Source organism: Panicum hallii, chromosome 5, assembly GCF_002211085.1.
Source record: "Panicum hallii strain FIL2 chromosome 5, PHallii_v3.1, whole genome shotgun sequence".
NCBI classification, from domain to species: domain Eukaryota; kingdom Viridiplantae; phylum Streptophyta; class Magnoliopsida; order Poales; family Poaceae; genus Panicum; species Panicum hallii.
Genome location: NC_038046.1, coordinates 758,800 through 892,585, shown reverse-complemented (window position 1 = coordinate 892,585; position 133,786 = coordinate 758,800). Strand labels below are relative to the sequence as shown.

The 133,786-nt window shown below is 44.6% G+C and overlaps 20 protein-coding genes, 1 long non-coding RNA gene, 3 other non-coding genes and 3 pseudogenes across 32 annotated transcripts; 15 read left to right on the top strand and 12 right to left on the bottom strand.

Moving 5' to 3' along the window:
• The first annotated feature begins 5,425 nt into the window (after nt 1–5,425).
• On the top strand, nt 5,426–8,640 carry LOC112891817 (cyclin-dependent kinase C-2). 3 transcript variants are annotated; one of them, XM_025958786.1, is made up of 13 exons: nt 5,426–5,637; nt 5,737–5,818; nt 5,911–6,001; nt 6,100–6,129; nt 6,227–6,339; nt 6,443–6,515; nt 6,609–6,729; nt 6,812–6,929; nt 7,219–7,358; nt 7,437–7,494; nt 7,659–7,729; nt 7,816–8,340; nt 8,387–8,640. In XM_025958786.1, the coding sequence occupies exons 1-12, from the start codon at nt 5,528–5,530 to the stop codon at nt 8,336–8,338; spliced, it is 1,530 nt and encodes a 509-aa protein (XP_025814571.1). In that variant the 5' UTR covers nt 5,426–5,527; the 3' UTR covers nt 8,339–8,340; nt 8,387–8,640. The 3 variants fall into 3 exon arrangements, with proteins under 3 accessions (XP_025814571.1, XP_025814570.1, XP_025814569.1); XM_025958785.1 differs by having other exon boundaries at nt 7,816–8,361; nt 8,408–8,640; XM_025958784.1 differs by having other exon boundaries at nt 7,816–8,638.
• A 217-nt stretch (nt 8,641–8,857) lies between these two features.
• LOC112891818 (cell division protein FtsY homolog, chloroplastic) lies at nt 8,858–11,520 on the bottom strand. Its single transcript, XM_025958787.1, has 11 exons — nt 11,175–11,520; nt 10,982–11,086; nt 10,803–10,876; nt 10,665–10,723; nt 10,512–10,549; nt 10,132–10,252; nt 9,967–10,035; nt 9,791–9,873; nt 9,543–9,611; nt 9,384–9,446; nt 8,858–9,301 (listed from the first exon to the last, which is right to left on the bottom strand). Exons 1-11 carry the CDS (start codon nt 11,460–11,462, stop codon nt 9,188–9,190), a joined length of 1,083 nt encoding a protein of 360 aa, XP_025814572.1. The 5' UTR covers nt 11,463–11,520; the 3' UTR covers nt 8,858–9,187.
• Nucleotides 11,521–11,742: 222 nt separating this feature from the next.
• On the bottom strand, nt 11,743–13,338 carry LOC112895636 (annotated as a pseudogene).
• Nucleotides 13,339–14,168: 830 nt separating this feature from the next.
• Nucleotides 14,169–15,780, top strand: LOC112895693 (EP1-like glycoprotein 1). The gene has a single exon (XM_025963679.1). The coding sequence runs from the start codon at nt 14,247–14,249 to the stop codon at nt 15,639–15,641; it is 1,395 nt and encodes a 464-aa protein (XP_025819464.1). The 5' UTR covers nt 14,169–14,246; the 3' UTR covers nt 15,642–15,780.
• Nucleotides 15,781–15,865: 85 nt separating this feature from the next.
• On the bottom strand, nt 15,866–21,468 carry LOC112895694 (annotated as a pseudogene).
• A 677-nt stretch (nt 21,469–22,145) lies between these two features.
• Nucleotides 22,146–23,077, top strand: LOC112895629 (annotated as a pseudogene).
• A 245-nt stretch (nt 23,078–23,322) lies between these two features.
• Nucleotides 23,323–26,507, top strand: LOC112895944 (uncharacterized CRM domain-containing protein At3g25440, chloroplastic). Of its 2 annotated transcripts, none has more exons than XM_025963956.1 (5): nt 23,323–23,548; nt 23,659–23,847; nt 24,281–24,602; nt 24,980–25,381; nt 25,922–26,507. In XM_025963956.1, the coding sequence occupies exons 2-5, from the start codon at nt 23,741–23,743 to the stop codon at nt 26,297–26,299; spliced, it is 1,209 nt and encodes a 402-aa protein (XP_025819741.1). In that variant the 5' UTR covers nt 23,323–23,548; nt 23,659–23,740; the 3' UTR covers nt 26,300–26,507. The 2 variants fall into 2 exon arrangements, with proteins under 2 accessions (XP_025819741.1, XP_025819740.1); XM_025963955.1 differs by having other exon boundaries at nt 23,323–23,579.
• A 2,620-nt stretch (nt 26,508–29,127) lies between these two features.
• LOC112895684 (RNA-binding protein 24-B-like) lies at nt 29,128–34,343 on the top strand. The gene is made up of 6 exons (XM_025963670.1): nt 29,128–29,698; nt 29,957–30,104; nt 31,380–31,515; nt 32,396–32,432; nt 32,526–32,841; nt 32,980–34,343. The coding sequence occupies exons 1-6, from the start codon at nt 29,498–29,500 to the stop codon at nt 33,096–33,098; spliced, it is 957 nt and encodes a 318-aa protein (XP_025819455.1). The 5' UTR covers nt 29,128–29,497; the 3' UTR covers nt 33,099–34,343.
• A 379-nt stretch (nt 34,344–34,722) lies between these two features.
• Nucleotides 34,723–36,356, bottom strand: LOC112895609 (GDSL esterase/lipase At1g71250-like). The gene is made up of 3 exons (XM_025963584.1): nt 36,331–36,356; nt 35,929–36,241; nt 34,723–35,803 (listed from the first exon to the last, which is right to left on the bottom strand). Exons 1-3 carry the CDS (start codon nt 36,354–36,356, stop codon nt 35,516–35,518), a joined length of 627 nt encoding a protein of 208 aa, XP_025819369.1. The 3' UTR covers nt 34,723–35,515.
• Nucleotides 36,357–36,991: 635 nt separating this feature from the next.
• Nucleotides 36,992–41,728, top strand: LOC112893098 (MACPF domain-containing protein At4g24290-like). The gene is made up of 7 exons (XM_025960263.1): nt 36,992–37,548; nt 38,092–38,330; nt 38,636–38,837; nt 39,423–39,491; nt 39,596–39,782; nt 40,413–40,579; nt 40,730–41,728. Exons 1-7 carry the CDS (start codon nt 37,282–37,284, stop codon nt 41,423–41,425), a joined length of 1,827 nt encoding a protein of 608 aa, XP_025816048.1. The 5' UTR covers nt 36,992–37,281; the 3' UTR covers nt 41,426–41,728.
• A 38-nt stretch (nt 41,729–41,766) lies between these two features.
• On the bottom strand, nt 41,767–45,380 carry LOC112893099 (lipid droplet-associated hydrolase). 3 transcript variants are annotated; one of them, XM_025960264.1, is made up of 14 exons: nt 45,212–45,380; nt 45,101–45,138; nt 44,893–45,017; nt 44,663–44,736; nt 44,515–44,586; nt 44,405–44,433; nt 44,178–44,228; nt 43,779–43,829; nt 43,193–43,252; nt 43,024–43,106; nt 42,523–42,670; nt 42,362–42,412; nt 42,126–42,230; nt 41,767–42,038 (listed from the first exon to the last, which is right to left on the bottom strand). In XM_025960264.1, the coding sequence occupies exons 1-14, from the start codon at nt 45,213–45,215 to the stop codon at nt 41,892–41,894; spliced, it is 1,038 nt and encodes a 345-aa protein (XP_025816049.1). In that variant the 5' UTR covers nt 45,216–45,380; the 3' UTR covers nt 41,767–41,891. The 3 variants fall into 3 exon arrangements, with proteins under 3 accessions (XP_025816049.1, XP_025816050.1, XP_025816051.1); XM_025960265.1 differs by having other exon boundaries at nt 42,523–42,622; XM_025960266.1 differs by having other exon boundaries at nt 44,893–45,009.
• Nucleotides 45,381–47,060: 1,680 nt separating this feature from the next.
• Nucleotides 47,061–51,898, top strand: LOC112893442 (chlorophyll synthase, chloroplastic). The gene is made up of 15 exons (XM_025960772.1): nt 47,061–47,267; nt 47,362–47,412; nt 47,541–47,629; nt 48,166–48,253; nt 48,693–48,778; nt 48,886–48,972; nt 49,627–49,692; nt 49,770–49,853; nt 49,959–50,020; nt 50,132–50,207; nt 50,292–50,354; nt 50,430–50,511; nt 50,993–51,069; nt 51,348–51,395; nt 51,515–51,898. Exons 1-15 carry the CDS (start codon nt 47,150–47,152, stop codon nt 51,575–51,577), a joined length of 1,140 nt encoding a protein of 379 aa, XP_025816557.1. The 5' UTR covers nt 47,061–47,149; the 3' UTR covers nt 51,578–51,898.
• Nucleotides 51,899–52,058: 160 nt separating this feature from the next.
• On the top strand, nt 52,059–58,526 carry LOC112893441 (DNA mismatch repair protein MLH1). Its single transcript, XM_025960770.1, has 16 exons — nt 52,059–52,441; nt 52,942–53,114; nt 53,206–53,278; nt 53,363–53,497; nt 53,576–53,786; nt 53,875–54,023; nt 54,141–54,239; nt 55,004–55,076; nt 55,267–55,399; nt 55,683–55,777; nt 55,854–55,962; nt 56,332–56,491; nt 56,639–56,800; nt 57,104–57,269; nt 57,564–57,712; nt 58,281–58,526. Exons 1-16 carry the CDS (start codon nt 52,199–52,201, stop codon nt 58,323–58,325), a joined length of 2,175 nt encoding a protein of 724 aa, XP_025816555.1. The 5' UTR covers nt 52,059–52,198; the 3' UTR covers nt 58,326–58,526.
• A 424-nt stretch (nt 58,527–58,950) lies between these two features.
• LOC112893763 (serine/arginine-rich splicing factor SR45) lies at nt 58,951–63,203 on the top strand. Its single transcript, XM_025961237.1, has 12 exons — nt 58,951–59,226; nt 60,052–60,162; nt 60,639–60,727; nt 61,208–61,254; nt 61,335–61,415; nt 61,504–61,666; nt 61,766–62,006; nt 62,083–62,151; nt 62,276–62,398; nt 62,486–62,558; nt 62,683–62,720; nt 62,810–63,203. Exons 1-12 carry the CDS (start codon nt 59,048–59,050, stop codon nt 62,877–62,879), a joined length of 1,284 nt encoding a protein of 427 aa, XP_025817022.1. The 5' UTR covers nt 58,951–59,047; the 3' UTR covers nt 62,880–63,203.
• A 168-nt stretch (nt 63,204–63,371) lies between these two features.
• Nucleotides 63,372–66,865, top strand: LOC112893762 (pentatricopeptide repeat-containing protein At3g13880-like). Its single transcript, XM_025961235.1, has 2 exons — nt 63,372–65,656; nt 65,762–66,865. The coding sequence occupies exons 1-2, from the start codon at nt 64,035–64,037 to the stop codon at nt 66,510–66,512; spliced, it is 2,373 nt and encodes a 790-aa protein (XP_025817020.1). The 5' UTR covers nt 63,372–64,034; the 3' UTR covers nt 66,513–66,865.
• Nucleotides 66,866–67,041: 176 nt separating this feature from the next.
• TRNAA-UGC lies at nt 67,042–67,114 on the top strand. The gene has a single exon. It is a non-coding gene; the product is annotated as a tRNA-Ala (tRNA).
• An 854-nt stretch (nt 67,115–67,968) lies between these two features.
• Nucleotides 67,969–75,200, bottom strand: LOC112894809 (phosphatidylserine decarboxylase proenzyme 2-like). Its single transcript, XM_025962622.1, has 21 exons — nt 74,904–75,200; nt 74,686–74,765; nt 74,358–74,382; nt 74,198–74,257; nt 73,924–73,992; nt 73,499–73,591; nt 73,354–73,404; nt 72,934–73,017; nt 72,754–72,845; nt 72,493–72,648; nt 72,288–72,372; nt 72,065–72,176; nt 71,451–71,551; nt 70,692–70,739; nt 70,396–70,542; nt 69,450–69,545; nt 69,229–69,303; nt 69,023–69,115; nt 68,547–68,633; nt 68,413–68,463; nt 67,969–68,287 (listed from the first exon to the last, which is right to left on the bottom strand). The coding sequence occupies exons 1-21, from the start codon at nt 75,078–75,080 to the stop codon at nt 68,144–68,146; spliced, it is 1,926 nt and encodes a 641-aa protein (XP_025818407.1). The 5' UTR covers nt 75,081–75,200; the 3' UTR covers nt 67,969–68,143.
• Nucleotides 75,201–76,331: 1,131 nt separating this feature from the next.
• LOC112894141 (NAD(P)H-quinone oxidoreductase subunit O, chloroplastic) lies at nt 76,332–77,725 on the top strand. 2 transcript variants are annotated; one of them, XM_025961760.1, is made up of 6 exons: nt 76,346–76,618; nt 76,716–76,771; nt 76,877–76,942; nt 77,049–77,090; nt 77,241–77,300; nt 77,480–77,725. In XM_025961760.1, the coding sequence occupies exons 1-6, from the start codon at nt 76,405–76,407 to the stop codon at nt 77,507–77,509; spliced, it is 468 nt and encodes a 155-aa protein (XP_025817545.1). In that variant the 5' UTR covers nt 76,346–76,404; the 3' UTR covers nt 77,510–77,725. The 2 variants fall into 2 exon arrangements, with proteins under 2 accessions (XP_025817546.1, XP_025817545.1); XM_025961761.1 differs by lacking the exon at nt 77,480–77,725 and having other exon boundaries at nt 76,332–76,618; nt 77,020–77,090.
• A 1,213-nt stretch (nt 77,726–78,938) lies between these two features.
• LOC112891680 (probable gamma-secretase subunit PEN-2) lies at nt 78,939–81,043 on the top strand. Its single transcript, XM_025958601.1, has 2 exons — nt 78,939–79,314; nt 80,519–81,043. Exons 1-2 carry the CDS (start codon nt 79,011–79,013, stop codon nt 80,680–80,682), a joined length of 468 nt encoding a protein of 155 aa, XP_025814386.1. The 5' UTR covers nt 78,939–79,010; the 3' UTR covers nt 80,683–81,043.
• A 361-nt stretch (nt 81,044–81,404) lies between these two features.
• Nucleotides 81,405–81,477, bottom strand: TRNAF-GAA. Its single transcript has one exon. It is a non-coding gene; the product is annotated as a tRNA-Phe (tRNA).
• Nucleotides 81,478–84,492: 3,015 nt separating this feature from the next.
• Nucleotides 84,493–88,105, top strand: LOC112893475. Its single transcript, XM_025960836.1, has 4 exons — nt 84,493–86,233; nt 86,352–86,563; nt 86,700–86,923; nt 87,010–88,105. The coding sequence occupies exons 1-4, from the start codon at nt 84,751–84,753 to the stop codon at nt 87,749–87,751; spliced, it is 2,661 nt and encodes an 886-aa protein (XP_025816621.1). The 5' UTR covers nt 84,493–84,750; the 3' UTR covers nt 87,752–88,105.
• Nucleotides 88,106–88,258: 153 nt separating this feature from the next.
• LOC112893476 (tRNA uridine 5-carboxymethylaminomethyl modification enzyme MnmG) lies at nt 88,259–96,036 on the bottom strand. Its single transcript, XM_025960837.1, has 13 exons — nt 95,808–96,036; nt 95,530–95,675; nt 94,930–95,021; nt 94,670–94,783; nt 92,770–93,100; nt 91,918–92,097; nt 91,675–91,755; nt 91,253–91,471; nt 91,007–91,149; nt 90,221–90,387; nt 89,648–89,865; nt 89,183–89,275; nt 88,259–88,832 (listed from the first exon to the last, which is right to left on the bottom strand). Exons 1-13 carry the CDS (start codon nt 95,977–95,979, stop codon nt 88,641–88,643), a joined length of 2,148 nt encoding a protein of 715 aa, XP_025816622.1. The 5' UTR covers nt 95,980–96,036; the 3' UTR covers nt 88,259–88,640.
• A 348-nt stretch (nt 96,037–96,384) lies between these two features.
• Nucleotides 96,385–100,917, bottom strand: LOC112893477 (E3 ubiquitin-protein ligase RGLG3-like). 3 transcript variants are annotated; one of them, XM_025960838.1, is made up of 12 exons: nt 100,722–100,917; nt 99,702–99,870; nt 99,067–99,151; nt 98,809–98,949; nt 98,594–98,707; nt 98,202–98,299; nt 98,052–98,128; nt 97,875–97,980; nt 97,495–97,622; nt 97,229–97,373; nt 97,101–97,157; nt 96,385–96,854 (listed from the first exon to the last, which is right to left on the bottom strand). In XM_025960838.1, the coding sequence occupies exons 2-12, from the start codon at nt 99,828–99,830 to the stop codon at nt 96,771–96,773; spliced, it is 1,164 nt and encodes a 387-aa protein (XP_025816623.1). In that variant the 5' UTR covers nt 99,831–99,870; nt 100,722–100,917; the 3' UTR covers nt 96,385–96,770. The 3 variants fall into 3 exon arrangements, with proteins under 3 accessions (XP_025816623.1, XP_025816624.1, XP_025816625.1); XM_025960839.1 differs by having other exon boundaries at nt 99,702–99,854; XM_025960840.1 differs by lacking the exon at nt 100,722–100,917 and having other exon boundaries at nt 99,072–99,151; nt 99,702–99,770.
• Nucleotides 100,918–101,302: 385 nt separating this feature from the next.
• On the bottom strand, nt 101,303–101,375 carry TRNAR-UCU. The gene has a single exon. It is a non-coding gene; the product is annotated as a tRNA-Arg (tRNA).
• A 417-nt stretch (nt 101,376–101,792) lies between these two features.
• On the bottom strand, nt 101,793–104,188 carry LOC112893478 (mitochondrial import inner membrane translocase subunit PAM16 like 2-like). The gene is made up of 4 exons (XM_025960841.1): nt 103,963–104,188; nt 103,762–103,849; nt 102,216–102,346; nt 101,793–102,098 (listed from the first exon to the last, which is right to left on the bottom strand). Exons 1-4 carry the CDS (start codon nt 103,963–103,965, stop codon nt 101,979–101,981), a joined length of 342 nt encoding a protein of 113 aa, XP_025816626.1. The 5' UTR covers nt 103,966–104,188; the 3' UTR covers nt 101,793–101,978.
• A 475-nt stretch (nt 104,189–104,663) lies between these two features.
• On the bottom strand, nt 104,664–106,930 carry LOC112894743 (protein NRT1/ PTR FAMILY 2.7-like). The gene is made up of 4 exons (XM_025962543.1): nt 106,779–106,930; nt 106,432–106,649; nt 105,763–106,319; nt 104,664–105,654 (listed from the first exon to the last, which is right to left on the bottom strand). The coding sequence occupies exons 1-4, from the start codon at nt 106,876–106,878 to the stop codon at nt 104,784–104,786; spliced, it is 1,746 nt and encodes a 581-aa protein (XP_025818328.1). The 5' UTR covers nt 106,879–106,930; the 3' UTR covers nt 104,664–104,783.
• Nucleotides 106,931–124,854: 17,924 nt separating this feature from the next.
• Nucleotides 124,855–125,325, top strand: LOC112892065. Its single transcript, XR_003228657.1, has 3 exons — nt 124,855–124,970; nt 125,064–125,171; nt 125,282–125,325. It is a non-coding gene; the product is annotated as an uncharacterized LOC112892065 (long non-coding RNA).
• Nucleotides 125,326–133,786: the final 8,461 nt, after the last annotated feature.

The window sequence follows — 133,786 nt, the reverse complement described above, 5'->3', positions numbered from 1 at the left end:
TCACAAACTTACTCGTGTACGTTGCGCGGCACAGTCTAGAACGCTCGAGGTAGGAAAGGAAAGTGTTGTCATCGCCCGAACTGCCTCATCACTCGCTCGACGCAGTACGGCTCGACGATAATATCGAACACTAGGTTCGCCTTTGTGAGGCAGTACTCCTTGTCACGCGTGTAGAGAGAAGACAACCCGTGCGGCGCACGTATCTGGATAGCCGCAGCGGTGTACGGGGTCCAGATGACATCCTGTGGCCGCATCCGATCAAATTCGGACACGAACTGCGGGTATGCTTTTCGGACCTGCCGATGTGCCAGCTCATCTGCAAAAATACACAACTGCATCGGTACTTTGCATATACAGAAACGTACAACAGTAAATTAAAGAGCTTACCCGTCGATCGGTCCAAAGCGAACCCATCGTGGGGCTATTCTCATCCCACATCTCATACATCTCGGGCGGATAAGGCTCCTCGCTGATTAGGGGGCGTGCTATAGTGAATCGCTCGTACGACCATAGCTACAGCAGAAGTGGGCAGCCTGTGATGACGGCGGTCCTCTCCATCTTCAAACAGGCTTGGCAAAGGCCTCGGTACGTGGCAGCAAGCACTGCCGATCCCCAGCTCCACGCAGGTACCTGGCTCGGCTCCGCATCCGCAATCGCGCGCGGGTATTGCATGAGCACCTTGTCCACATAATTGCCGGTAGAGTTGCAGAAAAGAGTCCAGCCGAACAACCACAACAGATATGCCTCCACGCATTGCGACACCCCGTACTGCCCAGCCAGAGGGTGCAGATCCTGAGCCTGAAATATATTTGATCAATACTTAGAGGTAGTCTGTAGGATCGAGATGGCGGACTAGAGGGGGGGTGAATAGTCCTTTCTAAAACTAATTGCGCCGGCTAACCGAAACTTATGCGGAATTGAAACTATTCGCTTAGCCAAGACTTCACCCCTCTAACTATGACTCTAAAGCACTTCCAAAAAGATCCTACACAAAGCAAATGGAGTGCCAAGCTAGTAAGAGCTCTCCTAACAATTCTAATGCCAAGCCACACAAGTCTAAGCACTAGTACTTCACAAACAAGGGGAGCTCCTACACAATTCTAATAGGCAATAGCACAAAGCCAAACCTAAGCTCACTAGATGCTCAAGGACAAGAATACACAATACAAACTCAAGAGCTCAACTTGCTTAGCTACACAATCTAAGCAAGAGCAACTAATTAAACTACACAATCTAACTAGTTACACTATGATCTCTACTTCTAGCTACACAAGCAAGAAGATGATTAGCAAGATACACAAACTAACTAAACACTAGAGAGCAACTACACAAGCACAAGATATATATGAATGTAAATACAAGGCTTGTGATTTGGAGAATGCAAACCACCGAGAAGAGTAGACAAGATTGACACGGTGATTTTTATCCCGAGGTTCACTTGGTTGCCACCAAGTTAATCCCCGTTGAGACAAGCTCCAAGGTTGCCGCCGATCCTCTTGCTAGTGGTGACTCTCAAGTCACACTCTCCCACGTTGAGTGCTCACACCGAGCTCTAGCACATGATCTGGACGAACCACTTGTTGCTCTTCACGTCTCGCTCAACTAGAGTTGCTCTTCGCGGCTCCCGCGGGGTGAGCACAATACCCCTCACAATCTCTTCTTCGGAGCACCACACAATCTTCTTGCGGGCTTCAACGGAGCCTCTTCCCACCAAGCCGTCTAGGAGGTGGCAACCTCCAAGAGTAACAAGCACACCGGCTTGCAACACGATCACCTAGTGCCACTCGATGCAATCTCTCAAAGCAATCGTACTAGAATCGCTCTCTCACTCAATCGGATGATCACTATCAAGTTAGAGTGAGTAGAGGGCTCTCAAGCACTCTCACACATGGACACTAAGTCCCCAAGGTGCTCAGCCCCCTCAAATGGCCGGCCACACCCTCTATTTATAGAGGGAGGCCCCAAACTAGCCGTTACACTCAAATCCCGTGAAAACAGGGATTTCACGGACTGTCCGTCTCACAGAAACCGGACCGTCCGCCGTTCAAAACCAACGGCTAGAACTGCAATTATTATGTGTCAGAGTCGACCGTTAGAGCCCCGGGCGGACTGTCCGCGCCCCTGTGGCGGACTGTCCGCGGTTCAAAACTTCGAACCAACCGATTTGCAAACGTCTCTGACTAAAACTGGAAGTGACCGGCGGACCGTCCGCTCCCCATGGGCGGACTGTCCGCAGTTCAAAAAGTGAGCACACACAGAAACGTAGCGTTTCTGTCCTAGAATTTTCAGTAGGAGGCGGACCGTCCGCCACCAAGGACCGGACGGTCCGCAGTTCATTTTGGACCACCAACAGAGCCAAAAACGGCTCTGTTAGAGCTCATCCGGGATAACGGCGGACCGTCCGCCCCCCATGGGCGGACCGTCCGCTGGTATATTTCCAGCAGAAATGTACCTCGGTAAAATGGCCATAACTCTTAGCTCCGAATGTCCAAATTAGGTGATCTTGGACTCTATGGAAAGCTAATTCAGAGGGCTACACAACCCAACTGAATACTTGGTCCAAAACACAATGGATCAAAGCAGTATTCCACTCCAAGAGACAACCTAATTTCCGGAGAAAACCGAAAAACCTTTCTTCCTTCCCAAAGTTGATCAACATCAACTCCAACTCTTTCTCCTTTGCAAATGTGCCAACACCACCACGTGAACAACACCATGTGCATGTGTGTTAGCATTTCACAATCATTTTCAAAGGATTTTCACTTGATCTCACCACGCCACTCGATCCTAGCAACATCGCAATGTTAGATCGCTCAAGTGACACTAGATGACCGATATGCAAACAAGTTTGCCCCTCTTGATAGTACGGCCATCTATCCTAAATCCAGTCATGCACTTCTCTACACAACCTTTGACCGGTGAAATAAAATGCCCTACAAGTCATACCTTTGCCTTGCGCATTTTATTTCATTTTTCCAAATGTTGATGCCACACAAGCACCAAATTCCATCAAGCCTTTTGATCATCTTCATAAGTCAACACTTGGCTTGATCTTCCTTGAATGATATGATCCACTCCATATCATCACATGACCTCTTTGGTCCATCGATCTTGACCTTGCTCGCTCTTCACCGTTGCCTCGGTCCATCGGCGCCAAATCTTGCCCAAGCTTCACCGCCTCGCGGTCCCTCGCTTCAAAGCCTTGACTTGCCCTTCTCCATTGCAACCGGTCCATCAAGCCAAGCCTTGTCTTGATCTTCTCCATTTTGGTCACATAACTCCATGTTATGTCTCATATGCAATGAGCTTCTCGATCACACTATATGAGTATAGCATCAACCCTTAGCCATTTCTCCTCCATGGCACATGTTGCTCATACTAGTGTCTTTATGTGGACTAATCTCCTGTGTATCTCAATATAAACACTTATTAGTCCACCTAAGTTGTCACTCAATTACCAAAACCAAATAAGGGCCTTTCATAGTCACATATGATTCAATTAAATTAATTAAAAAATAATTGGACGTACCCTAAATTGTATTACCCAACTCTTGGCGGGGCCGGGCAAATCAGGTGCGTTCATAAAAAGTGGCGGGTTCGCTGGAGCAAACCGCTTCTGCAGCTCCGCCCTCCAGGTAGGTGGCACAGCAACCGGACCAACAGTTTCACCCGCAATGGGAAATTCGAGCAGGTACGACACGTCCTGCAACGTGGGGGCCATCTCCCCGCACGGCAAGTGGAACGTGTGCGTCTCCGGACGCCACCTGTCCGCCAACGCTGCAAGTAGAGAGCGGTCCAGCTGCATCCGCTTCTTGGCGCCACCGTCTTGGCCGTCGCCGGCCTGAAGCATACGTGCGAGTGGCAGCAAACCAGCCTCACGTAACCTGTATATTTTGCATTGTGGTTACAATTATCGTACAAGCTATACATTAGTTTCGTAAAAAAAATACAAAGTATCACCTGTCAAGCCAGCGGTCGTCCAGGTGCAACAACTCCTTTGCTACACGAGAGCGCAACTCGTGAAGCTCCTGCCCCTCCACCGCTGCTAGGTACGACCTGTGACGTTCGTCGATGTTCGCGTCAAGGAGCTCCGGTGTCTGCGCCATATCTGCATGAAAAATATAAGTACCGTAAGACATATTTCTACAAACAATTGAAATACTAAAAACTATTCAAAATATAACTACTCTAAGAAATATATCTAAAAACTATAAAAAATACTAAAAACTATTTATAATAGAACTACCCTAACAAATATTTCTAAAAGCTATTAAAAATACTGAAAACTATTCAAAATATAACTACCCTAAGAAATATATCTGAAAACTATTAAAATTATAAAAAATATTCAAAATATAACTACCCTAAGAAATATATCTAAAAACTATTGAAAATACTCAAAACTATTTATAATAGAACTACCCTAACAAATATTTCTAAAAACTATTAAAAATACTGAAAATTATTCGAAATATAACTACCCTAAGAAATATATCTGAAAACTATTGAAATTATAAAAACTATTCAAAATATAACTACCCTAAGAAATATATCTAAAAACTATTAAAAATACTCAAAACTATTTAAAATAGAACTACCCTAACAAATATTTCTAAAAACTATTAAAAATACTGAAAATTATTCGAAATATAACTACCCTAAGAAATATATCTGAAAACTATTGAAATTATAAAAACTATTCAAAATATAACTACCCTAAGAAATATATCTAAAAACTATTAAAAATACTCAAAACTATTTAAAATAGAACTATCCTAACAAATATTTCTAAAAGCTATTGAAAATACTGAAAACTATTCTACGTATAACTACCCTATCAAATATTCATAAAAATAATTAATAATTATACGATTATAACAAGAATATACCTCCAAACCGACGTGTGGACAGGGCTTCGCCGCTTCCTCTCCTCTCCTCTCTTCCTCTCCTCCCTTTCTTTTTTGTTGATTTTTGATGAATATTATGAGAATTAGGGGTGGGTGGGGGGCTTAAATAGTGGGGGAGGGGGGTGACATCCCGCCCGTTGGGAGGGCGGGATGCCCCTCGGGGGAACCTCCCGCCCTCCCAACGGGCGGGAGGCCCCTCGGAAGACCCCCCGCCCGTTGGAAGGGCGGGCTGCCGCGTAACTTTCGCGAAGAGGCGCCTGATGGGGGCGTGTGAAATTTTTTTCGACCCCCCGCCCGTTGGATGGGCGGGATGTCTCATCCCGCCCGTTGATCGGGCGGGAGGCACCCATTTTTCGAATTGTTCTAAACCCGCACCCTTTTTCGAATTTTAATTTTTTTAACCTTTTTTTAAAAAACTCCATATTATCCACAAGAGGCCAGGTTATGGCCCGTTTGGCCCATGTTACAGGAAAAAAAATATTGAAATGCAAACAAAGTCTCCACACCAGCCAGGCTCGAGAGCGCAGCCCGACCCGAACTGACCTGAGCAAAGCAAAGCAACGCCGAGTTACCAGCGCGTCGCCTCCCCTGTTGCTGTCGGCCTGTCCCCTCCCGTGGCCATGGCGGTGGCGGCTCCCGGGCAGCTCAACCTCGACGAGGCTCCGTCATGGGGCTCCCGCAGCGTCGACTGCTTTGAGAAGCTCGAGCAGATCGGCGAGGGCACCTATGGGTAACCCCACCTCCCCTACCTTATCCGCGCTAGTCGATTCGGTAATTACCCTAGTCTCCTAATCCCCCGATTCGCTTAATCCGCGGCCGCCGTCGGCAGGCAAGTCTACATGGCGAAGGAGACGGGCACCAACGAGATCGTTGCGCTCAAGAAGATCCGCATGGACAACGAGCGGGAAGGCGTAAGCTTGTTTTGCTTCGACTTCTCTAGCTCCTTCGTTTTCTTCTCGTTTTGTTTCGCCTCCGATGATTAGAATATGGTTGCCTCGCGCAGTTCCCTATCACTGCCATACGCGAGATCAAGATCCTGAAGAAGCTTCACCACCAGAACGTCATCAAGCTCAAGGAGATTGTCACCTCCCCAGGTGGTTTAACACTGAGAACTGCAAATTGAATGAATTAGATGTATGCCTACTGAGTTTAATCCTCTGGGCTGATGATTGGATTGGGGAAATTGTTGCAGGCCCAGAGCGAGATGAGCAAGGGAAGCCAAGTATGGCCCGTTCTATTCTTGGGGTTCAGTTCCACTGGTTTTTGTTAAGCTAGAGTAGCATTGACGACTAACACAAATTGTTGTGTTTTTGAATTAGTCGATGGTAACAAGTATAAGGGGAGCATTTACATGGTTTTCGAGTATATGGATCATGACCTCACCGGTCTTGCCGATAGGCCAGGAATGCGGTTCACTGTGCCACAGATTAAGGTATAACAACCTGTCCAAGTAACTCCTGTGCTTTTCCTTGGATATGTTATGGTTTTATCCTTGATGGAATGATCGTGTGATGTGTGGTCTTGTCTTGTTCTAGTGTTACATGAGGCAGCTGCTTACGGGCCTGCACTATTGCCATGTCAATCAAGTGCTGCATCGAGATATTAAAGGTGTTAACTGTGCACATCTCTGCTGGGGTTCTTGTTTTCCTTATCCCTTCTATTCGCGTCTTGTTGATGTTGTACTTAATACTTCCTTTGTAGGATCTAACCTTTTGATAGACAATGAGGGTAACTTGAAGCTAGCTGATTTTGGCCTTGCAAGATCATTCTCGAGTGATCATAATGGACACCTTACTAACCGTGTGATCACTTTGTGGTATAGGTATTGTTTCTTCTCACAGATTTGTTATCATATTACAGTTGTTGAGCAAGCTTCTCATTGTATTACTGGATTGTGGCTGCAGACCTCCAGAGTTGCTGCTTGGAAGCACGAAGTATGGTCCAGCCGTTGACATGTGGTCAGTGGGCTGTATTTTTGCCGAGCTTCTCAATGGGAAGCCAATATTGCCTGGAAAGAATGAGGTATTTTTTGGGCCTTCATGTGTTAGCTTTTGGCTTCATGCCTTCATCAATATTGCCCATGAGCAAATTTGTGGATACACATGTTTACTTTATCCCCTCCATTTCCTTACATCTTGGGCAAATAAACTGCCAGCTATTATGCTGTTGTATTCATGCATGTGCTAAGTTATTCCCTGTTTTGTAACCCTTTGCTTCAGTTCATTAGTTATCTTCCTGTAGTAGTTTTCCGTCATTGTTTATGCTCCTAGTTACAACTATATCCCCTTGTGATGTTATGCTATTCCTGCAGCCTGAGCAGCTGACGAAGATCTTTGAACTTTGTGGTACTCCTGATGACATAATCTGGCCTGGTGTTACAAAAATGCCATGGTACAACAACTTCAAGCCTCCCCGACCATTAAAGAGACGAGTTAAAGAGTTCTTTAAACAGTGAGTGATATTTGATATGTTTCCAATAATATGACTTCAAGTCTTGCCATTGTTGCTCATTCTTATATATTCTTGCAGTTTTGATCGACACGCACTGGATCTGTTAGAGAAGATGTTGACTTTAGATCCATCACAGGTATGCTACATTCATACAGTTGTCAATTTTACAAAAAGTGCTACCTGCTTATTCATTTTTGTGATTAGTCCCTACCCTTTTTGGGTACTATATTTGTTATCTGCACCTATATTTGGATCTGCTTTTCATGCGTCAACGTATGTTCAATTTTTTTAATTATTCAGAGGATATCAGCAAAAGATGCACTTGATGCGGAATATTTCTGGACTGATCCATTACCATGTGATCCGAAAAGGTACAATCAGATGATTATTTTGTTACATTGGCACATAGCTCCTTTCTACTTTCCCCGGATAGACTTTTAAGCATTTGCTAATACAGCTTGCCCAAGTACGAGGCATCACATGAGTTCCAGACTAAGAAAAAGCGACAGCAACAGAGGCAAGCAGAAGAAGCTGCGAAGCGTCAAAAACTTAATCATCCTCCACCACATTCTCGTTTGCCTCCAATCCAACAGCCTGGCCAAGCACACCCTCAAATCAGACCTGGCCAGGGTATGCACAATGTACCTCCTGTGGCAGCTGGCCCAAGCCATCACTATGCAAAGCCCCGAGGACCAGGAGGCCCTAACCGGTACCCTCAGGGTGGGAATCAAGGGGGAGGCTATAATCCGAACCGCGGAGGGCAGGGCGGAGGCTATGGGAGTGGCCCTTATCCTCAGCAAGGACGAGGACCTCCTCCGTACCCTGGAGCAGCTGGCCCGCGGGGCGCTGGTGGCAGTGGCTATGGAGCTGGCGGACCAGGCTACCCACAAGGTGGCCCATATGGTGCATCCGGTCCAGGCCGAGGAAACTATTCTCAAGGTGGCTCCCGCAATCAGCAGCAGTATGGGAACTGGCAATAAGATGGCAGTATCATGCCACTGAATTGTCCTTCCAGCTGTACCATGTATTGGCAGTATCATGCCACTGAAATGTCCCTCCAGTTGTAACATGTATTGGCAGCATCATGCCACTGAAATGTCATTCCAGTTGTAACATGTAATGTATTTGCCAGACCTCTGCTGTTGGGGCATTTTTGCGAGATGCATCTTATAATTGATACTGTAATTGGATCCAGACATCTCGTAAGTACGCTGTTGGACTCAAGCTGTTGTACTATGCCACTGGAAGGATGCTGCAAAGACAGCAGAGTTTGCTATTAACACCATTTCCATTTTGCTATAGTCTATGCTATAAACACCATTTGTCCATTTTCAGGCTGCTATAGTCAATGCCAAAAGGAGCAGCTCTAAACTGTCACAGCTAGACAATTTTCTTCAACTTACTACTACTATGTTAGAAATATTATAGCTGGCGAGATAGATGATCCGAGAATCAGTTATAACTGTGGTAGGAAAGGATTGGGGACAGAGGAGACGAACAGATAATAATCAAATATCCTCCACCATTTCCTTCTCTGAATCTTTTAGGTACAGTTCGCAAGTCTCTTATATAAGGGACCTGCAGGTCTAGACTCCACTAATAAACCCTTTCACTGGCAATGCACAAAGCAGTCGAACTAAATGTCTGGCCCGGCTACCACTCTCGCATCTAGCTCTTCAACTCATGCCGTGTGCTTCAATTCCCTAGTTTTGCTTTTTGCTGCTTCATAGCCATGCCTCAGCGTAATAAACGGCAACTATCTCTTACATGAAGAGCTGAAGTAATGGCAGCGTAAAAAAAAACTTTACAGTAGGAGCATAAATCAGAATTCATGGGAAAATGGCCTCCACAAATGCCTCAGCGTCAAAAGGTTGAAGATCTTCCATCCCTTCACCAACCCCAATAAACTTCACTGGAATTCCAAGTTCATCTACAACACTAACCTGCAACCAATCAAGCAAGAAAATTCAGGCTGGATAGATAAGGCATCTATTTAAGTTGCAGACTGCAAGAAAATGTGCATACCACACAGCCACCCCGCGCAGTGCCATCTAGCTTAGTCAGGATGAATCCTGTGACTCCAACAACCTGGTAACGAGCAAAGGCAGCACAACATCACCACTAATCCTCTTAAAACAAATATTATGAATTCAGTACTGAATTATATATCGGGTGTATGATCACATCATTGAACTCCCTCGCTTGCTGCAACATGTTTAAGCCTGTGGTGCCATCGAGAACAAGCAAAATCTCCTGCAGAACATGGATAACATGATAGTTATCAACTGTAAAATGACCAAAGAATAAAGTATCAGCATGTTTATAAGATCTGTGCATCAATAAACCTGCAACGACTTAAAACGCATGATCAAATTAAAACTTTTTCTTTTTTTCGAATGTAAAAAAACATTTTGATATTGAATGCAACATACATTAGGAGCGCCAGGAAGGGCTTTAGCTATGACTTTTTTGCAGGAGACCAACTCTTCCATCAAACCATAGTTTGTATGAAGTCCTGCAAAAAGATGCTGAAATAAAGTTATTTTCAGTCCCTCAACAAGTAAATAGTTAAAGATACGCTGCTAGAAATCTCTAACAGCAGGCGTACTTCCTGATGTATCACATAGAACCACATCAAAACCTTCACGCTTCCCACGTTTTACTGCCTGCGATAGAACTACGAAATAAGTCAAATTAGATAAAACATATGAGTGGAGCTCCTTATTAGCCAGCAAAGTACTTTCATAATGCTTGTCAGATCACAGCGCCATACCTGCTGGAGGCTGTGCCTTCTTATCATTGTCGATGACGATCTCTGAACCTGTTCTTTCAGCCCAAACTTCTAGCTGGTCACGAGCTGCTGCTCTAAAGGTATCACCTGCTGCCATCAATACCTATTGTGGTTCAAACCAGTGATGTAAACCAGTTAATTTATTTGACAGGAATCCATGGTTTTATCCAGAGTTGCAAATACAAGGCAAGCAGCACTTTATAGTTTATAACACATCAAATACAATAGTGCACAAATCCGAGGGACCAGCTGGCTATAGATTTTTTCGCTCTAGCAGTAACACAGTAAAGCAATACATATATCCGGACCTTTTCCCACATACCTACCCTATAAAACAGGAGACTTCAAGAAAATAGGCTCACCTTCACTCCTTCATTCTTAAATCTGTGAGCAAGCTTTCCTGCAAATAGAACAAACGAAATACCGATCATCTACAAGTGGATAGCTACTTTGGCAGATTTAACTATCTGAATATCACGCAATCGGTGAAGCAGCAAAGTATGCTAGGGAATTACCTAGGGAGGTTGTCTTTCCACCACCATTCACTCCCACAATCATGATGACCGACGGCTTCCTGTCATAATGGCGTAGCGCAACATGACCTCGCGAATCCCAAACAACAAATGATTATCGTAGGCAGGAGAGAGCAGAACCTGAAGCCGAGGTTCAGCTCGGAGTTGCCGCCCTTGCTTGTCAGCAGTTCGAGAATGCACCTCTTCAGGGTCGCCTGCGCCACCATCGACAAACCAACACTATAAACCTCTAAACGGCTAAACCAATGAAGTCTTGCGTAAAATTGAAAACAGAAGCCCATTCGAGAGATCAAATTGACCTTTATCTCGGCCCCGGACTTGAGCTTGCCGTCGCGGATTTCCTCGCGGAGCGTGTCGACGATCCTGAACGAGATTTTGGGCCCGAAGTCCGACACGAGCAGTGCCTGCGTGGAGGGAATGAATCAGCAAGGAACATCAGAATCAAAATGAAGGAGCAGAGTCGTCGAAGCAACAGGGAAAGCCGGCAGGCACCTCCTCGAGCTCGTCGAGGACACGGTCGGTGTCGGCGAGGTTCCAGTAGGTGAGGAGCTCGTCAACGACGGAGAGGTTCTCGCGGGTCTTGGAGAAGCCGGAGAAGAGCTTCTCGACGTCGCTCTTGGCCTTCTCCTTGATGAGGCGGCCGAGGCGGGTGAAGAAGCCCGCCTGCCCGGCCGCGGCGGCGCAGCGCAGGAGACCGGCGCGGCGGCCGGGGCTGGCGCGGACGCAGGAGGCGGTGCCGGTGGGGGAGAGGAAGGGGAGGACGTGGGAGGGTGCCGCCATTTCCGGGCGCTGCGCGGCGTCGCGGATACGGAGCTCCGGACCTCCGGTGATGGGTGGATAGCGCTGGCCCGAGCAAAACGACTGCAGGTTTCTTCTTAGCGCTATCCAGTGGGCTTAGGGGCCCAAAACGAACGAAACGAGGTTAGCGGGCCTAATTTTGGATGTACAGTCCAGGAAGCCGCCAACAAATCTTTTCTTCTTTTCCGATCTCGATATTTCCCAACATGACGAGGCCTTCATTTGCGCAATGCACTACTGTAGACCACTCAGAAGTCAGAACAGTACATACACGCACATACAACTATACAAGAACAGCAAAAGCATATAATTAAATCAGTTGGTGGCGGTGAGCTCGAGCTGCTGGAGGTGGTGGTCGTGGACCTCCCTTTGGCGCGCGTCCGCCCTGACCATGCCCTTGTTCTCGTCCTGCTGCCGCCACTCCGGCGGCACCATGTGCTCGTCGCGGAGGAAGTCGGCGGCCTTGTTCACCAGCGCCGGGTCCCTGCCGCAGAGCTGGAACGGCCGGCCGCGGCCCTGGTAGCCGTCCAGCAGGTGCAGGTGCGCCTCCAGGTTGTGGTAACACGCGGGGTTCATGGCCTGTGGTCCAGCGCCAGCTCCACGCCCAGGTGCACGAACACGATGCCCAGCCCCAGCGTGTCGATCACCCGCAGCGCCAGCTCCGGGAACGCCTTCTCGTCCAGGAGGTAGAAGAGCACGCCGGGCAGCGTCGGCACCTTGTCGTGCACGTTCACGATGCGCAGGGCCTTCACGCCCAGGGCCCCGCTCGAACCGGTCCTTGAACCTCGTGTTCCCCACGCGCGGCCCGGCCGGAGTAGGAGAAGACGCGCACGGGCGCCGTCCTGCCGTCCGGCGACACGTTCGCGCCCGTCTCCGCGACGTCGAAGGCGCTGAGCATGGCGAGCGCGCTGCCCAGGCTGTGGCCGGTGATTGTGACGCTCAACTCCTCGCCCCGGGAGTGGTAGAGCTCCACCAGCTTCCGCACCTCGGCGAGCACCTGCTCCCGCGCCGAGTACCGGCACCACCGGCACTCCGGGTCCTTGCCCGTGTACAGCTCCGGGAACCCCGACTCCACCTTCACGCCGGGGTCGGGGCACGGGATCCCGAACTCGGTCACCGGCTTGGGGATCGCCGTCAGGTCGGCCAGCTACTCGAGGCAGGTGACGGTGCCGCGCCACGCGACGGCGATGTCCCGGCGGCCTATGCGCGCCTTCTCCCGGTCGCTGGACACGGCCACGAAGCCGATGGAGGCGGTCTCGCTCCACAGCCTCGCGTCGGGGTCGTCGGACTTGTGCTTCTGGTCGTTGAAGTTGGGGAGCCTGGCGGTGGAGGTGGCGTAGAGGTAGCGGGTGACCTCGTAGCCGACGCCGTCGAGGCCGACGTCCCGGAAGAAGCTGCCCGGCGGGTACCTGCTGGTGCCGCAGTAGCGGGAGAAGCGGTCGTAGTCGAAGGCGTCGTAGCACGCCTGCGCGAACTCACCGTAGCGGATGAGCTCCCCGTGCAGCACGGTGTCGATGGGGTCCAGCAGGCCCTCCCAGTCGTTGCTGCCGTGGATCTCCCGCCACCGCGCGGTCAGCTGCCCATCGGAGCGCCCGGACGACTCCGCCAGGGAGCCGCGCTCCATGTCCCCGACCACGGAGGTCTGCGTCTCGGTCATCGCCGCGGCGGGGACGACGCCGTGGCGAGCGCCACGGCGCTGCTGCTGCTGCTCACACCTCAAAGTCGAAGCACCGCCATTCGGTGGCGCGCTAACGAGCCACCGGCGCCCCGCCGGGGACAGCTGCTGGAAGAGCGGCGGCGGCCGGCGGAGGTCGACGGGGAGGAGGTTCTTCTTGCAGGTAGCAGAGATGGTGGCCATGGATAGATTATCGATGACGCGGGTTTCGATCGATGGCTCGTGTGCAGCAAATTGATCAGTATGCTATTGATAATTGCGGCGAGGGTTTGTGAAGCTTGCAGCTTTGCTCCCTAGCTAGGAGAGGAGTTGATCAGGAGCTGCTAGTGCAGTAGTGCTACCACGCCCACTCATGGTGTCCAGTCATCATCATTCGCGGAATGGAAGTAATGGAGGCCCAAGACACGACACTAAACAAACGGCAGCCCAGGTCAGGACCTTACAATTTTGGTACACCTTTTGGACTGTCAAGTGGGACCAATGTGGATGTGAGGGGTAAAGGGAAACATATTTGGGTAACAAGTGTTTTTAAAACAACAGCCGCAGATTTGGATTGCAGACTGAATGAAGAGTGACTGGCTCGGAGTCGGAGCACATTGTAAACGTTGTGGTAGCCAGTTTATTCGCTGCTGGCATCCACCGCCGTGTGACGATGACGAGGCAAGGCGGCGGTCAATTCAACAATCCCCCCTGCATGCATCATCATCGCCACCAAACCAGCAGCGTGCACCGCCTGCGCCCATGCTCTGCTTGCTCTCAGCATCCCGAGGCCGGAGCGAGAAGTCGCCAACCAGCGGCGCCGCCACGCGCTCAGGATCGGCATGCCGGCATCTCACCACGTTGTCCACCTCCACGCTCCGACGAGACCAACGGCTTCCGGCCCCTTTCCGATGTGGCCCCCTCCCCTCTCGCGTGCACGCGGCGCGCCGAGGCCGCCGATCCCGACCCCCCACCGCCACCGCTCTCTATAAGAAACGCTCCATCGCCACGCCTCCCTCGCATCACACATTCAGTCTGCTCTCCTCCATCCATCTTGCAAGCGCAAGCTCCCCTCCCCCACCAAGCCACAGTACTCACTGCTCGCAGCTGCAATGCCGCGCGACACGCTCCTGCTCGCCGTCGCCCTGGCGCTCGGCGTCCTCGCCGTCAGCCTCCACGCCCAGCCGTTCGACTACCCGTCGGCACGCCCGTCCACGTCCTGGGCCAACACGGACGCCTCCCTCACGCACCACGTCACCTTCATGGACGGCTCCGTGGCGCGCGCCGCGCTGCTGCGCCTCAACCCCGCCGGCTTCGGCCCATCCTACGCCTTCGGCTTCTTCTGCACCAACCACGGGACCGCCGCCGGCGCGGGGCCCTGCAACGACTTCCTCCTCGCCGTCGCCGTCGTCTACTGCAACAGCGGCGCGCTCATGACCTCCGTCGTCGCCGGCATACCGCAGGTCGTCTGGTCAGCCAACCGCGCCCGCCCCGTCGGGGAGGGCGCCACCGTCCAGTTCACGCCCGCGGGCGACCTGGTGCTCAAGGCGACTGATGGCACGCTGGTGTGGTCCGCGGGCACCGCGGGGAAGTCCGTCGCCGGAATCAGCATCAACAGCGACGGCAACCTCGTCATGGTCGACGGGACCAACCGGACGGTCTGGCAGTCGTTCGACCACCCCACCGACACGCTGCTCGTCGGCCAGTCCCTGCGCCAGGGCGCGCGCCTCACCGCCAACACCTCCGCCGTCAACTGGTCCGAGAGCCGCCTCTACCTCACCGTCGCCGACGACAGCTTGAGCGCATACGTCGACGCCAAGCCGCCGCAGCGGTACTACCACCTCGGCTTCACCAAGGCCGCCGGCGCCTACGCCACGTACGCCAACGGCAGACTCACGGTGTTCGCCCCGCCCGCCGCGCCGCTGACCACCGTCCAGCTGCCCGCCGTCGGAGCCGGGACGGTGCAGTACATGCGCCTCGAGTACGACGGCCACCTCCGGCTGTACGAGTGGCGGCCCGCGGGGTGGGCGCCGGTGTTCGACGTCCTGCGCCTCTTCCCGGACGACTGCGCGTTCCCGACGGTGTGCGGCGCCTACGGCGTGTGCACGGACATGCAGTGCAGCTGCCCGGACGCGGCCAACTTCCGGCCGGTGGACTTCCGGAGGCCCAACCGCGGCTGCGTCCCGGCGGCGGCGCCGGCCTCGTGCGCGACCCCGCGGCGCGCGCAGCGGCTCGTGTCGCTGCCCGGCCTCGCCTACTTCAACGACCACGCCACCGGCTTGAGGACGCTGGAGAGGGTGAGCGAGGGCGCGTGCAAGAAGGCGTGCCTGGACGACTGCAAGTGCATGGCGGCGCAGTTCATCTACGGGGCCGACGCCGGCGACGGCTTCTGCTACCTGCAGCCGGAGGTGTTCTCGCTGGAGACGTCGCTGCCGGAGGTGGTGCACTACAACTCCACCATGCACCTCAAGGTGCAGGCCACGCGTACGTCGGCCAGAATGATTTGAGCGCTGCAGGCGTCTTCGAAAATGACATCAGCTCAGATTCAGTGGACTAGTACTTACTATTGCCCTGGATAATTGTGTTCCAATAAAGACTTGTGACAGCACTACAATAAAGTCGTTTAATTTTTTTGGATAAGAGTAAGACTGGTGGCTTAACCTCATCCAGTAACCATTGAGCACAATTAACCACAGGCGCCCTTGATTTCATCCCAAGGACACAAACCATCTAAATAATGCATTGAGGCGTTACTAGTGCAACAAAAGAACAGCCAAGTATAATTACACAACTAACACTCAAACATACTGACCGTTTATGAGTCAAGCACAGTAAGATTATATGACTAGACAATGGATAGACATGAAGTCCATACTTCTGCATGTTTGTCAACCCAAACTACGGATCGAAGATCTAATTCCGATTGTACGAATCGGGGTCTTCTCTTTCGCATTGCAAAGTCATACCTTTCCAGATTATCAGGAGTCGTCCAAAATGGCAAGGGAACAGACCATCTGTCGTTCAATAATATGACCACAATGGAATGTTATCCACAAATTTATATATTTAACTCAAAAGTAATTTGGTGCATCAGAATACTATTTAAATTGCGATGGTTATCTTCAGGAATAGTCCAGCCAAGCATACAAGGCGCATAACCATCATGGCCAGCTTCAGCAACAGTCCTATATATTGTACACGATGCAAGGAATATATATATTTAAGGAACACCTATCTATCTGTTGCATAATAATTTCTTAAGAAACCTATCAATGCAAATTTCTAACCATCAAAATACATTGCATGATAAGCACGTGAGTACCCAAAAAGAAAAAGAAATCTAGCATACCTTTGTGTCTTAAAATGTTCCAAGACTCCCCGTACTTGTCGTACAAGTTCATGCCAACAAATGTCCCGTCAAACTCAAGAAGGGGCCCTCCAATGCCAGCCTAACCAGGTGACATGCATAGAGAATTAGTCATTGACAATGTGAAATAAATATGAAAATTAACTCACATTCCAATGCAACTATTATCTTCAACTGTGTAATGAAACGAAACGAAAATAGCAAACTTACCTTAGTGATTCCACATGTGGATCGAAGAAATTTGCAATCATGTGTGACTACCATGGAAAACGGTACTCCCCTTGCAGCCATTAATTTTCTGGATTTGAAGACACACCCTACAGCTAGTAAATCATGATAGTCTGGAAACCGATCTTGAATTTTTACTGGTTGGGCAGCACAAAAATCATTGACACTGACTAAGAGCAATATTGTATTGTAAACTATAATGTTGTAATATCCCTTCTGAAAGCTTTTTGCTTGGAAGCAACACTTCAATCTGCAAATGACACAATTGAGACTTTAGCGGTTCATTAAAAGAACAGGGATCACATGATAGCTGGAAGGACCAACCCTCAAGTTTTGAATAATCTTGTCGTTAAGATAAGAATCTCTAATCAAACCCGCTGCAGTCAGAGTAGTGGTACACCCATTCCATTCAATTAAAAAACCTGTGCATGCAAAAAAAAACCTTTTTTCTCCTGCATACAATTGATTATTAGTTAGCTGTGAGCAGATACAAGTCTGAAGTAATAAAAAGCTCAGTAATGAAAAATCACCATTGAATGAAGCAAGTGCAACAATATTGTCATGTATGCTAGAGGCAACTGTTTCACTTAGTTCACTCCAGACACCTCTACCACATATGTCACCGAAAGGTTCTTCAAAATTATTAGCCAAAATAATGGCATCTTCATTAGCCAAAATAGTGCCATCTTCATTAGCAAAAATAGTGCCATCTGGTTGAAGATGCAAGGTACATTACTTGTAAGTGGAAGACAGCAAAGCTGTAGAAAACAAAATGCATGAAAAGTCACAATATTTACAGGCATTGACTCACCATTTTAACAATGATTTTGGTGGTTCAGGATACCCCAAGGATTCTAGATCCCAAAATCAATCCTCATTAAGCACATCTTGATGAACTGGTGCCACAACATCAATAGATCAAGTAAATAGCACTCAACGTTATCCTAGACGCTAAACGGTAAACAGTCAGTCACCCTTTGTTTACCATTTAAACGGTTTAGACAGCGTTTAAACAGAGTTAAACGGTCTAAACGGTTTTGTACTGTATCGCTAAAATATACATATTTATGCATTAAAAAATCCAATACTCAAATAAGATCACATATTTGTGTAGGTAAAACAATCAAATATTCTAATAAAATACTTATTTATGCATGTAACAAATCAAATATATATATATTTATGCATGTAAAAATTCAAGTTTATGCATGTTTTAATGCCTAAACAACCCGTTTAGGCCGTCCAGACCCGTTTCAGACCGTCCCGTGTAGCCCGTTTAGGCCGTTTTTGACCTTTTTTCCCTTTTTTGACCGTTCACCGTTTAGCCGACCATTTAGGGCCTAAACAAGACAGATACCCTTCGTTTACCGTTTAATTTCCGTTTAGACGGCCATTAGGCCGTTTAGACGGCTAGGCGAACATTGATAGCACTAATATATCTAATACAAGTAACATTCACGTACAGTGTTGTGCATAAAATTAGCGCACATGATGATAATTGATTAAAAACATGATATAAGTGATTCTTCTTGAACATACCAATGAACATAGTAAATATTTTAACTGATTAGCACTAAATCTATGAAGTGAAAAGCTCATCAAAAGTTATCACAAGAATACAAATGTCAAAGATAAGATTGCATCATTTAAGAAGATTTAACAAATAGATGTCATCACTAATGATGATAAATTGCATATAACAAATTATCTAGATTTTTACAGCGTCTATATGCTCACCTTCTTGATCAGAGTTAGGCATCTCACCATTGGAACTTTCTTCAACCCTGTAGCAGAACATCAACATGAATACCCAAATGTAAAATGGATCCAACGCATTACTATGCAAGACCTACATGAATATAATTGTAAGAAAAGCGCAATATGAAGGACCTGGAGTAGTGTAGATAATAAATATTTCAAGAAGAAAACAAGAGAGAACTGAGCATTAAATGTGAATAGAAAACTCCTTTAATTAAATTTGATAAATACACTGTCTTGAACTTTGACACAAGGAATATGACTAATCTAGTACACGGCAGCTATGGCATGTGCTAATAGGATAGAAAATATCTCGGTACAGGGGGAAAAGTTGTTATTGAGGGGTACATTGAAAACTGCAAAGGAACTAAAAATACCAGAAAAGCTACAAAAGGTGGTTCAACAACATGTCACGTAAGTTGTTTGGCATAACTGCATAAAAAACCTCATTCAAATCACATAGAGAGAGGGAAACGGGATAGAGGGAGTAGGTGCCTCATTGGAAATATACAAGACATACCTGACTTTCTTAGGAAATCTAATGTTTTCCACGGGTGTACAGAAACGAAACAACGTTTCAAGAAGTCTATACTTTGGCATGAATAAGGTTCCTTCCGTATTGAAAAAAAGATTCATGCCAAGAAAGTTTCCATCACAATCAAAAACCGCCCCACCTTCACAAACCTAGTACCAAGCAATAAAGGAAAAGGATTACAAGCAATACATGTTACATTGGATGATTGGAATAACATAAAGTGAAACCGAACAAGAATTACGTAGGAAAGGCATCATTCTATTGCCCCAAAGATATACATTACTGAATATAATAATAGAAACATATTAAAATACTTATGTTGCAATGCAAGTGTACCTTAGAGATTTTACAAGTTGTTCTCACAAGTGATGGGACAGATCTGCTTAAATCACAATTCAGTATCCCACTTGTAGTGGTTAATTTGCCAGAGATTTCACGGCCTACAGATACCACATTACCATCAGGTGGAAATTCCAACAGATTGCTGAAATTTACGGTTTCAAGATCCAGGAAGTTCTTGGCGTTGACAACAGGAAAGTTGCAATCTACATCATATTCTCCCAAAAACCCCATGATGACATTGTCTTCATGGCATACTTTGACCTATAATGGTAAAGCAAAAGAACGGTAAACAATGATTACAATTGTCTTATGTAAAAAATAAAAACAATAGTAAAGGATGATTACTAGCACCAACCTTTAAGTTATCGTGGTATTTTGTTTCATTAAATAAAGCTTTAACCAAGCTTGCTGAAGTCAGAAACCTTGTAACGTTCCTCTCGCGTTGTACAGCTATGCCTGAGCATGTACATAACACCATGCGTCCTAAATCGTTTTTTTCACCAATTGTAATCAGAGATGTTTAAAATATCTGATAAGAAGAGTACAAACAGCATATATAATCACCATTGGACAGAGAAAGTGAGACAACACTTTTAGACAACTTTGATACAACTTGTTCACTGAGCTCACTCCAGACACCTTGATTTGATTCCAGATGCAAGTCGCCTAGTTAAAGAAACATGATACAACACAGCAGTGAGTGTTCAGATAGAGCTGTAAGAAACATGAGCAGAAAAGAGGAAGGGCCAGAAGACCTGAAATCAGTAACTCAGTTGTCTCTCCTTCATTGCGAATTATTTTGTTCTTTGTCGAGCTTCTTGTCAGATAAGTTATTTTATTCTTCTTTGAACTTCTTGTGAGATCATCGGCACTTTCATTCCTCTTCAAGCTTCTTCTACTTTTTCGCATCTTCATAGCACTGAGGCAGAAGTAAAGAAAAGTACAAAATGTGGGCCACACAGTAAAATGATGTGATACAACTAAAACAGATCTACTCATCAGAAGATCACATATAAAGGTTTTATGTCAAGGCTGGGCTCATGACCATTTTTTCCCCCTGTAAGTTCAAACATCAACTTTGATAAATGTTAACCAAGAATAATTTTGTTGGACAGTGCTCCAAACAGGTCAGGCATACAGAAACATGATCATTTTGGTAGGAGTCTCCAAATTAGATGACCACATAAGCTCTTTTCTTAGCTCAACTATGTTATGCAGGATTTGACAATCTAACTGTTCACCTGACCTTTTAATTTTTCTACCATCGCGTATTCGCGTCCAATTGTACCATGAACTTCAACTTTCTAAATGTGTACGGTAAACGAACATTCTCTCAAAACTCGATATGACTGAAGATATGAGCTGACATAAGCCTTTATCATTCCTTGTAAATTTATTATCAGCATTGTCCATTCTAGAACAGTATGAAAACATGTATGAAAAGCTTTATACGAAAAATGAATGGTGGTTCAGCATAGTATATGAGCACCGAGCTGCTTTAGATCCTAATCCAAACAAGGTGGGCGCAGTTGATTCAGTGCACCGAAACAAGGTTAATACAGACCAAAGAAATAGTTTGGAACTCTGAATAATCTGCGAGTACTAGTACTTGTTTCAGATACTAACAGCAGACATCATGCCAGATTCTTTATGCAGATTTCTAAACGAACGAACTCAGTATTCATACACATTATAACACCTAGCCAAGCGTTCATGTTCAAAGAAGTCGAACGGTTCACCATAGTATCTAGTACCTAATTTGCCAATAAACCAACACGAACATCCTGGAGGCTGGATGTACAGCAGAAGTATATAAACGCTATTCGACCTTCATTACCATAATTTTTTTTGAGGCCGCAAAACTTAATGGTCAGACCTCAGACCTCAGACCTCACAGACCTAGAAGGGAAGGAGAGGGATGAGGAGGGCGGTGTACGCACCCGATCGATGCTCGACCGTCTCGGCCGTCAGGAGAAAGATCCGGTCGACGGCGGCGCGGCCACCGCAGTGGTATCGCGGGCCGTCGCTTCGCTTGCGGGGGAAGGGCACGAGAGGGAAGGGGAAAGAAAAATTTACGGGAGACGGATTTCACCACATGTCCGTCACCCCGCAGCCCGCACAGAAGATGATCTTGTTTCCATCAATACATTCTTAAAGATATACTAAAATGAACCAATTTGTTTACCAATTATTAGTATCTCCTAATGATATGTACGTATACACTAGAGTGTATTTCAGAGCATCGGAGACGGTTTAGATCCGCCGGACTAAAATTTAATCTCGTCATATCAGATATTTGGACACTATAAGTATTAAATATAAGTTAATTATAAAATCAATTGCATAAATGAAGGCTAATTCACGAGATAAATCTATTAAACCTATTAATCCTCATAGCACATGTTTATTGTAGCACAACAGAATCAAATTATGGACTAATTAGATTTAATAAATTTATCTCGTAAGTTAGTCTCCATTTATGTAATTAATTATATAATTAGTCTATATTTAATATTTTTAATTGGTATCCAACGTTTCGCCGTTACCGGCTCTGCTGCAGGTAGTCTGGGCCCACTCTCTCCTTTTTGCGTTAGAAACCGCCATGACCAACCTCCAAAAATAGCACGGCTCTAACAATCAAATTTGTTTCGGTTGGAAACAGGTTACATGCGCTTCGTAGTATAAATGTGTTCCATCGCAGACATGAAACTTTCAGATTGTTGCAATAACTCATAGGGTACGGTGAGGAAAATAAAGCTAGTGCCTAGAGAGGCAGAAAAAATGGGGCTGATCAAGTGCCTGCCGCTTATGCTGTTGGCAGCATTTGCCGCCGTCGCCGGCGGCGTGTCCGGCACGCCGGATTACCGTGACGCCCTCGCAAAGTCGCTCGTCTTCTTCGAGGCGCAGCGATCCGGCAAGCTTCCACCGGCCCACCGCTTGCCGTGGCGCGGCGACTCCGGCCTCAACGACGGCGCGCCTGACCACGTACGTGGACGCACTGTGGCGGATCTCTGATACTGATGGATGACATGCAGGAATAGCTGGTGAGGAAGAACGAGGCGGCGTCCGAGTTCCGGGACCAGGCGGACAGGTTCTTGTGCCGCGTCGTGCCGAGCTCGCCGTCGGTGAGCGTCAGGTACACGCCGGGAGGATTGCTGTACAAGTCGGAGGGGAGCAACCTGCAGTACGTGACGTCGACGTCCTTCCTGCTGGCGACCTACGCCAAGTAACTCAGGGCGTCCAAGACGAACAAGGCGGCGGCGGTCCAGTGCGGCGGCGGCGTGGCCGTGACCCCGTCGGCGCTCCAGAGCCTCGCCCAGAGGCAGGTGGACTACATCCTGGGGAGCAACGCCAAGGGGATGTCGTACATGGTCGGGTACGGCGGCAGCTTCCCGCGGCACGTGCACCACCGGGACGCGTCGATCCCCAGCTCCGCCAACGCGCTCGGCACGGGCGCGGCCGCCTGCAGCGCCGGCTTCCAGTACTACCACGCCGGGGGGCCCGACCCGAACGTGCTCACCGGCGCCGTCGTCGGGGGCCCCGACGCGAACGACGCGTTCGCCGACGACCGCGGCAACTACGCGCAGTCCGAGCCGGCCACCTACATCAACGCGCCGCTCGTCGGCATGCTGGCCTTCCTGTCGTCCCATGTCCAGCGACCATCAACTGTTGCATTGTACTTGCATGGTGTAATCCATCAGGGGAAACTGTAAGATTCTTTTACAATTTATTATATCTGACAAAAAGGAGAAAAAAAGAGGGGAAACTGTTCACGAACAATACAATCGAATCTGAATTTTTGAGAACGCCGTTGCTTCTTTTCTTTTTGAGCATCGAACGCTGTTGCTTCATGTTCAGGCCCACATAACATGACAGCAACAAACCAGTAAAAAGCCCACTGAACGGCCCATTTATTAGTGACCAAGTGTAACTATCCCTTGGGCCTTCGATTCCCAAATCCCCCCAGTGGCCGGCTATCCATCGTCGTCCAGCGAGCACGAGCAGCAGCGTCGGGGGGGCGCGGCGGCGCGGCAAAGGCATCGCACATCAGCGGGGCGTTGCAGCGAGGGCGGCGCGCGGGAGCGGTTAGGGCGCGGGGGCAGCGGCGGGTTCGGGACGCTCGGCTGACGCGGAGCGGGAGCGGCAAGGGCGTGGCGAGTGGCGACCGACGAGGGCTCACCGAGGTGGGCCATCAAGCTTCTGCTGTGCTTTTCGGTTCGTATGGTACCTGTGGTAGCCATGATTCATTTCGATTGGTTGGTGTTTAATTCAATTTCCTGGTGGGTTGTGTTAGAGGGTGCGATCTCTCGTTAGGCGATGCTGTAGGCTGGCGGAGAACAAAATTTCATTATGCTTTGGCAAAGGAGTTCTACGCTATGGCAACCCGTATCCTGTCGCGTCAAAATCTGAGAAAGTTGGCTTCGTTCGCACTCCAGAACATATCCCAGAGGCAACTAATTTTACCTTGCCCTCCAGTCCTCAGGTAATGGAACAGTTTTGTCGACCTTACCTCTTTTCAGTCCTTGCTCGCAGTTTCATGCACACACACCGACTGGCAAATGTCACATGACTAGAATGTGTGCCTAATCGCTTGCTCACAATGTTCTGCGCCTTTACACCTTCTTTTAAGACACACTGGCAGTAACATATTTTTGCAACATGAAACAACAAAGCTATTGTTCAAGTTATTATTCTGCAAGTAATCTGTTCTGCTGGGTTCTGGAACATATATATCACTAGAGATCACTGATAAATGCTGCCCACTCAGCCACTCGTATTTTTAACCAATTCGATATATGAAGCATGCTTAACATGTGAAGTGTCTAGCAAGAATATCATACTGGTTTTGAGTACCCTTTTTTCATCTATATCAGTTTAATTTAGTTTTGCTCATACTTTCCTTCTACTTGATACAGATCTACTGCTGTTTCCCCTAGCAAATGTTTCAGCCCCCTTTACGTGTTTGGAAATTCGTGGACTGTCAGATGGGCTACCTATGGATCAGTGAATCTAGTTTTGTCTGATGATGGCAAGCCTAAGTTTCAGATTGAGGAGGTGGAGCCTTCCAAAAAGAGAAGGTATTTGACAAAGAAGCGCTTGAAGCTTCAGAGAAAGCGGGTAAAGAAGAAGAGGAAAGAGGCAAATAAAAATGATCCACGACGCATTAGGCCCAAGGGAAAGAAGATAAAACAAAAATTCCCCACAGCTGAAGCTAGGCTCAAATATAAGATTGAGAAGGTAGTGCACTCACAAATTATGTGGCTTTGTTTGGTTTGCTTGACTCATGTCTTGCTGAACCATTTCTTCATGCCTATTTCTTGATGTTTAGTCAACTTTGTGATATTAGTAAACAAGCTTCCTAATTATTATGCAGCATCTGAATCGCCACCCTGGTTTTACTGTTAAAAGCAATATTCATACAGAACATTGCCTGTTCAGTTGTTTTCCCTGCTACTGTTTCTATGATATTCATAACTTTTTTGTATTAATGTTCAGTTGATTCATTTGAACCATAGTAAGAAACTGTATTATTTAATGGACATGCTGTAATTTTTTTCTTTATTTCTTTGGTATGGTAAGAGAAAATAAATTGAAATAAGCTATTTCTCTTTCAGGCCAAATTAAAGGAAGCTATGTTGGTCGAAAAGCTAAAGAAGTATGAGGTTGCCAAAGCCCAAGGCCCTATGGCTAAATCAGATGATCTTAGCGGTGAGGAAAGGTTTTACTTGAAGAAGGTTTCACAGAAAAAGTCAAATTATGTCCCTGTTGGAAGGCGAGGAGTTTTTGGAGGCGTAATTCTGAACATGCATTTGCATTGGAAGAAACATGAAACTGTGAAGGTCATATGTAAGCCCTGCAAACCAGGGCAAATCCAGGAATATGCAAATGAGATAGCTAGACTGAGTGGCGGTATCCCTGTTAACATCATTGGAGATGACACTATAGTCTTCTACCGAGGAAAGAACTATGTTCAGCCAGAAGTTATGTCACCTGTTGATACATTGTCAAAGAAAAAGGTAATTAGGATGGCCTTTTGGTTTAATTTTGTTTCTATAGAAATAATGAATCTTGTTTGGGGATGTTGCACACCCTCATGATTTTGTTTCTAAAGATATATTGCTCCAAACCTCTCTTCATTGGTGATTCTCATTCGAAGCTGCCAAATGTTTTATTTACTTGATCGCAAAAAAAATGGTTTATTTACTTTAGCTGGGTTCCCTCTAGCATAATCTTAATCCAACTTGCTTCGGAGTTGGGACTAAAAGGTTTTGTTGTTGCTGAAGATAGATTGATGCATGCTTATGTATGTGACCAACATGCAAAGGTTCTCTGTGTCCTTTATGTTTAATAACCAGTAGATATACACATAAAAAATAAACTATTGATTCTTATAAATTCATGTCCGCATCATACCTCCCCCTGTTCCCAGCTCATGTAACCTAATGCGCAGCTCAGGTTGCGCAATCCTCTTGTTTTGATAACGAGCCATCAGGCTGATTCTAGATCTGTATCTTTTAAATGCACTTACATCTGCCCTTTTTTTATTTAATTATCAGGCACTTGAAAAATCAAAATATGAACAGTCGCTGGAGACAGTTCGGCGTTTCATTGCAGTATCTGAAAAGGAGCTTGAACTTTATTATCGGCATGTTGCACTTTATGGAATTCCACAATCCCAGAAAGCTGATCTTGTTTGTGGTGATGATAGAGAAGCTTCTTTGCTTAAAATGGGAGGATTGGATCAAGGCAAGGACCAATTGCCCCATGTGGCTACAGATCATTTTTCTGATTTTCACATCAGTGATATTTCTGAATCAGATGAAGAAGATACTTCTGGTAGCGAATACGATGTTAATGACGATGACACTGAGGATACGATCAATATTTCTGAAGACGCGATTTCTGATCATGGTGGGTTAGCCAACAGGGAGTGAAGTGTGATTACCTTGTCTGGCATAATTACATTGTTGTCTATAAATTTGCCTCAGACTGAGCCACACATTATACCATGGATGTTTCTCATCACTCCGATTGAATGATGTCAGTGTTAGACTATGGTGTACCGAATCATCATCATATTATGTCGATTATTCATTACAGCTGGCTGGCCCTTCTGTTGTCAGCTAAAGCTGGGTTTAATTTTGTGGTGTTTTTTCCTTGAAAGCCTTAATTTGTATACTAGTACAACAAGCTCAACCTTGCTCTGTCATCTGTCACCTGTCACCAGATGCAGTGATGTATCTTGCATATCCTTCTAAAAGTGCTCTCTCCTTGCTGTCAAAAGCTAAGTTAGTTTGGGAGCTGGGACAGCTGTGGAAAGTTATACAATACCAGCTACTGATAAAGAGAGACCATATTCTGCTGCTGAAGAAAGTAGCCACTTAGTTGGCCTCACTACATGGCCACCAACGTCTGAAATCTATGAGGTGATTTCTGATGAACAACAACCTTTGAAATCCAAGTCATAGAGAGTAACTCACACGACACTCCGCCTCTTTTGATCACAGAATTCTTGGAGGATTGGACAGGCCGTGCATCACTTTCTGGCATCTCTTTTTTTTTCAACGATCAATGATGTTGTTGGGAAGCATCTATTTCTGAATAATTCTGATACATCATGGGTGAACGAATAGTAGCTTGACAGAAGAGGAAGCTGTAAATATTTGCATAATTTGTCGCTTTCATTACGAGTTTTAACTAATTACTCGCATAGTTCTGTCACTGAATTTTTGCATAATTCTGTCACCACCGTTATGGGTTTCTACTTTATGTCCTGAGAAGGGTTCCAATGCAAGAGAAAAGTCGGTGAATCAATTGACTTTTGGGAGAAGCATAGAAGAATATTTGCGTCGGTTCCCTTGTGACGCAAGTCTTCATTCAAAAATGCAAATTGAGAACCTATACTATTCCATCAGAAAGCCACTTGTGAGTCGGTGAGATCAAAGATGTAGCCTGCAACACCAATATTCTGTTGGTGTGGACCATGCGTATGAAACCTTTGCAGGTACGAGCTACGAAACACATGCCAAGAACTTGCATGCATATACAGATGTAGTGCACATATATTCCTCTTTTCTATAGATGCAAAGTTAATACTGCACACGCTACAAGGAATCAAATACCATAACCAAACAACCAAAAGTCAACACATGTATACAACTTCGTCAGAAACATGTACCAAAATTAAACCAGCATAGTTGTGACCATCTCTATAGACGCTTAAAGCAAAGCAAAACCAGTATACTTCCAGTTTTCAATAATAGTGTCTGGATATTTTATCTTCCAAATTATGATGCTTTCTAACAAATAAAATTAAGATACTGTAATTTTCCAACATTCTTAGCTGTATGACGTGTGTGGTGATCAGAGCTGTACATAGCTGAGACGAGCATACAGCCTCATATATATCCAGCACCCTACCTAGTGCATAGCATAGAATGTGTTCTTCCACTACTTCACAAGGTAGGTCAACTGCAGAGTAGAGCAGTTCTTAAACATATCATCATGCTAAACATTAGATAAGTTGTTGTTAGTGTGTCTAGCTGTCATCTCAAAGCAGATTCATGTACTGGTCTCCCACTCAGCAATATCATGGAGACCTTTCTGTGACAAGATTCAAATATTCGATCTCCTCTTTTCTCTTGTGGGGTTATTTGGCTGCTGAATTTTCTGTCGGCATACCCCTTTTTCTAAGTGTCATTTTCATAACTGGATATGGCCACTCTGTGTTCTCATTACACACGAACAAATAAATATGGCTGGTCACTTGCTTTTGTTATAAGTTTGGACCACAAATATCATTGTGCATATTTCTAATAAGTACTGCATGCCAACATCTAACTAGAGAAGAATGGTCAAGTACAATTTGATAGGGAAATGAAATAACTCGAGATGATCAGCAGTACTCTCCACACACGCGCAAGAAAATGCAGTAATATCAGCTATAATTTCTCATTAACATACTTTAATTTTATCTTGTTAAATGATCCAGTCCTAGGGTTTTAACAAAAATTGGAGCAAATATTGTTGCTAAAGGAACCTTAATATTTTTGGTTTGCACACTATATATATTATATTGAGCCAGCCAACCTCAAATAATATCGGCAGACTGTTTACACGGGCAATAAACCATATACTGTAATTTGGATGGTTAATAAAATTAAGACCTCATCGATGTGTCTTTCCATCGTGCCACAGGTTTGCCCATCAATAAAAATAGTCAATAACCCTAGCTAGCTAGCAGCTGGGGCGTTGGCGTGCAATGCATCTTGCCAGCACTTTATATCCACACAGTGGAAAGGCAGATAGGTCAATTTTAAGCATACTAACCCCAAGCTTTCTACATCCAATTTTCTTCGATGGATCTGCAATATCTCTGTGAATAATCGCCAAGGCCCTATATGTTTTCACTTGCGAATTCATTACCAAAATTTGTTTGATGGATCCATTTTTATCTAAGTAGTGCCAAAACACTTTCTGAATTGAATATGTGGATGTATAATAATGTATGAAAATACCACTTATTATATTGACCATGCATGCTTAGATATTAATCCTTGTTTTTTTTAAAAAAAAAGAATCCTTGCGGCAGCAATGACACAAGATGTAGGTAGTAGTACTTGGTGGAGCCTGCATATGTCAAGAAAACTGATGGCCAAGCAGAAACTGCGGCGTAGATATACTCAGGCATTGTAGTACTGGACTATATAACTGCCAGGTCCTACCTTCTCTCCTCTTTCTTTCTCCTTTGCCTGCAGCCAACTTTAGCTTTTCTCTCTCTCCTCTCCTCTTCCTCCCTCCCTCCCTCCCTCCCTCCCTCTGCAAGCTAAACATCGATCAGGCAGCTGCAGGCTAGTTAGGGTTGGTGCTTAGAGGGTGGTACCCTTCCTCCCTTGCATATCAAGCCTTGAGATCACCCCACCTTTTTGACCCCCCCAAACACACAAAGTTAGTAGTCCTTCGTTGGTTGGTACTAGAGCTAGACAGATCAAGGAGAGGAGGGGTGGTGCAGAAAGAAAGAGGGATCAGCTAGCTCTAGATAGAGGAAGGAGAGGCAGTTCTTAGCTGCTTGTTTGTAGCTAGATTTATTACACCTCCATACATAGCGAGCGAGGGCCGAGGATCCTGTACAGATGTCTCAGGCGATGTCGGGCGGCACCGGCGGCGGCGCAGGGCAGTTCGGGGACACGACGTTCACCAAGGTGTTCGTGGGGGGCCTTGCCTGGGAGACGCACAAGGAGGGCATGCGGGCCTACTTCGAGCAGTTCGGCGATATCCTTGAGGCCGTCGTCATCACTGACAAGAACACCGGTAGATCCAAGGGATACGGATTTGTGAGTTCTAAACCTTTTTTCCTTTAGAATCAAATCTCCTCCTTGTTAGCATATGATTTCCCCTCATAATCTGATCCATTCTCTGTGCTAATAATTTAGTATGGACGCATACCCTTATCTAACTGCTGCACCCTACCTCTTTGATTAGCCAAACAATTAGTTAGTGTGCAACAAGTTGCATATAAACCATTGAATTGATGAGGAGCTTAATACGATATGTATGTATCTAGTTGAGATGGTGATCTTGGATATTTGTAGGTAACGTTCCGTGAGCCAGAGGCAGCACTGAGAGCTTGCATCGATCCGTACCCGGTAATCGATGGAAGGAGGGCCAACTGCAACCTTGCCTATCTCGGGGTCAACAAGTCCAAGACTGCACCGGTGCCGCCATATCTGCAACCATATGGTAATTCGCTATGTCTTCTTCTTCGACAAAGAAAATAAATTGTGTCTTAAATATTCAGCAAAAGAATTTAAGTAAATGTATAAGCAAGAGCTGCATATGCATGCTAGATATGTACTGTTGGCTTGCTCAGTAATAAGGACAGAAGTGATGAATCATGTAGATCAAAGGTTTTTGCCTTTGCATCGCTTTGCATCATTTTATGCTAACGTATGCCTTGCGGCTAATTAATAAACTACTTTGCTACTAAGTTTTTTTCTAGCCTCTTAGTGCTGCCTTAAATTAAGTAAGATAATATTTCAGGCACTGCACTTTGAGAATCAAATCAATATTGTCTAAAGAAGAAAATGCATGCCTTTTTGTTTTAGAATCAACATATAACTAACTACTAACTAAAGTTTTATTTTTTTCACTATATAGAGCACCTGTGATGCAAGTACGTGATTTTTGGAAAAACACTTGCTTGTAGTTTTCAGTTAACACTTGCTTCACAGCACATAATCGACTACATATATATCATGAGAGAAGGGTCAACTAAAGAACATAGTATCCGGGTATCCGACAGTATTTCACCCAACATGAAAAAAAGCTGCATCGTCTCTAGCTTTCTGCAAAGCGCTAAAAGCAAGCGTGGTTAGTTATTCTTGGGGGTTGTTCCTTCCAGGCTTGCCTTGCTTCTTCCAATCCTGCATTCCAGCAGCTGCAGGTTCATCAGTAGTGCGCTTTTGCTAGCTGTCCTTGTCCTCTACAAAAATTATCTTCCTGCCGTACCCTTGCTTGTCTAACTAACTAACTGACTGACAATAGGATCGGAGTACTTTCTTATTAGCTAGTAATAATTCCAATGTCATGGAACATGCATGCATGCATTCATATTTTCTCTTAGCTTATTTTCTTAGAGCAGTTGTCCAAGCATAAAAATAGTTTCCTCCCTCCATCCCAAATTACAATTTATTTTGGCTTTTTTAGATACATATAGTTTTTGTTATGCATCTAGACATAATGTACATCTAGGTGCATAGAAAAATATATACATCTAGAAAAGCCAAAACAAGTTGTGCGTCATGCATGAGATTGCAAATTGAATACTAGTAGCAGATGAGTTATTAACCGCATCACTTTCAGTCTAATTAGATCTCGAGTGCATAAAATCATGGTTGGCACCGCATTATTCCTACGTACATGAATCTTACTGCTGGAATAATGTAACAGCCGTCTGCTGGAATCTTACTTGTTATCATTAACTTTGTTCCTTTCATGGATACGATGATGCGGCAGCTCATGTTTACGGGGGAGGCAACATGCGGGCAATGAAGTCCATCCAGACAGCTGGTGGTGCCAGCTTGATGAGCTTCGTGCCGGCCGATCATGGCATCCAGCAAGGGATTCCTACTACCTACAATCTTTATGCCGGGTGAGTAACGACTAACAGCTAGCCATGCATATATCCGATCGAGTACTTGCTTGGGCAATGCTTGGCCATGGCCGGCCGGGCGGGGGGGCAGCTTCTTTGGTTCTGCAGGCAGGCCAGGGGCGGCCAGCTCTGTGTGTCTCCCGATCTGTGCACTGCTCGGCTAGCTGTAAAGACATGGGTTTCGGTTAAAGGCAGCCGGCCAGCCTCTGGTCGTTAATGGTAGGAGGGGCCTGCGCCTGCACCGTCCATCATCCTTGCATGTGCATCTCTTCTTCCTGCATGTGCATGTGCCCGCCTATAGCTTGCCTCTAGTAGACCAATGCTAGCTAGCTCCTCCTACTGTAGATTGCGTTGGATGGATGCTCCTTTTGTGTGTGTGTGTATGCTGGTTGCTGGCTACCTCCTTGTGATACAATGCAATGCAGGGTTCAGGGTATTCATAGACGATTACTTCTAGTACGCACCGTACCATTCATATACTGTACTGTTCATCAGCTAGCGCTGTGTGCAGCTAGCAGAGGTTTCAGCGTGAGACTGAGCACGCCTCATGCACGTGCTGATGCCCCAGGTGCAAGTGTTGTGTTCCATATATATACCGCCTGCCTCGGGTACAGCGAGACTGCCATGTGGGAGCAAATCGCTTTGGAAAAAAGCTGCCTAGCTCCCTTGCTCTTGCGTTGCACGCTTCCTGCGGTCCTGCTTAATTTGATCGATCTGCGTGTCCGGTCAATGGACTTTGCATGACCCATGCAGCTAGCAGATGCCCTCATTTAATTTCATGTGTCGTATGGTTCAATAATAACCACTGATTGTAAATATATATTAGCAGTTTTACATCATGAATGGTGTTCAATCTTTTTCTTGGCAATGTTAATTTCAGGTATTCCCCATATTTCTCAGACTACGGCTACCCGCTGGTACTTATTCCCATTTCTCTTGCCATCCTGTGAGGTCCGAGCTCAAGATACGTGTCATGTCGTACTGATCATCTGTGCATGAAAAACTTGCAGAGCTACTACCAAGCCTACGGGGGGCTGCAGGGAGCCCAACAACAGTATGCTGTCTTCGGCAGCGGCGCAACCGCGGCAGCGGCAGGTCTAACAATGGCAGCGGCGAACTCCTCCGGGCTCTACCCCTACTTCCAATACGGTCCGGCGAGCGTGGCCGCAGCTGGGTATAGCATGGCTCAGTACCCCCAGTTGTACCAGTACGCCGCGGCTGGGGTGGGCGCCACGACAGCGGCGGCCACCCTGACCACGGTTGCCGGCGGCCTCCAGCAGTACGCTGGCGCGGTGGCGTTCACTCCCAATTCTATTGGCCAAGCAGGTAGTTTCACGCAACCATCTATCATCCTCAGTTACTCACTTAGCGTGATACAATGATCGGCCTACCTACTTTTCTTGCATTCTTGTAACTATACATATAGTATGTCAGCAACATAACTGACGACAGATGATTTTCCAGGCATGACAATGTCTCTGACAGCTCCAACTCTGCCGGCCCCGACACCGCAGTACCAGTTCAGCAGGCTTATTCCTTCTCACCTCGCTGCGGCTCCAGATCAGAAGCCCAGCTTGGCCTAGAGCAACACCATGGCTGCACCTCTCTCTCTCTCTCTCTCTCTCTCTCTCTCTCTCTCTCTCTCTCTCTCGTGTCTTTTCAACCATGCATGCACCTATCATCTTCTTCGGTTCCTTTGATACACGTGTCAGTAGTCACACACAGTCAATGCATACAAGTCTTAGCTTCAAGTGAAAGTGAACTGATGAATGCAGTATGGTGCACACTGCATGCACACCATATGCATGCTGTCTGCACAGCTGAGACTTGACTAACTTGACGCCAATGCTCACTCTGGGGTTGAGTGCATTCGGCTGACTAACACAAGGGACCATGCATGCCAGATTGGCAGGTCCAATTTTCCATCGCGCCATCGGCGCACTCCAGCTAAGGTTGACAATCATCTTCTCCTTTCTTTGTGCTATAAGTTGTTCTGAATCGGCTGCTACCTGATCTTGCTTCCTCCAAATGTCTAGCTCTCGTCTATCGGTCTACTAGAACGAAATTAAAAGATATTAGCTAGTTAATTAGTTTATGCATGCATATATATAGGTCACCTGCAGTTAGCATCGATCTCTTTAGTCATTAGGCATGTAGTTCACATACATTACTTTTTAGGCATTTCAAGTTTAATTATTTACTCATATAGTGTTCCTTGGACTCTTATGGAAGAGTGCAGGGGCAAATCAAGTCTGATGAGTCGCTGCTGGTTTTTCATGTGCAGCGTTACTCATCTAATTCTGTCATCCCTCAAGATGGCATTTTCCATGAGCCATGTGTAGGTCCACAGAAGTTTGTGGACACACACAAAAGGTTTACTGAATTAGCGGTCAAACAATTTGTGCTAGTCCTATTATATACACCTCTTCATGTACTGACTAATTAGGAGCACGCTCTTTTTAGTTTCTCTCCATTTTGGTCGTCCCTTCCTCTCCCATGTCACCATGCATCGATCATCTTCACATTATATTCATCACCAAGCAAGCCAGCCATGGTTAGGCCCAGTCAAGCTGCTGATCCACCATCAGATGAACACAATTGCTGCAACCACCCCTTATGGCAGACACACGTTATCGTTACTATTCGCTAGAGATTTATGTAATAGCTACTGTGAAATATATTTAGCTTCCTTCTAAGAGACTAATAGTGTTACCATGCTTATCTATCTCTTAAGCACAATTACATGAACTATCAGCTACATAATATGGCAAACTCTAATGTAGCTACCACTTGGCTGCATATTATGCCTAGCTTAACTATTTGCGCTAGCTGTGTGTCTTTTCTGGCCTGTGTTCCTTGCCCAGAATGCGTCTCTGCTGATTTCTTCTAATTAAGTGTGGTATAGCAGTTAACCTAGGGGAAGATGCATATTTATATGGCTCTTTTCATTTAAGAGATGATATCTTTTTATAGCTATATAGCTATTGCTAATCAAATTTTGGAAATTTTAACTTATTAGGATAAATCTAGACAAACTTATACTCTCTCTATTCCAAAGTGTAGTCGTTTTAGTAACTTTAGAGTTTGCTATGCATTAGATATAACGTATATCTAGATACATAGTAAAAATTTGAGTATTTATGATCAGGAAAGTAATGGTAGGCACGCATCTCTCAACAGCCGTGGCACGTATCACCTTTGGTCTGATTACAGTACATAGGTACTTGACCAAGCTGCAGGTCGGTCAGATTTTACATGCGTGGTCTATAGGCTAGCCACCAGTTGCTGGAGATTGACAGGGTAGACGTGATCCGGCGTGCCGTTGAAGGCCCTCTGGGCGAGCACCAGGTTGGCGGCCTGCGTCGGCTGCATGCATGGTAAGCGTCCGTACTCGTCGCGGTCGTCGCACGACTCCACCAACGGCAGGCAGGTGATGATCTCCTCCAGCTCTTGGCAGCACCCGCTGTCCACCACCGTAAAACCTGCAGCCATGAATGCGCCGTTGACGATCGGCGATCATCTTCGACGGTAGTACATCAATCTCTCTTAATTACGTGCAGGCTCGGCCGGCCTCGTACAGTTCATATGATGTATACCGGCCGTATTTGGTAGGGCTGGTGATCATGTCCTGCGTTAGGTGTTGGCGTAGACGAAGGCGGCGTCGGGGTGGCCGGCGTTGAGCTGGTCAACGAGTGATCCGAGCCCTCGGTCGAAGAATCTCACCATCTAGTTGATCACCTGGCCGACTGATGAAAATATATGTTTTCAACAGTCTCGGACCAACGAAATTAAGCTATTTTCTTGTAGTGTGGCCTGCTTCAGCTTGTGGGGCCATCATCATCCTAAGGTTGGGGACGCAGCCGAGCGGCCCCACACCGGCCAGGAGGAACTTCTTCAGCCCAACACTGAACAGAGCCTGCAAAGCCGTCGTCGCTGTAGTAGCAATCGGTCAGCTGATGACGTGGATTGGCAGCTAGTGACACAATAATCGGTCAGCTAGCTAGTGAGTAGTGAGTGAGGCCGGCAGACTTACCAGTATCTGGCGGGCGTAGAGGTCGAGCAGGAGGCCGGCGTACTCGTCGAGTGTGTACCTGTCGCCGGAGTCGTAGAGCGGCGCGAGGAGGTAGTTGTTGATGTAGTCGTTGCCGCCCAGCACCATGACGGCCACCGACCTCGCGAGGTGCCGCTCGTAGCCGCTCCGGTCGTCTTCGTCACCGAACTGGGACCTGATAGCGTTCAGGTTGCTCTCCAAGTTGAGCACCTGCTGGCTCAGGCTGAACCTGTCACCCTGCAGAACCCCAAACATGCAGCTCAGTGCAGTGTCAGTCAGTCAGCGTCGCTCCTCCCTGCGCACGAGGAATTCGGCCTTGATTATTGTATCTGCAGAAGATTATATTACTGCCGAGTGCGTACCAGGTGGCGGCCTGTCTCGTCGAGGATTCCCCCAGCTGCGGAGGCGTAGTTGACGCCACCTAGCAACGCCGTCCCGTTGAGGCCGGGGGTCGTGTACGGCGGCACGTACTCGAGGCCCAGCAGGTCACCTGAAGAAAGATGACGATGACTCAGGGCGTCGACGACGGTCTTGCCGTTGCAGAACCTGCCGGTGGCGGCGCCCCGCGGCGGGAAGTCGAGGCCGTAGGGGTAGTATGTAGTCGGCCCTGGCGAGAGCGCCGGGGAGCGCGTCGTCGTTGCCGGCGTCCACCAGCGAGTCGCTGAACACGAACAGCTGCAGGAGCAGCAAGTTTGGTATGCAGGCCGCCGCGTCGTTTCCCGTTGGGTCCGGTGCGGTGCCTGCTCCCCTTTTTCTGTGTTGACGGATGCTTGGCTCGTCGCGACGCCATCGAACGACAGGCCAAGCCGGGCGCCGGGGCGGTGATAGCACCAACCAAAGCCAGGCGGATCACGACGTCGCGTGTCCGTGTCCCTCTCCTGCCTGAATTGACGATTCCTCCTGCCGATCCCGGGTCGGGTGATAGGATGCCCGGCCTGCCCGAATTATTAACTACCTGGTCGTGATCTGCTGCTCTCTTCTATAATTTCTTTTTTCTCGTTCTGGCCCGCGCCCGCCTAATCACGGCGACGTTGACCAGCTCCACACCGAGAAAAGCTGTGTTTTTTTTGAAAGACTGAAAAGCTGTGTGCTGTGTCCAGAAGAAATGTGACGGCCTCATTAGTCAGCCACTACAAGCCTGTAACACAAAGACCCATTGGAAGCTTCAACCAAATTGACGAAAATTTGTCTTTTTTTTGGCTGTACACCTTTGACAGTGACAGGTCCCATAAAAATCTTAACTTGTCTCTTCCATTGTTTTAATTAAATATCACCCAACCAACTGATGGAGAGCGAGGGAGAGAGAGGGGAAGGCACCCGTCGATGGAGAGAAAGATGGTGGGCCTCGCTCGCCAACCACCCTCCTCAACTTTGACCAACTTAAGTGGGCCCCACCGCACGAAAGAAAATCAAAAGGGGCAGACAGGAGCCGCCAGATTTACCTCTCTTGCCACTGCTCTTCTTCCACCCTCGCCTTTTCTCTACCTGCCCGGCTGCCCCGCCCGCCGGCGCCGCTCCTCCGGTTCCCGGCGAGGCCCGTTTCCGCGCCACCGTCTGCTTCTCCTGGACACGGATCGGCCTCTGCCTCACCCGAATCGTCCTACGCGCGCCGGGGATCGAGGTCCCGCGGGCTCCTCAGCGCGGGGGCGCCTCGCCGCCTGAATCGAGCTCCTCGCTGCGGAACAAGGCGAGGGGATCATGCTGGATGGTTGAGAATGGCGTCGCGCAAAGCCATGCTGCAGAGCACCGCGGAGGCCGCGATACGCTCCATCGGTCTCGGCTTCGACGTCGTCAGCGACATCCGAATCAAGTACTGCAAGCAGCGCAGCTCGCCCGACCCGTGGCTCATCCAGCTCGACCATGGGGAGGTTCAGGATATCGTGCTTCCCGGCGGCCTCACGGTTGCCGGTGTCACCAAGTCGATTAAGTGTGACAAGGGGGAACGGATGAGGTTCCGCTCCGATGTCCTGTCGTTCCAGCAGGTGTTACCCTTTTGTTTTGGTTCTACTATATGATATCCGCTTCACTTCTTATGTACTACCATGCTAGTTTGATGCTACTTCAATATGTCAAACTGTATCAGCTAATTAGTATAGTCCTGCAATCTGTCAATAGAAATAGGAACTGAATCAGTCGGAAACATTCAACATTTCCAATGTTGGAAACAGAGACTTCAACATACATTTAATTCAAGAGACATGCGAGTCCCTTGAGGCAGATGCTTCTCTACAAAAGTTATACTTCTAGTGCTACTAATGTCACAAGCTTCATTGTTGATTGTTTTATGGTTAGCAATTCATATGCTTTATGATTCACACTTGCTTCATTGTCCATTCTTGATTGTTTTATTTCGTAAAGAACTACACTGTCATATCATGCATTTTTTTTCCTCTTCAACTGTTACCACTTTAATGGTAGAGTACATTTATACATCCATAAAAGCTTCAATGTAACATCTACATCATGTTTATAATGTTCAGAACAGCCAGTTGGCCATCTTCCTCAAATTCTGAAGCATTTTGCAGATGTCAGAGCAATTCAACCAGGAGCTATCCTTGTCTGGGAAAATTCCATCTGGCTTGTTCAATACTATGTTTGAATTTACTGGCAGCTGGCAGAAAGATGCTTCTAATACCAAGACACTTGCATTTGATGGGTGGTATGTCACACTGTACAGCGTTGCACTCTCAAAAGGACAAATTGTACTCCGGGATCATGTTAAACAGGCTGTTCCATCAACCTGGGAACCTGCTGCCTTGGCAAGGTTAGGTTCATGTCTCAATCTACAGTTTTGACACTTATTACAAAAAAAGAATAGGCGATTGAATGTAAGATAAAAACTCTGTATTTCTCCTTCAGTTCGCATTAGGTTTTCTCTCTTGACTTTATCTGCCTCATCTGTCATTGGCTAAGTGGTAAATCCGTGTGCCACACCTCATAACCTGTCATCTGATGCCATTTCTAATCCTTACTAATTTCGCGAATCACATGTAAATAATATCAGCTTCCCATTTTCACCAAGACATTCTCTGAGTTATAATGACATCAATGCAACTTTTTACTCTTCAGGTTCATCAAAAAATTTGGCACTCATATAGTTGTTGGTCTAAAGATGGGTGGGAAAGATGTAATTTATTTGAAACAAAATCATTCATCAAGCTTGCAAGCTGCTGATGTTCAAAAACGATTGAAGGACATGTCAGACAGAAGATTTCTTGATGCAAATGGGCAATCTGACATGAGTTTCAAGGACGCATATGGGAATAATAAGGTGCTTTCCGACCCTCTGTTGCCTCCTCTTGTCCCAGGATATCTTCCATTCAACATCAATGACTACTGTTGAAGTGGTCCTGCACAGGAAATCTTATTTGATATTTTATGATTGTTTTGTTGAACACCCCTCAACATGCTGCAACTCCTAAAGGAATGCTGCTTTTGACCAGTGGAATTTGTGTTCATCATCTTGATTACTAAGCAAACAAACATAAAAATAGTAATTTATTACATTGAAGTTGTAGTTGTAGGAAGTTTGGAGCCCCAGATGGCCAATATTGTCTTCTCTGATATGGTACATACACACAGATATATGGGCATGTGACATAGTTGTTCCAGTAGAGAAATATTTAGATGGCAAAGAGAAACATACATTAACAATAATATTAACTTTCCCGAGATATCATGCCCATAGTTCTTAACTGCCTATCATCTCTGAATTCTAAGTTTTAACATTAGATCTTACTTTTTTCTGGCACGGTCATATATATTTGTTGTGAAAGGATGCTGGTTGGACACAATATGTTCTCAGCTTATGTTCTTCATCCACAATTTCTGATTTTCATTGTTATGTGCTGTACAGAGCGATACCAGAGAGCAACAACTGAGATTTGTACAGTCCAGTCCATTGAATTCTTACTCGTCGAATGAGGTAGAGAGCTTTGTGTTCATAATGTTCATCATTGTTTGTGCAAAGAATCAGACATATTAGCTGGCTGTCTTTGATGACAAACATTTTTGTTCTCCCTTTCTCAGGATCTGGTGATGATGCCTAAGCGAAGAGGTGGGAAGGATAAAGATTTTATTTCTCATAGCGAGTGGCTTAATACCGTCCAAACAGAGCCTGATGTTATCTCAATGTCCTTTATACCAATTACTTCACTATTGAATGGAGTTCCTGGAAGTGGATTTTTGAACCATGCAATTAATCTGTACCTTCGACGTAAGTGACATTTCACCCTCTTTCAAGATGCAGTATTTCAAAGCTGTACCTAATTTAAGTGAACATGAAAACCATAGTCAGTTATGAATGATGCTCGAAGAAATCTGCATATACAGCCACAGTAACAAGGTCGCCATTGACACTTTTGAAACTTGTTTACTGTTTTTGCCCTAGACATAGCTAGGATATTTCTGGTTTAACATATGAAAAGAACTGTTTTTTAATATGCTTTTGATGTAAGGTTTTCAATTGCTACTATGCTTGAAAACATCAATGGCCGACTACGAAAGATAGCTAAATTTATTTTTTTTCTCAGAAGAAACAAAAAGTTACCTTTCTTTAAGGAGACCCAGAATAGAATGCATGCCTGGGGTATGGTAGTTAGACAATCGTTGCACTCCTACTAAGCTAATGACATGCGAAAATAGAAAAAAAACGGTGCAAGATTCTATGGGGAAGAAATCCTAAATGTGCTAACTTATGGTTGCATCCTTATGATTATATATGCTCTCATTGTTTAACTAGTATATAAAGTCATAATGAAACACGTAAGCTAGCAAAAGTAGTATTAGGCTGCAAGTCCAATTGCAACGTATCAATAGCCAGGTGATATATTGAAATTTGGTGCAGATAAACCCCCAATCGAGGAATTGCATCAGTTTTTAGAGTTCCAGCTTCCAAGGCAGTGGGCACCTGTTTACAGTGATCTTGCTCTTGGTCCTCAGAGGAGAAGGCAAAGCAGTACATCTTTACCAGTTAATATAATCGGTCCAAAGCTTTATGTTTGTACCAACATGGTAATTAAAGCAATCTTTATCCTTTTTCTTAAGAAAAAAAATGATCTACCATTTCTTAAGTTCCCTTTTTTTCCACTAAGATGAGGGTTTGAATTTTTGTTCATGCCTTCTCCCCTTCATCTTTTGAATGGCATCTCAAACTTGCTGCAGGTTGATGTGGGTAAAAGACCAGTTACTGGACTCCGCTTGTTCCTTGAAGGAAGGAAGAGCAACAAATTAGCTATACATCTCCAGCATCTCTGCTCTCTTCCCCAGATTATTCAGCTAGAAGACGACCCTTACAATCACCAAACTCAAGAATATGACCGCAAATACTACGAACCAATTGGACCGTGGAAGCGTTTCTCTCATGTCTGTACAGCACCAGTGGAGTCAGACGATTTGTCCATTGTCAGGGGGGCACAGTTAGAAGTGGTCAACCATGGGTTCAAGAAAATACTGTTCCTTCGCCTGCATTTCTCCAAAGCCTGCAATGCTGCTCTTGTCAAGAACTCCGAATGGGAGAATTCTCCCAACCTGGCTCAGAAATCAGGTCTTATCTCAACACTCATTAGTACACATTTCTCCTCAGTGGCTCAAAAGCCCCCACCGCGGCCAGCTGATGTGAACATCAACTCAGCAGTGTTCCCTGGTGGTCCACCTGTTCCAGTGCAGACCCCAAAGCTGCTCAAGTTTGTTGATCCAACAGAGATGATGCGAGGGCCACAAGACTCACCAGGCTATTGGGTGGTTTCAGGAGCAAAGCTTAACCTTGAGAGGGGTAAGATATCATTGCGAGTGAAATACTCACTGTTGACAGCTATGATTCCTGATGACGAGTTTTCACTTGATGACGATGAATGCTAGCACCTCCAACAAAACGAAACCTGTGTAGCTAACATTGATGATACAAATGAAGGATCTAAGATTTCCACAGCATTCGTGCATCCATTTGAAGTTCCAGCGGTATACACTGTGGTTTTTCAACATCATAGCATAAATGACTTCTCTGTCCTGAATGAGTGAGAAAATTTGTTGTACCATTTCTTTGTGGTGTGAAATATAGTTATCAGTGTAGATGATAGATCAAATTATTGTAAATATGAGATGGGTCAAGAATTATATTGTTTGTTCTTTATGCACGTCTGTGTGACGCCCTCCCTTTCCATACGGAGATGTGTTATCTATAAGAGGTGGCAAATGTAGCATTAACCAGGGCGAGACAGCATTGAAAGAGAACCCTTGTAGAATCAGCCAAACAATGTGCAGCCATGGACAAGGATTTCTTTTAATCACCCTCCCTTCGGAGAAAGTAGGGTACATTCAAAGCACCCTAGTTGTTGCTAATGAGGCTTTGTTTTTTGATCAAATTTGCAATGTATTCTGCAACCCAAAAGGATCCAGGCTCATTGCAGCAATAGCCATGTGTGTGACCTTCTGTTTCGACCGACAAGTTGACCCCCGGTGCGCGCTTTGATATCTGATCCTCCAAATTAACACAAGATAGGTAGCGTCAAGCAGCCAATTCCTCAACTCCGGTTATCAGAATAACAAATTATATGTTCACCTCTTCTAAGTGAGATAGTGGACCCCAATGATCGTCTACACCAAACAAAAAGGCAATTTTATCCTCTTTAGCTCTGACAAACGTCCAGTCTGGTTCCTCAGTAAGCTGGAGCGCAAGAAGAAAGTTGTCAATAGCCACTATGCTAGAGGAGGGTCTCTAGTAACTCAAAATAGAACTGTTGCTAGAACAGCTCATTCATCTGCATGCAGCAACAAGTAGTCAAAGTTGCGAGTTACCTTTTGGAACTCTGTCATTGCCATGAAAAGAACATTGCGCATCGTATGGTACTGCAAAAGTTCATAACAAAGGAGCAAATGCATCAATATCTTCAGATGGGAAGCATATAAAAGTGATGCGACTCACGTAGTCATGTAGTTACTAGAAGTTCAGAACTCACCTTTAAAAGATGGCAGCATGCAACATCAACAGCTGCTACAGACCATGAAGGTCCAAGGAACCTTCTCACAATACCCCTTGTAATTGAAGGTCGGAGTGACCTGATGAAAGATGCAAATAAACTAACCCCTTTACTAAGGAGTGATGACCTGATCCAAGTGGAGAAGGCCCGGTTCATCAAAACGATTAGTCGATTCGGGAACAGACTTGAAGCCCAAGTCAAAGTGAGATACCAATTAATTCCTAAACAGATAAAATATCATTACTAACTTAATGTTATAATAAGCTATATGCCTATATGTCATATACAGACTCCCATGCTGCAGTGCTTATTAAAAAGGGAAAACAATCTAGATCGCATCCTCCTCCCCTTCATTTGAGACCACTCACTGTGTTATATTCAGTGTTGATGCAATCATGCCACCTTAACTAGACTATCACAACTTTGGTAATAGAAGGAACATGCTACACTAAAAAGAACTTGATCCGAGCATTTCAGTACCTTGCGATATACCCAATTGCTGATTGTGTTACAGAATTCTTGTTCAACTTCAAAAATGGATAGAGTCCTACAAACATTTTTATCTGTCCAAGAGAAGTGGAGACAAAAGTTAGTAAACTGTAAGGACGGGTTGTAGGAAGGACTGCCAGACATGGGCAAGAATCGATACCTTGTTCTGAAGTCTTTTAAAGACTTCCAGACCTATGTATGCACCAATTGAATGTCCAACCTTCATTTAAACAGACAAATGTAATTCTCTTTTGGGACCAATAAAGAGCTAGAATTAAGATGCAGAGGTTCCCAGAAAGGGAACAAAAGGGGGAATTTAAGTAAGAACTATGAGCAGGCCACTGCATTCTAGCAAGAACAGTTCCAAACGTCCTAGAGTTCATGCGCATATCATGTTAATCCATACAACCTGTTATGCCATAATAATGCTGTGGAATATTACAGTGATTAATAGATCTACAATATGATTTCACAGTAAATAGGGAGGTGAGAGCTTGGGCCAGATGGTCAAGTAGTCAAATTTTGAGATGCATAACTCTTCTAGATCACATAAGTATCCAGATATTATTTGGAAAATTCAATCAGAGGCTTTGCACTTCAAGACAAATACCAGATCTCTGATATCGGTATACTCGTTTAAGATTACAAATGCCTGTATACTACTATGTTAAGAAAACATCCTAGAGTTTTCAGTTAGAATTGAACAACTTAAATGAAGGTTTGTAGTGGTGAAGGCGAAAGTTTACCAAAACTATTGATTGTTCAGTATGTTGAAGCTCTTGTTCAATGAAATCAACCTGCAGGCATGGACGTGAATTAAACTGGATAAAAATATGGGATAAAATCATAGGACAGTCATGGCCATGCAAATAAAGGAGTAAAATCTTCTCCTGAACAAATTTATTAAAAAGTAAAGCAACATATAAAACAGAACATATAAAGACAACGGCGGATGAAACAACTATGAGGCAGAGAGTGTTTTGCCATCTCAATGGCTTTGCTTTTAATACGAGGCATTCCTCTCTCTGTTTTGTTGTTTCTTTTGTGATCAATGTTGCAGAAACCAAAAGCTGCTGCAGCAGCAACAAAAAGAGACAAAAATAATATATAGAGAAGTTTCAATTGATAGAGTATGCAAGCTGCACCTTATGGTCAATTTGTTCGTGCAGCGAAAACAATCGTCCATGCTCATAATCCTGTCACGAAAAGTATAAAATAAGCTCTGCTGGCAAAATAATGAGATATGGTGAATAAGGAATTCAATGAACCATAATATAAACATTCAACAATTTCTAATATATGTGTGTTACAAGGTTTGTGGCTTGCATTCAGAGTTGCGTGTGAAACAAACATCAGCCAAGTTGTTTGTTACCTTCTGGCTATGCGAAATGTGCCCTATAGCTGGACAGCAGATAAAGGTTCATCAGCAAGCAGCAAGCTACACAGATAGTTCATACGATGCAAAAAGTGCATTGCAATTACCTGTAATAGAAGCCTGCCCACCGAGGTTCTCATAGAGAGCTTCGACAAAGTCCTTATAAAATGCAGCAATTCCTACAAAACAGAAACTGGTCACAGTCATGAGCATTTCAACATAAGAGTCCTGTTAACTTTTCAGTGCTTCGCAGACCTGGATTTCCAGGAATAACCAGCACATGGAGGGACGGCTCCTTGGACCTTATCTCAAGCAATTCTGTAGCAAAGCTGCAAGGAATCGCGACACTTGTAAGAACTATGAACGCCTAATTAGCATAAAAAATTCAGTAATTCCTCAACTCAACACCACTGTTGTGTCATTATCTAAAAGACCACCAATGTCCTGTAAGTTGCCGGAACTTAAAGTCAATGCAATGCGGGTACCTAGACACCATGCATATCCTGGTTGCGGCCTGCTCCCTTGGGAACGGCGTGAGCCTCGCTTTCTCCATGGATACAGTGCCTGGGCCTGACCTCGCGCCGCACACCGATCTAAACAACCTGTAGCGCTAGCCAGGCGAGCAAAACGTCATGGAACGAACAAAATCACTGCAAACGGTGAAGGATACAGAAGCAATCAGCTCGAACCAACCTGAGTGCTGCACAAATCAACGGCGCACCGGAGCGAGCCTGAAGAAATCACGCGGCGATTTGGTTACGGGAGGCAGAGGCTGGTGGCGATTCGAGGGGTCGATATGCTTACCCATCCACTGCGATTGGATCGGGGAGGAAGAGGAGGAACTGGGGATGCCCGTGGGTGCGTAGAGCGCCGGTGAGCGGAGAGACCGACGCGGCGCGACGGCGAGAGTGGCGGGCGGAGTGTCAACTGCCTTTCCAATCAGATCGGGAGGGCAACACCAGGCACGTGAGATGAGGATGGGACGAGGCGAGTACATCGCAGCTGTCTAATAGATAATAGATAGTCCTCGTGCAATGATATCTTATTTTAAGATATAACTAAACAAACAACTTTGTAGTAGCATATTTCTTTATTTGTAAAATTAAAAATATTATGACTCGTACAATAATGAATAAGCGGTCTTATATTTTTTTAAATTTTAGGTTGCAAGACGTTTGTTTCGCGAAAACAACCGCCTCATTTCCTCTTCTCTCCCTATCTCCTCCACATCATACCATAAGACTGCTGATGTGGAGCAATACATTTGCTCTTTGCTCAGAGCACCGTGATAATCGTGTTTCTTCTCTCAACAGTAGTACAACAATCCGTGGCATTATTCCATAATTAGATCCAAAAATATTTGTTCTGTCCATGTACAGTAAATTTGACATGCAAAACTCTCTTATGCCTCTTCCAGCTTGTGAGAACATCATCATCCTTGCTACCGGTCAGCATCTTCGAAGCAGATATTCTAAAAAAATGCAAGATGAGGGTCAGCACCAATAAACTGACATCATAAAACTATCGGGGGCACAATACCCTACAAATACAATCAATGTTGATGGCTCATGACCTAATTTAAGATTTCCTGTGAGCCCCAGAATGAACTTTGGTAAAGGTAAACAACGAAACATACAAGGTACAATAAACAGTTCCATGGGCAGGTCTAGAAACAGCTATATAAAAAAAAATTATACAAACTTCAAAATCTATAGTGTCATCAAAGCTAATCATTTGCTTCCTTTTAATATCCTTTTCATGACTCCACTGAACAAGGGCTATCTTATGCAGGAGGACATTCCTCACCAATTCAGTGCTCAACTATGGCATGGAGAACTATTCTGAAATACTCCTACTAGCTAGTTTTGTCACCTGATCTTATTCCTCAGGTTGTGTCCAACTGTATCAAAGAACCTCAAACGTTACATATGTATTATCTGCCACGGAGGCCTCAAAACTTATAACACAACTGAAAGAAACGAGCTGACTTAAACCTGGGCGTGTTTGGTTTCCTTCTCCCCACGGCCTGCATCGCATCAGAGAGCTAGGCTGCCGCTGGCCAGGCACCGACCATGCAACACGCCGCTGTTTGCTTGCCTGCGTCTGTAGCGCATGGATTCGCAGAGAAGCTGTTTGGTTGCAGTATTTTGGAGCTCGCGCGCACCGGGGCGAGCGGCGGCGGCCGCGGAACAGGCACCGCGCGAGCCTGGCCCCAGGGAAACAGTCAGGAGGTGCAAAAGCGGGCAACCACTGTTTTTGTGCAGGGTGTATCTCTCTTATAAATTTATTATTTAGCTAGTCCATTCTATATTCCTCGATCGTATCATATGCAATGCACTCTCTCCTACTGCTTTCTCCTTTTGTGTTTGCTCTTGTCGATACAAAGGACAACACAGGGCCACACAAACATGTATGAAATTTTTTTTATGGACTCTTTTGCAGAGTATACGAGCATTGAGCAGCAGTTCCAGATCCTAATCGAAACAAAGTTCAGCGAAATTAATTTGCTGCACTGAAGCAAGGTGGAAAAAAAATATGGATTTCCGAAAAGACTGAAACTGCGAGAATGCATCATCAGTGCTGCTAGAACTCGTGCTTGTTTCGTACTACTAAATAGTATTGTCATCTTTCTACTGCACGTTAAATCAGAATCCTGTCCACTGGGCAGGGCAGGGCAGGCCGCAGGCGTTATCGGCTATCCTCCTCCCTTCACTCCTCCAGCGAGCGCCCGGCTGCCTCCCCATGGCTGCCGCCCACCTCCTCGCCGCCTCCACCTCGTCCTCCTCCACCGCCGCCTTCCGCCCCCCTCTCCGCCTCCGCTCTCCGACGCACACTCCTCATCTCCGCCTCAACCGCACTGGTACGCCTCCCCCCCCCCCTCTCTCTCCACGCTCACGCAAGGCTGTAGAGCAAAGTTTGACCGATCCCCTGACGCATGTCGGCTCCATTCGCAGGGAGGCGCCCGTTCCCGGTGGTCCGCGCGGCCGAGACCGACGCCAAAGACGGTGAGCACTTTTGTCTTCTGCGCGCGCCCGTTGTTGTCCAATCGGCCGTGTTGCTCGATCCTTTTCAAGGCCTTTTCCGTTGTCCTCTGATGCGTGCTATGCTTGGTTTGGTGGGTTCGGTTGCGCAGCGAAGCCCAAGGCCCCAGAGAAGGCGCCGGCGGCGGGCGGTTCCAGCTTCAACCAGCTGCTTGGCATCAAGGGCGCCAAGCAGGAGACCGTGAGTCCTCACCGCTTGCTTCCTCCTCCTGTTATTCTCCGTGCATTGGATTTGGATATATGTTGCAATGGGTGCCTTTGCTTGGATTGTGTGGCTAATTGGGACTCAGTATAAAGCGTAGAGCTCTGTTACAGCGTTTTCCATCCCATGATCCCAACACGCTGGTCTATGCACATGCCACTTTTTGTTTGGCTGAATTGATTGCTTCACATGCTTTGCGCTATGCCTGGTGAATGGTATCGTTCTGTACTTAGTCAAGCTTCTTATGCAGTGGGAATGTTGAGTAATAATGAGTCTTGTAAACATAATGTTCATCAGATGTCACCTTTATTAAAGAAAAAAGAAAAGGTTAAATGACAACATCTTTTTATTTTTAAAAAAGAAGAAAGTTGAGTATAACTTTTTTGGACATTTGTAATTTTGAATGCTTATAGTCTTTAGAAGTTAATATTGTGCACACCAATTCAGCCAGTTGGAACATATGACTGCAAACAATGTAATATTCATCACTGTCTTCTTTCACATGGTGTGAACAGGACATTTGGAAGATCCGTCTTCAACTTACTAAACCAGTGACGTGGCCTCCGCTTGTCTGGGGAGTTCTCTGTGGAGCAGCTGCCTCTGGTATGCTTTGGTGCCTGTCTATAATTGGGTTTTATATGTTCTTTCACTTCATGAAAACAATCCATCAATTTTGGCAAATACATTTTTCCTGTGTAGGTGCATCATTGTTACATTGCCCACCTCCCAAATGACTTGTTACTTTTGCTAATCAACAGCAGTATTCTTCAATCTTCAACCTTATAATGAAGTATATACCGACTGACATCCATTGTCTTAGATAAGGAACTTAGTCCTGTAGGTCCATCCTTCTTTCTGTTGAATTTAAACTAGTGAGCGCAGCAACTTCCACAACACATTGAACTCCTTTTGCCCTGAACTGCCTGTATTTTAGGATAGAGGCACCAGAGTACAGTGTCTTCTTGTTGTGCGTATAACACTGTTCCTGTTGTTGTATGACTTTTATGCTTATGTTCTTTCCCCCTTAATCTGTTGTATTCAGGAAATTTCCACTGGACGGTTGAAGATGTTGCAAAATCTATTGTATGCATGATAATGTCTGGCCCATGCCTTACAGGCTACACGCAGGTTTACTTCTAGATTATCTGTGTTGGCTTTTATTTATAACCTCAATGCTGCTGCACAGGAGACTGTTTCTACTAATAAGTATGCTAGCCAAACATTCTTGATTGTAGACAATTAACGATTGGTATGATCGAGACATTGATGCAATCAACGAGCCTTATCGCCCTATTCCATCAGGTGCTATATCAGAAAATGAGGTATGTATGTATTTCAGAGAGAGGGATCTCTCTCTCTCTCTCTCTTTTTGGCATATGTAATTACATGTATGTTTAGTTTCATCAACTGTCAACTAGTTTGTAGGTATATGTGTTCTAACTTGTCATTTTAGGGGATGCTAGCTAATTAATCCACTAAACAAAAACCATTCAGATACCACCTATTGCTTTTGATCTTTTGCATGAATGCACCATTCGTTACTTCCTTCCTATCCTGAAACTTTGGAAAAATTTGATGCCACTGAAAATTGTAATGATTCATAAATTTTTTTATCCACCCTTGCGGATACTTCTGTTGCGAACTAATATGTTTGTTTAAAAGAGGAGCATGCCAATTTTGAAACTCAATCTCTTGTTCCTTGTATAAAACAGAGTCTAGAGAACGATGATTCATTACATCCATTATCACTAAGCGCTATTGCTATCTGCAAATCTCCTCTTTCAAATTGTTGTTAATATCTTTCAAATTATTCCCTTGTGATGCATGTAATGCCATTTACTGCTGTATAAAATTTGAGATGAAGCTGAACCATGATGATAATGATCTTTTGAAATCTTTTACAAGGGTTTTGCCAGCTCCGAGTGGCCAAGTAGTCATGTTGTGGCTGTCTTACTGATGACAATGATTCTCTTCAGGTAATTACTCAGATCTGGGTGCTACTGTTAGCGGGGCTTGGATTGGGTGCTTTGTTAGACGTTTGGGTAAGTCCTTAGAAACTGCTTTTGTGCACTAACATGTTGACTGTCACCAAATTTTCTCATGGTCTGCTTCATTTCAGGCAGGGCATGATTTTCCTATTGTTTTTTATCTTGCTGTGGGTGGTTCCTTACTATCCTACATATATTCAGCACCACCTCTCAAGGTAATTGAGTGTTTCTTCTTTATACCGATTCTGCTTTTTGAAAAGTAGTTTCTTGGGACTCAATATTCCTTTTGATTGAAACAAAACGTTATCATAAATTTTCAGCTCAAGCAGAATGGATGGATTGGGAACTTTGCTCTGGGTGCAAGTTACATTAGCTTGCCCTGGTAGGATCAACATCGTCTATGCCCTCTTCAAGTCGAGCAAACAGTGTTGGCTTCGGTATTACAGTCATTATTTCAGCATCTTTTATAAAAGGTATAATTTTTTTTTTGCAGGTGGGCTGGTCAGGCGTTGTTCGGAACTCTTACTCCTGATATCGTTGTTCTGACAACTTTGTACAGCATAGCAGGGGTATTTCTTCTCCATTTCCTGTTACCTTTGTTTTGATCATTCATACCTGTGTCATGATGATTGACTGTTTTCTTGATTACGCAGCTAGGGATTGCTATTGTAAACGACTTTAAGAGCATTGAGGGGGATAGAGCTCTGGGGCTTCAGGTTATTCTCCTTTCTGAATAAAATGTTTTCATTGTTGAAGCGCTTCTCGATACAAATTTACCTTTTCTTTTTTAGTCACTTCCTGTTGCTTTTGGGATGGAAACTGCAAAATGGATATGCGTTGGAGCAATTGACATCACTCAATTATCTGTTGCAGGTTAGGCAGAAATTTTATCTATTGCTCGCTCCTTTTCTTTTCATATAGAGTACCTTCAAGGATTACTGTATTCGCTTCAGTTGTTTAACATATTCGGATTGCCATGTGGTTCATGGCTCCATGCTGCTGTTAAGCATACCATAATAATCTCTGCATTTGTCATGATAATGCATCAGATTTTAAGTATCCTGTTTATTGATGGAGCCTTAAAAGGAACTTTGGAGGGCTGTTGCTTTGGACACAAGATGTGCTTAGTGAAAATTTTGTTCTGCTTAACTTTAGAAAACTTCACATGACAGCAGACTATAAATTATGTTTAACATTATAGCTTCTCTCTGAGTATTCGAATGAAGTGAGTGTTTCCACTTGTTGCCACATTCTACCAGTACAAAATAGGAGGCACCACAAGAGATAGCTTGATTTATCATCTATGCTGAATTTCTGTAAGAGTTTGTTTTAACATAGAAGTTACACTTTCCAGGCTACCTGTTGAGCACTGGCAAGCTATATTATGCCCTGGCGTTGCTTGGACTAACAATTCCTCAGGTGGTCTTCCAGGTAGCTGACCGTTCCAGATGTTTTCTTGTTTCAATTTTTGCTCTTTTCCATGCATGTTATTAAGTTCGAAGCTTAACTCCGAGGAATAGTTTTATCTTTAAGGCTGGCAAAACTGCATTTGTGTTATATTGGTTGTCTGTGCTAAATAAGTGATGGCAAAAACATCTTCAGTCCACGATACATAACTAAAGAACAATCAGTACCGAATAGTGAGCGGAGAGCAGCAGGCAGTCTTCTTAATTAACAGCTTTCTAATCCTCCTTACTTTGTTGGAGCAGTTCCAGTACTTCCTGAAGGACCCTGTTAAGTATGATGTTAAATATCAGGTGCGCTTCATCTGCTTGCCCCACTGTTTACTTGCTCCAGCCCTTCCCGTTGTGTATCCTTGAGCAACAATAAGAACTCTCAGACGCTTATCACGACAATGTTACTTTGCTGAATGCAGGCAAGCGCGCAGCCGTTCTTCGTACTAGGCCTGCTGGTGACGGCCCTGGCGACCAGCCACTGATGAAAGCATCCAACCTAGACTTGTGATCGTTCGTATTCAGGTGTGATGAAATAAGGTTTCAGGGTCCGTGTAGGTCGCATTGTGTAAGCTCCTTGTGAGCAGGGTGGGGTCGAAAAAAAAAGAAAGAAAAATCAGTTTTGTGAGGTTCATGTGATGCAGCCTGCCACGCTGGTGATAGAAGGAAAGATTAGCGACATTCCCTGCTGTTGTAGTAGGTTCAGTAGATACAAGTTAAGACGCTTAAGACCATTGTAAAAATTGTCAGCGGCTCAACCGCCTGCAGTTCAGCAATGCTTTCAATGAACAGTTTTGCGATGAAATCCAGCATAGCTAGCGTTTGGAGCATCGCGGTGTTGCTGTGTGGTCAAACTCAAGAACACAAAGTAAAATAGGTACCGGATTATCGAACAGATGCAAACCACAAAGGTCACCTTTGAACATTTGGTAACTAATTTAAGGTTTATTAATGCTGGAATTACAAACAAAATACCAGAGACCATTATGCACTAGCTTAAATGATAAACCGCCCAGATCGCGGTACATTGCGCGCGAACTCCAAAGACCAAACCCTCCGCCGTCCCCATTTTCTCAGCAGCCTGCCCTCAGCCCCCAACCGCCGGCATGGACGTCGATAACCCGTCGCCGCGCGTCGGCGGGGGCGGTGCGGACCCTCCCCGCATCCGGCGGCTGGAGGAATCGGTGGTGAACCGCATCGCGGCGGGGGAGGTGATCCAGAGGCCGTCGTCGGCGGTGAAGGAGCTCATCGAGAACAGCCTCGACGCCGGCGCCTCCACCGTCTCCGTCACTGTCAAGGACGGAGGACTCAAGCTCATACAGGTCTCCGACGACGGCCACGGCATCCGGGTATGCCCACTAAACCCTAAACCCACAAACCCACCCTCATCTCCTGTCGAATGGTTGGTGGACTGGATATTGCATTTCGTTGCTACTGTTGCTTACAGTGTTCATGAGTCTGTGTAGAACCATTTGATGGAATCGACGGTTTGCCAAGCATGTGAATGGGGAGGACCAGGAAATTTTGGTTCCGTGCTTTGATAAGTTGAAAAATGTTTTTTATGTTTTCACCATAGTCCATTTCTCTATGAATGAAATAAGCACACAAATAGTGTCACGGGAACGAAATGTGACGGCATGCTTTATCTCTATTAAGCATTTCACGACTGCAAATTCTAATAAATTAGAGGACATAATTTTGGATGCTATATGTTGTACTGTATGGGAACCACAGGTTAGGTTTGTTGCATTTTGTGGGGCCTGCTCCCTATTATAAGATCAGTACATAATTTATCCTTATGGGTCCACTGAAGAAGTATTTGTGTAACTAACTTATTTTTCTTTTGTAGTTTGAGGATTTGCCAATTTTGTGCGAAAGGCATACTACCTCAAAGTTATCCGCATATGAGGATTTACAGACAATAAAATCTATGGGGTTCAGAGGGGAGGCCTTGGCCAGTATGACTTATGTCGGCCATGTTACTGTGACAACGATAACAGAGGGACAACTTCATGGCTACCGGTTAGTTCATGAACAGTTTGAAATTTCATGATTCTGCTGCATTCTATATTTGTTGCTGATAAGTTTTTTCATGTCCCCCTTCCCCTGGCAGTGTTTCTTATAAAGATGGCGTAATGGAGAATGAGCCAAAACCCTGTGCTGCGGTTAAAGGAACTCAAGTCATGGTTAGTTCGCACGAAGTACTACTTCTTGTCTGCTTAATATTATTAGATATGCTTTGTAATTTTAGTAAACATAATTTTCTTCAGGTCGAAAATTTATTTTACAATATGGTAGCTCGTAGAAAAACATTGCAGAACTCCAATGATGACTACCCCAAGATTGTAGACTTCATTAGTCGGTTTGCAGTCCATCACATCAACGTGAACTTCTCTTGCAGAAAGGTACAATATCCCTATATTTTTCCTTTTATACCATTGATCATCAGATTGAATAGGTCTCATTTGCTTGTACTGTCACAGCATGGAGCCAATAGGGCAGATGTGCATAGTGCGAGCACACCTTCTAGGCTGGATGCTATAAGGAATGTCTATGGGGCTTCTGTCGTTCGTGATCTGATGGAAATAGAGGTTTCAGATGAGAATGCTGGAGATGCAGTCTTCAAGATGGATGGCTACATATCGAATGCAAATTATGTGGCAAAGAAGATCACGATGATCCTTTTCATAAATGGTAGAAATATGCGAGAATAGCACTGATGATTTTTTTCGACGGAGATACATCTGCTTTATCATTTATGTGTCTTCATATTACTCCTCAGATAGGCTTGTAGACTGCACTTCTCTAAAAAGAGCTATTGAATTTGTGTACTCTGCAACATTACCTCAAGCATCCAAACCCTTCATATACATGTCCATCAATCTTCCACCAGAACACGTCGATGTCAATATACACCCAACCAAGAAAGAGGTACATTTTGAGACATCCTTCTAAGATTTGTTGTGCTTCTGATGTTCAATCAGTTTTTCCTGTTAGATAACAAATGGTTGGATACTTTGGTGAACCTTTGGAATCTTTGGCTTTCAGGTTAGCCTCTTGAATCAAGAGCGTCTTATTGAAATTATTAAAAATACTATTGAGGAAAAGCTGAGGAGTTCTAATACCACAAGGATATTCCAAACTCAGGTGATTAATTGGCTAATTAGCAATCTTATTTCTTCATTGATGTTTACCTACTTGTACTATTTGTTCTAATTAGCAATCTTATTTCTTCATTGATGTTTACCTACTTGTACTATTTGTTGAAGTATAAGTGAATTTCCCACCTCTCCCCATCAGCTTAAGCTTTTGGGTTGAATTGGTTGGTGCATTCAACTCAATATGGTATCAAAGCCAGAGGTCTTGAGTTCGAATCCTGGTGGGTGCGATTAAATAACATAATTGCAGTTGACTCCTAAGTTCCACATTTGAGGCCTGAGGGAGCCTGCACATGAGGGGGAGTGTTGAAGTATAAGTGAATTGCCCACCTCTCCCCATCAGCTTAAGTTTTTGGGTTGAATTGGTTGGTGCATGCAACTCAATACTATTGTTAAGGTTGATATTATGTGGTGCTTTTGGGTGATAGCCCATCGAGGTTACCATATTATCTATTCGCTGGCTTTTGATTCCATACTTGGGCACCATTGTTCATAGATGTTTTCTTGGAAACATGATTTGCGACCATGTAACCCTTGCCTATAAACACAAGTATAAACCTTGATTCAAGCCTCCCCCTTTATCTGAGATATCGTTTTCTATGGCATATGATTTGGTGATATCAATGACTCAATGGTGTTCATTTTCTGTTATTTTTATAACAGGCTTTCTTATACTTGAAACATTGCATGATGTATTTGAACCCTAACGTGAATTTTCTGCCCATTGATGATCCTGTTCCATATACGTTTCAGGCAGTAAACCCCTCAGCACTTACTCAAGCTAACATGCAGAAGGAAAAGGGTACTGAAGTCAAAATGTCCTCTGGTATGTAGAATGTCGACAAACGGTTATATTGGATCATGTCTCTTTTAAGCTTAGATGTATTCCAGTGATACCCTATGCTTCCATGGCGCATTAGTTAATTATTTATTACTATTTGCTACCAAATTAGTAGTATCTGAAACCTTTATCCCCATCCAGCAAATTATCTTACTGTAACCATCTTGTACTGCAGGAATGAAGTCTCAAAAGATTCCTGTTAGCCAAATGGTCAGAACTGATCCACGCGATCCATCAGGAAGGTTGCACACTTACTGGCACGGGCAATCTTCAAATCATGAAAAGAAATCTGACCTTGTTTCTGTAAGGTATGGTCCTAATTAGCAAGCTGGCAGCCATCTAGCATTCTTGTTAGGTTTTCTGCCACATCTGTATTTGTTTCACTGAGTCCCCCTCATATGCACCGCTACTTTTTTGTTTATAAAGCACCTATTCTACTCCTTTCATCATGTGAGTGATTTTTTGTTTACATGCTGTTGCTTGTTTCGGTGGAAGTACTTTTTTTTTAATTCCTACATTGGTTGCTAATTCAAACAATCTGATTTTTAATTTCTACATTGATTTTTTTCAATGTTTATGTGGTTCAACTAGAAATGTTGTAAGATCAAGAAGAAACCCAAAAGATGCTTGTGATTTATCCAGTCGTCATGAGCTTCTTACAGAAGTAGATTCCAGCTGCCATCCTGGTGAGCTCATTTAGTCTTTGATGACTGAAAGGCGTGCCTCTATTATTCTCGGATGATGTTTTATCTATTGCTGCAGGTCTGTTAGACGTTGTTAAGAATTGCACATATGTTGGACTGGCTGACGAAGTTTTTGCTTTAATACAGCACAATACTCGCTTATACCTTGTCAATGTTGTAAATGTTAGGTAAACTCTACTGAATTACTGTATCTCTCATCCTTTCCACGTATGACTAGAGTCTTATCCGAGCCAAAACTTTCAATTTCTGGAATGAATCATAGAAGGTACCAGAAACCCAATTCCACTCTACCCATAAGCTGATAACGTGCATGCATGGCTACTTTAAGTTGTTCAGGGCTTAAGACTGCCATGCCAGACCATCATAAAGCACCCATGCATGTAACATCCATCTGCAAGGTTCTCAAAAAAAAAAAAAATAGTTGCAAGCTTGCAACTACTGCCACCACTTCAAAATATTGGATTGATATTATTTATTTCTCGGGACATTTTGGCATTTGCTTTCATGTGGTATGGTTATTGTTCAATTTGGTGCAGTAAAGAACTCATGTACCAGCAAGCACTTTGCCGTTTCGGAAACTTCAATGCTATACAGCTTAGTGAACCAGCTCCTCTTCGGGAGTTGCTACTGATGGCACTGAAGGATGATGAACTAATGGGTGATGAAAATGATGAGGAGAAACTGGAAATTGCAGAAGTAAGTTGCTTCCCGAATGGCTCAATTCTTTGTTAATGTGGTAGGTGTCTAGATGATGTTTGTGTTTCTTAATTCTTTTATTGCAGTTAAGTCCACTGACTTCTTGTTGCGTAGCTCCTGTGACGAACATAATATATTTCGTTGCAGGTAAACTCCGAGATACTGAAAGAAAACGCCGAGATGATTAATGAGTACTTCTCTATCCATATTGATAAAGATGGAAACCTGACTAGGCTTCCAGTTGTACTTGATCAGTACACCCCTGATATGGATCGTCTCCCAGAATTTGTGTTGACTATGGGGAATGATGTAGGTCTCTCTTATTAAGTCATCAAGTTCATCATATATGCTAATTTAAAGTCAAGCATGGCATCAGACTATGCACTACCTGTTGAGATGGCAAGTAATAGACGCAAAGCTGTTTGAGCATTTCAAATTTAAATGATTTTTCGTGTAAATATGGCAGCTAAATATCTGAACATAACTTTCTTAAAATAAAAAACTTATTTTGCAGTTTGAGCCCTAATATGTGTTGCTTCATTACTTTTTTTAACGCTGCAGTTCTCCTAGTTCTGGCAATCCTGATTTTTAGAAATTACAATCTTGCAATAGGTTACTTGGGATGATGAGAAAGAGTGCTTCAGGACGGCAGCTGCTGCAATTGGGAACTTTTATGCTCTCCATCCTCCCATCCTACCAAATCCATCTGGGAGTGGCATTCAGTTGTACAAGAAAAATAAAGATTGCATGGCAAGTGGTGAACATGTTGATAATACAGGTGATCTTATTGGATATCGTTGTGACAATTACTCATTTGCGTGCTATTGGTGCTAGGACATAATCAAGATCTGCCAGGTTTACACCCTAGTAGATATGTATTGTCGAGATTATTGATCCTGGACTTTGTCCCAGTTGACAACTCTGAAACCACTCAGATAACATGAGATTGAATTTAATTTCCATGATATATGTTGCTAGGCTACATCTTTCATAGGCTCAATTGTAGCACTATATGCATGTCTTTTCATCACTATTAATTGCTATTGATGCTAAAAAAGAAATTGCACCACAGATGAAGATGATATTGATCAAGAACTACTTGTGGAAGCAGAAACAGCATGGTCCCAACGTGAATGGACCATTCAGCATGTCTTGTTTCCATCCATGCGACTTTTCCTGAAGCCCCCAAAGTCAATGGCAACAGATGGGACATTTGTTCAGGTTTGTTCTTGTGTTACAAGCTTTTGGGACTATATAGAGACCATTGTATATGGGCAGACTCTTGATGCTGAACTTTTGTCTGTGGATGGTTTAATTGCCGCACCTAGTTCCTTGGTATTTCTCACCAGCTTGGCATTGAATTGTTTAACAAATTGGTAATACGGGCTGCCGATTTAAAAGTTCATGTACATGTACTATTGCTACCATCAGTGTCTCCAGAGTCTCAGATTGATGCATACTTCTGAAATTGAGAGCACTATTCCATCTTCTAACTGTTGCAATGTCTTGGCACAATCTTGAGGCATTCTGGAGGGTCAGGACAGCACATGTATTTTCTTGAAATTGCAAATTGCAGTAAATTATTTTGGACATATCACAGCATAATCTTTTAATCCTGGTCACCTATGGGTTACATTGTTTTGAGTAGATTAGCTTATTCTCCGTCAATAGGTAGCCAGAGGCTTTGAAATGAATTTTAGTGTTACCACTTGTGTATGATTTGCCTTTGCCGATGATAACAACAATGTTGCTAATATTTTTCTGTGTTATTTCTAAACTTTGTATGCAGGTTGCTTCTCTGGAGAAGCTTTACAAGATTTTTGAGAGATGTTAGCTCGCAGAAGTGGCAACTTAAAAAGAAGGCGAAGCAATGCCCTGATGAAACATTTTGTGCCGTATATATTTTGTACTTATAATAGTGTCGTAAATGTTTGAGTAATGGACAGATTGACTTATGAAATGGAAGTGTTCCATGGGCAAACATCGCACGCACTGTCAATTGCACGATCCTCTTGTTGAGTGGCTCAATTTTGTCTGACGTTCTGATGTGTTGGTACCTTGTTGAAATTATCGGGGCTTGATAAGAGCCTTGTCTATGGTGTATCCCAGTTTGTTAGCCTGAGTGTAAACAAAATATCTTCTGGGTTCATATTTCATCCCCCCCCCCCCTCCATACGGTGCAAGTCGGCACATATGCTCTTATTTGAAACACTCCTTTTCATTTTATTTTATTTTCTGTGAAATTCACATGCTCAGTTTTTTCCCCCCAGACGAACTGTTTGGAACGTTGAGAACACAAGTGCCCATCAAAAAAAAAGAAAGAAAAAAAGAACACAAGTGCCTTGTCCAGTTGTCCGAGACTACGGTTCTGCAGGTGGGGCCGACGAGTACTACTAGCAATCGCACCCGTCCACCACGTGGGCGGTAGGACGGAGCCATAAACTCTCACCTCATCTCTACCCAAGCCCGCAACCCGCCGGATTCCTCCTCCCTACCCGCTCACAAAACCCTAGCCCAACACTGCAAACCCGCGCCCGGCCGCCGCCGCCGGGGACGATGGCGAAGCCTCGGCGCGGCCGCTCCGCCTCGCGCTCCACCTCGGGCTCCTCCTCCCGCTCGCCGTCCCGCTCCGTCTCCTCCGGCTCCGTCTCGTCCCGCTCCCGGTCGCGCTCCCGCTCCTTCTCGTCGTCCTCCTCCCAGTCCCGTAGCCGCTCCCCTCCCCCAGCTAAGCGCAGGTGAGGCCCCACCTCCACGATATGGATCCACTTGTTTTAGGCTATGTATACTCTATTAGATTTTGGTTGCGTTTTGTTCAGAGTGTTTTTGGGGCGGGGGTAGCGATATACTTCGTTCCTTCTGAACTGATGCTATTTCAGATTTTTTTCCAATTTATTGATTCGAATGTCACTTCATCAAAAGAGTGAAACCCTAGACTTTTCGTAACTACATCCTAATGCTTGGGGTGGCTGCAACTGTAGTATTTAGTATGAGGCTGCTTGGTTCAGATATTTGTCTCTAGGGCGTTCCTTTGTGTTGAATTCAGATTTTTGGTATGAGGCTGCTTGAATACTCAACGGTATAGATGCAGTCATTCAGTATCAAACAGGACCAGAGTTTGGTAATAGTTGTACCTATAATTAGCAAATTCATTTTCTAATTGTGCTTGTGATAGGCTGGAAACTTAAGTTAAATGTTGGACCCTGCATGCAGAATTCAGGCGGACACCTTTTTGTTTGTTCAAATTCCTTGCTCTGGGTTTATTGTTTAGCTTTGCGTTTTGCTGTTTCGTAGTGCATTTGATACTGAAATCAGCTTGATGATCTGTTTATTGAATTCATTCCGCCTCATGCTTTTTGTTCTTCCTGTTGCCATGTTTTTTATTGTTGACATGGGCTTGTGGCTATTTAAAGTTTTTCTTGCATATAAATTTACCTGGTTACACTACATGCATTCTGCTTTTGTGAACATGGTTATTTTATATTTTTCTCTTGAAATAATGTTTCTTATCTGATTCTCTCTAACTGGAGTGCATTTACTTATGGATACTCTTGTCTGCCCAGCTCACCGGGAGCACGGAAAGGTCGATCACCTTCACCACCTCCTAGAAGAGGTTCACCCTCGAAGAAAGTCCGTTCGCCATCACCACCGCCTAAAAAGGCTTCACCCCCTAGGTATAAGCTTGCATAGTAGCTGCATATTTTTTCCTTCAATTCCCTGCTGCTATACTGATAATTATATATTTAAGAGCTTGTTTCACCTGCTAGTTGTTATTATCATTTTTTATTTTTTTACGAAGTAAATGTAGTTTCCAAATTGCTGTTAGTGGGGTAACAATACAAAGCTTGTTCAAAATTTCTGTTATATTGGACATCTCGACTCATGTTAGGTAGCAAATGCAATAGTATTGTCTGATGCATTTTCTTTTGAAGCTATGATGTTGCTACTTGTTCATAAGTTCTTGTCATGTATATAACCTGCTTTTGGGCGTTTATTGCTTGTTTCCCATGTTTGGAGTTATATGTCCAGAGATTTGGCCTATTTCGCAGGCAATGTTAACTTTGCATTGTTTTTTGCTCCCTTTTTCTGTCTCAACCTTTACATCAACTCTTGCGCCCGAGATTATTGAAAAAGTAATTATTAATTTCAGGAAAGCATCTCCTCCTGCTGAGTCTGCTGTTCTCTGCATTGATCATCTATCAAGGAATGTTAATGAGGCTCACTTGAAAGAGATTTTTGGTGAGCTTACTTACATGCGCTTTATTCTGTTGGAAGTTCAGTGTTATTTTTAGTTATATTGAACTATGACTCAGACAGTGAAACTACATTTATGTCTGCATTTGTATGAATTTGCCTTGTGCTATTGTTACCTGAATGAGCTCTTAGTGGAGGTGGCTCCGTTGATGGTGTGCATTTGTTTTAAGTATTCGAATTCAAGTCTATGTTATGCTTTGGAGCCTATATTTATATCTTCAGCCTCCATGCTTTTTTGTGATGTACCCATGTTAGGTTCGCTAACCGCACTGATCTTCCCACTGGTAGCCAGGGTGTGCTCCTGTTGCTATACTAATGGCCCAGAATAAATCTTTGCTGATTCTAGTAGTATTATACTGTTATGCCTGACATGAGATGCATTTAACAAACTATTACATCCAAAATTGGATATAAATGTTGTTAAATGAACCTAAAATATATTGGACTAATTATCTGTATTTTTAGGAAACTTTGGCGAGGTGGTGAATGTGGAGCTATCAATGGACCGATTGGTAAGTGGATGTGTTGCTATCTTCTTCTGGAAATCTGTACCTTGCGCTCTACTCTTAACACCTATTATTTGTTTTCTTAGGTCAATCTTCCTCGTGGGTATGGATATGTCGAATTCAAGAAGAGAGCTGATGCTGAGAAAGCTCTTCTTTACATGGATGGTGTACGCATTCTACCCTATGCTTATTCTGTCTTTTTTTTTCCTGGTTGACAAGTAAATGTCCAACAAGTTCTACTATAAATCTTTTCAGGGTCAAATTGATGGAAATGTTGTTAAGTTGAGATTCACTCTTCAACCACGCCAAAGGGCTGCATCACCTACAAAGGTTCCTCCCCCTCCAAAAAGAGATGCTCCTCCAAATGACAAAGGTGCTAGTAGTGCTGAAAAGGATGCCCAGCAGCGTCCTAGGGAATGTAAGCTTCTGAAGCTTTGTAACTATAATCACAATTCCTTATTGTTTGGTTGTTAATTCTGCTCCTAGCTTTGTAACTATAATCACATACATCCTGCAGCATCTCCACGAAAGAAGCCTGCTTCACCTCCGCGGAAGCGATCTCCTCCAAATCGAAGGGTGGAGTCACCTAGGCGTCCACCTGACCCATCACCTAGGCGTCGTCCTGATTCTCCACCAATTCGTCGCCGACCTGATCCTTCTCCTGTCAGGCGTGGTGACACACCTCCTCGCCGGAGACCACTATCTCCACTTAGGAGGCGGTCTCCTTCTCCACCACGAAGGCATAGGTCACCGATGCGGTAATAATTGCTTAAATTTATTCTATAAATCTAAGGTATTGTCACTGGAAGTGCTAATGCTATTTTTACAAAACAGGCCTTCACCTAGGAGGGGTCGTGGTAGCCCATCACCACGCAGACGCTCCCCTGGGCCTCCTAGGAGGCGGTGAGTCTCTTTGAGCCCGTCTCAAATAATCGTTTATGTGCAGTGCCCTGCAATACGATAGCATTTCCTCCCTGATGTGCTAAATGTATCAAATATTCTCCCTTTTTTCTCTCTCTCTCTCTAGATCACCACCTCCAAGGCGGTTGAGGAGCCCACCAAGAAGGCCACCGCCTCCACGTCGTTATAGTCGTTCTCCTCCTCCTCGCCGTCCCCTTCGATCCCGCTCTAGATCGATTTCTCCAAGAAGGTAGTGGATCTGAAGCCCAAATCTTCCAGTGGAGGTTGTACCTCTTTTGCATGCTGACAGTTGTGAAATTTTGTTTATATAATGCAGGGGTCGAGGACCTCCATTGAGGCGTGGAAGGTCAGACTCATCATATTCTCGATCACCTAGTCCACCAAGAAAGGTGAGTGCTACAGCTGCTCTGGTGTTTGTAGCCTCAGGAAATAATGCTGAATTCTTGCTTCTGTTGCTGATCATGCTATCGTAATACTAATAAGCGGTTAATGTGAATGTCTTTTCTTGTGTAGGGGCCAAGAAGGGTATCAAGGAGTCGCAGCCCTAGAAGGTAACATATTTTGTAACTTACAATTTTTGTGGTGTTCTGCATGTGTCAAGAATATTCTGTTACTGAAAATATCTTGTCTTGTCATGCAGACCTCCTAGAGGAAGAAGCATCTCTAGTGACAGCCGAAGCAGCAGCTCACCTTCCCCTAGACGCAGGTAGAACGAACTTGTGGCATTGTGTTTCCGGCAGGTAAAACCATTTATCCCTTCACTCTATCTTGTATCGTTTCCTTGTGCTTGTGACTTGCTGTGAGCTCAAGTGTTGGTTCGAGGAGATGATGAGAGAACACTACGGCAATACTTCTATGGATCTGCTTAACATGCTTGGTGGACTCTCTGGCCTGTGATATGTACTCAAGACGATTATCTGCTATGTTTGCTTATGTACTTGATGCATGTACTGAAGTATTTTGAATTTCTGAACCTGTTTCCGCTCAGAAGTCTGGATCGAAAGGTTTCTGTATTAAACCTTGCGGTGTGTCAAGTGCTATTGAGCTTCCATATTCATTCCTGTTTACAAGCTTTGCACATGTTACTCTGTTCGTGCATCGTTCTCAAGTCTCGACCAATGACATAAGTTAGTGGTGATCCAAAGGTGGTCTGCACCTCTGCTGCCCAGCTTCAAAAGACCCTGTTTGGGACTGATACTTGTCGCGGAATGGGCCAACTCGTCGGCGGCACCTCACCGCTGCCTCCCAGCTTCCAAAGACCCTGTTTGAAACGAATTCTTGGCGTGGAATGGGTTTAGAATTCCAGGAAGAAAACCCCCGTCCATTGCAAAGGTGTCATGACAGATGTTAAACTTTTCCAGGTGACATCAGACCAGAGGCAGCGTTAACACACTTTTAGGACTATAGTCTATATACGTGAACTACCACTATGCCAGGGAAAAAAACCCTCGAAAAGCTCTCTTCCTTGATCGGTTCTGGTAGTGTGAAAGGGATTCTTCCCATTCCAGGGAAAAACACACCTGAGATGTGGGAGACGCCAATTCGATTGATGGTAGTCGAGACCCTGTTTGTTCGAGATCAAGTGTCGAGCTCCCGCCGGTTGCTTGCATCGATTTTAGAGCCTGTTTGGTTTGGTTCATATTTTGGAACTATAAATTTTGGCATCCATTTGGTTGGAATCCAAAAGGTAGCCCACCTTACTTGTCAAAATTTTGGAAAGAAAATTATTGCCAATATTTTGGCCTGCCCTAGTTTTGGCAAGGTAAATTTTGGAATCAAACAATGCGAAATTTTGATCGAACGGCTACTAATCACACTCAAATGCTAGTTCAAGCTTCTCCCGCCTGGAGGAGACGGAGGCCGAGATGCCGCCGCCTTCGTTCGCCTCCATGGACGCCTTCTACCTTCACCTGCTCCGCTCCTGCGCAGCGCTGCCGCACGTCGCCTCCGTGCACGCCCACATCGCGCGCGCCCACCCCGCCGCCTCCCTCTTCCTCCGAAACTCCCTCCTCGCTGCCTACTGCCGCCTCGGGGGGCCCCTTCCCGCCGCCCGCCTGCTCGACGAAATGCCCCGCCGCAACTCCGTCTCCTTCAACCTCCTCATCGACGCCTACTCCCGCGCCGGCCACGCGGATCACTCCCTGGAGACCTTCGCGCGCGCGCGGGCCGCGGGGGTCAAGGCCGACCGGTTCACGTACGCCGCCGCGCTCGCCGCGTGCTCACGGGCGGGCGACGTGAGGACTGGAAAGGTCGTGCACGCGCTGGCCATTCTGGAAGGTCTCGCTAATGGGGTGTTTTTGTCCAACTCGCTCATCAGCATGTACGCTAGGTGCGGCGAGATGGACCACGCCAGGCGTGTGTTTGATATCGCCGATGAGCATGACGACGTCTCCTGGAACTCGATGCTCTCCGGATACGTCCGGGCTGGTGCGCATGAGGAGATGCTAAAGGTGTTCACTCTGATTTGCCGCCACGGCATGGGTTGGAATTCATTCGCGCTTGGGAGTCTCATCAAGTGCTTTTCTTCTGGTGTTCATATTGCTGGGTACACTGCGGAAGCAATCCATGGATGCGTGGTGAAGGCTGGGCTGGATACTGACGTGTTTCTTGCAAGCGCAATGGTCAACATGTATGCTAAGAAAGGCACCTTGAGCAATGCTGTTGCTCTTTTCAAGTTGGTGCAAGACCCAAATGTGATTGTTTTCAATGCAATGATTGCAGGATTCTGTCGGGATGAAGCTGGAGTTGGCAAGGAAGTCACGAGAGAAGCTATGAATCTGTATTCAGAGCTGCTGAGCCGAGGGATGCAACCTACTGAGTTCACATTCTCATGCGTTCTACGGGCATGTAACTTGGCTGGTGAATTTGAATTTGGGAAACAAATACATGGCCAACTAATCAAACACAGTCTCCAAGGCGATGACTATATCGGCAGTGCGCTCATTGACTTGTACTCCAACTCTGGTTGCATGGAAGATGGATACAGGTGCCTCAGATCTCCTTATAGGCAAGACATTGTCACCTGGACATCAATGATTTCAGGGTTTGTTCAGAATGAGCTTTTCGAGAAGGCACTGAGATTGTTCCAAGAATTCTTATGTTATGGATTGAAACCTGATCTTTTCACTATATCGAGCGTGATGAATGCATGTGCGAGTTTGGCTGTTGCAAGAACCGGTGAGCAGATCCAGTGCCTTGCCACGAAATCAGGTTTTAACCGGTTCACTGTCATGGGGAATTCCTGCATACATATGTATGCTAGGTCAGGGGATGTTGATGCTGCAACTCTGAGGTTTCAGGAAATGGAATCACGTGATGTCGTCTCTTGGTCTGCATTAATATCAAGCCATGCACAGCACGGCTGTGCAAGGGATGCTTTGCATGTTTTCAATGAAATGATGGATGCAAAGGTTATTCCTAATGAGATTACTTTTCTTGGTGTCCTTACTGCATGTAGTCATGGAGGATTGGTTGATGAGGGACTCAGGTAAGCTTGTCATTCATTTTTATCAGAGTATCCATTCAACTGCCAATGCAACTTATTTTGTTACACATATCTCATATGTCCATATCATTTGATGGTCTCATGCAGGTATTATGATATTATGAATAAGGAATATGGGCTGGCCCCAACCATAAAGCATTGCACTTGTGTTGTTGATCTCCTTGGACGAGCTGGGAGGCTAGGTGACGCTGAGGCTTTTATAAGGGATTCAGTCTTCCATGATGATCCTGTCGTTTGGCGGTCTCTGTTGGCCTCATGTCGTATTCATGGAGACATAGAGAGAGCTCAACTTGTTGCATATCGGATAATGGAGCTGGAACCCACGTCCTCATCATCATATGTTATTCTTTACAACATGTACCTGGATGCTGGGGAGCTTTCCTTAGCTTCAAAAACTAGAGATCTGATGAAAGCGCGAGGTGTAAAGAAAGAACCCGGTCTTAGTTGGATTGAACTGAAGTCTGGAGTTCACTCCTTTGTTGCTGGTGACAAGTCCCATCCAGAGAGCGATGCAATATATACAAAACTTTCAGAGATGCTTTCCAAGATAGAAAAGCTGGCCAGCACTGGTAATGCTAGCACAGAGTCAAATGACATCTCTAGCAGGGAGCAAAATTTGGTGGGTTGCCACAGTGAGAAACTAGCTGTGGCATTTGGAATGATTCATTTGCCACAATCAGCACCAATTCGAGTAATGAAGAACCTGAGAGTTTGCCGAGACTGCCACTCCACTATGAAACTGATATCCGGGAGTGAGAATAGAGAAATAATCTTGAGAGATGCAATTCGCTTCCATCACTTCAGAGGCGGCGCTTGTTCTTGTGGTGATTACTGGTGATGACCTGTAGAATAGCATTTTTCTAGGTTTTGAGTCCAGGAAAGTAGATGTGACACTTGCTGTACATTACAATTTACAAGTTGCCATAGCATGAAAGGGGAAAGACCTGTGCAGTGATGAAATATTTCATAAGATATCTTAACGTACAGCAGTTTATGCATTGTTCACCTGTGAATACACGTACACAGGAGCCTTTATCCTGTGTTATAGGTGCGATGATGTATTTGATATGTGCTTCAATCTTGAGTTCTTCCCTGACCATGTCTCAATAGTCTGTGCTTAACTGATGTAGCGAGTGAAGCCTTAAGGGTGATGATCAGTGTTAGCTTACTGGACAGTGCTATGTAAAGGCGAATGATATCTTCATTCAGCTGAAACTTGTGGAAGTAGTTCTCTGTAGAGTCTAATATTTCTGTCAGGAGTTTGTTCACGATAACCCCACGATCAGGATCAGCAGGCCGTGCATTTTGTCTTTCCACGGTGCGTGAGAATATAACTAGGGATTTCTGAGGAAATCTACGTCACAAAAGGGGATGTAGCTCAAATGGTAGAGCGCTCGCTTTGCATGCGAGAGGCACGGGGTTCGATCCCCCGCATCTCCACATTATCAATTATTTTTTTTCATGTTCTCTCTATCGATTTCTACGATGCATATGCATGTTGCTCTCAATCAGGGAGTGAAAAAAAAAAACGAACAGTCAGAAATAGACCGGATTAGATGATAGCTTCCACACACGTTCCATTCATTCCATCCGAGCAGCGAGCAGAGCATGCGCGTTGGAGCCTGGCAGTTCTCCAACCAGAAAATCGATCGGTATTCTGAAGAAGATGGGGAGAGAAGAAACAAGCGGACTCTGAACTTGACAGTCTTGGCTACCAAGGAACCTCGACCAGTAGAGTCATTGATGAGCGAAGCAGGACAGTCAGTCTCAGACATGCTCTTGGTCTATGACAGCTGGGCCCGAGCCCACGTGTCAGGTGCAAGTGTCTCTACATCAGCATAAGCATATACTACCTGCTCCATCCCAGAGACGATGATAATACGTTCAAATAAATAAAAAAAATGGAGGGCAGCAGAAGCAAGAAGAGTCGGAGCGCAGTCTTCCGCAGGAAGCTTGGAGCTAGAGAGTGGCAGCTATAAATTGGTGCTTGTCCAGAGCATTAACCGACAGCACACATAGGCACAGGAGAGAGCTCACGAAGCCATGACGAGTCTCTCCTGCATACCATCCCTCGCCAAGGTGTTCCCCAAGAAGCCGCCCTCATCGTCGGCGTCGGATGATGATGATGATGCCATCAAGAAGAAACAAGAGAAGCAGAAGCAACATCAGGAGAAGCAGAAGAAGCAAGACGACGGCAAGAAGAGGAGCAATCTTGATGGCGCTGCCTCGACGACGCCCTACTTCCTCTTCCAATCTAGGCCGGGACTACTCTAGGATGTTCAGCTTCCAACTTCTGACTAGGAATTCCAAGTGCTATTTCCATAAATTTGTGACTAAGAAGCCACAGAGAAGGAACGTAGTTCAAATTAAAATCAAGTGGCGGTTGCTAGTTGCACATACACCCTACTGTTAACCTGTATGTGATCAATTTACAGCTCTGTACCATGCCGGACATCCTGATCACCTCCATCATTCAAGCGAACATTTCTGCAGCTCCGGGACTTGGAGCCCCTTGTTCCTTGTGGAGACGCCCAGAGTCATGCCAACGGAAACAAGGGTTTCCAGTGACCTTTCACTGTTGGCCACAAGATCAGCATCAAATTGGATTGCATCCTGCGATAGAAAGTGATTTTTTCTTGAGCAACGATTCAGGTTCCAGAATCTGTATGTATGGGCGACATTGATTTTTCTTTTTCTAAAAAGCGGGGGAAAACTTTTGTAAGGGAGGATGAGCAAACCTTCTCGAAGACGCATATTACTGTGCTCCCTCCAAAGGAGAAATAGCCAAACTGGATGAAGAAAGATAATGTTACAACACGCACATCAGAGGAAATCTTTACAATGTAACAAGGGGTAATGCATGAATGCAAACCTCATCTCCTTTGTGGACGTAGTCACCCTCATTTTTCAAGAACGTGATGCTTCCTACCATGGTTGCTCCAATCGCAACAAATGCTACCTGAAACCATGCATCAGAAAAAGCATTGCATGATGAGTAACAGCCAGGTATGTAACAATGCAAGCTACTGGCTATGGTAAACAAGTGAATTGAGCAATATACTTTGTCATTCTTGAGCTACAAAAAATAAATCTGCAGAAAGATCCTGATAAAATAAGAATGACTACAGACATATATTGCAAACTCTTCTGTAGCATCAGGCATACTGATCCCCAAGATTTATTAGACAATGGGGTAAAGAGTCCAAGCTACATGCGCATCGAACATCCTTTTCTACTAAGTTTTCTCACAACTGATAACTGAATGAGTTGAATTAATCGAACATTTTGACAGCAGAAATTGGTAGGTGGATGCCTGGTAATATACAAGGAAAATAAAAGAATCCAAACCTTTCCAAACTCAGAAGTTGATATTATTGAGATAACTCTTTTATTCTCTGTGAATACATTGCAGTACTTGCTATTCACAGCAATGGGATTGACCTATCAAATGGAAAGATACTAGCGTCAGTCAATTGCTGAGAAATGGTAGAAAGAGACAGCACAGACAGATCCCTTTCCACACACATGAAAGCATGCAATATAGTATTCTATACCGTGTACAAGCACCCAGGAATTTCCACAAATTTCTCCACGGTTCCTGAGACTGGTACATGAAACCTATGGTAATCCTGCATACTACGTAGTGTAAGATTCATAATTGCATAGTATATTTCCATGAAAACATTGAGCATCTAGGAACCAAATAGATATACACATCTAAACCAGTCTTAACAAGTGAGGATTCTTTTTTTCTTGAAGGAGATTAAAGCTGTACCTGAGGTGCAAGACGGAAAATGACCAACGATCCATTTCTTAAAGCATTCGAGTGCGCACTGGTCCCTAGAAGACCCTCAATTGAAAATTTGCGGCCCTAAGAACAGAAAACATTCTAGAATCAAAACTTCAACTAAACATTCTGCCATAAAAGGGATCATATTGTGCTTGCATGAACATGTCTCAACGCACATATTATAGTAAAAACTATTTATCCACACATTGGGGTTATGATAATGTAATCATCATTTCATCAAATGTTGCGGTTCTATCCATGTAACCATGGCATACAGATTTATAATAACCTTTAGAATCATGTTGTATTTACAGTGTCCTGAAAGTACAAGCAAAGCAATCAACGCATCTTGTCAATTTTTACATAGACATCACATCACTTCAATGACATACTATATGCTTTGATTCATAATATGCTACAACTGATGTTTGTAGCCAAACCCTCGAATTAATGGCCAATAGAAAATGACAAGCATTGAGGACCAGCTAGACAGACAGCACTCTACATTACTGCTTACAGTGAGGTAGTGGTACGTGCTACTTATGCGGTAAGTTTTCCTAAATATGGTGAATTATTGGCCTATAGAAATGACAGGCATTGAAGACCACCTAGACAGAGAGTGCTATGCATTACTGCTTGCAGTGTGGTAATGGTACATGTTACTAATGTGGCAAGGTTTCCCAAATATGATGACATTAGATACACATTGCATGGAATTGACAGCATGAGTTGTACTGGACATGATTGTTTACCCTTCCCCATGCACATGACAGAGAATCAGAACAACAGACATCACTTTTGGTGAGATTATATTGGTTCAAGGAAATGTTGGTCTCCATTTATTGCAAGTACTTAGACTTTTATATAGAACTCAAAATCTAATATTGAGATGTATTGATTCAGTTAAAAATTAGTCAATTAATGCCCTTACCTTGATCCAAAGTCTTGTGCTCTCATCAACAGAACAGAAAGCCATTAAACGGCTATCAGCAGCACAGGTGGCGATACCGTCTTGATCACCATATGCAATTGGTCTGGCACCAGGCTTTAGTCCTCTTATGAAAAATTCGTTAAAAGTCTACAAACAAGAAGTAATTCAGCACATACCCAAAGTTTTCCAAAAATCAAATGTCTCGTCCAATCAGTGCCTAGTATTATGGGAAGTCTAACAAATAAGATAATTACTACAATGAATATGGAGGCAAGATTACTGCAATAGTTATGTACCTTAAAACTCTCGATAGGACCGTTGACCTCATCCATATTAATTTGATCCTGCAGTTTTATATTATGAATATCTATGGTGTCAACAATTTGAGATAACCAATAAAAAGGAATGATATTTAAATAACAAGAACAAATGATTAGAACTTTAGCAACAAAAATAATAGAGATGGTCAAATTATTGACAAAGAAAGAAATTTATTAACCAAATTCAGACTAAATAGCTAGGATTGAGCTGGGGAAAAAAAATCAGAAATGAAGTCTGCATAGCAAACTTGTTTCAGAAAAATATGCATACCTCTAAGAACTCAATCTAATTAAAAAGAATTTTGCATTTCCCCTAAGACTTGATCTAAACTAAATGTTAGCAACTGAATGGGGAAAATGGGGTCCGCTGTTCTCCTGCTTTTGTGGTCTCTATACTCTTGTTTCCCAAAGCAGGCCTTCAATAACCAGTATAGATTTCTTGAATCACATATCCTTTGACTGAATGGGAAAGGGTTTGCGTTCTCGTGCTTTTGTGGTTTCTATGGATTTATTGAAAATGAAAAGTGAAAACAACAAAATGCTGAAATTAATGCTTCTCCAGCATATTAGTGGTATGCATGAGAAACACAGGCAGAGCTGACAATAAGCAATTACAACATACATATATGATGCCAGGATATTTCCACATCATATGCTTTTTCTAGGTTTCCTTAGGTCTGTAAATTAAGTGCATGCTCAGATGCTCTTTAGAAAAGGCTTGGTTATTCTCTGCACCTTAAACAACTCAAGGAACTTGGGAATATCTTTTGCAGATTCTGGTGAGTTCATCTTTTTCCCTTGCTTCTCAGATAGGTTCTTCAAGAGGTCTTTAACACCTGCATGACAACAATCGCAATTATACCAAAGGTATCAGTCCATATAAAGGTGCACATACTAGATGGCGATCAAGACCAACTCTAGAGAAGGGGAAAACACTGTGATAAGTGTACATATCACTATATCAGATCTCCTAATTCTAATATAGAAGGCGATCCCTCTTCAAGGTTGTACTGGTTTCTTAAGAATTTCATAATAATTGAGGCTTGTCTTGTCAACAGGTGTGATGAGCTACAGGAATGTAGATCATCCTTTTAAAATTCAAGGTTGTAGTTAGTGATCAAATAGTTTCTTGTTCATAACCCATTTCACCAACTAAATATTGATTAATGAAAACTTATTATACATCACAGTCGGTCAATAAGAAAACCAGCATTCTTCAGTGTGATTCTCTTTTGTTGAATTTACGAGATCATTTTCGTTGAATCTATCTAGTACACCTTCTCAAGATGTTACTGAATAAATTATAAATGGGAAATATGAAAAGAGCTAAGATTATATGCCCAACATACCTGTATTGATGAGAGTGAGCCCTACTTTCGATTGGTATAAAGCTCTCATGGACAACACAATTTTTCCATCAATAACTTCTTCAACTATCCTCTTTGTTCGCCGGTCAAAAACCTTACATCACAGTATTGGTTTATTAAAAGAAAGGTGCTAGCAATACAGTTGGCACATCTTCTTTCATTCAATACTTCAAGTTAATATAACATGTGGAGTAACTTAACACACCAGAATATGTGAAGCTGTAGAGCCAGAGTGCAAACCAACATCATATGTGGAAAAATGTGCCCATTCACTGAGCTTGAACATCCAACTGCACATCACAACTATGACTTGCATAATTTATTCACGTTTGTGTGATATTTTCATACCAAAAAATGAAATAAAATGGCAGTAATCACACTCAGAATCATCAATAAATGAAGCATCTTACCCATAAGAAGCCTGCTTATCAGTTAGAAATCCACCAGTCATTATCTGATTACCAGTTCCCTCGTCAAAGCAAAGTGTCATATGTATCATATCATTTATTTTGTCATATTTTCCAAGATCTTCACCGCAGACAGGGCAGTTACTTATAAGTGGTTCTCTGAAAAAGGGGGGCAGCATAATCAATGATACTGCTACATTTGGGAGCTAATCGATAACTTAATTTCAAAACATAACTAAATATGAAGAAGTAGCAAGTCATTACTTCTCTTGTTGATCAGCCAGTAGGGCTGCCAGTTCATCTATATCAACTATGCCATCACCATTTGTATCTGCTTGACGGAAAAGCTCTTCAATCTAACGCATGAAAGAAATTAACTTAGCAGTAGGGACTGAATACGAGTACAAGGAACATACTCTCAAAGGAAATGGAATGCATTCTAACCTTTGCAACTGCTAATTTATTACCAAAAGCTTTCATCAAGTCTGAGAATTCAGATAAGGAAAGCGTTCCATTTTCGTCGTAGTCCTATTGTAGCACAAGCAGTGTTATGCCTTGCAGCGTGAAATACGAAGAAATAAAGGCAATACAAGCACTGTGAAATTGACAAGCAGCATATTCAAAGGAATGCAGCAATGTCATGAGCACTGTACATGAAAGAATATTGTCTTTAAGTCAAACACTTGGTAAAGGCTAATAGCAATAACAACAGCAAAACTAGAAGATGCGCAAGCACAGTAAATAACGATGCACAGTAGCACATCCATTTAATGAAAGTATATTAGAAAAGAAACAAGGAAGAGTTGGAATGATTCTTAAGTACTAATGATATGTGAAGACATGGTATCAGTATCAGAAGAATACCACTATAGCTAAGACACGGCGGGCAAAGCTTTGTTCTGTTTCAACAGGATCCTGCAACAGAACCAATGGACAAAAAGTAAAATCAGTACTTGGATGATGCTCCCTGAGTTCTGATCATCATAAAATAAACAAGCAAGAGCATTACTTCGATGTAACAGGAGATGGTTATGCTACCCACGGTAGTTTTGGATGATGATGGGTCCAACAGAGGAAGGTCCTCAGAATGTTCCTCCAAGTCCTGATATGCAAATTTCAGTTATAATAACTTGAAAATCAAGTTCAGGTCCATCAAATGGTTTTGGATCATTTCCAAACTGTCTACTATGGAATATAAGATCTACATTCCAAAGGAACAAAAAGAAACTCGTAGCCTTAACCAAAAACCGGGGCAAATGTGCTATATCAGGACTGAAAATCTAGATACTCTACACCGTGTAACTCGCTTACATAAACACAAAAGATCACCTATGATCTTGTCTTGCAAAAAGATATACAACGTATTAGACTGAAGAGGACATGAGCCTCTTCAACACAAAACAAGAAACAGCCCAGATAGAGAGATAGTGTTACCTTCGTAAGCATTTCAAAGAGATCAACGTCACAGTAACCAACTAAGGTATTCTTTGAGAATCGATTAGTCTGCAAAAATGTACAGAGCATGTAATGTAACAACACTGTATAGTAGTTTTTGTTTGACTTATACTTCCATCAGTACAAGTTCTTCTGAAGCTATCCACCAATAATTTGCTTATGTGGAACTGTTATGCACAACATGAATACATCACAGCAGAGAATTATACAGCCAGGCATGCACATATTTTTAGTTAGTCCAAGGGCAGCATACCTCAAAAACAGAGATACGTGCAATATGAGGTCCATTTGTCTCTACTATAACTTTCTTCTCCTGCAAATTTATCAGCATTATCATAACAGTGCTTAACTAGATGCAGTGGCAATCTTAAATTGCCAGAAAGGGTCACAGAGGAAAAGTGAAGTTTACTCACCGAGTCCCATACAGGCCTTTGCGTACTGAATGATCGCAGATTTGAAACGAAAATAAGTGTTAGATACGTTTGAAGTTACCATGGGCTAATAACTCATTTCAAGTTAGAAGCAAATACAGGTAAAGGCAATTCAGGACATGAAGTGGCTGTGGTGTTTTTCACGAACCACATGTGTACTAAATTAGAGGGCTGAAACATGTGAGGCTTGCCAATTCGAGGGGCGCGGCGCAGCGCAGCAAAGACATGAATTGTTCTGCTGACGAATCTCACGGAGGGAAGAGGGAGCATAGTACTAAGAGTAAAGGTAGTGGAAGCAAAGAGAACGCACTTGTCGGACTTGTCGGTGCGGTAGGTACGCTCGCCCAGCGAGAGACAGGCGAAGAACTTGTCCTTGAACTGCATATCCGCCTGCCCCCACCAACCGGATCAAACACAGGAAGTCAAACAGAGATGCGAATGAAATCCACGGATTCCGCCCCGCGCAGCCGAAAGCGGAACCTGGGAAGCAACGAAGCACCAGCAGACTCGCAGCGCACACCATGATACCTTGACTATCCGGATGCGCGCGATGCCGGCGAACTCGTCGGCGGCGATGTTCCTCGCCGAGGCCGAGTCGTCGCCGCTGCGGCGGCGGCGGTGCAGGCGGAGGCGGCGGCGGAAGCGCGCGAAGCGCGAGGGTAGCGGGTTGCCGGCGCCATTGGACCTCGACGGCGAGTGGCCCATCCGTCAGCGAGGCGGGCGGAGGAGTTGGTGAAGACGAACTAGACCGTCGCGCGGCGTAGTGGGGTGGGGGATGGGGAGGTTGGAATTGACGCCGGAAAGCCGAGGGCCTTTTGAATCCGGGCAACTGCCATGCCACGCGACTGCCGTGTGGTCAGACTTTTGAACCGCGTCTGCCTGCTCCCCTCTTCACCTGCCTGCCTGCCTCAGGTCGATCGTCAGACTTTGGTGGGCCCCGATGGCCGGTGGCAGTGAAGAGCTTTCGCCTGGGCCTGCCATGTAGAAACGCCTCCACTGCCCGGCGGCTTCTGCGTCATCGTGGAACGCCTACACAGGCGCACGACAGCAGCAGAAGACAAGGGTGCGCTCGTTTTCTGAGATCTAAAGTTTAGAGGGTCATATTAAGAAGAGAATCTTATCATTTAGAAATATTAAATAAAATTTAATTATAAAACTAATTGCAGAATCCCAGTGCTAATTCGCGAGACGAATCTAATGAGGTATATTAGTCCATGATTAGCGGATGATTACTGTAGCATTACTGTAGCAAATTATGGATTAATTAGGCTCATTAAATTTGTCTCGCGAATTAGCACCCAGCTGTGTAAAAAGTTTTATAAACAGATTTTATTTGATATTTCTAAATAGCAAGATTCTCTTTGATGTGATGGATGTAAAGTTAGGGTAGCAAACGAACAGGGCGCAAGTAGAAGAAGAAGAAGAAAAGTTTTTCCTAGCACTTGCCTTTGTCCACACTTTGCTGCAATTAATGGAGAAACGCGAAGACCAGTTTTTTTCAATAAGAAAGCAAAGACTTAGTTGTGGGCATCATTTTCGTTGACAGGCAAAGAATTGTCCTCGGCATGTTTATGGTTCCATCTTTCAATTCTTGCCTGCGGATTAAGCAGCCACAAATGCTGGCCTTACTCTCCCAGGAATACAGGTCCGTGCTACGAGCATGATGCCTGTCAGAGTTAGAGCTCCTAATTTCTTTCTTTCTTTTTGATCGGAAGATCTCTCTCTCTCTCTCTCTCTCTCTCTCTCTCATCATTTCTATCACGCACAGAAAAAGATATTTGCACGTAAATGAAGGAAGCTGTGCCATGATGGTTTGCTGGGCCGGCGGGCGGGCTATCAAGCTCTACGGGCCATGCAGATCCCATTGCTCCATGGGCCGAGATTTGCAGCCCAACCGATTGGATGCACGCGCTCGCGTCGCGTCGTTTACTATCGTCTTATCCGCCACGAAGCAGTTCGTGTGGCACGTCCATCCCGACTTGGCGGCCACAGCCACACCAGGCCGAGCAACCTCTCCTCACGCCTCGCCATGGAGGCCCTCACCGCGACGCCTCGGGCGCTCTTCCCGCGCGCATCCCCTGCGGCAGCGGCATTGATGGCAACGGCGAGACGGACGCCATCGGCCCGGCGTCGCTGCGCCGCTCCTGTCAGGGCCTCCGCGGCGGCCGCCGAGCCGGCCGGGGACGATGGCGCGGCGGCGGCAGCGCCCAAGAAGGTCCTGAAGAAGAAGCCGGTCTACTCGAGTAAGATATAAAACCGTTGTGATTGATCGACTCTGTATGTGTTGTGGCCTTGATGATGAGATCGATGAACTCAACTGAATCTTGTGCCTGCCTGCAGTGAAGAAAGGGCAGATTGTGCGCGTGGACAAGGAGAAGTACTTGAACAGCATCAATGTGCGTCAGTTCAACTTTGAATCTCTCTCATATAGCTCTACATATATACAAATAATCGGTGACTGATGCACATACATGATGTACTTACGTATTTGAATAATTCAGTACCTGTCAGTTGGGCATCCGCCCTTCTACAAAGGCCTGGATTACATCTACGAAGACCGCGGCGAGGTAATAACTAGCGAATTTCTCACTGCTGGCTCCATATATCCTCAGTTGAGTGAGCTAATCAGCCACCAACACATCAGCCCTTTCTTTCTATGTTACATTTGTGCAGGTCTTGGACATCAGAATCTTTGAAACCGGAGAATACGCCCTGGTCAGTCAATTTCCAGCTAGCTAGCTGCTTCATTCCTCCTGAATGCTCTTCAATCTGCTTGCTCTACCTGTTGCTCTACCTGCTTGTTCATTCTCAGATCAAACGATGCATGATTTATTTGCTCATCGGATCATTTCCTGACGCATACAGATCGCGTGGGTGGGGATTCCGACACCACCGGCATGGCTACCAACTTACATGCTCATCAAGGTATCTTAAAATACTACTACTATACTATGCTCATCCAGCTGATGATGATTTGCCCGCTGTCTGAATAAACAAAAATCAGCAGTAGATTAAGTTAAATCCTAAATGATCGAATTGCCATTATTATATATGCATCAGGAAATAAAGCACTCATCTCTCTCGTGACATGTGATTGTTTGCAGTCGGACAAGCTCGACTACGAGAGGATATGATGGCCGGCCTGGCAGGAGGCCTTCAGTTCAACGATTCATGCCATCGCCATGCCACATGTTCAGTCTCGTCAGGACACAGTGTTGTACATAGATGCAAATGCCAACACGGTCGAGATTGCTGTACTGCACTTGTGATTATAAACTCACATTTTTAAATTACTTTTGTGCCGATACTGAAGACTCTGAAATTGAATGGACAGGTTCCAGCACAGAAAATCTAACCGAATGTTCGGTTAGCTACTTTTTTTTTTACGCTAGTTATACAACAAGCCAGCATTATTTGGCGACTTGGGCTGAGAGGTGCGCAATAATATATGTAAGGCTGTCTCCAATGAGAGAAGCTATTCAGAGTAGTCAAATACACATTTTGCCTATCGGTTAGGAAATAGGTACAGCAGGTATTTTTTCTGGCCTCCAACAGCATAGGCAAAAAGCATACTGCATTCCACTGGTAGTTGGCTCCCGCCGGTAGCAAGAAATCTCTCTCCTCCCAAACCGGCGAGTTCTCCCTTGCCGCACAAACTTCTCTCTCCTCCCACCCAACTGACCGTTGATCGAGCCACGGATGGCTTGGCCTGGCAGAGCATGCATTTTAGCTCCCCTCTCCCCTGCTAGCCAAAATACCTTGTCTTTATGCCTATTCTGTTGGAGACGGATGCCTGGTGCTGCAGTGCTCACACGGTAGCTATTTTCCCTTTACCAGCCGAATGGCTCGCCTGTTGGAGACAGCCACGTCACTCCTCATAAGAATGCAAAACATATAGCTTTGTAAAAATGGGCTAAACATGCAGCAAGTTCCGGTATCAAGGCTCTATGCAGAATTGTTGGGTTAGAAAAAAAATGAAAAAAAACCTAGAGGGCCTTTTTTTGTCTCAATTGCTTGGTGAATTCTGTCCCAATCTATACAAAGCTGAAAAACCGAGTCACCTCGCAGTTCGGTTATTTGCTTTAATTAGTCCAAATATGCGTAAAAGTCAACTAAAAAATATTTAAAGTAAATTTTGAAAAGAAAAAAGAGAGAAAATACTATATTGACAATTAGAGTTGTAGACAATCAATTGTTTTATTAGCTAAGGTTTGATTCTTGTGATTAATATCGATATACTGTTTGGACTCTTAAAGGGATCCGATGAGATTTGCAAACACTATAATTATAAAACTTGAGATGATTTATGTCTATAAAAATAATTATTTTTATGAAAATACGTATAAACTATTTACCTTGTCAAAGTTAAATACTAAGGGGCTGTTTGGTTGCCTGCCTAAGACGCCACGCCACGCCACACATTTCGCGTCGCAGGTGTGGCGGCCGAATCGGCCGCCGCACCTTAGACGCGGTGTGGCGTCTAATGCAGGCAACCAACAGCCAGTAAGTTTTCATGTTTTAAAAGGTTTCTCTCGATGATAGTTACATGGGGATTTAGAGGGTTGAAAAAAAAAACAAAAGCAACGATACAAAGGGAGCAAAGTAAACTCGGAAAAGGAAAGGGAGAAGCGAGCAATGGAGGCGAGGGTTGCAGGAGTGCCCGAAGACGAGGAGTCCGGCCTCCTTCCCCGCCAGTCCGCCGCCGGCCGCCGGCCGTCCTCCCGCGGCCCCCGCTTCCCGCCTCCACCGGCGGTCTGGGCGACGGTGGACGGCCCCCTCGGGCTGCCGCTGGAGGAGGCGGAGGGCCACGCTCGGCGCTTCTTCCTGTGGGGTTTCGCGTGCCTCCCCTTCCTCTGGGCCATCAACTGCTGCTACTTCTGGCCCGTCCTCCGTTCGCCGGCCGCATCCTCGCCTGCCGCCTTCGGCCCCATCCGCCCCTGTGAGACTGCGACCGCCTTCGTCCCCCTCCTCGTCTCATCTCGTCGTTCTCGTGTGAAACTGTGAAAGATCTGGTCTGTCGTTATGGTAGTATGTGACGCGTTGGGGGGTTTGATCTGCTCTTTACCTTTCTGGATCGTACAATTTAGGTTCGAATCATCCCGTACTGCATTGACAGTAGCATCTTTAGTGATTCTCTTAGGATGTTGGAAGCTGAAATGTTTCCATTGTTCACTAACTTTGTGCAGCCGTTTGGTTGTAGTCTTGTAGGGTTCTCCAGATATCAACTGAAACCTAGTATGATTCTGGACTTAGATCAGTTCGTCCTACTGTTGATGTAACTGGATGCTACTGTTGATGTGTTATCTTTAGTTCAGGAAAATATTGATTCTATCTTGACACTTCAATTTAGCCTGCAGAAGCACATTGTACTTAGTATTGTTGACCCAAAAGCGTACAATGAGTTGGGCAATCCCCTGAATAAGAATTTGAGTGACATACTGTTGGAAACTAAGGTGTACAAAGTAATTAGGCTGACAGCTATATGTGATCATCTTGCCATTCTTTGCAACTGAGTATTACTTCAGATAGCAGCATTTTGTGTGGGCATCTATGAATTCGAATGTTGAACTAATTATTGGAAGACACAACATATTCGCTCTTGTTATGACAATATTGAGGGCACTATTGTTTGAACCATTCGAGGTTTTCCGGTGGCATACTGTTATTTATTGTTGGTTGTTACGAGGTTCACTAGGATATATCCCTATGGAGATAAGAGATTGATCCAATCTGTTTCGTCTGAAAAGGCTTTCACTTTCTTAGACCTCTTGAGATAGACATCTGATTTAATAGAGCCATAATACTCACGTGAGCTAAACAGTGTAGTTGATCTTGATCCCTAGTTGTTTGTTGATTGAATATGCAAATTATAAGATTGGACTCTCTTTGTTAGCTGTAGTACAAAGAAAAAAAATCTCAATTAGAGGTTATTTGGGTTTAAATTAATTAAGTTTACATGGAACCCTTTTTCCAAGTTTTTTGTCTTATATCATCAGAAATAAATGTTGTTCTATCCTCACCAGCTTAACTGCAGTATGAATGTTACCTGTTTATACTTTTCTCGCTAGGTCAACTGCTACCCTCTCTATCTTGTGGTGGTGTTGTCATTTTCAGTTTCTTACACATGTGAACATTCTGTGCAGATGTTGCGCGATCAGCGATTGGCTTTACCATCTTTTCTGTTGTTCTGATCACTTGGGCCACGACTTTTATTGTTGGAGGCGAGCAATTGTTTGGACCAGCGTGGAATGATCTAGTAATGTACAATGTCGCTGACAAGCTTGGCCTTTCTGGATTCATGGGATAACTTCCAATGGCTCCAACCATCTCATTGGCTATACTCCAACTTTGCTTTTCTCTGGAGATTGGAGAAGATAGTTTCGTCTTCATGGGACTTGGTACTATTTGCTGCACTCCAGTATCAATGACTGGTTTGACTGAAGGGTTAGTGTGGGTTGTGTTGTAGAAAGAAGGGATTGATGATGCGTGTTGGAGAGGTTATGTCACCGTAGATCTGATGGATAATGTTTTTGTATTGCTAGACATCCGGATATGATGCTGCACTGTGTTTTATATGTCCAATTGTTGCTGGAACTGGAATGAATCAGGTATCTGTATTCCCTCTTTTGAAACTGTATACTAACGTCAGTGAATTAACTGTAAATTAATCACATCTTGACACTTGGATTTAGTCCACCGAGTCTCATTATAAGTAGCAGGTGCCTGATTCCTAAAAAATGTGTTTGGCCGCCCATTCCCTGGTAAAAGAATTTGTGCTTGCATCCAATCAGAAACTCTGCTGGCTTGATAGTTACAAAGCAATCAGTTTAACTGTTGTATGTCCAGGTTTTCGTAACTGACGATGGAAAATCCAGGGGTTAGCATCGTGTGCATAGACATAAGAGAACAAAAAGAAAGGTAAAAAAGAGAGATTGCATTTCGGATAGATATAAGAGAACAAAAAAAAAAAGAGAGAAGAAGATTGCATTTCGGCCCAGCACCAGCAGAGCAAAAATCATAAAGAAGAGATGCGGTGAGCGTGGATCGAACACGCGACCTTCAGATCTTCAGTCTGACGCTCTCCCAACTGAGCTATCCCCGCGTTGTTGAATTCTCTGTATATGGCAGCATTCGGACTTTGGAGGGGGTCCCAGCTTCTTCCAGCCGACATTGACCTTTGAACATTCGTACCATATGACGCAGCAGCAACAGACGTGGAGAAATTTCAAGATCGAGAGAAAATGGAAGAAGCTCGATCAAGTCATGTGGCCGGGTACTTAATTTTGTTTGAAAGATGGATTATTCAAACTAGCAGCGCACGTTCGTTGCGCTGTTGGATTTCCTAACCCCTTGAACAAGTTTTGGACCAAAAGTCAGATGCAGCGGGGCAAAAGTCAATAACTGTCTGTAGGTCGTGTCAACCCATGGTGGTTCGATCCACGTACGACTCGATGTTACAGCTGACGAATGGGACGGTCATCAAAGTCAATAGCCCACCGGTTCGTATTGCTCTCCAAAATACTCACATGAGCTGGTCTTATTAAACTGCAAACACACTTGAGCCAGTATCTCAACATTGTCTTGCATATATACTGTCCGCCACTAGTAGCTAGTATGCCCCTAATTAAGCGTAGAGAAAAAAAAAACAGCAGGAAGGAACCCCTATTAATTAAGAGTAAACCACAAGCATTAGCTAGCTAGCTAGTTAGTTAGTAGTTAATCATGGAAGGTAGCTAGGGACCAATAATCAGAACAATGTTCTGTAATTAGTTAAGCATTACTATATGTATAAGCTCGACATGCTGAATATATTTATTAGCAACAATAATAATACTATCTACTAGCTATTAGCAGATGGAAGCAATAATAATAATAATAAGCAAGTATAACCTGCTGGTAGCTGCGGCATGCAGCAGGTAAATTAATTATTAGCCTTATCTCTGTCGATCCGTACTATATTTATCTATGAATGCAATCATCAACTACTGAATCGATATATAAATATATATATATATATTTTGTTTCAATTTGTTCCATCTATCCCCTGATGATCATGATGATGATCTGTAGTTGATATATAGATGTAGTGGGCAAACAGCTCGCTCCCATTAAATAAAAAGAAGAGAGATTATAGGGCGCGCAAATTGCCGAGTTGGATCATTTATTAATTACTAGCTACGGGCAATATAACTTTTATCCGGATCTACATGAGACCACCAATTTTAATTTGTGCTCTTTCCATTCCGCGTACAGGCCAGGCCGTGTGGTGTACCCGCGTGAGGTATTGATTGTCCAGGTTCCGATTGATTTGTTCGGGTTCCGATTCCGATTGATTTGCCTGGGTTCCGATTAGAATTTCGATTGACGAACTAGCTGGCGATGAAGTAGCTGTGTACGTACGTGCTTGCACTTTGATTATTAATCAATTTTCTATTACAAGTATCGATCTGCTGGCGATGAAGTGAAGTCTACGAAATAAAATACATACCCGGCCGCTCGTGCACTGGATAGATCATTACATGCATGATGCGCATCTTCATACCGCAGACGCTAGCTAGCTTCATTTTGTCCGTCGGTCGGTCTAGCCGATCGAACCTTTTTAACTTTTGGCTACCAATAATCTACTCCATATATCAATATATATCGATGGTTGAATATAAATTTGGGGGAAAAACCTTTTGTGATACATATTTACTCATTCCATTTGTTGAGATCATTCCATGTCGTATTGCTAGTAATGATATGTAGAAAAACTGTGTATCAAAAATGTTAAAATAAATTGTAATTTGGGACGGTGCCGTATCGGAAGAGACTATTAGCTTAGGTCACCGTGCTACTAGCTAGCTAATGAACTTATATATATATCAGTGATTGGTGAAAGTGGCAAATATCTATGCCAATAATGACTTTGAGACGACGACCGGACTGTAGTCGGCTCTGATGAGTAAGTTGTTGTTAATTACTACTACGTGACACTTGCGCGTCAGTAGTTAACGTTACATTATTGTCTCATTCGCATGCATGGGGACAACAAATAAAATTGATAAGGTAGCAGGTGATGAGTGAGTCGCCGACGTTGTTGATTGATGATTGAGAATCAAGATTGATGATCGACGATGCTGTGTGTATTTATTATTATTATTATTATTGCTACTTGTTGTACAGTTGTACTGTGGATGCATGCATCAGTCAAGCTATAGATAGATAGCCTCATCGATCAGGAGGTTAAGTACTTCCAACTCAACATGCATCTAGCAGGAGGTAAGGTAGCTACTAGCTAGTAGTCGTACCATGCGCGCATGTGAATTTGCATTGTGATGTTGAATTCAACAACATGATCGATCCGGTTGAGAAATTAAAACTGCTAAAGAAAAGCAAGAGCAAAATGCCTCTGATGATCCCCAGGCGACGGCCACACCGTCACACAGGCCAAGAAGCCCAAGAGACACAGATCCTGCTGAATCCATCATCCATCATCCACCATTTTTTCAATATGGTATGGCTACCGTACCACCCGGCACGAGCAGCGTTCTTCATCAGGCCGCCTTCTTATTTTCCACGCGGTTTGTGGACTTCTTGTTTGGTAATTGAGACAACACAACAACAGTTTCCTCTGAATGAAATTGGCACACGTTGTTTTGCTCAGGTCATCAGATCAGCTTCAACAATGCAAACTCCAGATCGAGTACTTGTTGTTGCGTACTAGCTAGCAGATCGAGTACTTGCACTCTCCGAAATTCAAACCCAAATGCAAGCCAAGGGGGTTTTGGTTTCGACAACTCCAAACAGGACAAGGTTTCGATCAAGGAAATCTTCGAGGTCTCCGTCGGACTCCGCGTTGCGTTGCATGCGCTCCTTCCGTTCCGTTTGCGACCTGCTGGGCAGTGGACTCCGTCGACCTGACCTGCGGCAGGTGCTTTGCACTAAGGTCCTCGGAGAACTACGGTAATACTAGTTTCGGAGATTGTACATAATCTTAATAGCACCCCTGATCACCCAAAGGTGAAAACAGGCGAAGCAAAAGGGCGAAAAAGCAAAAAAAGTGAGAGGACATCGACACCCAAGGGAAAAGGCCCAACTACTCGTTCCATCCTCGTCCACCTCCATCTCTCTCAACACGAGGGAGTCCTCTGCCCGCCAGCCCTCCCCTGCCGCCTCTCTCCACGCGCCTTCCGCCGCCTCGATTCCGCCTCCGCCTTCCATCTCCATCGCCGCCGCCATATTCTGCCCCGTCCCCGAAGCCGACTCGGAGACGCGGACCAACGCGCGCCAGCCGACCAAACACGCGGCGGCCGTCGCCTTATAATGGACGGCGACGAGCCACCGGAGCGCACCCTCTCTGTACGTCGCAGCCGCTAGGGTTTCTCGCGCGCGGATGGGCTGCACTACCTCCCACGACGCCTTCGCCGCCACGGTCACCTCCAGGGCGCGCCGCGCCTCCTCTTCCTCCTCGTCGCGCCCGCGGGGCCGCGCCGACCCCGCCGCGCTGTGCCGCGAGCGCGTGGCGCTCATCCGCGCCGCGGCCGACCGCCGGTTCGCGCTCGCCGCCGCGCACGCCGCCTACTTCCGCTCGCTCGCCGCCGTCGGGGACGCGCTCCGGCGCTTCGCCGCGGCCGCGCTCGCGCCGGCCACGCCCGCGCCCGGCTCCTCGCCGGTGCTCAGGCTCCCGCCTTCCCCCGCCAAGCAAGTCGCCGCGGCCACAGCGTCCAGCCTCCCGCCGTCCCCGTCCTCGGCGTCCACCATCTCGTCGCTCTCGCACTCCCTCTCCGACGACGACCACGACATCGAGGAGGCTCTCCATGACGCCAAACACGGACGCGGCGGCGGAAGCGACAAGGGGTTGTCGTCGTCCACGAGGCACCACCACCACTACATGAGGAGGTCGTCCACCGTGCCCACCGTAGTGTACGAGGACCCCAGCGCCCAGGTCCAGTACACCCAAGCCGAGACCAGCTACGGATACGGCTACGGGTACGCGTACCCGTACGGGCCCTACGGCGAGGTGGTTGCCGGGGAGAGACCGGAGCCTGCGCCGATGCAGCCCGGACCGCCGCCTTCGCCGCCGACCGCGGAGGTTTCTCCGTGGGATTTCTTTGACCCCTTCACGCAGTACGACCAGTTTGTGGAGGGCTTCTCTGGCGGGAATCAGCCAACCAACAGCCCCAACTACGCCGAGCTGAGGAGGATGGAGGGAATCCCGGAGCTTGAGGACGAGGCGGAATTGGAGGCCAAGGCGGCGGCGGCGACATCGAAGCCATCGACTTCCGGGGTTGCTGACCAAATTGCGAAGGGGAAGGGACCAATTGCAGACAATGCCGCCTCAAATGGCAATCCTTCTGGCGGCAAGCTGCAGAGGAAGGGATCGGAACCAGCTCCTGGTGCCAAGCTACAGAGTAAGGGACCGGAGACAGCTCCTGGTGGCAATTTACAGAGGAAGGGATCGGAGACAGCTCCTGATGCCAATGCTGAGGCAGGGAAACCAGTTTCCAGGATCAACTCAGTGCCAAGCAATGCCAGCTCGAAGAGCAAGGAAGGGGGCAAGAACACGGCCAGCCTAAGGGGTACTGTTAGTGGCGACATTGATGGCAGCAGCACCAGTGGGAAGAAGAAAGATGTGGCCTTCGATGAGGAACAGTCCATCAGAGCAGAAGGAGGTGGTGATAGCCATGGCAAGTCAGTGCAGTCGGCGGTGAGCAGCGAGCCATTCTCGCCATTGCATCATGGGACGAGAGATGTCAGGGAAGCAATGGACGAGGTCAAGGAGCTGTTCGACGAGGTGGTAAACTGCAGCACAGAGGTCTCAAGGCTGCTGGAGGTGGGGAAAATGCCTCCCCGGAGCACCCCCAGAGTTCTTAGATGTGGGTAATGCATTGCTTTATTTGAGTGCAAACATACTTGACATTTCTTTTACCTTTGCAGGTTGTGTTATATTTGCTAGTGCAGTAATGTAAAACCATTCATTTCTGTTTTTGGCAGACATCTCTTCCAGAGTGGTTGATCCTATAGGTCTTACCGTGTCAACATCGTCTTGCCTCCCAAAACCACATGGCAGGAAGTCAAGAGCATCAAGCAGCAAGGCGAGCACTTCAGCCTCGCCAAGTGCTGGTCGAAGAAATGGTATTGGCCACCTATCATCAACTCTGGAGAAGCTGTGGGTCTGGGAAACGAAGCTCTATCAGGAGATTAAGGTACACACCTGCGCTCCCATCGACAAAACTTATAACTGAAGTAGCTGTGTTGTTAGTATAGGGCGAGAAACTGTAGGTGCTATTTATCTGATTTACTGCCAAATATGTGTTGAACGTCGTTAGGTGGTTGTTCTAGGATGAAGAGAAGCTACGGATGCAGTATGAGAAGAACTACAGGAGATTGAAATCTCTGGATGAACGAGGAGCTGAATCAAGTACAATCGATTCCACCCGGCTGACGGTAAGGCTTCTACGGTCCAAGATCAGCATCAACGTTAGAACTGCCAATGCCTTCTCGTCAAAGATACAGAAGATTCGAGATGAAGAACTTTACCCTCAACTGGTTGATCTCATCCAAAGGTATGAATATTCCTTCTTTGAATTGTCTGGTCTTCAAAAGATCAAATCAATTCTAATGCAATATGGTTGCTTGTTCCAAAGTACAGGTTCAGAAGATTGTGGAAAAGGGTTCTGGAATGCCATGAGAAGCAGCTATTGGCCATACATGACAGCAAAATTAACCAGCTGAAGGCGATGACCCTAAGTCAATCTGGAGAGGCTTCAGAGGCCTCAAGGGAATTGGAGAGGGAGCTCACAAAATGGTATCGCTGTTTCAACAAGTGGATCAGCTCGCAAAGGTCTTGTGTTGAGGCACTGAATGGATGGCTCAAGAAATGGCTCCCTGAGGCGCCGGAGGAAGATACAGCCGATGGAGTCCCACCTTTCTCTCCAGGAAGGCTTGGCGCGCCACCTGTATTCATCATCTCAAATGATTGGTTCCAAGCGATTGAGATGGTCTCCAAGACTGACGCCCTGAGAGCAATCGACCATTTCTCTAAGCTTGTGCATGAATTCAAGAAGAGCCTGGAAGAAGAGCAACGTCAGAAGCGGAAGGCCGACCATGCTTCCAGAGATTACAACAGAAAGTGCGAGGTTTTGCAGGGAGAACTTGGGCTGAGTACCATGGAGAACCCTCGCTACAGCCATGATGACCGTGTAATTTACCTGGAAAGGTTGAGGAAAAGAAGGGACGAGGAGAGGATCAGCCATGAAAAGATCCTAACTCATGCTCATGTTGCAGCCTCAGCCACTCTGCCGATTGGTTTGGTCCCTGTGCTGCAGCAGATCGCCAGCTTCTTTCAGAAAAACCAGCAGGTCTACATGCGAATCAGAATTCAAGGCACTTGAGCCTTCAGACTGCGTAGAATAGATTCCAGTGAAAGATTTAACACACCAGAGTTCAGTTTACAACAGGCACATTTGCGGTTGATGCGGCGATCAATAGTAGAGCACTTTTTGTATAGAATTATAGATATATAACTTGGGGTTAGGCTGTTTAGCTCTTACAATTCGTGCAGAAATGTTAGGTCCTACGTTACTCTGACTCATGCTCTGTACAGGGTAGTACCGTTCAGAGGTTTTAGCGATTAATTATTTATTCTGTACATGGTACAGAATAGTCACTTAGTAGTATGTGTGTTCATGGCTTCATGTACCACTTATTTGAAGCACGAATTAGTACTTCAACAATGTTGATTTTAACTCATGCACTACCCTACTATAAATTCTGTCTTTTTTTTTTATCACCAACCATATCTCCCAGTGAGTGCATGAGGGATTTTGTCAGCCAAAGCGTTGATAAGAAATAGGAATGGGCCCCATACTTTCTGTCAATTTTGATTATACAACTAAATATATACAAAAGCATCTCATACTATTTATCACAATGAGCATAATAAAAGGATTCCACACTTTACAAGGATTAACGATGGGAGCTCTCCATTATCATGCCACATTTTCGCTGTTGCCATTCTTTACAATCAGCCTTCTGATTCATATAGGATTAGAGACTCTCTGCAATTGTAATTGCCAAGCTGATCATATATTCTAGTTTCTAAAGCCATGTGCACATGTAGGGTGAAAATAAACCACAACAGGAAGGGCCAAAGGACCGCTACATTTCTTCAGGTAATCAAAATAGCCACAGCATATCCGCTCCACATGCATTTGCACCTCCTGCGTAATTCTGCCAAGACACCGAGAATTCCTGAGTACTTCACCAAACTTGTTGCTACTCCTATGCTGCGCTGGCATGGGCCACTTCCTCTGAAGAATCATCTAACTTCACTGCAGCTGATCTCAGCTGGTCTTGCTGTCTCCTGTGGTTAGCCATGCGACGTTTGCTCTCCATCCATATAAGGAGAACAGTCATGTCAGCTGGGCTCACCCCACCAATTCTGCTAGCCTGACCTATAGTTTGCGGACGTACCTACAGATCAATCACGATATAATTTAGATAAAATTAGACCACAAAAATGGCTCCCAATTTGCATTGTTGCAATTCTAAAAGATGAAAGCACAGTAATGTCAGGTCCATGTTTTCGTCTAGGCTTATTTTGAGCTTATGCTTGCACATGACATGGCACCAAGTTTCAGACAAGATGTGGCCAAGTAGTCCTAATTTTTATAGTAATTGATATCTTAAAAAATCAATTATGGGTTGTCACAAAAGATTGAACTAGTTTTGTGGGGCAAAAAAAAAACCCAAAGGAAACATGTCCATAATAAAAACGTTCGCAGGTTTTCACTGAACATATCCACAGCAGGTGAGCCACTTACCTTCGAAAGTTTCTCACGAGCTTCAATTGACAGATTTTTCATTGAGTGGTAATCCAAATCTTCAGGAAGTTTCCTGTGTTCTTGGTTAACAATCTCAACAGAGTAAAAAAAGATACAATTAAGAATCAGCTGCCTTTTCAATTTAATAAACAAAACAAATGAACTCATCAATATCAATGAACGTGGACCTTTTCTTAAGCAAAGGAAGAAAAAAAATGCACCAACGAAAATAAAGAACTAGCCGCTGCCCCAATAATCTCAACAGAACACCAAAGAGCTGAACAAGTTACTCGATAAAAAAAAATGATAGATCCATTGAATGGCAAATATACTACTACCATATCAGGGATGCATAACGCGTCATTGTTGGACATCTTGTATGATGTATGTACCATTTCTCTAGCACTTTTAACTTCCTTCATAAATCTACTCGAGTACAAAAACACATAATCATAAGCAAATTACCTGGTGTAATTGACTCTGTTGTCGTGCAATGAAACCTTCATACTTGATATCAATCTCTACACATTCCTTCTCAATTCGAGATAAATTTTCGTTTCCATATCCATGCTTATCAAGAAGTTTATATAGCACATGTGGCTTCTTCAGTATAGCTTCAAGTGTAGATGAATCCTTTACTGGTTGGTTGGATACTGCAGAAACTTCAGCAGCAAGTTCACCTCCTGATAACAGAAAATTGTGAATTTGAGCATGTGAACGCTAATGACATGATAACAACAGCATTTAGTATACTAACACCAGTCAAAATACACATTTCCCGCCATCAGGAGTCAGGACATCAACAGTCTCCAATAAATGTATTTGATCATTCCTCCTAATTATATGCTAGCAGAACTCTTAGCTTTGATGACATATCTGCTCATGAAATTTTTGGGTGACAAAATCTAAATACTTTTATGTATATTTGTTGTCAAATTCTAAAAGGTTGAATGCATGCATTCAAGGACACCTAACAAAATGAAAGATGTGGTATTTCATAGAGGTTATTCGTTAGCTTCGAAAATATATAATGCCCACCTGGTACTTTTGTAGATTTCAACCGTTCTTTTTCTTGCTTAATGCGGGCTTGCTTTGACTGATAAAGCTCCCAGCGTCTATCATCTATTAAACCAATCTCTCGTCCCAAAGGGGTCAAACGACTATCAGCATTATCTGCTCGAAGCAATAAACGGTGTTCTGACCGGCTGGATGTCCATAGATGCACCAGCAATAAAAAGAAGTTAAGAAGTTTAACAATATTGAATTTGACAACATAAAATTCAAAGCGCTCAGCTTGTAATTTTTATGTACCAAAATAAAACCATGTGTACCTCTAGTTAATAATTTACAATAGCTAACACTGATAAGAAAGCTCCATCTCATACACATTGCATGATGAGGATCATGATAATTCATTGCTGTACTCACATTTTGAGCTTAACAAAGATGAGGAAATATCAGGTGCCCAAGAGTATATTGGTGAACATATGTACAAATTCAACCCCATCCCTCAGATCCAAGTGGCCCAAAGTTGAGAGTGGCAGCTCTCTGATCCCTTTTGGACTGACTTAGGCCAATTTGGTCCAATTAAAAGGTGTGCAAGGTGATGAGGGATTCCCACCTCTCACTTGGACGTTCATAATGGATCTGAGGGATGAGATTGAGTTTATGCATGATATTTCCTGTTCAAAGATAAGCTCAACTATTATCGGAAACCTCTAAATGCAAACATTTCATACTTACTACATAGGAACCTACAACTACTTTTTGGCATCAGTGCTTTAAGCATCAATAATAAGAATATTTTCTACAGATATTATGTACCTTGTTAGCATGCGATAGGGCTCCCTAAGATCTTTTGTAACAAGATCATCAATAAGAGTCCCTATATAACTGCTTTCCCTCTCAAGAATAATTAATGATTTTCCATCAGAATGCCTAGCTGCATTGATTCCAGAAATTATACCCTACAAATAACAGTCAGCAAGCTTAGGATCCAGAAAATCTAGTTCAACCGACTTATCAAATGCAATTAACTCATGAAGAACAGAGCAGGAACAATGAATAAACCTGAGCTGCAGCTTCTTCATATCCTGTTGTTCCATTTATCTGGCCAGAGAAGAATAATCCCTCAAACTTCTTTGTCATAAGTGATCTTGAGCACTGATATGCAGGTAAGTAATCATATTCAACAGCATAAGCAGGCCTTAGCATTAGACAGTTCTCCAGCCCTGGTATAGTTCGGACAAGTGATAACTGCAATCTCTCAGGAAGCCCAGTGGAAAAGCCCTAATAAAGATGTATAAATGGTCATAAGTAGTAGGTTTTGCATCTAGAAAAAAGGAGGGCTTGGGTAAGCAACAGTGCATAGACACAACTTTCACACACAGATGGGGACAAATAGGAACAAAGCACAATATATGCCAATGTCTGATATTAACAAATTTGACCAGAGGAAAGGAGAGAATGGAGGGAGGTCAGAAAGAAGATACCTGCAGATATAGTTCAGGAACATTTCTACCCTCAGGTTCAAGAAAGATCTGATGAGACTCTTTATCTTTGAACCTTACAATCTGAAACAACGAACTTGGTTATCTTTGGAATCGTGGGTACATCAGTATTTAAAGGTATAGTACTTTGTTATTGCAAGAAAATTACAAGTTCTGTTGCCAATCCAAGAAACAAAATAAAAAAGATTGCCATGTAAACAACCGAAAAGGTCCATGGTACAGTACCTTATCTTCAATTGCTGGGCAGTATCTTGGTCCCTTTGCTTCAACCCACCCACCATAAGTTGGTGTTTCATCTAAGTTATCTCTAACAATTTGGTGCGTCTCTTTTGTGGTTCTTGTTAAATAGCAGCACATCTGCTCTCTCTCGACATGAAATTCAGGATCAAAACTAAACCAACCTACCTGTTTCAAGAGGCACCATCCTTTTATGAAAAAATATTTATGTAACATAAAAGCAACTTGATCCTCAAGCTTAACCTATCCTGACAAGCCTTAAATTTTAAAAAATGCAACTGATTTCCTTGAGCATGTGGGTGCAAACCTGCAAGGTAAACAGCATATACTAGATGCAGGAAATGTTGTGAAACTTCTGTGGGAGAATACACCTCATACAGTGGAAAAGGTGGGATTAAATCAGATTGTGGATGCATATACATTATTGTCTGCAAGTCTGCCAGTTTACTTACACCAAGGCATCTTTTGATCTTACACATGCAAGGAACACTCTGTTCACAGAATACTTTATTATCACTTTATCAGACTTCTAAACTACAAACTCATGCATACTAATGACTAATTGAGGAGATACCAGTTTAACTGGGTCAGTTCAAATGAAGTCTTGCTATGTCTAACTACCTGATGATACAGGAATGCAGCATTTAATTTGAAATCACTAGTTCATTCTTTGCCATAATATGCAATGTAAAACACACACAAAAAAAGGAATTAAAAGGACATTAGTGAAAAGTAATTGAATTACTGAATCTGCATTTCTTGATAAGTGGTGGAACTTCCACGAATGCAGATAACCAAGAACATCTGAACAATACAGTTTGTTGCTTGTACTATATATACCTCTTCATCACCATGCTGGGGTTCCAATCCAGAAAAATCAACTGTCCTGCGATCAATTCGTGGTGGTGTACCAGTTTTTAAGCGGTCAGTTTCAAAACCCAGATGCTGCAAGTTTTCAGTAAGTCCATGAGAAGCTGATTCTCCAGCTCGCCCAGCAGGCATTGATGTCCTACCAACCCAAATCTTACCACTCATAAATGTTCCAGTGGTAAGTACAACAGATGGTGCATAAAAGTCCATGCCAAAGAAAGTGCGAACACCCTCAACACTGTCATTTTTCCCAATCAACACTTCAGTAGCCATTGCCTCTCTAATGAAAAGATTTTCTGTGCTGAAGCATAGTACATGGCATAGTCAAAAAGCAATGTGAAAGATATCACAATAAAGTATATGTGATCAAAAACAGTAAACATCAACATAGCATCACAATACTTCACCTCTATTCACTTATTGGTAGGCAGAAAAATACCGTACTCTTATGTCAGAAATAATTTGCAGAATAAAATATTTACCTTTACCAGTCTATCTTGAGACTAGTCAAGTAGAACCACGGTCTTAATCCGGTAACAATAATAACAAGCCGAAATTGTGAAGGTGTCATGTTTGATATAGTTTAAATTAAAGATCACAATTTTGTGAGTACAACCTAATAATCTCTAAAATGGCAAGTTAACATGCTTAAATGAGGTAACCAAAATGAAACGATCAGAATTTATGTAGCATTAACTACTTTTGGAGCTGCCAGCCAAGAGTACAAATCCAAGTGTCGGTTCCGGGAATGACCGGCAGCTAAACCAACTCGAAGTGTGTATCGCGCGTCGTGATCGGACGTGGCCTAGCACACAATGACTCCAAGATTTATACTGGTTTAGGCAATCGTGCCCTACGTCCAGTCAAGGGTCAGTCGGTTGTATTGCTTGAGCCCAGGTGCTCGTGAGAGTTTGAAGAGTTACAAGCTTGCAAGTGGATGATGTGGTATGATCGAGATCTGTCTAGGTCTAGGTATCTTATGCCTTTCCTAGGCGGATGACCCTCCCTTTTATAGCCCAAGGGGGGTCTCCATTACAGGGGAACCAAAGGTAGAAAGAGTGAGGTAAAAAGAGAGAGTGCTCCTTGCTTCGCCAGTCGGGGTCCCCAGCTCTATCAGTCGGGACCGCCAACTCTGTCAGTCAGGACCTTCCGATGACCACCGTCCAAGTCCTGAGTCGTGGGGTGTCCGTCTTATCTTGTCTCTTTGCGTCATGCTCTATCGGTCGGGGGGCGAGTCGTGCGATGATAAGTATAGTACGGTAGTCACGCTCCGTCCCTGGCGCTAGCCCCGTCACTCCGTTGTGATGGAGGCATGTCCGCCGCGTCATAATAACGTTGCGTTGCGTCCCGTCCCTTCGCGAGGACGGGCAGGTGAAATAGTGTCCCCCTGCAGTGCAGTGGCAGTAAGAGGGACTGTAACCTCCGTGGGGGGAGTGGTTGGCCCTGTACGATAGTTGACTCTAGTGCGTCCGTCCTTATCCTCAGCACCTGTCCCTAGGGACGGTCAGTGTGGGAGGTGCGGCCGGCCCCCGACCTCGTTAGTCGGGGAAAGCGACACGTGCGTGACTCGTGCTTGGCAGGGTTCGACCGGCGTCTTAGGTCGGGACCGTAGTACGGACCTAGGCCTTGGTCGTCCCCTCGGTTGGGGACGCGGGCCGAGGCTCCAGCCGACCGGCCGGCCGGTCAAGACCGTGGGCGTGGACGGCCTGGAGAAAGTCACGGCCTAGGAGGGCGCCTGTTTGATCCACGCGTGGTCTTAGGCCATTCTGAGTGCCAGCAGGAAGTGGGCCCACTGGGGACCCCGGGTCCCTGGACCCATCACCAAGTAAAGTTAGCAACTTATGACTAAAGCGGTTTAGTATACACTGACCTTTCCACAATGTTCTTCATCTCTAATGCGTACTCTCTCTTATCAGTCTGAGCACGCAGTGCACGAACAGCAGGGCCTTTTGAGCTGTTCAGTACACGCTTTTGCAGGTAGCACCTATCAGAAGATGTAATCAGTAACACTAATATATCTTTGTTGATTCACTAGTAATTGAAGTCTTAACTCTCAGCCCAACAGACCAACACATGGGAAAACAAAAGAGAGAATTCATTCTCCAGATAAGTACACATTTGAACTTGTACCTATCAGCAATTTTTCCAATTTCACCACCAAGGGCATCTACCTCGTGGACAAGTTGAGACTTTGCAGGCCCACCCACAGCAGGGTTACAAGGCTGCATATGGAAGAGAATGAATCAGGAAACAGAACCACACTTATAATATATGATATGAAAAACAGCATACAATTTACATGCAATTCCTTGACAAAGGATGCTTCCTTATAGCATACTGAGATATGTAGCATACTTTATCAAAATTCGTCTTTTACCATATCTTTGAACATTTTGAGTTTCAACATTATCATATTCTTTCATGAAATTCAAATACCACATAAAACTTTTGAACAGAATCTGCGCCCTATAAACCTGCTGTCACAGAAGAGATTTCACATAGCTTTAATTCCTATGCACAGGGAAAGATGGATCAATTCTTCATATACGGGGCCTGATTTTTACTAAGTGGCATCAGGACTCCATGTTTACATATTTTTTTTATACATGAGCATTACGAATATCATCAGGAATGAGAAAGAATTATTTGTTGATTCCAAGGTTTACTACGTAACTGCGAATGAATACTGGAAATGTAGAACTGAAAACTGCAACAAGACTCAGTGCAGACCTGCCATGCAATCCGATCAATGTTGAGCGTAAGAAGAAGGGTGCGTGCGCCAAGGCGGGCCGACGCAAGCGCGGCCTCACATCCAGCATGGCCACCCCCGACAACAATGACGTCATACCGCTCAGAATCCAATCGGCCTCTAGAATCTAGTGCCACAAGAGAAATTCATCAGTAAGCACCTCCTCGTTTTCAGATAGCTTGAAAAATCAAAGGAAACTCGTTTCTCAGCAGCGGACATAGCTCAATTTGTCCAACCAATAACAGTTACGATGGCATACCCTTCGAGGAGGCGGTGGCGGTGGTGGAAAGGCGGCGGCGCGGAGGGGACCGCCAGGACGTCGAGGGGAGGAGGCCGCGGAAGGAAGGGGAGGGAAGAAAAGATGAGAGGCTCGCAGCAGCAGCAGCAGCCGCGGTAGCCGGCTGCGGCGGCGGGCGGAGGCGGAGTAGCATGGATGGCCGACGGGAGAGGCGGAGACTGAGCTATCTGTACTCTCTTCTCGCGGTGTGGCTCCCAAATCTCTTGAAGGAAGAAAAATTGCAAAAACACCCATACAGTTTAGGGATTTCTGTCAGTTAAAGCATTTTTCCTCTCCATTTATTTTTTTTTCTTTCCTCGTTTCTTATTTTTGTTTCCCGTAAACGCGTTATCCCTTGTGTGTCAAATTGTAAGAAACTGCCTTTCGAGAAAAAATGGAAGCAAATTTGGCAATGTTTTCTTGAATGAACACTTAAAAGCACTTAGAGAGCCGTATTCCAATATGCTCAACATCTGCCATGATGCAGTTGCAATGCAACTCTTACAAATGTCAAACGGAATTGTAACTGGCACTTCTCAGAACAAGTTGAGAACTTTCATGTTTAATCTTGGCATGCCTTTAATCTTTCCAAACTTGAGCAAGTGTTAACCGTTCGGAACATAACAGCGCACACCATCCATCTAAAGTATCTTTTCTCTGGTATGAACATATATATGTGACGACTGCTGCTATCCCATTCAACACAAGAACGCAATTCCCTGATGCTGATGCATGATATCCATACATTTTTACATGCAATACATGAAATTATTCATCAACCATCATTACTGAATAGGCACGGAGAAGTTTTTTTACATGGTTTTTCAGGGCATTCGCATTCAAGAATGCAGCGCAAAGCCTTGTGCTTCCGAGTTCTTGCTCCTTACTGATTGGCACCCCATGGATGTAACTGTCGATCCCTTCCCTTCAGAATGCCACACCGTTTTAAGAGAAGAGCCTCACGCGCATGGTAATTGGCACACGGCACAATGGGCAGGTTGATAGAATTGAACCACATTCCTTGCATGTCTTGCGCAAAGAAAATTGAAGGTTTATCAATCAGTCATCCAAAATAAGAAGTTACCTGAATTTTTATCCATGTTCCTTCAGTATTCAACTTAAGGTTAATGTTTAACCCATACTTCTCAAATCTTAAGTTAGGTTACTTCATTTGGGAAAGTTCACTACCAATAGGTATTTAGTTATTAGTGATCATTTGTCATTTCACATTTAGATACTGCACCCTTGGAGATAGCACATGGATAGAAATCTTACCAGGTGACCACACTGAAAAGCCATGTCCTTTGGATTGGTTAAACATATGGGGCATACCTGTAGGTGGCAAAGATACAGTTTAAGGTGTCATCACTCTAATATAGGGAAGAGTTACTGGTCCAAAGTACCTGCTCATCAGCAGCAGTTTTGCCAATGCCAGTTGACCGGGAGCTTGCAGTTGGAGGAGGATGTGAAGCTGCTGCATTATCATGTTCAAGAACTTTATTTGGAGGAGGAAGAATCCTGGGAGAGCCAATCCTTTGTGCTTGCTTTCTGGGAGATTAGTTTGGATAACGCAACAAATAGAACATCAGCAGATGGAAATGAAATGGCAATGATGCCAAGAAACTAATTCAGGACTGAGGACGGCAAAGAGCTGAGTAAGAACAAGTACTCTTGGTATCGGATCCCTTGAGTTGCTTTATACTGAGAAGGTATTTCCATAAGAGCTGCAAGGGCAAATGCAGCCTCCTTCTTTGACATATCCTTACTTGTTGACATAATATCGGTGAAGTTCACAAACTGCAATAGCTTATCAATAAGACTTTTGGAAGAGCAACAGGAAAGAAATTGAAATTGCAACATGAAGACCACTTTACTCAGAAGGCAATGGCAGAAAAAAAAGTATTCAAGTCAGTATAATTTTTCATACTGAAATATTCAATACTCACAACATTATGTTTAAAAAAACAGCTAGAATAAACTCAAGGTATTGTACGAGTGGAGCAACATTAAATTTGGAATTTAAATATCGTATTGTAGTATTATAATCACCTGGAAATTGTCAAAAGCTCTTTCAGGGATACAATCATCAAAATGTTGCATGGCATCCCATGGTCCATCACCCACCCCAACCATTACTATTGAAAGAGGATAGTGACTGACAACCAAATAAATGGGTTTCAGTAATGCCGCAAAACCAAACTCTAACAACTGAAGAAGTGAATTTACCTAGCCTCAACAATCGCCTGTATGGTTGCTTGTTCCTGTGGACTTAATCTCCCATCATTTGTATTAGCGGTAGTCACCTACAACTTTTGCTCAGGTCAAATATGTTGATGATTCTAGTGAAGTATTTTGCTGGTATTATGAACATGTTACCTGTCCATCAGCTATGATTACGAGGACATGGTATTGCCAATTACTATTTTCAACAGCAGAAATCGCTGCATAAATCAGAGGTGCAAAAGAAGTTGGTCCTGCACACCAGTTAAACCAGAGAATAAGCAACACACAAGCATAGACCAGTACTGCCAGTAATGGATCATAACAAGTAGCAACTAGTTTAAAGACTGCACAAGTAGGCTATGTACTGTAGTTTTCCAGGACCTTGAAACTTGTTTCACTTCAGAAAATTGAAGCTATAAAATAAAGCATTGCTATCCTAAACCATGATCTATCCTGGACTCTGGGTTCTGGAAGTTACTGAAATATCCAGTCTTCAATATTTGCACAATATCTACTGTACAAAAGGAGGGAACAAGCCTTGTTACCTGAAAGATTCAAATGTGGAACAATTTGCCGATACCTTACAAGAACCTCCTCGAAGCCACGACAGGGACGGCTATCCTGGTAGAAGCTGAAGACAGAGTGATCATGCGTAGAAGCTACAGAATGAACTACATTTTGTTAAGTCATGTACGACTAAACCAATTTCCTCAAAGCAAAATCATAATGGGAAAATAATAGAATAAGGGTGAATACTGACCATCACCAAATCCAAAACATGGTATTAAGTTATCATCATCGAAAGGTGACAGTGTTCGACCGATTATAGATATAGCTTGCTCATATGGATTTGGGTTGCCGTTAATGGCATGCAGAGATTTTCTTCCAAAGGAATACCTACCTGCAGAATTCAAAGAGCACTTCTTTATAACAAAAGGAGGATCTCAAGTAAAGCTGCTATTAAGCCAAGAAGTAGAAGGAAACAAAAGATATGACGGGATTACAGGAGTAACATCACCTGACCATTCATTGCTTTTGGTGAAGTCAATACCAAGAATTAGATTTGATGATTCGAGACCAGCTTCTCTCAGTGCAGTAGTGACCTTCATAAATTGAAATGAAAAAAAATTATATAGCAGCACAAACAAATGCTGTGGGTTTTCTTTTTTCTTGGAAAACAGAAAAGAAAATGGGGTGGTTCAAGGACATGAGCAGTGTTCACAGCAAGATATGAAATACATAATGCCCTCAAAAAAAAAGATATGAAATACATAAATGTTGTGGTGAAGGACTTGTACACTAAATGATGCTAGATTATCGTTTTAAACACTGACAGTGCCAGCACTTAACTGTAGTTTTCCATGTTTACTAATCCCAGATGTCGAAGCTTGGACAATGGCATGCAAGATTTAGGGTAGTTCCCAAAAATTTTAGGCAAAAAAAAGGCCATCTTGAAGGCCTCAATTTGACCTTTTCTGGGTTTAACTTTCTTCTAAGATAATGGAACTTATTTGTTTCTGAAAAAAAATAACTTATGTTCAACATGGATTCTCAGGGGGAAAAAAGGAGGATGACAGGAGAGATTAGCTGACAAATTTGTTTAGACTTCAGACAGATATATACATCACATCAGGAGATTTTACTGATCCTTACCTCATCCACCGAGCTATAATTGTCTGGTATAAATTTGGGCTGCCGTTTGTCATGTTTTTTGTCCTTGGAACTTCCAGATGGACCATGCCCTTGATGCCAGTGCTTGTGATGAGTTCTCTCACCCCACATTATAATAAATGATCTGCAGAACGTCTAAAATCCCAAAGGACTTGGAGGTCGCGTTTTTGTGGTTGAAGCAAAGAGGCCGCATATAAATAATGGGTGAGAATTATATCATACACAATTTTTAGACATTATGCACAAGAAAACAGGAAGAAACCAGACAGAGCATATGGTGGAAGTGGAATGGATATTTTTTTAGTATATTAGACAAATAAGCAGAGTCAGGGAATTCCTGATCTTTTGCTAGGTGACATTCCACACCCAAAACTTGTGATCTAACAAACAGATGGATCTAATAAAGTGGAGTAGATAGTTGATTCTAAGATTACCGTGCACAACCGATTTCATCAAAGGAAATGATGGAGGTACTACACAAAAAAAAAAGGACAAAACATAGATGCACAGGAAGTTTGGGATCTAGTACCCGTTCTTTTGAGTTGAAAATTGAAATTGCCTCATCATATGAACGCATGTACTGGCTAAACAAACGAAACATAAACAGAACACTGGATGCACACATCAAGTAGCGACGTAAGAGAAAAGATCGAATTAACCTAGAATAAAGTTCCTGCAGGCAGCCTAGTAAGAGGTGCAAATCAACGAGGCACAATGGTAAGTCGTTTTGCAGCACTAATTGTCCCCATCCAGTTGCTAGCCTAACCTCGAAAATCGACTGAAACCAGAATACTAGCTTGTGTCTTCCTTTCCCCTAATCACCAACCATCAGTGGCTCAAGTCGCGAAGGATAAAATTCCCAGAACAGATCGAATAATCGGTGCTAAAAAATAGAGGGATGCTTGCGGCTCTTGTTGCCAGGGTCACCTCCCATGAATGAACGACCCTTGCAGTGCAGGGATGCTAGAGGGGTGCTGGCGCGGAGAGGATTGCGTTTGTTACCTGGCGATTGAAGAAGCGCTCGCAGGCCTCGGTGCGGCGGGGCTGCGGAGCCGGGCAGCAGCGGGCCAGCAGCGAGGACGGGACACACGACGGGCGGCAGGAAGAGCGGAGGAAGTCAATGGAGACTGACTGGCGGATTCGGATTCCGGAGCGTCAGGTCAGGTGCGGAGAGTGGAGATGCTGCGGCCGAAGACAAGCCAGTGGTAACGAACCTGACCTTGAAGCCAGACAAGCAACCCAGGCAAAAAGCTCACATGCGCCTGTATTACGGGGCTGCGTTTGGTTTCGTTTCCTGGGACTTATTGATATCTAATGATTCAATCATAATTAGAAAAATATATAAGTTAATCATAAAACTAACTGTATAAGCTTAAGATTTCTAATTAATTTATAATTAGCATATATTACTGTAGCATCATTTCGCTTTCGTCTCCACCCATCCATCGTTGTTTGCACAAACAAGCACGACAATGATCTATCCATGTCACAATTTTCTCTTTTTCTGTACAGATTTAATTAATAGCTTCTGGCTGGGACCAAGAAATAAAAAGACTGAAGGACGTAATAATATAAAAAAAAATCACGCCCGGTGGGACTCGAACCCACAATCGCCTGATTAGAAGTCAGACGCCTTATCCATTAGGCCACGGGCGCCTTTTCGCTAACCTTTAAAGTAGGTTAGCTTAAGGATTGTTATTCAGATCCAGGCTCTTTCTTGGGTTGATATGTTTGCATTATCCCCTTGGAACTCGATCGATCTCTTCGGCTACTTTCAGTTTCAGGTCATGGAATGGCCGCCTACCGTAGGTATACAGTATACTCTCCTCCGGGGCTCTGATCACGGCGTCATCTTGGTACAGAAATTCACACCAAATGAAAGGGAAAAGAGACTAGACACACAACAGGTATTTCTTATTATCGTATCGCAGCAAAATTGTGGCTTTCTATGCAGGGCGGCAGCCAAACCAGTTATCTAGAAGATACAATCCTTAATTTAAAAAAAAAAGATATATTCCATCACAGCCAATGGGCATATAAATGTACAACCACATAAACGAGGCGCCGGCAACGAGAATCGGACAAAATCTCGCATCTTTGTTAAACATTATTCTGAGTCCAGCAAAGCTGCGTCCCGTTACAACCAATCAACCTGACGCAACCAACATAACTCAAAACAGAATCATCATCTCTAGCCGCATCGGTAAATTGATCAGTCAAGCATAGTGCTTCAAACGGATGCTAGGCGTCTACGCAGTCTCAGTTTGGTACATCAGCCTTTTGATACAAAGGTTCCAGACATTCTTTTGCACGATGAACCTTTGATTGGAGATAGAAACTCCCGTTCTTCGCATTCCTCTCAAACATCGTGTCATACTTCTGCAGAGTATTCGAACAGGAGAAATTCGATGTTAGGCTTGCCTCAGGCAATGGTTCGAACAGTATGAAGTTAACAGAGACTAACAGATACATGGACATATTTGTGCATCATAATACCTGAACAATCTCCTCCCAAGTCGATTTTTCACTGATACCAAGTATTTGCCGGGCTTCTTGCTCAGTCATGGCCTTGCTAGCCCGTCTAATACCATTTATAGCTTCTTGGGCAGCTCCAGTTTTGTTCGCATCTACAAGAAAAATCAGAAACAATTAACTGCATTTCAAAAGGTATATGTCACATGGACAATTTTGTTTCAGAATAAAAAGGTTCCAAGCACAGAGCCTAAAACTACCTATGACACTTTGCAGGCAAAACAAGGTTGAGTTAAAAGTTTGGTCTAATCTAACGGGGACAGCATGAAATTGACTTTTGTACACATGTATGCAATCAGTTCATATGTTCTTCCACACTAAAGTGGGACATATCCTATTGACAGAAACAGCCATATCGTGGAACTTACCATCGCTTATTAGTTCACAAAAGCAGAATTATTCGGACAATAATTCATTTTCGCATCAAGCTGGCTTGTGGTCACCCTGGTAGCGTACCATCATATCACCACCACCAAAACTGTGACAGGCTGACAGCACTGATACCAGGGACAAATGCCTCAAAATATACTTTTTGGAACCAATACTATAAGCTTTAGAATGTATTCCCTCCATCCCAAAAAATAAGTCATTCCAGGATTCAAAATTTGTCCCAAAAAACAAGTCATCTTACCCTATTTAGAAAGTGTATGTGCATGCAAGAACCAATTAGTGCCAAATATGGGTAATAAATAGGGGCAAACATGGTCATTTTACCTTCTTGTTAATTTGTCCTAGAATTCCTAGGATGACTTTTTTTTTGGGACGGAGGGAGTACATGACAAGATTCGCAGATAGCACTAAAAGAAAAAGGACAAATTTTTTGAATCTCTAATTGTATTATCTAGAGTCACTGATTACTCAGGTACCCTCAGATCAGAAACCTAGGACAACACAGGATACTAGGGGCACAAGAACTCAAAATTCGTATTTGGGATTGATATTGCCAGCTAGATACTACCAACCAACCAAACCAATTCGTATTTGGGATTGGTAATGGCTGGCTAGTGGCTACCCTGGTAGCATACCATCATATCACCACCACCCAAACTGTGACAGGATGACAGCACGGCTACCAGGGACAAATGCCTACAAATATATTTTTTGGAACCAATATTATAAGCTTTAGAGTGTACATGAAAATACTCACAGATTGCAACAAAAGAACAAGGCCCTATTTGTAAATCTCTAAAAAAATTTACAAACAGAACTGCTCCAAACGATACCCCTAAACCTTAATAGTGACTGATTATTGCTCAGGTACCCTCACATCAGAAACGTGGGGCAACACAGAACACCAGGGGCAAGAGGGCTCGAAATTCGTATTCGGCCTTGACATTGTGAGGTACATGCCACTACCAACCAAAAAGAGTGTTAGATAATTCTAATCACCGACAACTGTCTGCATACTCAGAGGTATGCCGTGGTTTGACGATGAAATCCACTGCACAATCAAAGTAGCCCGGATTTTATTTTATTTTTTTGGACAGAGGCAAGAGGAGCGGGCACTCACTGACGATGGCTTGGCGGTATGCCTGGAGCACGGCCCTGCCCACAATGCTTCCGCCACAGACGATCAGATTCGCGAGGAGCCTACCCGCCTGTTGAAAGATGAGAAGCGTCAGGTGCGGGACTAACCTTGAAAGGGGAAGAATCACATAGACGAATCGCTAGTCGAAAACGGATCGATGAAGGAATCAGAACATCGGCGTACCATGGCGATGTACTCCACTCCTCCTCCTGTGAGGGCGGCGGCGGCGGCGGGGAAGGAACCCTAGGGATAGGGACGACCTTGGAGCAGGAGCTCGCGGGGGACGCACGGCGGCGAATCGCTCTCCGAGGAGGGAGGGCACGCCGCCGGAGGGCTACGGGCTCGCTCTGATTCGTGGCGGCTCCGGTGGACGGCCGCGTTGCTCTTCTTGCTTGGTTTTGAGCTTCTAGGGCTCATCTTGGGCGGCACGAAAGACGTTTGTGGATAGTAGTTGGGCCGATTCTACAGAGCCCCACACTAGGCCCAACATGTCGCTGGTTGCCCAGCTTGTACGATTTTTTTTCTCTCTTCCGAGGTAGCTGAGGGCCAGTTTGGCAGAACTCCCAGATCTGATTCTCTGCTGAATCCAGCAAGAAGTCTGCTAAACAGTTTTTAGAGAGAAGTAATTCTCTGCTGATTCTGTGGAGTGATTCTTTGAAATAAACTAAGAGGCTGGGAGCTGAAAAAAGTAGCTTCTCCTAATTCTGTGAAGTGATTCTCCATTCTGATTTTAAGAGTTTATGCTAAAGAATCAAACAGAATCTCCTTCAGCCACAGAATCACTTCTCTTAGAGAATCAGCTCCCACAGAGAATCAGAATCAGTTGGAGCTCTACCAAACTGGCCCTAATTTCGCCAACAAATTCCCTTGTTATAGTTGTAGCCTTGTGAAAATGACTAGTATTTTACTTTCTTTTATGAGAGCACGGTATAAGTACAAATTAACGTGGTACATAGTACATTGATCAGCAGCTACGATTTGAAATTACAAGGGCTCGATGTGTTTTACTTGTCGTCCGGTATCTGATTAGCCTTCCCGTCGCAGTCGGCGACATTGTTGTACTGGTACGTGATGGCGCACACAAGGAAGTAGCCGAAGTTGACGGCGGCGACCAAGGCCAGCGTCCAGTACACCCTGTCCAGCCGCGACCGGTTCAGGTCGTCGGGCAGCCACCCCGTGGAGCGCCGCACGACGTCCACGAACGCCGTGCTCAGGTACGCCCCCACGGCGATGAACAGCGGCGGCATCGCGGTGGCCGTGCTCCGCAGCGTCGCCGGGAACTCCTGGTAGAACAGCGCCGTGTTCCCCGGCAGGTGCAGCGCCTCCTCCGCGCCGGTCACCGCCAGCTGGGCCACCAGCCACAGCGCCGACATCGGCAGCGCAGCGGCCGCTGCTGGACCGCCGCCGGCGTGGCCCTGGGAGTGGGCGGCGCGCGCCAAGCGGATCCGTCTCCGCTCCACGAGCGCGGCGACCGCCATGCTGGCGACGTTCAGGGCGTGCCCGAGCCCGACGCGCCGCAGCGGGGTCAGCTTGCGGCCGCCCGTGAGCCGCTCCCAGAGCGGGGCGACGAGGCGGTCGAAGAGCGCGGCGAAGAGGATGAAGGCGGCCAGCACGGTGACCGTCATTGAGGCGGCCGGGACGACGAAGCGAGGCGCGAGGGCACGGTCCATGGTCAGGGCCTGGAGGACGGTGAGGCTCACCTGCGCGTTCACGGTCATGCTCACCAGGATCCCCGACGACCAGAGCGGCAGCACCCGGACCAGCGATTTCAGGTCCTCCACCTCTCGCACCGTGCACAGGCGCCATGGCTTGGCTACGGACCCGTCACACGGGTCAGTTTCCCCTGCTGCGATCATCGCAGCTCGGTTCAAGAACCTGACAGGAACAGGGGTGTGATCATTGATCGCAGGACCTGTTTGAAACCCAAGAACGAAATTTGGAAAGATTCCGAAGAAAACAATTCAAATTTCGAAGGCGTCTGACCTGAATCTTTCACTTGGAGTTGGAGCGTGATCTGTGCCGCGACCTGATCCATGGTAATACTTCATTCTAGCAAGTGAGGTCGAGGTCAGCGTTGCCTTCCTCGCAGCGGCCACCGCCACCCTCGCCAGGGCCGTAAACGGGCTCCCTTTCGGGACGGGCCGTCTGTAATATCTGGACCCGGTAACCAACGCGACGAGGCCCAGCCCGGTTGTGGTAACGCAGACGCCGAAGCCCAGGGCCCAGCTGACGCTGTCCTGCACGTACACCAGCGCCGTGTCGCCGGCCACGTAGGACGCGTAGAGGCAGACGAAGTACCAGCTGAAGAAGGCGTCCCGGCCGCGCCGCCGCTCCTCGCCGCCGACGAACTGGTCCGCGCCCAGCGTCGCCGCGTTGTACCGTGTCCCGCCGTTGCCGACGGCCAGGAGGCACACCGCCGCGTAGAGGACCGCGGCTTGGATGGCGCTCGGCGGTTGTCGTTGGCATGGCGGCGACGCGGCGGCGCACGGCGGCGGACGCAGCGACGGGAACGCGGCCGTCAGAGTGAAAACCAAAAATGACTGCACAACCCCACGTAACAGCAGGTTAATTACACACACTGACACACAGGAGCTAGTGATGATCGATCAGCAGGAGACAGACAGCGCAGCTTATTATACTGTATCACCGTACCAGCAGAGAGATGGCGACGCCGGCGGCGACGACGGGGTAGCAGCCGAAGTATGCGTCGGAGAGGGCGGCGCCGAGGACGGGCGCGAGCTGCATGCAGCCGCGTACGATGTTGGAGATCTGCGCGGCGTCGATGGTCCTGACGTTGTACTTGCTGATGAGGTAGACGATGAGGTTGCTGCTGGTGGCGCTCATGGCCATCCCCAGCCCTACCACGCTCCCTGCACAGCTAGTACAAATAATATACATGCAGCATGATCCGTGTACGAAACGTGTCAAACAATAGATCGAGACTTATTTGATTGGCATATATATTTTTTCAATGATAAAGAATACAATTAGCGATCGACCTGCAAGAAATGGCAGAGTGATCCAGCCTCCTTTCTGCTTCCTGACAGCAGGTGTCTGGTCATGATCAGACGACGATACAGTAGGTGCAGCTGTTCTCATGTTGCCCTGGCAGGCAGGACTGACGACTGTGTGGTAAGCTGAGGAGATCAGAGTATGGCAATGTATATATGTGACCTTGCTACTTGCTTGTGTGTGTATATACAAGAGGTCCATCAAATTAATAAAGATCAGAGTAATGTACGATAATATAATGATGAAGGGACACTAGTACAGAAATGATCATGAGTCCCAATTGAAAACCCCACGTAGTCCCAGTTTCTCAACCGGCACCGCCAATCTAGAACTAAAGCCTTCGGCCTTTAGTACAGGGTCAGGTAGCCGGGACTAATGGGGACCTTTAATCATACCAACCGGGATTAAATGTTGGGAGCCTCTTTAGTCCCGGTTGGTGTTATTTTTTTATTTTTCATATGTTCCTTTCTATTTATTTTTTATTTTAGTTATATTTTGATATTCGAAATTACGTAGTCTTCTATTGTATACGTTCCTACACGCTCATTCGAGCTGAGTATGAAATACACTAATATATACACACACATACAAAGTTGGATTCACCACTAATAAAGTGCAACAAAGTGAAACATAGATATATACATATACATACAAAATGCAACCAAGTTTTATATAACATCTGTGTTATATTCAATTTGAATAATTATTCATAATACAAAATAAATACCAAATATACATCTTTTTTCACTTTCAATAACTATTCAACTTGAAATTTCACATTCACACATTCACATTTCACTTTTAAAATGAGAGTATGTATGTATGGTCACATACTCTCGTTTTAAAAATAGAAAATTTTTAATATACTCATTGTCATATCCATATTTGTTCTAAATAGTATTCCGCTCTCTCTCTCTATATATACTTCCATTCCAAAAAATATCATTCTACTCTATATACCTATTTTGATGAACTAATACAAGTAAATCATATCTACACATGCAAACATTAAGTAAATATGAGCTCAAATGGTGTATAGATCGAAAAAAATTAACATTTAACCCAATCTAAAAAACTTCTAAAATCTCTATTTCTAAATCATGAAATGAGCTCCACTAGCAATGGATGAAGTTTCTAACTTTTAAAACTGTTGGATGGAGGGAAAATCAAAAACCTTCACAAATCTTGAAGAAAATGAGCATGAACTCCCCACACCTGAGCCAAGAACAAGAAGAATATACCTGGAAGAATGGCTCGAGCAGGGGGAGGAAGAAGGGGCTAAAAAGGTTTCTGAGTAATTTAGTTCCGGTTCGAGTCATCAACAGGGACTAAAGGATCATCTTTAGTCCCGATTGGAGGCTATCATCAAGACGAATTGTGCCGCGCGCTATTAGGTTCGGTTGGAGCCACTAACCGGGATAAAAGGCCCCTCACTGCTCCTCCCGTGTCTAGCCGTCGGATCTGAAACTGATACTTTCATTAGTATGTTCTGCACCAGTGGGAATAACGTACACTCAACATGCATGTGTATGGATGAATTATGAATGGAGAAGATCTATCGACCTTTATTCGCCTGGCTTATTATGAAGATTTGGCCTACGACAGTATATGGAGGGAGGGATGGAGCTGATAGATGAGCGAGCATCTTTGCCTTTGCCGTACGCTGCTCTACTCCTGTTTGCCATGATGATCGATGATCTCAAAGGAATTAAACTGCATAGTATATATCTATGATTCAGTTGGTTGCTGCTGCTACACCTGCATGTGTAGCTAGGTACGTAATAGTAAGGTGTTCCACTAGCAACTGTAATGGGAGCACTACTACTTGATATAAGCAGCAGCTAGCCTCCATTTTGTCTCCGCACTGAAAGGACGATTCCAAGTGCTTGAGAACCAGTGCTTTTGCGAACTAGTGGATCCATCCATCGATGCATGCACGCGCAGCTAGCATCATTCTTCATTCCTTTCGGTCTCTTCCTTCATATTTTTTTTTATTTTAACCAAGAAATTAAGCTGAGCAGAATGTATGAGTTCCCAGGTGTCGAGAGCTTATTGCTTGAACCACTGTCTGGTGTGGTCGCTTCCTTGGTATGTGTCGAGCATTACCACTCCATCACAAATAAGGTTTTTTGTCACCGCAATCAATTCTACATTTTTGAACTTTATTTGGTCAGAAATTGCTTTTATATATGTTGGTACTCCTTTCTTTTATCAAACTATATAGCTTCGTGCCTTGTTGTTCAAAAAAAAATGTTCTTGAGGATCTTCCTGCATCTTTTTTTTTTGTTTTTGTAAAAAAAGTTACATGCTTATTATTATTCTACGCATGCCATACAATTTTCTATTGTGCAGACGCAACAGGTCAACATTTACGACTCTCATTAATTTACTAAATTGAATATGTCGTGTTGCCCACTATCACAATGTCAATGCATCGTAATTCTAGTTTAATTTATTCCACGCACCAACGATAATCTAATAGCATTATAACCAAGCACTTAATAAAAAGAAGTTGACAGGACACTGGACTGAAAAAACCGAAAACAAGCAGCAGAGGTTATATTAATCTTCCTCGAAAAAAAATAAGTTGAATCTGTACTACTCTATATATGAAACCCTGTTTATTGCACTGCGCGATCGATGGCAGCCAGTATAAGTTCCCCATACAAGTCTATGTCTAGCAGGTTATTGACATGTGATTAATCTATAATGATACTTGTTTCACCGAAAAGGAAAGAAAAGAGACCACAAACAGTGACAGTTGTTTAAAAATTTGTAATCAGACTAACTCAACGTAAATCAGTGGTTACTACTAGTATGAGGCATGTCAAGTGGGCCCTGGACCATGCTACTGTCAGATTCCATCGGTCTTGTCATCATGCATGGATCTTTTTAATTAAAATCTGGCCTGGGGAAGAAGCAAGCAAGCAAGAGTGCAAGACCATGCATCCGGCATCCGATGATGATGGCGATCGGTGAGGAAAAGTGTCGACACCCTGGTCGCCCCTAACCTGAAACGAAGCTGGCGAGGCCTAGGGGTGCGTGCCCACTGGCCCCGGGGATGAGCACACGGTGTCCTCATCCGGGCCCCGCCGCCCTGGCCTCTCAATCAGCTAGCTCCGGATCCCTGCTGCTGACTAGCTTGTTGGCATCATTCCAACAACTAGAATCACCGATATTTCAGGAATCATCAGTTATTGTTACCTGCTTGGCGCCAGGCTACAAAAGCAGCATCTCAAGTCACCTGGAGCACGGCAGTTCTTATACAAAATTGAACTAATTTCCTAGCTAATTCCTTTTGCTGCACATGTAGCTGGCCAGCTGGGAATCGAACTAGCTAGAACTTCAGTTCAGACAACCCAAAAGCATGCATCACTTTTTTATATATGATGGAACACTGCAGCCGATCTGCTGCAAGAGCTAGTCGAGCAATATACCAACTGGCCTGGCGGCAACAGTATGTGTTATATTGCTTGCAGACTCTTGCAGATCGATCGGCTACGTGTACAGTGTAACTAGCTAGCTAACTGGCCTGTCGCCGTGCATGCATCACATGGCAATGAGCACATCATGTTGCTAATCACTGTCGTCGCAGCTAGGTGGAAAAGCTAGCACTGAGCGCTTCTTTGATTTCAATAAATTCTCAAGAACTACGATAGATATGGTTATCGAGATGACAACATAAAATGCAGGTAGTAGATCTGATTTACAGTATCTTGCTTTCATAGCTAGCTAGTACTGGGCTAAAATACTGTCGCAAGTTAATTACCATTATATTAATGAGAGGACCAATACCCATATTGTCTAGAGAAATTAAATTACTGGTCCTTTGAGAACAACGGACAAAGTTAAAAACTACTATCAAATGTGTCAACTACAAAAAAAGGTGGCTTCAGCAAAATTAAGAAAAAGAAAATGCAGCATGATTTCATGCATGCACCCCAGCTCTGTCTCTCCCTCCCTCTAGCTCCCTCGCTTTTTCAACGGTGTTCTTAATTAACCTTATAAAGGACCTCCAAGGTTACAAGTAATCACTTTTTTACAAGCTGATTTCATCCAAATAAACACACGCCCAGTACTATGTATGGTAGATCCATGTTGCTTTCAAGCCGATCAATATTTGAAAGGTACATTTCCGCAAAAAAAAACATCTGCAAGGTACATGACAAAAACAAGCTACCTGCCCGTCCAACGCACACACGCCGGCCGTGAGGTATAGCTACCTAGCAAGCTCAACTTCAACGAAGAAAGAGAAGCAAATTAAAGAGGTCAAGGGCACCTCTCTTGCGTCGTCTGTCGCATCAGTTGCAGGTCTGCTAGCAATCGATACAACAAAAGCAGCTAGCAGCAGCAGCAGCAGCAGCAAGAGAGGAGGCTAGACGACGATGGCGTCCATGGAGTGCGTGCTCCATGTCCTGCTGCGAGTGATGATGAGAAGAAGCATCTGCAGACTGCAAGAGGTCGTCGACATGGCTGTGGATATCGGCACGGCGCTCGTCGTGGCGGTACGGGTCTCCGGCCTGGTCTTCCGTCGGCCGCCGGCGTCGTCGTCCATCTCAGCAGGCGCTTCAACTACATACTACTACTCCCCGGCGGCGGCCTCCTTGATAGGCATGTCTAGGATTGACAGGCACTAGCTTAACTATTAGCTAGGCAGGGTGATGATCGAGCTACATCTGATCCGGTCTGTAAGTACCAATGATTATTAATGCGTTTTAATTTGTGAGTAGTATATATAAATTCAATTCAGTACTGTTTTAGCTACACATGCTGTGCTGCTGCATCTATATGTAGCTAGTTTGAGTAATTATGAGGTCGCGATAAAACTCTCGCATCTATATATCAGAGATGGAGAGATGGCGATTATTTGGATGGTCCCGTTCTTCTTCTCCTGATGAACTACTTTCATCTTCTGACCTCTTTGATTTGCTGGTTTCATCTTATTATGCAGTTTGAGTAATTGAGGTCTGCTGGTGATGCGGTGCTACTGGTCTGTATATGCTGTTTGAATAATTGAGGTTGCAAGTCAAAATGAAATTCTGGCATCCATCCGAGAAAGAAATAATAGTGATTAATTATTTGGATCTAATAATAGTCCCATGCATTAGTTCTTTTCTCCTTAACTTTCATCTTTATTTTCACCTCTGTGATTTGGTTGTTTCATCTTATATTTGTGTGTAATTGTCACTCTGGCTTTCACCGTACCATAGGTAATAAGACTGCAAAGGGGGGAAAAAACTCATATAGCATTAGGTCTCTGGAGGCTTTATTAAAGAATATTTCAGAATAGATCAAGTATATTAGATGCATGCATGCATGCACTACTTATGGCCGATCAGAAAAAAACAAGATCCAAGTCTGCAGAAAAACAAGCTAGTTATTAGCCAAACTAAATGGTGATTCCGGACACTGGGAGTTCAGTTAGTCTTACTTGTAAAAAGATCTTGACCGTTGCTGCCCAATTATTTCTCCATCACTCATTTATGTCCTGCAGTGTCTTCCTTTGACCACACACATTTATGGCCACATTTCACATGCAACTAGCTAGGATTATTTTGTCAGGCACTAGCTAGCTAGAGTGAGATACATCTATCTATCTTCCCCCTGTAATTACCAGCGATTATTTGTGCGTTTTGTGAGTAGTAAATTTAATTCACCGTTTAGCTGGCTATATGTTGAGGTCGCAAATCAAAAGAAAATTCCAGCTGCTTTATTAATTGTCTCCTCTTGAACTTTCATCTTTTCACCTCTTTGATCTTATTTTTGCGTGTGATTATTCTATGTCACTCTATCTAGCTGAATTATTGGAGCACCGCAACAGGAAAATTGCAAATAAAGTGAAACTTTGTCAAATAACTCCCAACAGGAGAATTGCGTGTGATTATCCTTGTGTGTCTGCCCTTAACCACACACCACATTATTTATGGCCACATTTAATTTCACATGACTCTACCTAAAAACTTTGTCAAATAACTCCCACCACCTGTGAAATAGTAAATGTTAGCTAGATTTTCATCAACAATGTGACCATATTTACTACACCTTCGTTTCTTTCGGTTTGTATAAAGCAGGAAATTTTATGGATCGATACAACGACTATCCACTGTAAATGGCCTACTTACTATATAGAAATAAAAGTAACAAATCAGATGATGTTTAAGAGTTAGAGGGTGTTTGGTTTCAGAGGGCTAAATTTTAGTCCTGTCACATCAAAGAGAATTTTATCATTTAGAAATATTAAATAAAATCTAATTACAAAACTAATTGCAGAATCTCTAGGCTAATTCATGAGATGAATCTAATAAGATATGTTAATTCATAATTAGCGGATGGGTACTACAGCATTAATGTAGCAAATCATAGGTTAATCAGGCTCATTAAAATCATCTCGTGAATTAGCATCTATCTGTAAAATAAATTTGTAAACAGATTTTATTTAATACTTCTAAATAGCAAGATTTTCTTTGATATGACAGGGCTAAATTTTAGTTCTCCGGAACTAAACGGGTTCTTAGTTCTCCGGAACTAAACGGAGCCTTAAACGCATGAACGAACTAATTAAAGAGGGAAGTGGATCTGAAGGACCATTATATTTGCCCTCAGCTGGACAGACCGAGAGAATAATAGCTAGGGTAAAGTAGCCTAGAAATTATATATAGAACGATATGCATTTAGCAGAGGCTAAAATACCGTACATCTGTGACCGAGAGAGAGTACAAATGATGATAATATTGTAAGTGATTCTGAGTGGACAATAGACTATTAGTTCAAAGAAACGGGAGTCTTGCAGCATTCGCAACAAACAGGGACATAGAGACAGACAACTAGTGACTTTGTGTACCCCCTAATAAGTGTACAAAACTCACATTCTAGCTACTTACCATAGTATGCTGGCTAGAGTGCCATCCATCACAATACGAAAACCGTGTGGGGGGGGGGGGGGGGGGTGTGGAATACAAGTAAAATGTGTTTAAAAAAGACAACAGCACGCTGATTTTTTTTAGAGTTTTAGGGCTCAGGACCCCGTCTATTGAAAGATAAGAGAACGTTTTTATAGTGTAGGTTCTGAATGGCCCAAGCCAACAGAGAAACCAAGGTTTAAACTGGATATAGGGGGCGTTCGTTTCCGGGTATCTAAATTTTAGAGGGGTCACATCAAAGAGAATCTTATCATTTAGAAGTATTAAATAAAATCTAATTACAAAACTAATTGCAGAACCCTAGTGCTAATTCGCGAGACGAATCTAATGAGGTATATTAGTCCATGATTAGCGAACAATTACTGTAGCATCACTGTGGTAAATTATGGATTAATTAGGCTCATTAAATTTGTCTCGCGAATTAGCATCTAGCTGTGCAAAAAGTTTTATAAACAGATTTTATTTAGTACTTCTAAATAGCAAGATTCTCTTTGATGTGATGGGTCTAAAATTTAGATAGGAGGAAACGAACACGCCCATATTCTTCAGGAACAAAACCTGACCAGAGACACAACAGAAAGGCTAAAAGAAACGAAACGACGATCGCCAGGACTTTTGTGTTGCCAGCTGAAAACATCAAGCCCGGGACATCTGGAAACTCCCCCAAGTCTCAGACCACCAGCATGGAGTGATCCATCTCCCCCAGCTTTGTAGGTTATCGGTACTTCCTCAGCAGAGCTTGTCAGTGTCGCTTCCGGCCATTGGTTTAGGTCCACCATCATCCCAGAATCATTTCTGGTCTTCTTGCCAGGACAGTCAGGTATGTTACCCGCTCATTCTTGTTGGCCGGGCATAGAATTAGTCAATTCTGCGCCAGCCTTATCACTCTCATCAGTAACTCTTCCATGCTCCTCCACTCTATCTGCTGAAAGCAAAAGTCATTTCTTAGTTTCCAAATCCCGCAAAGAGCTGCAAAACTAATTATATTCACAGCAGATAATTTTTTGTTGCTAAGCCACTTGGTACCTATTGATTCAAAGGAAGCACCAATCTCGAGACCAATGGCCTGAGATATCATAAACCACATCTTCCTAGCTACTACACGGTCAAAGAAAAGATGCTGACTGTTCTCATTTTCATTATAGAAAAGACAAGAAGCCACCTCTACTTTCTGTCTTTTTGCAAGATTACCTCTGGTAAGGATCTTGTTTTTAAACAACAGCCATGAAAGAATTGAACTCTTGGGGGAACTTTAAGGCTCCAAATACTAGGAATATAAACTGGAACAACACCTCTAAAAGTAATCACTTTGTATAAAGACTGAGAGGAATAAATGCCTATAGAAGTAAACTGCCAAACTATAGCATCTTCCTCACCAGTTACCTCGAGAGTGGAAGCTAGTTGGAGTACCTCTGACCATTATCTATACACAACCTCACATCTACGGACTCATAAAGGTGCACTTCAAGGCCATCCCAAAGGTCTTCAATGGTACTCATCTTTTCATTAACTATCACACTACGCCAAAACAGCAAATAGGAGCAAGCAATCTGAGACAAGTCTCTAAGGGCACGTCTCAGATTACAGAAAGAGAGTCGCGCTAAAAATGAGGGCGCGGCGCTGCGTGGGGTGGAGACAAATGCGAGACGCGCCATGGGAGGGCACGTCTCCGATCATTTTGAGATCTGAGATGCGCCTTAACGTAGCTCGTCTCGCATTTATTCCCACCTCAATGCGCCGTGGGCGGGCTTGAACGTAATGCGAGACGAGCCTTAGTAAGGCGCGTCTCGCATAGTAATGCGAGACGCGCCTTAGTAAGACTCGTCTCGCATTGATCCCAAAAAGGGGGTGGGGCGCGGTGGGGCGCGTCTGTAGCGTACAATACAATTACATATTACACGTACATGGAATCAATCCCTTGAAACCGAACGAACATTCCATTACATTGTCTCAAATACGAATAATGTCACAATACATTACAATGTCTAGGCTAAATCTAGCAATTATTATTACATCGACATCAATTATTACATAGATATTAAATCAGGCATTGGAGCTGGCTTAGGAGCGCTAGCAGCTTCGCGAGCTGAATCAACGTCCTGCCCCCTGTTTGCGTTGTTGTTCCCCGAGACACAGTAGTTTACGGTGACTGCACAGTCGCTGCAGGGGAGGCAGCCGCCGAAGCAGCTAAACAGCTTCGACCAGCTCGGAAATTTCATCCTGGACCAGCTCGTATTTCGTGGGTTTCGTGAGACAATAGAAATCGATAGAGTACTACCACTAAAGCAAACAAAGAGAAGCTTCCTCCGTGGGTTTGCTGATGCCGATTCAGGCAGAATGCGACGATTACAACAAATACCTGCAACAATGGGGGATGTTGGTGGTGAAGGGCGTTGTGGTGCCCGTGTCGCAGATCTGCAGCTGGTGGTGGAGAAGCCCGGGGATGTTGGTGGTGAAGGGAGCTGTGGTCCCCGTGTCGCAGATCTGCGGCTGGTGGTGGAGAAGCCCGCTGGAGGAGGCGTCGCAGATCTGCCGGTGGCGACCGCCGTGATCTCCGAAGCGGTGCACTCCGGGAGCGTGGCGGTCTCGGAGGATGCGCCGAGGAGGGTGATGCCGAGCGCCGCGGTCTCCGGCACGCTGGGGAGGGGGATTTTGGTGGTGGCGAGCTCCTCGGTCTCCGGGACGCTGGGGAGGGGGATTTCAGCCGTGCTCATCTCGTTCAGCGGTACATCTCGCGACTATTTTCTTTCGTTAAATAGCCGGGACGCGTCTCGCTTTACAAATGGGAGACGAGCCACTGGATGGCACGTCTCAGATCATGCGGATGGGAGACGCGCCATTTACAAATGGGAGACGCGCCGCTGGACGGCGCGTCTCAGATCATGCGGATGGGAGACGCGCGACTGGATGGCTCGTCTCAGATCAGGCGGATGGAGACGCGCCACTGGATGGAGCGTCTCAGATTGTGTCGTGCATTTGGTCCCGCCTCAGACAAGACCCGCCTTGGGGTCTGGAGGTCCGAACAAGCTGTCCGAACTTGCAGTCTGATACTTTGGTGGTGCGGCTAGGTGGATCTGGGGAAAGTGGTGCTGGCGGATGTGCGGCTGGGTGGATCTGCCGCGGCGGGCGGTGGAGATCTCGTGGGGAGCGTGTCGCGGCGGGCGGCTGGAGCACGATCGAGCCTCTTCTTGCTGTCGTGTGTCGCGGGGGCAGTGGCAAGGTACCTCCGACATGATATCGATTCTTTTGGTTCACCATGTAATAATTAAGTTATAAGTTCAAACTTTTATGGCTAGAATAGGGCATTATAACTTATGTTCGAAAATACACCAAGATTTTTTCATGATTGTCTTCAGACGTTAAGAGCATCTAATACTAAATTAATCCGAGATAAATCATATAGCATGAAAAGTAAAGATGAAAATCTTAAAATATTTTTTCTAGCACATGATATCATGTCTTTTGCCATCTAACAATATTTGAACTTAAACACTAGTTGTGCATGGCCTCAAACTATGAGAATCCTAACGTTTTGATTTCATATTCTATATAGATGTCGTATCAGCGTTGGATGTATGGTCCACGCCTTTGCAAGGAGTTTATGGATGGTGTTGAAGCCTTCATTAAGAACGCGAAGAAAGATATGGTGGACAATGGTATACAGTATCTCTATTGCCCATGCAAAAATTGCAAAAATGAGAAGCGATATCTTCAAGAGCACGTGTTGAAATCACACTTGATCAAACGTGGATTCATGGAGGATTATCGATGTTGGAATAAACATGGTGAAGAAGGACTTAATGAAGCAGAGAGTAGGGATTCCTATGTGGAGAGGGAGGTCCATAGCGTTGTCGAAGAAGAGGACGACGATGTGGACGAGGCGGATATACTAGGGTTGAGCAATGCCGACATCATGGAACAGGTACTAATCAAACCTGGCCCCATAATAAAGCTTACAATTAGTATAATAAGGTCGTGCTAATATGACTTTTCATGTCTGGCTTGACAGGTTGATAACATAGAGGAGATGGTTTGCAATGCTGACAGATACGACGACGATGAGTTCAAAGGATGCGAATTCGGAAAGTACAAGAGGATGATCGAAGACTCTAAGAAACCTTTCTATCCTGGTTGTGGATTGAAATACTCAAGGCTATTTGCAATGGTGAAGCTTTTCCAGTTGAAAGCAATCCACGGATGGAGTGATGGCAGTTTCAAGGAGTTGTTAGCACTCCTTAAGGACATGCTTCCACAAGGCAACACCGTCCCTGAGACCGTTTATGAGGCCAAACAGATTATCTGCCCTTTGGGATTGGAGGTGGAAAAGATCCATGCGTGCAAGAATGATTGCATTCTCTATCGTGGCTCGAATTATCAGGACCTTGAGAAGTGCCCTGTTTGTGGACTTGATCGATTCAATCGTAGAAAAGATGGTGGTGATGATGAGGACTGCAACAGAACAAAGGGCGAACCTAAAAAGGTGTTTTGGTACTTTCCAATTGTTCCACGATTGGTGCGCTGGTTTGCAAACAAAAAGGAGTCAGAATTGTTGCGATGGCACAAGGAGAAGCATAAGGTGGACGGGTTGATAAGACATCCTGCTGATGCCACACAATGGCGGAACATAGATTTGCGATATCCTAAATTTGCGGAAGATCCGAGGAATATTAGGATTGCAATGAGCACAGATGGCATGAACCCATTCATGAACAATAGCACACATAGCACCTGGCCAATTGTTCTGACGATATACAACCTTCCGCCTTGGTTGTGTAACAAACGGAAGTATATTATGCTGTCGGGCTTGATACCGGGGCCACATCAACCTGGGAATGACATCGATACTTATTTCAGTCCTTTGGTTGACGATCTGAAGTTGCTGTGGTGTGAAGGAGTGGAGGTCTGGGATGAGTACAAGCGTGAGTACTTTCAGCTTCGAGCCATTTTGTTCGCGACTATCAGTGACTCTCCAGCGGCAGGGAACTTGTCCGGACAGAGCAAGAAAGTAGGTTGCGGGTGCCCACATTGTTTGAGAGAGACAGACTCTGAGTACTTGAGTGAGTCAAAAAAAATAGTGTACATGGGACATAGACGCTACCTTGGAATGAAACACCCGTTCCGGAACATGTGTGATCACTTCAACGGTAAGGCGAGAAGAGGCGTCCTCCTCCGCATTTCTCAGGTCATGATGTCTACGAAATGGTTAAGAATGTCCATGTTGTCCTCGGTAAGTGGAAAGGAAAGAAGAAAGGCAAGAGGGGCAAGAAGGTCGTTGTTGAAGAAGATGACATGTGGAAGAAGCAGTCGATTTTCTGGGAGCTACCGTATTGGAAGGACTTAGACGTCCGTCACTCTATTGATGTGATGCATGTGGAGAAGAATGTCTGTGAGAGCCTTCTCGGCACATTGCTTAACATGGACGGAAAAACAAAAGATCACGCACATGCACGAGCTGATCTGAAGAAAATGAAAATTAGAGAAGAGTTGTGGCTCAATGATGACTCCGTTAAAGGAATGGAGCTGCCCACATCATGCATCACCCTGTCAAAGAATGAGAAGAAGGAGTTTTGCGAGTTCTTGAAAAGTGTGAAAGTTCCAACTGGCTACTCAACCAACGTCTCGAAGCTTGTATCAATGCCTGATCTAAAGCTATCTCCCGGCATAAAGTCTCATGATTACCATGTATTGCTGACGCAGATGATTGCCGTAGGAATTCGGAATATCCTACCGGTCAATGTTCGGGAGGCTATTATGAACCTTTGCTTTTTCTTTAATGCAATTGGTCAAAAGGTTCTAAGTGAAGAAGATCTTGAGTCATTGGAAAAGAAGCACCATGAAACTTTGTGCGTTCTTGAGATGTATTTTCCACCTCCCTTTTTCGATATCAGCCTTCATTTCACGGGCCATCTTACCAAGGAGATAAAGCTACTTGGTCCTGTGTTCCTTCACCAGATGTATGCGTACGAGAGATTCAACGGCATCTTGAAGTCACTAGTAAGAAATCGAGCTTTCCCCGAGGGCAGCATGGTACAAGGATATTGTACAGAGGAAGCCATTGAGTGGGCTCTAAACTACGCTGACCCGAGTAACCCGGTTGGTGTTCCCAAGTCTCGTCATGAGGGGAGGCTCACAGGCACGGGGACGATCGGGAAGAAGGCTATAATTCCAGATCGAGATTTATTTCATAGGGCTCATTTCCACGTGTTGCAACAAATGGACATTGTGTCTGAGTACTTTGATGAGCACAAGGAGCTGTTGCTTAAAGAGAATCCTCTACACAGTGAATCATGGTTAGCAAAGGAACACATGAACAAATTCTGTGGTTGGCTCCGGAATCGAATTTCACGATCAGATACTCCTATAAGTGAACAACTCAAAATTTTGGCTCTTGGTCCTATATTCACCGTTATGACATACCAAGGGTATGACATAAATGGATACACGTTCTACACCGAACGACAAGATAAGAAAAGCATGTATCAGAATAGTGGTGTACGTGTTGATGCTTACGATGTTAACGGAGAGGACAAAACTACGTACTATGGTCAAATACAAGAGATATGGGAGCTTGACTTTCACGGTTTTAAAATTGCTCTTTTCTGTTGCAATTGGGTTGATGCAAATAGAGGTGTACAAAAAGACAGGTACGGGTTCGTTAGTGTCGATCTTAGCCGTCACGGATACAAGACGGACCCTTTTGTCCTCGCACAACATGTGGCTCAAGTGTTCTATGTTTCTGACACCACAAACAAAAGACTCAAGGTGGTTATACCTGGAAAACGGCGAATCGTCAGTGTTGAGAATGCGGTCGACGAGGAAGAGTTTGATCAGTTTGATGAGATACCTCCTTTCGCCACCTCAATGATCAAGCCAAGAATACCATCGGCCAACGAAACTCCCTACTTGCGCAACGACCATAAAGAAAAAGTCAAGAATTTCAAAAAACCAAGGGAACAACGGAAAGTAGCAAAATGATTGGGCACACAATGTATATTAATTGTTCCTTTGTCAAGTATGGGAATTGTGTGACTTTAATTGTTCCTTTGTGAAATATGGTAAAAGTGTGACTTTAATTGTGCCTTTGTGAGATATGATAATGTGTGAATATTTGTGAAGTACGAATTCATATTTGTGAGATATGAATATGTGTGAATTTTCAGTTCCAGAACTGAATGGTTGTGACTTTAATTGTTCTGGACATTCAGTTCTGGAACTGAACAAGAAAGGCGAGACGCGCGTTACCTACGGCGCGTTGCTCATATAACAATGCGTGACGAGCCGTAGGTAACGCGCGTCGTGCATTCCCTATGCAAAACCTAGAGGCTCCGGGAGGAACCCAGGGACCCTGGGGCACTTGTGCCTAAAGAGAGAAAACAAAAAAAAAGTTACCCCGGTTGGGAGTCCGAGGCCATCGGGCTCAACCCGCAGGGTACCACGAACAGATTGGACGGGTTCGACCGGCAAGGGAGCCCTCGGGCCCCAGACCCACACTGCCAGCATGGGAAAAGAGAGAAAACTGTGGCTCAAAGGTACATGTATTGTAATTTCGAAACGGCAAAGACCGCCCAAGCTTATAAGCTGGACGCACTCGCCCTGCGTTGGCGAGGTGGGACAAAATCCCCTCCCAACGCGCGCCTGATCAGGCAACCATCTCGGGGGCATCAAAGGCGAGACGCGCATTACCTACGGCGCGTCGCGCATGACGTCGATATCATGCGCGACGCGTCGTAGGTAACGCGGGTCGCGCATAAGACCACGAACAGATTGAACGGGTTTGACCCGCATGGAGCCCTCGGGGCCCAGTCCCACACCAATGCGCGACGGGTTGTGGGTACCGCGCGTCGCGCATTCCCCGGTATCTGCAATTATTTTTCCGGTTCTAAGGGGGTCCGGGCAGAACCTAGAGGGTCCGGGCGGAAAACACTTGTGCCTAAAGAGAGAAAACAAAAAAAAGTAACCCCGATTGGGGGTCCGGGGCCACCGGGCTCAACCCGCAGGGTACCACGAACAGATTGAACGGGTTCGACCAGCAAGGGAGCCCTGGGGCTCCAGACCCACACCGCCAGCATGGGCAAAGAGAGGAAACCGCGGCTCAAAGGTACATGTATTGTAATTTCGAAACGGCAAAGACCGCCCAAGCTTATAAGCTGGACGCACTCGCCTTGCGTTGGCGAGGTGGGACAAAATCCCCTCCCAACGCGCGCCTGATCAGGCAACTATCTCGGGGGCGTCAAAGGCGAGACGCGCGTTATCCTCCATGCGCGACGCGCCTTAGGCACGGGAGCACGTCGCGCATTTAGAACGCGCCGCTCGGCCTTCTTGGGACTTAGGTCAAATTTTGAAATCGTTCACACCCGTTCTCTGCTCCCCGCCGCCGCGCCGTCCTCTCGCGCCGCCCGTCGTCATTGAGCCAGACCGTCACTCCCTCGCGGCCGTCGTCCCCGGCCCCGCAGCGCCACTCCGCGCTATCGGCGCCCCCCGGGCCCGAGCTCCCGTCCCCACGAGTGCCGCCGCCGTCGAGCCTTCCCCGAGCCGTCGCGCCGTCGTCCCCGGCCCCGCGGCGCCGCCCCAAGCCACCGTAGCGTCGTCCACTGCCGCCGTAGGTGAGCTTTCCCCCTTTCTAATTAGTCAGTGTTCATACCCTACATATGGATGTATGAGGCAAGAAACATCTTCCATGGACACACATAGTATGTTTTGCTACACAGAATTGAAAACAAATCAAATTATCAAGAGCAAAAAGAGACCAACCTAGCCAAATAAAAAAAAAGAGCAGTTAATGACCAAAGATTAAGTCATATATTTCAAAAAATGGAGATTACTTTGCGAGAATATGTATCACTAAAGCATTAAGCATGTCTAGGCCTAGGTATGTGATTCATGCGGTTACTCTATGGTTGTATCTGATTCGGAGCGTTTACTCTATGGTTGTATCTGTTTTATTTTCTTTCTCGTGTAGCACGATGTCCAGTGGTCCGGACAGTGTGCAGCAAGCTGCAGGCGGTGAGGACAGTGTGCAGCAACCTACAGATGATAGAGCATCATCAGGACGGCCGGCACGGTCACAGTCAGGAGCTAGCACGTCTGGTGCTGGCAGAAAGAAAAGGTCACAGACAACGTGGCCATCAGATGTGAAAAGTTATGGCCGGCTCAATTCTGAGGTAGCACCCGAAGACCCGTCAATCTTGGTGAGATTAGCGCGGGTTTGTGGCCTCACTGCCCGGCAAAGGGTGCCACTCACCTTGGAACATTTCGATGACTTGTCTTGGGATGACAAAAAGAGAATCTTCGAAAACAATATCTATGTTGAATATCCGATAGAGTTGCACGATAAGGCTACGAAGCATGCTATGAAGATCATCTCTAAAGCCTGGAGGAGCTACAAGAACAAGTAAAGTGTTGTCACTTACTATTGTCATTTACTAATATTTTTTCATTATCTACTGTCACTTATGCAGATTTATTGTTTTGTCGTGCAGGCTTTTAAAGTGTTGGAAGAAGAAAGAGAACCCTTTTGATTAAGTATGCGGACTTGACCAAAGAAGCCTGGGACGAGCTTGTTCAAAAGTGGAATACTTCCGAGTTCCAACAGTCAAGTGAGTATTTTCGGGGTCTCCGAGCGCGGAACGAGCTTGACCACCACCTTGGCTCAGCGGGATATGCTGGAAAGCAACGCAAGTGGGAGCAGGAGGATGAGATGCTGGCAGAGAGGGGCATTGAGAATCCCTATGAATCGTTTGAGGGACGGCTGGCACCATTTATGCGTGCTAGGTCAAAGCTCACGGAGGATGGCAATATCAATTTCTACAGCACGAGCGCTGAGGAAGTTGCTCAAAGGGCTTTGATAAAGAGCAGCCAAGGTTCAAATGAAGGAGTGAGGGAGTTTGATGCGCTCACCAGGGCTTTGGGAACCCGTGAGCAACGGGGTCGTGTCCGTGGTGTTTCCAGTCAGTTGACCTGGAAGGAGGGATTCCCTGAACACAAAGGCAGATACCGGAAGCGGACTCGAGACTCCTCATCAAAGGTTGACATAGATGAGATCAAAAAGCAGGTGAAGATGGAGATGTATGGAGAGCTAAAGACTGATATCGAGTCTCAGGTGACGATGAAGATGTTTGGAGAGCTAAAGACCATCTTCGAGTCTCAGGGATTGTCATTCCCTGATTTGCCGGGGAGTACGATGAGTGAAGAGAGAAGGGACAGCTTCGCTTGTACTGCAGCGGGTGCTTCTCAGAGTAGAGGGACAGAGAGGGCAATTGTGCCTACATCAGTGGAGCCGGATACGATAGATGGCTTGGCTCGTCTGACCCGATGCAGTCTTCTCGTGCAGCTGGTCGGAGATTCATCTCGATTGGAGGTCGGGAACAGGCTTGTGTATCCCGGTATGTCCCAGCTTGAAGGTGTCCAGGTCAGTGCATTGGTCTTTGCCTCTCTTTTCTTTTCTCCTATTTCTTTTTGTTTTTTTTTCTTTTGGTATGTACAACTTGCTTGAGATTTAAAGGCTTTGTTGTTATTGTTGTTGTTGCAGGTCAGGGCTGATTGTACTGTGGTCAACATTGACTACGTGCATGAGTTTGCTAAGAATATCAAGCTGCAGGTGCCACCAGATGACATGACCACCACTTTGCGGGATGCAGTTGCGAGAAGGGTTCAGTGGCGGAGAGCTGGTATTCATATTGATCCAGCAGATGCAGATTCAGTACCGACCAGTCAACCTCAGCCACAGAGTCCTGCAGTGGCACCGACATTTTCTGAGCCATGCCCATAGCTGCCGGATACATGGGAAGCGTTACCGGATCCGCATCCTCCTGTCCCTACTCAGCCTCAGATTACCCCCCCTCCACCTGTTCCGACAGAGCCAGCTACCGCTCCCAAGAAGCCAAGCAAGGCTAATCCTGTGAGGAAGAAGCAGAGTAGGTCGATGGCGACGAAGCGGGAGATCTCAGAGGGTAAGAAAAAGGTGGATCGGATAAAACAACCGGTCACAAGGGCTTACACTTCTGAGAATCCAAAGTACAAGGTTGGAAAGTCCTTGCTTAGTGTCACTGAGCTTTGGGCAGCAGGTCAATATTGTGTGGACCTGCACAACTACTACATGAGCAATGTCAAAGAAGCCGAGGAAATCATGGTGTCATACGAAGAGCGGCACTTTCTGCAGGTTGAGGGCAGTCGTAACATCTTTATTGTTGCCTGGAGCGATTTGTTCGACCTTTTCAACCTCGACGCTTTGGATCTTTCTCTCATTCGGTGCTTTGCATTGTAAGTCGATTAAGACTTGTTTCCATTTCAATGCATTTGATATACGTTCAACAATTTAAGTCATTTCTATTTCAATTCACATGGATCGTGTAGGCACATGCAACAAGAGACAAGGCGTCGAACCGGAAAGAAGTGTGGGTACATTGACCCACAGATGATGACGGTGACATTTATGAATTCAGATAGAGATAGCTTGGTCAGGTGCGCACATTCAACAATTAAACTTGTTTTCATTTCAACTTGTAGCCACATGTAGTCACTTGTTTCCATTTAACACATGTAACCGCTTGTTTCCATTTTAACTTGGTTAGGTACATGGTGAAGTGCATGGGAGTACATGCTGACAAGGAGCACATTGCGGTGCCGTACAACCCAGGCGACCATTGGGTTACACTCATCATCAATGTCAGGAGCAAGCAAGTCTTCTACCTTGACTCGAGCATTCCATCAGATGAGTCGGGCGCGCCTCAGATACGTGATTATTCTCTAGTCATCTCAATCCTTGACGAGTAAGTTTGTTGTTTGCTTTAGTTTTTTTATCATTTGCCCATTTCAGAAGCATTTGTAATATAACATCCGGATGTCTGTGTTTAGGTCTCTTGACAGGCATCTTAGGGCCTCAGAAGGATACAAAGAGCAACGTCAAGTTGCGTTTACACATCACACCGCGTGGACGGTAACTACTATAACTAAATCGCTTTACTATTACGATGTTTTCTTGGTTCTAAGTGTCGCAAAATGCTAATTTCTATCTATCTTTAACATGTAGTGCACACGGCAACCCTCGGGTAACTCATGTGGGTTCTATGTTTGCCACAACATGCTTCTAGTTGCAGAGAAAACCGGATTTCATGGTAAGAATTCTCACGTGTTCTAATTAAAAAATATATGTCTTCATCTTGTATTCTAACTGCTTGTAATTATATTTCGAAGGACGATGATGATTATTTCAATCGAACGACGCTTGGTAACGTGCAGGATATCCGAGAGAGGCTAGCGGGGTTCCTCATGATGGAGGTGATCAACAAAAAGGGGGAGTTACATTTTTGATAGCACGGCAGGCGACATTGAGCTAGATTGAGAGACTTGCTTTGCATGTACTCTATTGTTCTTATCGATCATTGTTGTTTTGAGTTAGGTTGAGCCTTATTTTGAGTTTTGGACGAGGCTAATTGATTGTACATGTGTTATATAATACTATCTTTGCTTGTGTGTATCGCACTGTGTGAATTGTATGGATGCGTGCGATGATTGCGGTGAATTATGTGAATTGAAATCTTTTGTAGGTATTTGAATGCAGCTGCCAAATCCTGGCTAGTTCCAGGATGCAGCTGGGGAAAAAAAAAAGGCCCCTGTTGGGGTTAGACTAATGCAAGACGCGACTCGCTTAGGGCGCGACTCTCAATAGGCTCCCAGGGGCGCCTGTGTGAAGCCAAGGCGAGACGCGCCGTAAGTGAGGCGCGTCTCTCATCTGTGACTAATGCGAGACCCGCCTAGTCTAGAGCGCGTCTCGCATTTGGCTCCCAGGGGCGCCTGTGTGAAGCCAAGGCGAGACGCGGCGTAAGTGAGGCGCGTCTCTTATCTGTGACTAATGCGAGACGCGCCTAGCCTAGAGCTCGTCTCGCATTTGGCTCCCAGAGAAGCCTGTGTGAAGCCAAGTCGAGACGCGCCGTAAGTGAGGCGCGTCTTGCATTTTGGTAATCTGAGACGCGTGTGAGGCGCGTCTCAGATTACTTTTTAATCTGCGACGCGGTAATGCGGGACGCGACCCCTGCGCGTCTAGCATTTTGCCTAGGGCGCGTCTCAGATTAGGGCTTCTGGCGTAGTGTCACATAAAGGTCCCAAAACTGAATGGCTAAACTAGAATTGCCTAGCCAATTATCTTCCCAAAATCTTACTTTTTTGCCGTTCCCAACTTTCCATCTGAAACCAAACTTGGCAGCTCTAGCTGCCCACATCAGCCCTTTGAAAACTGGGAAGCATCATTATCTCTAGAGTAAAAATATTAGGTCTATCAGTATTGTATTTAAAGTCTATTAGCACTTTCCAGAGCTTCCCATTGTTAGCTTGATACCTCCTAATCCAAGAAGCTAAAAGGCATATATTAAGATTCCTCAGGTTAGGAACACCTAAACGACCAAAGTCCTTCGGCATACTAACGCTGTCCCAATTGGCTAGATGGTATCTATGTTTATCCTCAGTATCATTCCACAAACAGTTGGCAAAGTGAGTATTAAGAGTTTTATTGCCCACTTTGGGAATTTGATAAAAGACAGCAGGTAAACTGGTATGCTGGCTAGGCAAGCTTTAATCAAAACCATCCTGGGAGCATAAGAAAGAAGTTTCCCCTTCCAACTAGCTACTTTCTTCAAAATTTTGTCCACTAAAGGTTGAACATCCTCCCTTCTTAACTTATAGTGAAGGGGAACTCCTAGATATTTGATAGGGAAAGTACCAATAGGACAACAAAAAATGTGGGCTACCTTATGAATCAAATCATCATCTAGATTAATGGGGATCAGCTCACTTTTATGATAATTAATTCTTATTCCTGGGAGCTTTTCAATCCAAACCAAGTTACATTTCAGGTTCCTAAGGTGGCATTCTTCTACACTAGAGAACAAGATTGTATCATTGGCGTCCTGAAGAGATACAACCCCATAGTTTAAAATCAGGAGCAAGACCCTGAATTTGGCCAGCTTCCGAAGCTTTCATCAACATTCTAGTTAGGACATCGATAACCAAGTTAAATAAAATAGGAGAAATGGGGTCTCCTTGTCTCAAACCTTTGCCAGGTTTAAAGTAGGAGCTTTCCTCCCCAGTCAGATTAACTCCTATAGAACAATTAACTACTAGGCATTTCATCCATTCTATCAGGACATCATGAAAGCCCCTTGTCTTTAACACCTCAAACAGGAACTCCCAACTTACCCTGTCATAAGTTTTTCATAATCTAATTTTAGAATAATGCCAGGTTTCTCAGAGCTATAAACACTGTGGACCAGCTCATGGGCTACAACCATACTTTCTAAAATATACCTACCCTTGATAAAGGCACCACCAATCTCTCAGAGATTTTCCCTAATCTCCCAGTTAGCATCTTGGAGAAAATTTGTAAAACTACAATTGATTAAACTTATAGGTCTAAAATTCTTCATGTCCCTAGCATCAGCTACCTTAGGAATTAGGGTTATCCTCGCAAAATTCAATCTAAACAAATCTAGATTACCCTTATGAAGGTCATCAAAAAGACTAATCATAGCTCCCTTAATAATATCCCAAAATTTCTGATAGCAAAGAAAAGAAACCCCATCAGTCCTAGGGCTCCTTCAGCATAACTACTGAACACTGCTTCCTTAATTTCTTCTTCAGAGAAGGAAGCAATCAGCATTGCATTCCCTTCATAAGTCACCAACTCAGAGTTCTTTCAGAAGTTCTGAGCTAAGGAGACATCATCTGTAATTTACTTAGAGAACAAACTTTTATAGAAATCAACAGCCAGCTTAATCATGCCCTCCTAATCCTCCACTAAGCCATTTGGCTCAACAGGCATTCTACTGTCTTTTTTCTACTCCTTTGATTAGCAATTGCCTGAAAATATGCAGTATTTCTACACCCCTCGAGGATATCCTATCTCTTGATCTTTGCCTAGTCTTAATCTCCTCCAAACTCCAGATTTTATCTAATTCATTAGCTACCACCTTGAGTCTATTGAGCCCAACAGAATCTAGATTACCCAGCTCAGCTTGCATGTCTAACCTGTTGTATTCTTCAGCTTGGTTGGATTTTTGCTTATTCAGCTCAGCCACCACGTCGGCAGCCTAATCTCTAACTAATATCCTAAAAGTTCTAATTTTAAAGGAAAAAGTCCCTCCAACCCTCCTCAACGATCAACACAATCTGATTTACCCCTCAACCGAAAAACTAAATATTCAACACCTCCAACTATTGAAATCACCCAATTTACCCCCTCGACGGTTTCGAAAGGTGGTTTTACCGACGTGGCGCCATATCTGCAACCTTACTGTGACATTCAGGTACTTAGGAGATAGGCATATTAAATTTTAGTGCATGTTATGCTTGTTAGAATGAAGTGCGTGTTGCTTTGATAAATACTTTTAAAACCAAAATGCAAGTTAAAGGGTAGTTTTGTAATTATGGAAAAATTAGGGTTCATTTTGCAAAATGTGTGTGAATGTTAGGTAAATTCAAAATATGTTAAGGGATGTTGTGCAAAAGAAAGTACTTACTTTTAAACCATAGTTAGAAGTGAAACTAGCATAAGGTTTCATTTGGAATGTGATTTTTAAATAGGTTTTATATGAAATTTGATAGTTTGTCGGATTTCAAAATAGTTTCAAAAACCTAACTCCTTCGAAGTTGACCCTTAAAGCAAAGTTGTAGTTCTTGTTAAGCTCTACACTTTTGCTTTTGGGCATATTTTCATTTGAGCTATGGTTTGAAAGATAATTTTACTTTACAGTGAAGTCCTTGCACTTTTGAAAAATTCCAACTAGTTCCTCATCATCTACCTCCAGCCCCTCCTCCTCTGTTTCGCGTCTGTGCTCACCCGCCGCCTGCCGGCCGCTTCCCCGAGCTGCCAGCTGCCCCCGCACCGCCCTTCCCGCACCACGTGGCTCTCAACTCGCCCGCCCGTGCAACCCCCGCTGGCCTCTCCCCGCCCCTCCACGTCGCGCCGCAGGCACCGAGGCCGCCACGCACGTCGTCGGACTGCCAGCAGCTGCTCCAGCTTGCCAGTGCCCTCCTTGTTCTCGCAGCACGTCCGGGAGTCTTCCTCGACTTCAATTACACGCTCGCGCGGCCGTATTTCACCGCCTCGACTTCTTCTCCACTTGACCGCCGTCGCCACCACTCCGCCGCTGCTCCTAGCCAACGTCGTCAGCCGCCTCCGTCACCCCACACGCTCAACCCAGTGCTCCGCCAGCACCCCCACCTCCCACTGAAGCTCACTAACTAGTTCAATTCCATTTCCTCGCACCCACGCAGCCCGGACCACGGCGCCGGTGAGCTCTTCCACCGCCGCCGCTTCTGCTCGCCGCCGTCCCGACGCTCCGCCACCTCTCAGCCCTCAACAAGCTCACCATCCGCACCACATCTTCACGCAGAAACATCCCGGCCACTTCCCCGTCGCTCTCCGACACTCCGGCTACCGGAACGCCGTCGCCATCCTCAGAGCCCCGCCGCACCGACTCGGTTCACCGTCGACCCGCCGCCTCAGCCCCTTCATTCCTTGATTCCGGCCACCCCTGTGACCACCGTGAGCTCCTGAACCTTTTTCCCCACTTTCCCCTTGCCGCCGGTGAGCCCCCTTGCTAGAATTTGATCGCCGTCGATCGGCTTCTCTGTAAAACCCAGCCAAGGACTCAATTGCAAGCTTTTAAATCTTTCTAGGGTCTTTTCTGTGAAATATCAGTACCCTTCCCCAATTCAAAGCCGTCAACTTTGAAAATTGATAGGAATTTGTAGAAAAATCCAAAAATTGTCAAACTAGTTTTGCTGTACTCTAGGAGTCTAGCTCTACAACTTTTGTTACTAGAGTTTAGTTTGAAACTAAATGCTTTTAGAGTCATTTTAAAGTTTAGCAAAAGGGTATCTTGTGTATAACTTTTGCATGCTAGCTTTATTTCATGTGATTTTTGGTATGCAACCTGTTTAAGGTGTCAGTGAACTTGTATGTAAATTTCACCTTCAGTACTACACTCTAACTTGAACTCATTTAAATTTTGTGTAAATCAAGTTTGAAATGAAATCAATTTATTCAAGCATGATGCTAATGCTTTCCTGCTTAGATCTTTTTACCATGCGTTGATCTAATGTTGAGTAAGGCATAGTAGTATTTGAATAATTTTATAGAACTGTTTTGCCTTAGGTTTTGATTTAAACTTGAAATTTGAATTAAATTCAAATGCCTTAGTTTCGATCTTCAAGAATTTATGAAAAATTTACAGTAAGCTCATCTGATAGAGATAAACACACTTGTCAAAATTAAAGGCCAGAACCTGTGGCAGAACCACCTGAATCATTCCAGCTCAAGTGCGCTAGTCATCGCTATACGGCCGATACTAACTCAACGCACTTCAAACGGAACAACCCATTGGTCTGTCGGGTCTCCGCCCGATACAACCACGGTTCATCAGGATCGAAGCAGGTTTATCTCGCGCGAAGGCGAGTTCACAACCACACAATAGCTCACCAACTTTTAATTACAGAATATTAAACATTATTACAAACCATTTCAAAGTTAAAGTAACTTATACAAATATTCTTTAAAACGACAAGCTACACATGCTTGTCCAAGTTCACAGCGGAAGTAAAATTAACACGCGACTACACTCGTCGCGAAGGTGAACACCACACTCAGCCCAAAGTATGGAGTCATTCAGGAGGGTCACTGATAGCCGGGGATGGATCCCACTCCACGGACCAGCAAAACAGAACAGAAGTTGGCCATGCAGAGCTATCCGTGGGGTTCTCAAAGGTTATACCTGAAAATTTTACTAGTAAGACTGAGTATACTAATACTCAGTAAGGCTTACCCGAGATTAGGGTATATTTTGCCCATAACTAGACTCATGAAGGATTGAAATGGTTCTAGGTTTAATTTCAGCTGAAAAGCAACAAAGAATATGAACTAACTTTTCATATTTTAGCTGTCAGATTCTAGTTTCATTAATCATTCTAGGTAAGCTCCTATTCTAAGCAAGCAAAGTAGAGATTAACATTCATCCCATTTATTCCATAATGATTACTGTTGTTACTCTATGTGGCAGAAGGAATAAGCAGTCTCAATCTCCATGAGAAACGGACGATTCTGAATCGAATTTCACAACCTTGTAAGGCAAACTTAACTCACATGCTTGGAACATCCAACGATAATTCCGAAGCAACCGTTTGCCTTTCATTCCGACTCGTGGAACAGGGCCACTACAAGCGACTGTAGGACCGTACGCACACCAATTGTGCAGGACATACGTCTATAGCGCGACTACATGACCGTATTCCTGTCCGCTGTGCGGAATGTACTCCCGCACGTCGGTGTGTGAGAAAAACCAAATTACGAGTGGTGGGAGGTATGTCCACTCCTCGGACCGATTGGTTACTAGGCTTGCCGCTTTACCATATTTCGCGGCATGTGGCGACTACTTTCAAATGCTTAGCCACCACTACCACACACTGCGATCTTATCAACTTTTAACAAAACAGACAGGATAATTCTCCAGGTCATGATAGTGCACATGACACTCTCCATCATCCTTATAGTGATTGCAAAATAGTAAACATGCAACTCCTATATCGCGCGAGTGATAGGAAATCACTCGACTTTTGTCGGTCCTATTAGCAGAGCATCTATGCAATAAGGACTCAGGCACAATAATAGGTTCCTGGTATCAATGCATCTAGGGTTCCATTTTAACTCCTAGACTTAATGCAAGATACAATATATAAGGATAAAATTGTACTAAATTGAAATACTGGGTTATGCAACGGGGCTTGCCTTCTTGAGTGGGGTTGGGGGCAGGAGTGTCAAAGATTTCCGAACTTTGGTTCGGAGCTTCAGTTAGAGTCTCGACGATATTTATCGGGTCTTCAGAAAACCCTTGGTCTTGTTCCAGGACTAACTCGTAGTCTCCGTCGTCGAGCATTGCTGACTCTACATGATATGCAACGATTTAAGTGAGATGGTTCTTAAGTTAAGGATTTCATTTCACGATAAAGTTGCAATCCAACAAATTAACCAATATAAACTCATGAAGCTGGGGGGGATTGGATTCCAAACCACTATTTACACTTAAGTCATGGAATTACTTTGAAGTAATTGGACAAGTTTGATTTTTATTTTAAAAACCATAAAGATTCTAACCTTGAATTTTTGTGGTTAAATTTACTTTCAATAAATAAGCTTATTGTGAATTTTTCATAATTTTCTGAAAATATAAACTAAAACAATTGAATTTGAATTCAAATTTCAAGTTTAAATTCAAATCCTGAGTAAAAAGAATTATAAATTCTTGAGAATTTAATTATGAACTAATTAGCAACATATTAGGTTATGGTCAAAAGATCTAAATAGAAGAGCTTTAGGAATATGTTTAAATAACTTTAAACTATTCCCAATTTGATTTGCAAAAGATTAAAGGAACTTAAATTACAAAGCTGTGCTAAGCATGAAATTTTTACACTAGCTTACTCATGACCTAAAGAAGCTATATACCAAAAAGCACAAGAAGATAAGCTAGTATGTAAAAGTTATGCATAAGATATCCTTTTACTTTAGGTTTAAAATAAATCAAAAAGCATTTTGTTCCAAGTCAAACTTTATTAACAAAAGTTGTAGATTTATATCTCTAGATTCTAACAAAACTAGTTTTGTAATTTTTGGATTTTTCTACACATTCCTATGAATTTTACAAGTTGACAGCTAACACTAGCTAGGGGTCTTGCAAAGAGGTCCTCGGTTTCTTGCACAGGGGACCCTAGAACAGAAAGAGTATTTGCAGATTTGCCCTTGACAGCTCACAACGGTGGCCGGCGTGTCAGTCCGACGTGTTCTCGCCGGCGGCGAGGGTTTGGCCGGGGAAGAACCGGTCCTATACGACCTCCAGGACTCACTGATCACGATGGTGGGTGATGTGCTCGAGGGGCAGTGGCGGAGCATGGCTAGCGACGATGGATGGCGGCGGCCGTGACGGCGTGCTCGTGTTCCTGGTGAGAGGCCGGCGAACATGGAATGACATGGCGCGCATAAGCATCGTGAGAGTATGGGGATGCTATAGCAGTACCTAATTGGGTCGGAG

Coding starts and splice junctions, on each gene's coding strand:
- LOC112891817 (XM_025958786.1), top strand. CDS start 5,528: ATGGCGGTGGCGGCTCCCGGGCAGCTCAACCTCGACGAGGCTCCGTCA. Junction 6,130..6,226: donor AGATGAGCAAGGGAAGCCAA/GTATGGCCCGTT, acceptor TTTTTGAATTAG/TCGATGGTAACAAGTATAAG. Junction 7,730..7,815: donor TTACCATGTGATCCGAAAAG/GTACAATCAGAT, acceptor TTGCTAATACAG/CTTGCCCAAGTACGAGGCAT.
- LOC112891818 (XM_025958787.1), bottom strand. CDS start 11,462: ATGGCGGCACCCTCCCACGTCCTCCCCTTCCTCTCCCCCACCGGCACC. Junction 10,877..10,981: donor AGTCCGGGGCCGAGATAAAG/GTCAATTTGATC, acceptor ATGGTGGCGCAG/GCGACCCTGAAGAGGTGCAT. Junction 10,550..10,664: donor TGGAAAGACAACCTCCCTAG/GTAATTCCCTAG, acceptor TTCTATTTGCAG/GAAAGCTTGCTCACAGATTT.
- LOC112895693 (XM_025963679.1), top strand. CDS start 14,247: ATGCCGCGCGACACGCTCCTGCTCGCCGTCGCCCTGGCGCTCGGCGTC.
- LOC112895944 (XM_025963956.1), top strand. CDS start 23,741: ATGGCAACCCGTATCCTGTCGCGTCAAAATCTGAGAAAGTTGGCTTCG. Junction 23,848..24,280: donor CCTTGCCCTCCAGTCCTCAG/GTAATGGAACAG, acceptor TACTTGATACAG/ATCTACTGCTGTTTCCCCTA. Junction 24,603..24,979: donor TCAAATATAAGATTGAGAAG/GTAGTGCACTCA, acceptor TTTCTCTTTCAG/GCCAAATTAAAGGAAGCTAT.
- LOC112895684 (XM_025963670.1), top strand. CDS start 29,498: ATGTCTCAGGCGATGTCGGGCGGCACCGGCGGCGGCGCAGGGCAGTTC. Junction 31,516..32,395: donor ACCTACAATCTTTATGCCGG/GTGAGTAACGAC, acceptor TGTTAATTTCAG/GTATTCCCCATATTTCTCAG. Junction 32,842..32,979: donor CAATTCTATTGGCCAAGCAG/GTAGTTTCACGC, acceptor ATGATTTTCCAG/GCATGACAATGTCTCTGACA.
- LOC112895609 (XM_025963584.1), bottom strand. CDS start 36,356: ATGGCGTCGCGACGAGCCAAGCATCC. Junction 36,242..36,330: donor TCGCGACGAGCCAAGCATCC/GTCAACACAGAA, acceptor CTGCTCCTGCAG/CTGTTCGTGTTCAGCGACTC. Junction 35,804..35,928: donor ACGAGACAGGCCGCCACCTG/GTACGCACTCGG, acceptor GGGGTTCTGCAG/GGTGACAGGTTCAGCCTGAG.
- LOC112893098 (XM_025960263.1), top strand. CDS start 37,282: ATGGCGTCGCGCAAAGCCATGCTGCAGAGCACCGCGGAGGCCGCGATA. Junction 37,549..38,091: donor ATGTCCTGTCGTTCCAGCAG/GTGTTACCCTTT, acceptor AGCATTTTGCAG/ATGTCAGAGCAATTCAACCA. Junction 39,492..39,595: donor ATTCTTACTCGTCGAATGAG/GTAGAGAGCTTT, acceptor TCCCTTTCTCAG/GATCTGGTGATGATGCCTAA.
- LOC112893099 (XM_025960264.1), bottom strand. Junction 44,737..44,892: donor AGGATATGCATGGTGTCTAG/GTACCCGCATTG, acceptor GATTCCTTGCAG/CTTTGCTACAGAATTGCTTG. Junction 44,434..44,514: donor TGGGCAGGCTTCTATTACAG/GTAATTGCAATG, acceptor TCTGCTGTCCAG/CTATAGGGCACATTTCGCAT.
- LOC112893442 (XM_025960772.1), top strand. CDS start 47,150: ATGGCTGCCGCCCACCTCCTCGCCGCCTCCACCTCGTCCTCCTCCACC. Junction 47,413..47,540: donor CGAGACCGACGCCAAAGACG/GTGAGCACTTTT, acceptor TCGGTTGCGCAG/CGAAGCCCAAGGCCCCAGAG. Junction 48,973..49,626: donor GTGCTATATCAGAAAATGAG/GTATGTATGTAT, acceptor GATTCTCTTCAG/GTAATTACTCAGATCTGGGT.
- LOC112893441 (XM_025960770.1), top strand. CDS start 52,199: ATGGACGTCGATAACCCGTCGCCGCGCGTCGGCGGGGGCGGTGCGGAC. Junction 52,442..52,941: donor ACGACGGCCACGGCATCCGG/GTATGCCCACTA, acceptor TTTCTTTTGTAG/TTTGAGGATTTGCCAATTTT. Junction 57,713..58,280: donor CAGATGGGACATTTGTTCAG/GTTTGTTCTTGT, acceptor CTTTGTATGCAG/GTTGCTTCTCTGGAGAAGCT.
- LOC112893763 (XM_025961237.1), top strand. CDS start 59,048: ATGGCGAAGCCTCGGCGCGGCCGCTCCGCCTCGCGCTCCACCTCGGGC. Junction 59,227..60,051: donor CCTCCCCCAGCTAAGCGCAG/GTGAGGCCCCAC, acceptor TTGTCTGCCCAG/CTCACCGGGAGCACGGAAAG. Junction 61,416..61,503: donor CTCTTCTTTACATGGATGGT/GTACGCATTCTA, acceptor AAATCTTTTCAG/GGTCAAATTGATGGAAATGT.
- LOC112893762 (XM_025961235.1), top strand. CDS start 64,035: ATGCCGCCGCCTTCGTTCGCCTCCATGGACGCCTTCTACCTTCACCTG. Junction 65,657..65,761: donor TTGGTTGATGAGGGACTCAG/GTAAGCTTGTCA, acceptor GGTCTCATGCAG/GTATTATGATATTATGAATA.
- LOC112894809 (XM_025962622.1), bottom strand. CDS start 75,080: ATGGGCCACTCGCCGTCGAGGTCCAATGGCGCCGGCAACCCGCTACCC. Junction 73,592..73,923: donor TCTTTGAAATGCTTACGAAG/GTAACACTATCT, acceptor TTTGCATATCAG/GACTTGGAGGAACATTCTGA. Junction 69,546..70,395: donor GCACAAGACTTTGGATCAAG/GTAAGGGCATTA, acceptor TTCTGTTCTTAG/GGCCGCAAATTTTCAATTGA.
- LOC112894141 (XM_025961760.1), top strand. CDS start 76,405: ATGGAGGCCCTCACCGCGACGCCTCGGGCGCTCTTCCCGCGCGCATCC. Junction 77,091..77,240: donor AAACCGGAGAATACGCCCTG/GTCAGTCAATTT, acceptor TGACGCATACAG/ATCGCGTGGGTGGGGATTCC. Junction 77,301..77,479: donor CAACTTACATGCTCATCAAG/GTATCTTAAAAT, acceptor GATTGTTTGCAG/TCGGACAAGCTCGACTACGA.
- LOC112891680 (XM_025958601.1), top strand. CDS start 79,011: ATGGAGGCGAGGGTTGCAGGAGTGCCCGAAGACGAGGAGTCCGGCCTC. Junction 79,315..80,518: donor CTTCGGCCCCATCCGCCCCT/GTGAGACTGCGA, acceptor CATTCTGTGCAG/ATGTTGCGCGATCAGCGATT.
- LOC112893475 (XM_025960836.1), top strand. CDS start 84,751: ATGGGCTGCACTACCTCCCACGACGCCTTCGCCGCCACGGTCACCTCC. Junction 86,234..86,351: donor CACCCCCAGAGTTCTTAGAT/GTGGGTAATGCA, acceptor TGTTTTTGGCAG/ACATCTCTTCCAGAGTGGTT. Junction 86,564..86,699: donor AGCTCTATCAGGAGATTAAG/GTACACACCTGC, acceptor TGGTTGTTCTAG/GATGAAGAGAAGCTACGGAT.
- LOC112893476 (XM_025960837.1), bottom strand. CDS start 95,979: ATGCTACTCCGCCTCCGCCCGCCGCCGCAGCCGGCTACCGCGGCTGCT. Junction 94,784..94,929: donor ATTGGAAAAATTGCTGATAG/GTACAAGTTCAA, acceptor ATCTTCTGATAG/GTGCTACCTGCAAAAGCGTG. Junction 89,276..89,647: donor AACAGAGTCAATTACACCAG/GTAATTTGCTTA, acceptor TACTCTGTTGAG/ATTGTTAACCAAGAACACAG.
- LOC112893477 (XM_025960838.1), bottom strand. CDS start 99,830: ATGTGGGGTGAGAGAACTCATCACAAGCACTGGCATCAAGGGCATGGT. Junction 98,129..98,201: donor TAATCATAGCTGATGGACAG/GTAACATGTTCA, acceptor CAAAAGTTGTAG/GTGACTACCGCTAATACAAA. Junction 97,374..97,494: donor CAAGGGATCCGATACCAAGA/GTACTTGTTCTT, acceptor CTAATCTCCCAG/AAAGCAAGCACAAAGGATTG.
- LOC112893478 (XM_025960841.1), bottom strand. Junction 102,347..103,761: donor ATACCGCCAAGCCATCGTCA/GTGAGTGCCCGC, acceptor TTTTTCTTGTAG/ATGCGAACAAAACTGGAGCT. Junction 102,099..102,215: donor CTTGGGAGGAGATTGTTCAG/GTATTATGATGC, acceptor AATACTCTGCAG/AAGTATGACACGATGTTTGA.
- LOC112894743 (XM_025962543.1), bottom strand. CDS start 106,878: ATGAGAACAGCTGCACCTACTGTATCGTCGTCTGATCATGACCAGACA. Junction 106,650..106,778: donor CACTCTGCCATTTCTTGCAG/GTCGATCGCTAA, acceptor CTAGCTGTGCAG/GGAGCGTGGTAGGGCTGGGG. Junction 106,320..106,431: donor GCGTCGCCATCTCTCTGCTG/GTACGGTGATAC, acceptor GGGGTTGTGCAG/TCATTTTTGGTTTTCACTCT.